The sequence below is a fragment of the Ischnura elegans genome, chromosome 4, assembly GCF_921293095.1.
Source record: "Ischnura elegans chromosome 4, ioIscEleg1.1, whole genome shotgun sequence".
Classification (NCBI taxonomy): domain Eukaryota; kingdom Metazoa; phylum Arthropoda; class Insecta; order Odonata; family Coenagrionidae; genus Ischnura; species Ischnura elegans.
The window spans coordinates 11,792,956-11,937,134 of record NC_060249.1 but is presented as its reverse complement, the minus strand read 5'-3'; the positions used below and the strand labels follow the sequence as shown (position 1 = coordinate 11,937,134).

General features: G+C 37.3%; 1 protein-coding gene across 2 annotated transcripts; it reads left to right on the top strand.

Annotated features, from left to right (window-relative positions):
- The first annotated feature begins 25,174 nt into the window (after positions 1-25,174).
- On the top strand, positions 25,175-108,716 carry LOC124157065 (roundabout homolog 2-like). 2 transcript variants are annotated; one of them, XM_046531538.1, is made up of 7 exons: positions 25,175-25,547; positions 52,807-52,930; positions 85,440-85,942; positions 90,517-90,678; positions 94,917-95,051; positions 96,643-96,856; positions 101,887-108,716. In XM_046531538.1, exons 2-7 carry the CDS (start codon positions 52,825-52,827, stop codon positions 102,066-102,068), a joined length of 1,302 nt encoding a protein of 433 aa, XP_046387494.1. In that variant the 5' UTR covers positions 25,175-25,547; positions 52,807-52,824; the 3' UTR covers positions 102,069-108,716. The 2 variants fall into 2 exon arrangements, with proteins under 2 accessions (XP_046387494.1, XP_046387493.1); XM_046531537.1 differs by having other exon boundaries at positions 85,440-85,957.
- The last annotated feature ends 35,463 nt before the right edge of the window (positions 108,717-144,179 follow it).

Sequence of the window (144,179 nt, the reverse complement as noted above, 5' to 3'; positions counted from 1 at the left end):
TTAATATAAATATTTCAACTGATCTCGTCATTATATTTTAACGTGATGTAGCGGAATAAAATTTGCAATTATATTGGCAGAAATCTTTTTTAACGTGTGAACTCAATAATGCTCCTATATTTTTTGAGTTTGAATTTTTCAACTGCTCATGTGTATATTCTGCTTTTACATGTGAACATTGCCTTATCAGAATTAAATTCTTATTTTCGAAATATTAATTAAATATGTTTATCAATATAACTAACTACTTATATAATTAAATAATTTTTTTCGCTAGGTTACAAATTTCAATTGCCTTGTCGAAATTATCCTTTGAGCCAACCTCTATATCCCTTTTCACAGCACTTTCTAACCTCCATAATATTAGTGATAATATTTTAAATATTTTAACTATCTGTGACATCAATTAATAAAAACCTTCTGACGCCGAAATAATTATCTTTTATTTTTTGTATTATTTTGCAACCGCATACGTGAAAGATATATATTCTTCGGCCGTCAGAATTATATAACAAGCTTTAAGTATAAAAATTATTTGTACTCATGCTAGAATTATTTAACTAAAATAATATTTTTGTGTTTGAATTATTGTGAAAATAGTATTCTCAGAATAAACTTCTTATATTCACGAGATTTGTTGAAAGTGTTCCCTCTCACGTTAAAGTTTGAACCAAAACGCAACGCGAATCCTTTGAACATCACTATTTTAGAATTAATTCCTTTAATTCACGGTTTGATTTTAAAAAAATATTTTAACACGCCTTTAGCATAAATCTGTATTTATTTTCAATACGTTAGAACTTTAAAACGCTCACGTCAAATATTGCTAAGTAATCAATGAAATTACAACTTCGTCGCAGTTTTTATTCGATTCCGTTGATGCAAATTACTACTTTCAAATACTTAACGCAAGCATTAAATTCATTATTTTTCTTCGTCGGGAGTCTATTTCCTGTAATAGTTCATAGCTTTCAATGCTTATATATTTGACATCGTTGTTGTTTCAAGTTTAATTAAGTACTTATCACTATATAATGTTTTTTCAACCACTTGCGTTAAAAAGTCGTATGGAAGCTAAATTCTCAGACTAAACATTGTTTCTTTATACGATAAAGTTTATCGGGATTATTGATATTAAATTTGCTTATCATAAAAATATGTCCACTTGGTAATCAGGTGTAATGTGGAGGTTTATGTATTGATACTTGCATATACTTTATCCCTTTAAAATATAAATAAAATAAACTCACATATAAAATAATTTCGTGAGGATATCGGTACGGCTTGAAATTTCAAACGCTCACAACTAATAATATTAAACCCTGTGTATTGTGCATTGGGTATTAAACACCATTCGAGCCATGCTTTCTCAGAATTAGAAAACAAAATTTAGGGAGATCACAATAGAGTCACAGCATTTTAACTCTGGTATGATTTTTATTGGGACTCTTTGACAATAAATGTGCTTGGCAACTTGTGTGGATCGTCTGAAGCACTCCAATTTTTAGTGTATTTTTTGGTTCAACTTTTGTTTGAATTACCAGGCATTGAATGTGTCTTTAACTTTTATTTCGCCGTCGTCAATGGTCATTTTTTAAATTAAGAGGGAACTGAGGCTCAAATTAAACCAAAAATATAAGGTGATTGCCTAATAGTATTTACCAAATCACTCATAGCCTGGTGTTTCAAATGTGTTGCCGTATGAATTCTAATCCATTTGGAACTTACTACGTTTATATAATGGTCACATTAAGTGAGAATTATCGTGTGGGGCATTATTTATGTGTGGGGAAACTTTATGTTGAGTAAATCCATTTGTGTTTGGGAGTTTATTGTTAGCTTGGACTTTAATTTGTAATCAACTTTGATTCGAATTCTTAAATGCAGAATGTGCTTTTAAAATTATGTAGTTCTTCTAAATTAAACCCTTTTCAAGTGGAAATCTTTGAGGAAACAACATGTTGAAATCCATTGAGAGATCACATATCAAAATTTTACAATAAATTGTAGCGTGGTGTTACAATTTTGGCGTTGTTTTCACTGGAATTCTTTGACAGTGATCGGTGAAATGCATTAAGTAAGCTTCGTGGTATTATAAGGTTTGACGTTAATGAGGATAATCGTGTATTTCTTCGCTATTAGCGCACTTGTAAGGGGGCGCCCTAGCGTTTGAATTTCCCAATTTAACGGCTCACGAAGGCCTCTAGCCGCAGCGCCGGGTTGTGGAGATGGAAGCCGAAGCTCCGCGAGGGAGAGAAAGGGGGGGGAAGGCAACTCCCCTTCCCACTTCACCCGCGACGACTCCAAGGAGAAATTTGATACTCACGATATAAATTTGATACGGGCCGCTGGAACAGGTGTCGCAGTCGGAGTTGATATGTGACACCTAAGTTGCGGCGAGCCAATTAAAAATAGTAGAAGCCAACTTCTGGTTCCTCTCTCATGCGCTGAAAAAATAGGCCTGTGAATGCGAAGGTCCTTTTGAGTTTACACCTTTTCCGAAATTGTTGGCGATGTATTGTTGGCTTCATTATGTAAACAGGCATTTCGTCAACATCACGCCGCCGACCTCGGTGGCGGCTGGGTAATGCCCTCTCCTGCTAAATAAGAAATTGCGGGTTCGAGTCCCGCCTGGGTAAGTTTCCCCTATCCAGGGCTTGGTTGTTCGTATAAATAATTGTTAAACTTTTTGAATACTCAATATAAAATTGCTCAATTTGAGTTGTATTCGGTGGTTTGGGAATAAAACAAAATTTAAAAAAATATAATTTCAGCATTGAATTGTGGTTTATGATGTTACTTTAACGGAACGTAGAGTCTTTTTACATCGCTCGCAGATTTTGAAACGGAAGGGAAAAACGGGTGGCAAACGAAAAATGGAGAGGTTTCTCATTTGATATATACTTATGTGAAATATATTCAACTTACATAATTAATTATTAATAAAATGTAACAATATATGTAGGCTAGCTTACTTGAAAATCACACTTGTATGCGAAAAGCAATGGTTACTTAAGTTACTGCTAGAAATATTTTTTTATTAACCCCGATGAAAAGAAGCAATAAAACAGAACATGATGAAAAAAATTCTGTGGGAGAGCCGAAACCTGCATTTCAAGACAAAAGTAGTACTTAATTAATAGTTGAACTTTGTGTCATCATTTTTTCTGATATAACACTCATCAGAAATCACCTCGCAAGCATTTAATATTTTGAAAATGCAATGGAAAACGTGAAATTATATATGAACCATTATAAATTAACAAAAGTATTTAAAACATAAGAAAATATCAAGAATAAGTTCACCAGCTCCACAACTAGTTTTCATTTGCATTCAAAGGAAAAGTTGACCCCGTGATCATCACTGAATCTTGGCATTGATGCTATGATGCGCGAGGCTGTGTGGTTCAGAAGCCCCTCCACTTTAAATTTTTTCTTCCTCTGATGTCCCCTCTGGGTATGAAGATTTTTTTTCGTCAAGCCCTTTCTTAACTAGGATAAAGCTGATATTAGCCAAAGATCTTGGCAGTCTTACGAAAAACTTTGGATAGAAATTTTGTTAAATTGCCATCAACAATCAGCGAAATAGCTTCTTCTGGCGTCAGTTCATTTTGAGTTGCAGGTATTTTCGTCCATTTCTGTAATATCCGTTTCCCTCGGGTGAGGGTGGCCGAGGTCATTTCCGTGATTTTCTTCGCTGTCGCATCATTCCCTTGCGAGCGCAGTGTCACAGATGTGGCTAGCGATAGCTCAGCTGCTGTTGCTTTCTCAAACCAGTCACTTTTCTGCTCTTATTGTTAGACCTATCACTAGACCTCTTGAAGTCTTTCATAGGCCTTTCTTTGCTGCTTTACCCAGAAAAACCAGGAATTAGATAGCAATAGTGATATAAAATCGCCTAGGAGGAAATTAAAGCCAATACGAACACGTTAAATAATAATAGGTTACAAACTGTGTCCTTGAAGAAATCAGTCTCAAGAAGATTATTATGCATGTCAGGTGGGTATACCTTTCTCTAACCAATATCGACGTTTTTTTTCAAACCTGTCGCTGGTTCTCTTGCATTCGTCCCATTTCTGGAAATGCGTATTGAAAAAGTATTTGTTCAAGACATTCTGCATTACTCCCTTCGTCTTCACTTTCTGCTCCCAGTTAAACTCATTGAGAAAATATTGAACGGCAAATTTACGTTTTGAGGACAACGAATTTCCACTTCCATTAACAATAACGCCATGTATTTCTTTTCGTGCTACTTTCATTCGCTCAATTTTTCTTATCCGAAATATCAAAAATCTGAATCATCAAAGATTAAAATCGAAATTATAATATTAAACCCTGCATAATACAACACACGAAATCAGTGAGATATTTATCTTGGAAAACATAGGAACCTTTTTATAGTTGCGAGATACCTTGCGAGATACCATAGGAACCTTTTTATCGTTGCGAATGGTAGGTATACATTGAATTGAAACCTTGGAAAGTAGGTTGAATTCCTTGGAATCATTTTTAATCACATGTAACGTGATATAACTGATGCATCATTTTGTTTAATATATTTCATGTTCTCACTTTAAAAATGACATTTTTTGCTCTGTAAGTGACTATCTTCGTTGAACTGAGGAAATTATAACTTTTCATTCCATTTTATGATGTTGCGCTTTTTATTAATATAATTCAGGTTTTTTTATTAAATGACCGCTATTTCTCTGAAAACATTAATTTGGTAAATTTGAAAGCTCCATTAATAATATGATATGGCTGTATTTTTAAGCCTATTTTTTCATTTCAAATGTTTACGTCTGGAATTGTTTTAATCCTGGGGACTCATATTTCTCGGAATAAATTTTCTTGTCTCATCAAAATAATCGTAATAATTTTTATTGATTGTAAAATTAGCTTAAAGAGTCCTGTTTTAAGCTAAGTATCCACTTTTTTCTCATTTCCTTAGTCTATTATCATATTTTAACAGTTGAATTTTTTATTTATTTTGATTTAATAATATTTTACTGTAATTCTTATTGAATCTGGTCATTCTTTGAGTCGAATAAATTCCTACGCTTTAAAGGAAAGTTTTTCTTGAATTCACCATACGCACCTTCTTAACTTATTGTATTACAGATTTTCATTTGTTTGTTTTGAATTTTTCTTCTGGCCACGTCAATAGTGCTAATATATATATGTATATATATATCCTCTGGGTACAACTTTATCACCTTAGTTTTATCAGGAACATAAAATGTATTTTGTTAAGTTTTTGAAATTGCCGAATTACTGAGGGTTTCCAGTTTGATTTTTTCTCTGAATCATCTCAAGCACTTTATTTTTTCTTAGACTATCTCTCATCCGAATGGTTCGTTGTCGTTACATATGCCCCTACGGATGATTTTCAGTAAAACAACGACTTCCGCAGCGATTTCATTTTTGTGCCGCTACGATGCACAAAATTTTAATTCATTTAGTATTTTGTGCATGTCTGCTTCATCATGGATTGATTCTTACTTTTAAAAAGTGTATTTCCTTCATCGTGTACGTTAAAGTATTTATAAGTGTGTAATATAAAGTTATGTTACCCATAGGGAATACCCACCACGTTAAAAACTCTAAATTTGGCCAAATTCTATAAAAGATGAGTGAGGTTGAGGGCAAAATTGTACCATGTGATTTTTCAAATCTCAGGAAATTATATTTTTCCGTGTACAGTCTCAAGACACTAGAGAAATCGCAAGATTTCTCCAATATAAGCCATTAAAATGAACTCAGTTTGAATAGATTGGTAAAGTTTCAAATTCCCATTTTCAAAACTTAAAAAGAATTTTTTCGGCGCTCTACGCATGAAGCACAGAAATATCACCAACTTCAAAGTGTATGCTATCACAGTTTAAATGTCAGTTTAAATAAATCACAGTTAAAAAAATTCAAAGTTTAAATCCCAGAGACTTTTATGAGGGAATTTAATGTTTATTAAATTTAGTAATGAATTCAGGTCAAAATTGACTAATTATGTCTAGTATAAAGATTATTGTGTCTTTCAATGATGTTGAGACAAGGTTTCAGTTGCAAAATGTAGTTTTTTAAGTGATTTAGAATCAATAACTGGGAAAAATAGCCTGTATTGCTTTAAATTACTTTCCTATGTTATAATCGTTATTTCTACCACAGAATTTTGTATAGTATGCTTTTAATAAAAGAGGCTGAAATTTTTAAACCGTAGTTAGTACTATCACATATTGTGTGGTCTCACTGATTTTTTCCGTGGTTTTTTTACCTGGGAAACTAAATCCAAAATCGTTTTTTGAAAAATAATTCTTTCCAAATTTGTTTCCTTTAGTTATATTTTTGGACCTCCCTTAGCTATGTGATATGGCCACAATATTCACGACAGTACGTCAGTGGAAATGTCGTCTCGGACGCAACGACGCGGTGAAATATGCAGTAGTATGGATTATTCATTAAGAAAATACCACTGAGACTTTCGCGTTAACGTTTTTCAAGTATTCCACTCACTGATAACAGTTTTCTTCCTTTAGTTTGCGTCAGCTGCGGACTCTTATCATCCGAATTACTTATTTTTAAGTATGTCATCCGCTGGAAAATATATTTCACCTTGACTTCCTTTAAAAAGGAAGGAAAATCGCGGTTTCCTCTCCCACTCTATATCCCTGGGATATCATCTTGTGTTTGTTTGCGCCACACTAGGGCGTCGTCATTATTTTCGAAGCAAGTAGTCTTCGCCGCATTCCGCTGTGTAGAAACAAGCCGACACGCAATTCACATATTTCTCTCTGTACCGTGTCTTATGTTTTTTTTCACTTCCTTGAGCTCTCTGAGATCCTTTATTTGACTATAGGCGCATCTCGAATGTAGTGAGAAGCAGAGGTGACTGTAAAGAGCCTTAAATTTTCATATCCGATACGGCTGGGTCAAGTATTGTACGATCGGGTGGAGTATTTTAGATGTATTTTTTTAAATTTTATTCTTACAGTTTTAATTTTGGAATATCTTTGGAATAAACAGGTTAATCGTGGGAAGAAAGAGCCTGTTTTATGATATTTATTCGTTTACTCTATAATTAAAACCGTACGATACTCTAAACAATATGGATGTAAGTTTTCCTATTAAGCAAAAAGTCTTTAGTTTGTCCAACTGAAATATTCTATTATGCAGAATTGAGAAAAATTCACTTGTAACAGAAAAAAATACAAGTAATTTTTTGCGTGTATATGATATTATATATTGCGTGTATAATATGTCATTACAGACTAATGGCTGGCTAATAAACATTACAAAAAGTGTGCAGCGAATACAGGTACGTAATTTGTTACAACAAGGATTTTTTACACGAATGCATTCCGTCTAAATAAGCATTTCAATATTAGCAATATTTGTTACCAATGTTTGTAGCAATTTTTTTACTATTTATTGAAACAAATAGTATATTTTTGGGTGCAGCCAACAAAATCAAACACGTAAAAATGGTCTTTTATTCTCGATTTGGTTTTCCGTCTCCTAGCACAACCTAAGATTCACTTACTGTTTGTCGATGCCACACCTGGAAGTCACCATTATTTTCTATTCAGGTAGTAGCTAGGATTTGCTGAATGCAAACACCGCTTCACACTATTCTTGTATATCTCTCGACTTCCTCATGTTTTTACAATCCCTTACACTCTAGAGACGAGCGTTTTATGCTATAGATGAATCTCGCTTGGAAGTGACGAATCGAGTGGTACCCTAGCAAATTTACGATACTTAATGGCCCCGTTTACACCTATTTTTATTATCACTTATCAGTGAAAACTTAACACTTTTGATGCATTCCTTGCGCCGGAAATAGAATAGAAAATGCAAAGATTTGTAATAATTCAGTAATTTACACATTCACTGAGATTATAGAATCACCAAATGCGATAAATATAAACCGCATGAGTTTAGTGTGCCTCATGAGACAAACTTAGTGTTGAGGAATTAAAAGTGAGTCTACAGCTATCTTCACGCACATAAAGAGGCGAAACTTAGAGAGCACTCCGAACAAATCGTAGAACAGACGGTTATAAAATTCGATCTTTTATTCGAGAAAATATACCAAGTAGAAAAGAACGTGTTCCCCTGTGTTAAATTCTTAGCATATTTTAATTCCTTTCTCTATTCATTTAGATAAAAATACTGCAGTATATTTTGCTGAAGTAACTTTTATGAGTGGATTAAATATGAGTGATAATTTTCTGTGAAAGATACCTCCCAGATCAATAGATACCGATATTGCTTCACTGATAACCACGAAAGTTGGCTAATCTATGATGTTGTTCAAGCAGAAGCTTTATCAGCCATCCAATTTGTTTTAACTTGTCCTTCAAGACCTTGTGTGGTTCATAACTCAAGCTTCGGTGTTTCTGTAGTTATTTCATTTTTTTGCGTCATAAAAGTAATTTTAATTTAGATAATGTGCTGGGATATTTTTAGATGTTGATTGAATTATGAAGGTAATAGTAATTTCAATCAATTTACCTCAACGACTCATGTTATTTAAAAAAATAACTTTCTTTAGCTGAAAAATCTGACGTTTTTCTTTGAGACAGCCAATTACGTATTTGCCAGATATCTAGATGTAATAATAATCAATTGTGATCTCGGCCTTAAATATCAAGTAACTTGGGTGTTGGCTTTAATTGAAATCCTACATCCAATGCTATTGCCTATCAAGGGTTTGAGAGATTGTTAATACAAAACCCCTCATATTCAACTACGCCATTGATTCACCTCCCTTGAATAGATAATAATACTAAGGAAGGCGTGGGCGTAATAACCGACCTATAATTGAATTCCTTCGCTCAAATTCAGGCCGTAAAAAATAAAGCTCTATCTCTATTAGATCTTTTTTTTTACCTCTTCACTAAATTTAAATATTCCATTGCTCCCCGATTTGTTCCATGCCAGCTCCGACTGATCAAAATCCGTTGATTGATGATCACTCACTTCTTTTCAAAAAAAGACAAAGAGCCCCACATTTACAAAATACGTTCTCTGATGTTGGGCTGCCTTCTCTCGCCTCATCTAACCTCGGGAACCCTAGAAGTAAAAAGGATTTAAAATTACTTCGCATTACCCTATGCTCGCCTCCTGTCTGTCCTCATCTCAAAATCCACCTGAATCTTCTCAGGAAATCTCAAAACAAAGGCTCATCTTTACATCATCTTTACTCCCTTACAAATTCGCAACCACACCTAGTTGGTCGATTTTATTCATCGTATAATAATTTCAGCGCAATCTATGTCTCGTCGGTCAGAAAATTATGACGTCTCTCTATTACCTTTGATTTCCTCGTTGTCAGTATTTATGTAATTTTTGAATAATTTACTATTTTATTTTTTGTTACATCTTGCACTACAAATTCGCGGTATTGCTGTATGTTTAGAATTCCTCTAATAAATAAATTCTTCTCCTCGATTAGTGTGCTATACTAAAGTCAATAGAAACAGACAGGCAAGACGTCTTCTGCCGGGTTTTTCTAGAATATAGATGAAGGAAGAACGCCCTCTATAACCATAGGAGCCAGAGATATCCCCCCTTGCTCCCCCTGATTTTTTCTCCCCTCCTGTTCTCGGAGAGATCTCCATTGAAACGAAATGCGTCCGTGTTGTGAGTAGTGTGTGTGAGTACTTATGGATTGAAAAAAGCCTTTAAGCTGCCTCTGCTGCTTCTGCTTCTTCTCATCTTTCAGACATCCCGTCGTTTCATTAAGGACTTTTTCAGAGTTCATCGAGGTAAGAAGTGAGGCGGGCGATAGCGGCGGGGAGGGTAGAAGGGGGGGCAGAGGGGTAGGGAAGAAAAAAGCGAAGGCCGAGTGGCGGCGAGAGACGACGGTGGCGCCGCCCTATCGACGAGAGATTGTGGCGCGTGAAGGAATGGAAGAAAAAAGGAATGTGTACCTACTCTCCTTAGCAAAATTTGAAGTCGCTCGAGTTTGAAGACCAATATCTCAAATACCGCTCATTCAAGTTTAACAATAAGTACACCATATTAAAGCTCCTTTATTTCTGCATTGACTGATTGTATTTTAATTAGTTTAATGTTAATAATAATTTCATTTTGCTCTCAGACGCGGAATTTCAGTCACTTTTTCTCCGCTCAGATCCATCCCATTGGCGCCTATATGACAATAATATAAAACACACAAAAATTTCCTTCGTGCATGTTGTAGTTAAAGGCTATCGCATTATTGGTATGATGCTTCATGCTATGACTCCATTGCGTACTAAATGAATTGTAGAAATATCGTCATTATCTATCATTAGTAGTCTATGCAAAAGCTGTACGAAATACAGCATTTGGGGACTGTAAGAGTTTCTACTTCATTTACTTCAAATTATAAGTACTTCCACTCAAGTTGGAGAGCAGAGATTCTTTCCATCAGATAGATAGATAACTACCATGTTTCTAATTCATTCAGAAGACGATCTTCATTTGTCCCTCGCCTTTGCCAGAAAATCAAGCTTTCAGCTAAATGTCCTCTCATTGAAGGGAATGTGCACTCAGAGTTCTCGCTCTGCACAGAATTGGACCTCCATCGAGCACATTTTCAGCCTTCTGGTAAGGAAAAGTCATTTGAGCGCTATGGTGGAGATTTTGAATCATGTCACAACACACCACTGGGCTCCTAGATATAAAATTTGAGTTCATGCCAATCATCGACGAAAGCTCAAGCAAGTTGCGGCCGAAAATACCGCTTCGATAAATGATTCGGTGCTCATTTTGAGGTGCTACTCAGCGGTCGCGCTCAGGAGGACATTCCACAGCTGCTGTGACAGCACTTTGAGCTTTCAATCCCCCAGATTGTTCCAGGTTTTCACTGTTATATAAAGTTCACTGTTATAATAGCAATAATAGCGGTTCTATCTTTGAAATGTAATGCCATTTTCATTGAAATTGTATTAAGTGCTGAATATTTTTATCTATTCTGCCTGCTATTAGAGTATTTACGTACTTACCTTCTGTCCACCCTAACCTTTTTACAAACTTAGTCAACGGTTCAACTTACACGGCAGTTTTCTTGATTTAATCAAATCCTTTTTGATAGAACTGAGCAATTTATAATTTCACGTGTTTCATCTCAGTGGTCTCACGTTACATTTGGAGTTCCTCAACGTCGTGTCTTCGGACCTTATTTTTTCAACCTATTCATAGATGGCCTGGCCTCCCTTGTTTCCCCGTTACTAACTAATACACTTTTAGTTGCCGACGATTTTAAAATCCAAAAACAAATCAATAAAATCTCAGACTTCAAAAGTAAAAAACAAAGCCATTTCTCTGTTAGGTCTTCTCTACCGCTACACGGATGTAAGCGATCCCAAAGCTCTGAAAACGACCTTTGCCGCATTATTTCTTCCTACCACAGGCTATTTCTTTCCATTATGATCCATCTTTTCTCCAACAAACCTTGCCCCCTTTAGTATTATAGCAAGCCTCTTTTCCAACTCTGTAAGACACAGAGTTCCCCGCTACCGCAACACTTTCACTGATTTCATATTATCGTCTTTATCTATCCCACACCTCGTCCTTCATAAAAAGAAGAAACACTTCAAATTTATGTACAGCTCTTTGAATCCTCTCATAGACTGTCCAGCATTTCTTTCCCTCATTAATAGTTCCCCTTGATATACACGTTTGTATTCCTTACTCCACACGCCTCTCCTTAGGTTATCCCTTGACAAGCTTTCGCTTGAATGCCACATACGTCTTAAATCTATGCTTGACAACGGCGATCCTTTTCTTCCCATCTCAGACTCATTCATTAAACTTGCAGCATCTCAATCACCAGAAAAATACTAAATTTATCCAAAGAATCTTACATTTCATCCAAGAGTCTAATATCCTTTAGCGATCCCCCAAGCTGTGTATATAATACTGGTGTATTTTGATGTTATTACTGAGATTTTTATGGTTTTTGCGTTCTTTTTTTCTTTATTAACTAAATCATTACTGTTTCACTGTAAAATGACGGTATTGCTGTATACGAGCAAATAAATAAATAAAAAATAAACGACAAAATATCTTTTTGTTGTACAGCTTCTAGTGGATATCGATAACGTATAAAATATTAATCAGTTTCTCCCTGGTATTCATTTTCAGCATCACTTAATTGTGGAATCTCTCCAGTAATGTGGTAATTTTTCTCTATTTCAGGTAGGTCTTCGCATGTTCCATTGGGTCTGACTCCTGGAAACTGCCTAATTTGTTGAGTGAGTACCAAGAGAAAATGTGACATTGGGATAATTAAAAGCGCATTTTATTGAAATAATTCGATGGATGGTAGGGACAACTCTTAGACTGTAGAATTCCTCGATCGTATTTATTCATAGATTGCGTTTATCCCACTAATCATAGATCACTTACAATGATAGGAAGTTAATTTTTATGCTTATTATTATTCGTTCATGTTGTTCATAATGAAAATCTTGATGTTTTCTTTACTCATTCATTCACCGTACGAGCTACGCTATTGTATTCAAAAACTTTTCTAGTGCTAAATTCCCTCAGATTCGAAACTCGGTAGATGCAAGGTAGAGATAAATAACACCGAAAAAAAGTATTCATTCCATTAGCCATTCTCTCGTAAACGTTAAATTAGAAAAAAACAAAATTTTCCACACACGTTTCGAGAGTTGGTGACGTCAATGGGGTTTTGGAATTTACTAGGTAAGAAACATCCTATCACTGAGGGAATAGTGTTCTTTAGACAAAAACCACATTCCTACCCAGCCCACCCCCGTATAATCCGACCCGCCCACTTCAAAGTTTCGATATGCATTCGCTCGGGCTTTATGTAATTTAGAAAGACGAATTTTTGTGTATTAAATAATCGATTGATTTTATTGTATGATGTCCACTTCTTAAGGACGCCGATGTAAACTATATACCATTAACCTCATTAATATAAGTATCATATTTACAATTAATTTAATAGCTGTCGCAGCGCTTTCATCCATGTCTAGGATTATTTAGAATATTAAATGAGTCAAAAATCGTTAAGTTAGAGAAATCAGACAAAAAATTGGCCGTTCGATAAAGCTAGACTGTTACCGTGCGGGACCACACTCACTCTCGTAAATATACTGCGGGAGATTTGATGAGAAGAGGTCCATTAACGGTTGCGCCCTCTCCACGACTCCTCGCAGGCGCGTCTTCTTTTTCGACTCAAGTAAGAGCCTCCCCCCCCACCAATTTATCTCTTTCTTTCTCTCAGCGGCAGATGCGAATCGTGCCCTTCGGTCCGCCACGCCAAGAAACAAAAGACGGCGCTGGGGCGGTGCTCGAAGAGTGCTCGCTCGCTTGCTTCTTCGGCGTGGAATTCCTCGGGCAAGTGCACCCCGCATCTCTCTCTGGCCCGCGAATCTCTCCGATACGTTTTAAGGCCCAAGCATCCCCTAAAGCATCGTCTCTCGGCTATCCTGGCTTTAAATCTTGCTAAGGAGTTTGCTTCTTGATTTTGAGTCTCACTTAAAACCTATCTGAACTAACCAAAACTGATAAGATTTCTATCTTACGTCCTTATGAGACGTTTCAAATGAATTATATAATATTAAAATGAAAAAATTTGGATTGAACTGTAGTATCATACCTCCATTTTTTTAATAAGCCGTCATACAATGAAGTTTGCTCATTGAATTTGTTTTTTTTTTCATTTTTTTTGCTTGAAGTAACCTTTTTTTCGTGAGCGAGTATTTGCCCGCTCATCAATCGTGGCATATGCACATAGTCTTGCATTAATTTATATCAGTATTAATATGCATGCATATTCTTATTTGTATCAAATTCACAATGACGTCGGTTGCCATTAGTGAATATACAAGCGTAATTACAAAAAGGAGATGAAACAAAAAATAAGAATCACAAACACATGACGATGACGGGGCAGTGACGCGGAGGTGGAATGAAGGCCGAAAACACATGGAAAAATTTTCCGCCGGGAATCGAATCAGGAGATGCTTAGTCCACCGAGCAACCCAAGTTACTTTCTTAGCCAGTATTTTCGGTGATGGATTTATGCAGCCAAATCCCCTCAGATAGCCCAATGTATCACCCAAGGTATGGCTCTGGGCATAGTTTCCACTTCCGTGGAAGTAATGGAAGTAACAGGGATAGATGTTTATCATAATTTATTTTTCGTACCACTCACGGCATTCTTTTAATGAAATTCCGAGAGAACGACCCCATTTGCGAGCAAAGTATGTTTTGAGATATTTAGTCGTGTTGGGATCTCCTTTACGGGGATTAAAGATTGTGTGAATGAGACGTACGCATCGGTCAGGCTTTCATGATTATTATCTGCGTGGTCTCCATGGAGAGAAGGGGGGCTGCGAGAGAAGGTGAGGTGCGTTGCGTTGGCGACACGTGTCCGCGTCTCACTAATTCAAAGAACGGTGGAGTCTCACTCCTTTAAAATTCTCCCCTATCAGATCGAATAATCGCTTACTTTTTGAAAAATTCGTCCAAGAAATCCGTAACTGCTGAAATTGATCAATTTTGAAATTTACAATATTATATATAGTTAATTTATTATATGAGATTAAAATTACGAAATTGCAATTGCATTGAAAATCACTACCTCCATGTTTTTCGATATGTTACGTGAGTTGCACAAAACACGAAGTTTGCTTTTTGGCATTTATTCATTTTTGTTGCTTGTCAACCGGCGATTTTCAGTTTTTTTTAAGAATTCTCTTTCAGCCACAACTTAAGACCATTCGATCAAACCGTGTTGGATAAATGGGATAATTAGTTCGAAAATTTTAGATGATGGAGGAAAGCACTTCATCAACAGAAATTCCTCGCTAGTAAACCTGGAGAGTACTATTTCTTCCGTGGTGCGCTTGTACAAGTATTTCTATCCCAGGAAATGTTTTCGTTTACGTGGAATACAGCTCCGTTATGTGAAGAAAGAGGATGATTGCCGCTCAAAGAGATTTGAAGACGATGCCATCTCCATCTTCGCATATTCACTACTGTGCTGTGGCGCAGCGAAGGGGGGTTTTGGGGGATAACCCCCCCAGAGGTTTTAAGTTTAATTCATTTCACTTAGTTGGATTAGTATTACTTATAAAATAGTGTAAATACTAATAAAATATCCCTTAAAAGGCCGAAAAACTCACCATTTTGAACAATTTACATGAAAATTTTCTAAAGGAGTGCCCCCGCACCTCCCGCTTACCCTGGCGGGTATTCCATACCCCCTAACTCCCCAGTGTTAGTTGTGCCTAAAACCCCCCTAGCCTTAATTCCTAGCTCCGCCCCTGCTACTGTGAATATGATTTTGGCGTAAGATCACCTTTTTAACATATAATTATAGTTGTGTGCAAGTTAACGTTGCGATGCGAATGTCTGTCTATATGTATGGGCTGTCAGGCTATAGTAACGATGCAAAAAAATGCAAATTAATAGTTAAAATAAAAATTATCGAGGCTGAAAATAATCTTAATATTTTCATGGAGACCTTTTGGAACTCAGTGCAATAAATTCTATGCAAATGCCTCGCGCAAATAAATATTCTATTATTCTGATAGGGCCCATCGTGGAGGCGAAAGAAAATAAACGACGAGGTGCGCGCTATGTATGACGTCAGGTAGCACATGAATTGAATCCGAAAACCACGCATGTTGTAAAATGAAGGATTTCCCAGTCCTCTAATAAATGTATTGTCACCCAGCGCGCATTTAAATGGGTCAGACACTCGTCACCATCACTGAAGAACTTTCGAATTCGATTTTTATTTTGTTAGGAGCTATATTTAGCTCGTAATAAGCTACATTTCTGGTCTATTTAAAAAATTTATATTCCTAATGACATATTCTATCGGAGTTATAACTTTCCAATGCTATTCCGTGCAATTCCTAGTACTATATTGCATTTATTGAAATAAATTGGTTAGTTTAGCACTCATTTCTGCGCAGCGGACAATTTTGTAAACTGAATAAAAATACACTCACCACTAGTTACAGTATAAATCAAGCTTCTACGGGACAGAATGGTGCCTTCTTTATAAATTCTCCTATTGGGTATCTGTTTTGAGTTATTCAGTCGCGATGGAATCTCCTTAACGAGGATAAAGGATGTGGGAATGTGACGCACCCATTTGCCACGATTTCATAATTATAACTTGCTTTGTCTCCATGGAGATGAAGAGGGGCCTGAGGGATATCGGGATATAGAGGTTAGTTGGCGACACGTGCCGTCGCCTCACCAACTCAAGGGACACAGGGGGGGGGGAGGATTTTGAGACCCCTTCTAAAAAGCCATTCCCCCCCCCCCTAATTTTTTACGATTGAATTGGGTGGAGTTGAGCGAAGAGGAGCATGTGGGTGCGCGCTCATACGTCTATAGTCACGTGACCTATGAATTGAAACCGGAGATGAAGTGGGGGTTGATTGTGTTGTAGGGTGATTTCGCAGTTGGGGAAGCGTGGGTGGGTAGGGTAGGACAGCATCATTTGTTGTGCGTCGACTCCTAATTGCGAGGCTCGGCCTTTGTTGGATCGCCCCATTGAGAGGAAACACTGTTTGTGCGTCGCCATTCAGTTCGTCGTTCAAGTTTTGGGTCTTCACTGAATCCATGAATCATATGCGTTGTGCGTGCATACGTGCGGCCTGAGGAACTACTGCGTTTACCCCTCCCGCTTATGAATAGGGAATATACATCTCGCCCACCTCAACTGCTGCATACGTCACTTTCTCAAATGCTACACGGAAAAAAGTTAAGTTAGAACTATCGAATTCTGGTGAAATTTATCAAACTTCTCGGTTCATATGGCATATTGAAAAATTCAGTAAAAATTACCGAACTGGTCACAGTAGTTCGATAAAAACTACCAAAATCAAAAGGATGATAAAACCGACGTTGCGTGCACATATGAAAGATATTCCACCGGAAAAACAATGTTCTGATTAAAATTCATAAAATTAAGAGTATAAGTTAAGTTTCTGCAAAAGGAATAGGTGTGGTCCGAGGTGTGCTCTTCTCTCACGTATTCAAACCAACTTTCGAGTTGAAACACTGAGTAAGAGAGGAAATATATCAGCTGTGAAACTCTCTAGAAAGAAATCTGAAGGTAAAACACTCGGTAAACTTGACTTTCTATTGCAATGCTCGCCCTTTCTTGATTGGCTCCATTGAGAGGAGCCACTGTTTCTGTGTCGACGTTCAGTTCGTCATTCAAGTTTTGGGTCTTCAATCACCATGAATCAGTAACGTGCTGCGCGCGTACGTGGTCCGGGTAACCATTTGTAAATCCCCCCTGCATACATCAACGCACATGCACACTAACACCCCCCGCCAACCGCCTTAATAGGCTGATAAAGTCTTCACGGGAAATCAGCCGGGTAAGGGTGGGCATTGCTGCCAACGTTACAATGGCCTCCTCTGCCATCGTCTTCAGGGCGAAGATTCTTCATTCGCCCTGAAGACGATGGAAACCATGAAGACTTTATTAGCAGCATTCGCCGGGAAAGTACCAAATCTTACCTCAATAGGCACGTGGCAGGGTATGTTAGGACACCAGTCATTGACAAAAAAAGCAGAAAGGAAGCCGCGAGTTGGAGCGATTAGACTTAAACAGTTCCACCTACGAATTGTAAAAGTATTTTAGTGTTCGGGGAAAAGATGAATACCTTCACCTCTCTGTTCCGCAAAATATGCCTCTCATATTATCGTTCGTGCTAGGCATGGTGGGTGAGGAGAGGCAGCTTCTTAATGGGATACGCAGAAGACGGAAGGTTTGAATGGAAGAGTGCTGAGCGGGGAGATGTTGAAAACAGTGTTAGAAGGGAGAATATTGGGTAAACGAGGGAGAGGAAGGATTCTAGGACAGGGGTCTCCAATTTACTAGGCCACGAGGGCCACATTCCAAGTTCCGAATCGCCCTGCGGGCCGGATAGCAAATTTGCCGATGACTGAAGTATTCGATACCAACGTCTACTGGAGAATCCGGTGGCGTATTTCTTATTTACGAACAGTTGAAGGCAACTTTGACGTGCAGTACAGCGCTGTAATGCTCCTAGTTAAACAAGCGAGAATCGCGCGCTACTTGAAACGAGTGCGCGGGCCGGATGAAAGCCCTTCGCGGGCCGTATTTTGGAGACCCCTGTTCTAGGAAATAGAATTTTTAGATAGATTGAAAGTGAGTAGGTCTTACTGTGAATTAGAGGAAGCCCATGAAGAGAGGACAGACAGCCAAAATACTTTTTTAATACTCCATGGAAACCTACCTTAGTCGGTAGGATACTTTAGTAATAATGCAATTAATTACATCGATGAACGAAGATAAATTCAAATATCATTGCTAAAAGCCTCTATTCTCTAATACGTGTCGCGACGCACTCTACCCAAGGTTCTACATACTTCCAACTTCTGTATGCACGAGGCAGGTATAGCTGCTCTAGGTTTCTTAAGAGGTAATTGAAGCATGAAATAAGATGCCGGAAAATACCGAGAAAACTTCAGCAGTGAGTACTCGAGAATATCCGTCAATGAAGACTTACTTCGCCGGCTCCTCCAGTCGCGATGCGACGACGAATTGATTAAAATCGAACTCCGAACTCTAATAACAAATAAATCCCGGAGCATGCTGATGGAGTGAGGACTTCACTCTTGTCAAGTGGCGACGAGCAGGAAGTCCTGCAGTCTGGAAGTGAAATGGACTGTTTTTTAACCGAATCGGAGTGATGAAATGACGTCTGCACGAGGCATGTCAAGCAGATATTTAGAAATTCAGTGATAACCGTTCATTAAAATTTACAAATTGAGCAAGAAGCTGAAATATGCGTTTAGTATTTTAAGTTCTTTAGTATACGCTACACACCCGTAAAAAAAGAATGTATTATTCATAGGCTTTGCAGTGTTCGCCATAGGGCTTTGCAGTGTTCGCCACGTTGCAGCATTCCATGTTTCCAGGAAACAGCCTCTTTTACTGTGCAGCTCGGTCAAAAAATCGACTTTATTTTTTATGTTGCTAGCAGAGGCCAATTATAAATCCTTGCTTCTTCGTTTGCGTCAGCATTCTTCAGCTGCTTGAATTTTCACATCATGATGGTAAAACAAAACTATTTTCATCAGTGATTTTTAGATGTGTAGAAATAAAAAAAACAAATGCATAAAAGTTTCTTCCCTTGAAAAATTAATTCAAATAGTTTAATTCGATAAATATTTTTGTGTGGATAGGGGTCTTAGAATTTCTGATAAATGCTACTCCGTATATCGTCAATTTCTCTATGCATCAACTATTGCCGTCTGCTGATATTTTGGCGTGCACATGTTGTTAAAAAGAAAGTGGCCGCCTTGTAGGTAGAACGGCTTGCTGCTGAAAGAAGGAATCGCGGGTAAAATTTTTGATTGAGACCTTCCAAGAAGAAGGAACCTCTAAATACGAAGTGAACCAGGGATAGAAGCTGCCCTCCGTAGCCTGGAGGTATGAATTTCGCCCGTCCCTTGCTTAGTCAAGGGTGAGTTCTACCCGTACAAATCAATGTTCCTTGTGTATGATAGGGCGTTGTTAACGAAATCCATGACACCACTCTTTATATCATGCCATTGGAACTCAATTGGAACCGAAATTATTCTACGGTCAGATATAGTAGAAGCTTAGAAATAATGATGCGGGGCAGCTTAGATACCAAGTTACATGACGGTGATCAAGGTAGTCTGTGTGATATATGTTGCGAGGAAAGATGCATAATCCGGAGAAACTGACGATTGCAGTTGTATTTTACGTTACTAATCCCTTATATTCCCATAGAGGATCCTCCTTGAGGCACCTATATTTGCTGCCTCTCACTGAAGCGGTGATCTCTTTAGATAAATGATCAAAATACTTTTAAATGATACTAATGTTATGCTAATACGAACGTCAGCTACGAAATGAAGCCTCAAGATGTTTATCGTAATGCAAACTCTGTCGTCTCGAAGCTTTCAATAATATGTTAGTCATTTCAAGAGCCGAGGGCTCAAAGATAGGAATGTTTCCGAGGTAGAATCACTGCGTGGCGCGCGCCATAACCTTCCGTTCCTGTTTGCTCAGGGATCCAAACGCCAATACGCGGAATGCGCCCATGATTGTCTTTCCAAAATATGCGTCGGCTGCGTTTCGATGGCGCCGAACCAATGAGAATTTAGATGGCGTCTCAGCAGCGCGAGCAACACCTGCTCCCGTTCGTACTTCGACTCAACTTATCTCCGTTAGATGTTTCCCTTGATAATATTTGCTCGCTATAACCGGGGAAACTGTCGGCCGACGTATTTCACTAATATAGGGCCTCATCGCGAATAGGAGGCCGTTCGAGAAACGGTAAATGATATTACCATCATTGAGTGTACACAGAATATTACGTAGGAACAACATCATCCTCCACAGCGTGTATGTAAAGGAATGCATGCCTCCTGCTCGGCCTGCCTTTTTTTGGTGACGAATTACCAGCCGAATACGGATGCTATCAACTTGAAATGTTTCTAGTAAATACAGAGGACAGCATTTAAAGTTTGCCTTTATCCAAAATTTGAAAATAATTCCGCAATGGTTCCAGGTATGTTGATATTTTATTTCTGAACTCTTGGCAAAATTTGATAAGAGTTCACTCAACGTGCCCTGAACATTTTGATTTGAAACGATAATGCAATAAACTCCAATCATGTACATTTCATCAACGTCATGCATAATTATTACCTTAGAAAAGAAATTGAAATTACTCAGCGTTAAAAGCTACACATAGAGCTACCTTTCTTCATGAATGCGTTGAAAAGGGTGTTTCCCATTGTCAGCGGAAAAATTATAATTTTTTTGTAGCCATATTAATCATGAGAATGTGAATTTCTGCTTGTCGGAAGAATAAAGTGGCGGACTCATAGCTTGAATGGCTATCGAAATGAGGAATGAATGGCGTTCCCTCGAAAAACCTTAATGGTTGGAACAGTCCCGCCAAATAATTCAGGTCATCAGTGGTCTTCAGCGGGAAGTTAAGAGGGGTGGCGGAGAAAGGTCACGTGACCAAGGAGTTTTCAATCACGGCGTTATGCATGGTGGCCAATTATCGCTCTTGCCTCTCCTTGCTCCGACTTACAATTAGCTGAGACCTCCCACTCGTTGATTGCCCGCCAGGGGGCAGTTTCAATACCCCCAAAAGGGGGGAGGGTCGCGGACTGTATCGCAAAAACGAATTTTACAGAACAGAGGACGAACTTGGAGCTATCCGCCGGTAATGCCCTAGGGCGATCACTAAATGAACTAAGCCCATCGATCGCAAGCCCTGTTGGAATGTTCTTTATTTATTAATTCAAACAGTATTTAGAGACCTATGGTGATAACGGAAAGTTCTAATGACAAATAAAAAAGCAATCGTACTATCTTAATTTTGACGCGTTTCAATGTATCGTACAACATCATCAGGAGAAGTGATTTAGGACAATATATGGTAGATTGTTGGCAGGACGATAGTTGTGATATTTATTGCTGTTCTTTTTTATATTTTAAGTAGCAACAAATATTCCTTTTGAAGCATTTTTTAGCATACTTTTTTTGGGAAATGCATTGTAATCGGTCGCCTATATGAGGAGTTGATCAATTCGCATTAATAGCACTCTTTTGATAAACTTTTCGCAAATATTTTAACCCTACGCTTTGTTGAAATAGCTCATACTCCCTCCATGGATAGCACTGGAGTCAGTTTCTCGTGGAAGGCTCCACCCCTCCTCCAATCGGAGCGACTCCTCGCAAAAAAAAAGTTTCCTCCCCCCACCCCTCCTCTTCTTCCACCCCCTGGTGTGTGAGCAAAAAACGCATTTGAATATAAATTGGTCGCTCAAATAAAAAGACTTCCCTTCCACCCCCCTCCCTCTCTCGTAACGGGAAGGTCTGCTTTGAATCCTTTTGAAGATCGCTAAGAGAGACACGGGGGGTCTAAATACCCCGGAAGCTACCCCTCCCCCTCCCTTGAGACGCGACCCCCCCCCCCCCCTTCAACCTTCCCCATTAATTAACCTTTTTTTTCGGAGCGTCTGTGGCCAATCGCCGGGCACCCCACCACGGTCCTCTTATCACTGCACCTTAATTTGCTTCCCAGCAGAAGCGAGCAGCGTCCTCGCGCCTTTCATTTGCGTCCAGCGGAGGCGAACGGAGATTTTAGTGGATAGAGACGGTTCTGCATCCAAATTATAGATAGGGAAGAAGCACTTCTACCCATGGTACCTACGCGCGGGAGATAAAGATAGCGGTAATTTTTTGACTAGTGGAAAGTATCCCCAGGAGAGAATCTGTTGCAATTTTCCGTAAGAATTATTTAGCACACGACAGGGTTTTTAATCACAGAGGCATCATCGGGGGCAAGACGATGTATTCATTAAAGAATGCATATATTGATACAAGTATAACTGATAACTTCAGGCTTCACTTTGTGAAACCTCTCCATATTGAAAATAAAGAAATCCTCTCTTCCTTCCCCAACACCGCAACCTTCCTTAGCTCTCGTCTCCTCACCCACTTTGACCCAGCCCTCCCCTCGCTGGTCAGATACCTACCCTCACAGGAAAAACCCTCGTCCCAAATCAAGGCTGCCCCTTCCCCCCTTCCATTCCGTGCTAAAACCCCACCCCCGCCCTCTCTACCAGTCCTTTCCCTTTCCGATAGATTTCCTCACTGTAATATGTATGTATAATTTTATAGGTATAATTATAAGATGCATGCCTGATCAGTCACCTGAAGATGTAACCACGTTAAGAAACCCGGGTCGTGCCCATATTAATGTAATAATGAACCTCACAAAGTTTTATTTCTTTATTTCCAATAGATACACATTATAGTGGACGGGAAATTCTCCTTCCGTACCTGTATTTATTTATTTATTTTAAAATAACCCTGACAACAGCAAATTGCGGTCTTCATATTATGGGTACCAATAAACGACAATTTTATCATCATAAACACTTCTGTCCGCAGCAGAGGTAATCTACCAAGCGGGACTGGATCCCGTGAACTTCGGTTTAGAGGGTAAGGACTTCAACCTCTCACCGCCGAAGCCAGCAGTGGGTATTCAATGTCTATTCTTGCATCATTGCGTTGTTTTATTCCTGATTGATTCCTCATCTTATACCTGAGAGCTCCCCTACGAGTAAAAACGCATTTTGTGTGAAATAATTGCTGCGGGAAAGTACAACAGTTTTTCTATTTGTGCTTTTTTTTAGTTTTTCCATATCCCTCTGTCTTTTCCGCCCAAAGACACCACTAATTATTTTTTTTTTCATCGTCATCCAAATCTAAGCTCTACCTCGCTATGCGTAGGCGGAAGAAGTAAAGTCACCGCTATCGCCCATTAAAGAGACTTATTGTTAGGCTGAATAATACCGGCCTGGGATTCTTTAGGATGATATTCTAAGCAAATGAGTGCTTCCGACCACGCGGCGCTGCAATCTAATGCTAGATAGATGTTATGAGCTTCTGCGGGGTACGCACCGGGGATGAGAATAGCGATATTTGTACTATTTCATCCCTATCAATCTCAGATGCCTGAAAAATAGTTATTTTTTTTGTTGATAAAGCAGCAAAGCAACTAATGAAATTCTTATTAATCATCTGTAAGACTATCAACATTTACATTCAAAAATGCGTTTCTAAACGAATGCATGTCTCCAACTATTCTTGTAGATTATTTTAAAAGGAGCTGCTGATTTCAAATTATACTTCCTTTCATGATAAAAAAAGATAAATGGATTTTTTCTAATTGATGGTATGACTATGAAAGTTGCTGATAATCCCTGCACTATTCGACGGTTTTCACGGGCTGCTATTCACCAAATTTATTTTGACCTCAGTTGCATCATTGACTTGTTTATAAAAAATAAGTAGTTTATCGTTTAACGATGTCGTGATTTTTTATGATGAATTTAGAATTTGGTTCTCGAAAAAAGTTATAATCTCCATTTAAGTCATGTTGTTTGCTACGCCATGTATTGATTAGGATCAAAAGTCTGTAGCAATTGAGTGGGAATCAACATTGAGAGATTTAGTCTTTCCAAATAAAGGCACGTTCAATTACAATAAAAATATATATCTTTCAATTAAAGCATTCTACCAATTTTTAAAGACAGTTTCAATTCAGTCAATTTATCAATTCGTTAAAAAATATGGTTTAGGAGAAAAATTCAGATAGATATAAAATTGTAATAAATTTAAATCGAGAAATAAATTAATTAATGATATCAATACCTTTTCCTTTCCAAAGGCCAAGCTGTTAGATCCCGTGTTTTGTTCAGCTGTAGGATTACCTCCCCCGCTAAACCCTATTGACGATAACTTTACCGAATGGAGAAAACGGCGCCGCATCGGCTCTTCGCCACCAATCTCACCACCGGGATAAAGTAATTCCCAAAGGCCGTACTCTGCAGCGTTGAAGGAAAGGGAAAGGTGATAAATATGTCTTTCAAAAACAATTTTTTTATACCAATAAAAACACTTTAGCTTAGAGCTGACAAAAATTGCCTGATTGTACGTTATAAACTTTTTGCAGTGTCTACTTTAGTTTTTGTAGCGGAATCACCTAGGTTATCTAATTACCATTCCGATCCTTACAGGTAAAGTAGCTCTTTGCAGAACTAATTTTTATTCCATTCCATATTTGACGTATGTACCATAAACATTACCAGCTGAATTTTTCCTACGCTATTTAGCTGCTACGAAATCAATTATATAGTTCGTTAAATTTTTCTGATGATGGTGAATAGAATTTTCAGCTATTCTGACGTCAATCTACTAGGGCTATGTTATTAAATCCAGCTTATGAATAAATAATCAGTTGATTCATTTGATGTCGCTCCAGAAAGATTATGTTTTTCGACTGCTGAATCACATGCGTGGTAGTGTGGCGTGAAGTAATATTCCAAAAGAATGTGCCCTTCTAAAATAGTCGGTGAAATAAATGGGATATTCCTCTAACCTTTAAACCTTCTGGGTGTTAAATTCCCCAATTTCTGAACTGAAAATCCGCAGTTACGAGTTTTGACCATTGCTGACCGAGATTACGACTTTACACTCGGAGAATTGCCTTTCAACGTGACGCACGGTAGTCGGGGGGAGAATTTTAACGAATCGGCATTAAACTGCTCGTAGGAGTTTATGAGTAGGAGAACCCGAAAATTAGCAGTCATCGTAGGAGTTTAGTTTTTCGTGGAAAAGAGAAGAAGCAGGTAGGCCGTAGGAGTGGTGAGGTTTTCTGTTTTGTGAATTAATAATGCGCGGTATCATATAACATAAAATTAGTGAAATACGAGTTTAAAATGTAAACTCGACTGTTCGTTGTACAAAGTAGAGGATCACATGCTGTGTGCATGAAGTCAGCAAGTGTCTTAAGGAAATCGCCGGATAAATTAAGAGTTACAGCGTGAGTGATCGTGCTGGGAGTGATGTAGAAAATAACCGGTTGCCAAGACAATTGCAGAAGAAGAAAAGCCAGTGTTAAGTTCCAAGATTCAAACCTTTCAACTCGAGGCAAAGCTTTTTGAGCGACCGCTTATCGTGGGTGAGTAATCAAATTATAACAATAACCTCTCAAATTAAAAACTAGTTAGTGTTTCACTAACATTACAGAAGAGGCTCCGTTTGCCCTGCCCCAGCGGTACACACTGATTTTCTGGTTTAATAAATGTCACCGAGTATCTAACGGCGGTTTTGCAAAGAGTAACTTTTTAACGCTATCGAATGAATCTGATTGTATATTTGAACACGAAGTAAATTTTTATTCCCGATAATTCGTATTTAACTAGAATTGACAATATTGGTATTTTTAATGCTTTGGCTTGTTTTAATGCTTTCTTGCGAGCAATTGAACGAACAAAAAGAGTGAATATTCCTTTTCCAATCAAAGGCCTAAAGAATTTTAAGCACGTGTCCTTTCGAAATATATTGATATAAAGTTCTGATTTTTATCTATTAAATTTTCCCCTTTTTCTTTATAATCTCCCTGATCTTTTTGTGATGGTAATTCTTATTTAAAATCGTCCTTCAATTTAAATTTCTTTGTCCTTTGCTATGTTTTGCGAAGTTGACACCCAGTGCCTGATCATTCATTCTATGTCGCGTCGGTGTCCTGTGTGGAACTTGAGAAATACGCCGAATCCGCGACTTTATATTGGGCAATAGGTGGGGCCGCTGTGATTTGATTGGTCCTCAGATCGATCATCATTTACACCACGTTCTGTCCTCCAACTGAATGTTTCCAGAAAATTCATGTTCTAGAATGTTCTCAATCTCTCACAGTAAATGAAGTTTTTGTTGTAGGGTAATTAATATTTTTATAAATTCAGGATTTTTGTCGATTATTTAGGACATGTATTAGTCGGAGAGAAGTGAGATTTCCATTTCATCTTTCTCTTTGACATTCCATCCCGATTCTTGAGCAAATGTATGTATTCTGTGTATCCAGCTAAGAGTCGAGATGATTCTTTCAAATTCTTTCTGGTACCAAATCATATACGTATGTCTAGAATTCGATAAGTAATATACTTCCGTTAAATATGAATCTAAAAGGTCGTAAAGTGTATTATTACCTCTATTACGAGATAGAAAATTAATGATCATCTGAATTAAGAACTATATCTGTTTAATTTAAATGGTGTTTAATTTATTTGTTCTGATCTAGGTCATTTCAAGTGGGTTAGTCGTGAAAAGCAAAGAGGCCGGTAAAGAGTGTGCGTCAGCTATAGCTTTGGCAGGTTGCTCCGAAAATATCTTCTATCGTCTTCGTAGTATTAAAATCCAGAGATAAGTAGACTTAAGTCTTGTATGACTTCCTTTCCCAAGATAGTTCTTTAACTTCCATGATTCCTTTTTTTCCTCGTGACCTTCTTTATTATCTGCCCCTTCCACTTATATGTTGTTCTTCCTATGCGGACTTAAATGTTTCCCAACGTAAATGTTTCCCTCCATTAAATTTCTTAGGTGATTGCTTTCTCATGACATCCGAACTCAGCGGTAGACTTCCCTGGTGTTGGTGTTTTACTTTTCCCTTTTCATCCCCTACTCTTTGTTGCACCTCATCATTTCCAACCTATTTGTCCATTCAATCTTCGGCTTTCTCTGCCAGCAGGTCTTGAAATTTTCTAGTATTTTGCGGTCTTTGTCCAAGTTCCTGATCCGTTCAGTGCCACTGCCCATTGTAATGTTTTCCCTTACTGTTACCGTGTCTGTAATCCAATGCGCTCGGATCAGGTTGACGGCCTTTCATTCACGAATGCAGTCTTAGATTGGGCTGCATGACGCATAATGCTTCTTGTGCGTCCTCCATCCCAGGTAGCGTCAATGCCACTGTGGGTGAATGACTTCACATGTTCCAATGTCTTCACTTTGAGGTAAATGAATATTGTTCCCTGCTTTTCCTAGTACATACCTGAAATCTACCGTCAAAAGCCAAATATTTTGACGTACGCATACATCATTGCTTTGCAATGTATTCACTCGAACCAAAATATTTACAGTTATGGTATGGTATTTGGAGGAGGCGACCGACAGCTGAGGTAATTTGCGCCATGAGGGAAGGATGGGTAAGGAAAGGTGGAGAGAAACCCGGTGTCGGCATTAGCCTGCTCTTAACGGAAAGCGCCAAGGGGACCACGGCTTAACGTCCCATCGGACGGACGGAGTGTTGCACTTGCAATATCCTACACAAGACATTCATGCAGGGATCGGGCAGTCTCTGAAAATTCTCTGCCACTGCCGGGATTTGAATCCGAGCCCACGGGATAGGAAGCCAACAGTCTAGCCACCACACCAACCCGATCCCCATTTATAGTTATTGTGATGGATTTCATTAGTGCTATTGCTACTTTATTTACTCTGCCTTTCCGTGAGTGGTTGCCGGATCCAATGTTTTTTTCTTTACTGTTACGTGGTTTCATTTTATTTTGCCTTTCGATTTAGCGGTGTTTCGTTTACAGCCGATTACTTTGTGGCTAACTAATATGAATAACCCTTTTTGGAGAATTCCTCTTTTGATACCTTCATACTCGTAAATGTAGGTGTAGTGATTGAACAATTAACAGTGCTAAACCCCAATTTTTTAATAATTGTCTCTCAGAAGACTTCTGAAGTAGGCTTAATAATTTTAGCGTATACTTCCCTGCTGTTTTTCGCATTTACATAATATCATGCTAAATTTAAGATTGAATGAAATTATTCGTGTGATAGATATTTATATCATATATTTATAGATATATCCTTTGATATATCACTAATATGATATTGATCTTTACCAGCTTAATGTTTTCATTGACGTGCCCTAAGGCATTCTCACGATTAGTTTAAATTTAGGTACCTTTCATGCTGTGCTGCTCATTTGTAGTGTGCTGCTTCAGAGCCCTATTATGTCAATAACACTTTCGCATTCTTTTATTATTAGAATATTATTTTTCAAATTTGTTATCGAGACCTATTCTCTGCAATAGCCACGTAATTTGGACTTACTTAAAATTTACTCACAAGCTCTTTTAAATGTATTCACAAATACTTTTAATCATTCATGCTTTGCCAACTGGTAGCCAGTAGTCTTTATTTAAATAATATCAAAAGATTAAAATTTCATCATTATGTGGACTTTGGAGTATTGATTGTGCTGGGTTTATTATTTGAAAAAAAACCGGATGTTCCTTCTTACATTTTAAAATATATTTTAAAATAATATTACAAAAATGGATTTTTTAGTTTTTTAATGTTATGAAAACGGCCAGATTAACATTTTTGAACGCAGCCTTGTGATTGGACATTCAAAATCAATAATGTTCGCAAAGATAGCGGACAAATCGAAACGCTCTGACGTCACCTATCAACCTATACAAGGCCGCAAATCCTTCGCTTCCTTACGGTGCAGCAGGACACCAGCGAGACTATGACCTCCTCTCCTAGATATTCGGCTGCGGATCCAGGGACCAGGATGCTGTCATATGGGTCATTCTTCGACTATCCATCTCCGATGGATCATTTCCCCATCGTCCCCACTTCCTCTACAGTGGCCACATCCTTACTGTCCATTATCGGTCCCTCACTCTTCCATCGCCATCGTTCCTTCCACCGCCTATAGGTCCCCCAACACCCTCGATCTTCGTCTTACCTCTCGGTTCCCCCAGCCCCTCGGTCCCCACCCCCTCGGTCCCTACTCCCTCTCTCCCCAGCCCCCCTCGGTTCCCACTCTCCTGCAGTCCTCACCCCCTTTCGTCCCCACGCCCCCTAGTACTCCACCCCCTCCGCGGTCCCCCCCTTGGTCCCCTCCTCCCATATGTCCCCACTCTCTCGGTCCCCAACCTCTCGGTCCCCACCGCCCGTAATCCTCCCAACCCATCGGTCCCCCACCACCCCTCGATCACCGCACCCCCTTGATATTTCCCCAGCCCCTTCGTGCCTCACTCCCTCGGTCCCCCTACCTCCTCGTCCCTCCCATCCCCTCGGTCCCTTCATACCCCCGGTCACCACACCCCCCTTGGGCCTCCCAACCCCTCCTGCCCCATTAGTCCCTCTCCTTTCACTCCCCACCTCCCTATACTTCTCCGTATCGGTCCCCTACCCCCAAGTTCCCACCTCTCTCGGTCCCCGCCTCTTCGGTCTCTTCCCTCTCGATCTCCCACCAATATCCTCATCCCCCTCCCACTAGGCTGTCCCAAAAAAACACTTTTTTGGAAATTCCAAAATCGTCACTCGGATTTCGATGACCCTCGGGTATACAAGGATAGGCAAAAAAAGATTTTCGAAAAAGTTTAAATAATTAGGTAGCGAGGGGCGCCTAAATACCAACACCCTTAGTTTATCATATGATTTCCCAAAAAATGTCAAATTAAGGGTAATCAGGGTAAGTTGTGGCCCTTTGGGCTAAAATTTCGTCGGTTTTTGCGTATCTTTCACCGTTTAGGCTTTGCGGCCCGCGCAGCCTGGCGCCAAGAGTGGCGCTAAGCGATGCGGCTCGCGCGACGCGGCGCAACTGACGGCTGAGGCGGTCCCCCTCCCCTCCCACACCCCTCCTCCTCACCTGCCGTCGCCCGCCATGTTCGCATGCTTCAGTGACTCTGTCTCTCTAAAATTCAGATTTTGAACTCCTTTCGTAGACCAAATCATGTCGGCACGTATGGTAATAATCAATCTTATCCTTATTTTGGAAAATCGTTATAAATTTGTTAGCCTACTGAGAAAATTATTCAACAAAACCAGGTTTCAGTTGAATAAGCTCTTTCCTCGTACCCCCATTTAGCATTTACCGAAGTTGGGAAGCAATCTGCAGTAAATATTGCTTTTGTTCTTCGTCGTTTGAGATACTGCTATTTAATTCTATGATTGGGGCCACCCCCTCTCGGCCACATCATTCACCACCTTGAACTGTTTGATGTGATGTCGAGCTGTTTGGTAGCTTTCTGCTGTTTCCCAATTCTTAGGATATTTGTTGAGAAATTCATGCGATAGCTCACGAATAAAACATTCATTGAACTTGATGAAACAAAAAATGATAAATCTTACCTGTGCACGTTTCTAGTCACGGGCAATTTTTTCAGAGATTGAACGAAATCATTTTCACGTTCATGCATTCGTTTCATCATTTTTATTTTGATGTGAAACGGCTTGATTGTCAAACGATTAATGAGAATAGTTCCTGGCTTAGCTTTTTTCGTTTGTTCCAAAGTTCGATCTGCTTCTTACGACCTTGGATCACATTCCACCTTTCTATGGCTGGTATCCGAGCTCTACCGTAAATCACGAGAGCAGTATGTACCCGTTAAATAGCACTGACGCTTATGGTGTGCTTCAACTTTCTCATTTGGAATAATAAAACTGATAGTAGATCACGCAATTTTGATATGTGCTTGGTGTACGAAATTTAGATTTCTCTTTTATCCCGAGGGCGAAGATATAGCGGGCTCTTCTGATCACCTTCTTGGCTCCATGTCTACAGCTCAAACACAAACCACTATGTTCCTAGTATGCATACGCTTTTACACACTTAGACTCAAATTGGAAATGCAAGCGTTTAGAACGTATTGCAGAGCAAGAGTAAAGCCCACTGAATAACAGCACGATTCAGTAGACACGAAGCTGCCCCACAATGAACTGACTTCGCAATTCACAATGAAGGTTCGAAAGAGAACGGGGCGTAAGAATGTAATACCATGCCAATTACAGCAGTGGTATTAGCTTCTGTCCTTTCGCAGAAAAATGATTTTATGGCTTGGACATCAGAACTTTCAAAACCCTGTCTGGCGGGGCAGGAAGGTTATAAACTATGGAGGGTCAATGAGAGAACCCTTAATAGTTGCTGCTAACCCTAGCGCCTCAGTAAATTCTATGATTCATATCTACCAGAGGTCCGTGTTGTTACATTGAATTCGCAAAAGGTGAGGAAATGCGCCGTGAGGACCAAAAGCATAATCTGTTGCAGTTTGTATCTCAGTCTCGAAAAATGGCAGGACAAATAACGGAGAAAGAGCTTCTGGACATGAGTAGGATTGGATAAGTGAGGAGGATACGGTGCGGAGGGAGACGGTCTCAGCCGTGGTGGTCCTAATAACAGAATTCAATATCAGTATCTCAAACGACGAAGAACAAAAGCAATATTTACTCCAGATTGATTCCCAACTTCGGTAAATGCTAAATGGGGGTACGAGGAAAGAGCTTGTTCAACTGAAACCTGGTTTTGTTGAATAATTTTCTCAGTAGGCTAACAAATTTATAACGATTTTCCAAAATAAGGATAAGATTGATTATTACCATACGTGCCGACATGATTTGGTCTACGAAAGGAGTTCAAAATCTGAATTTTAGAGAGAGACAGAGTCACTGAAGCATGCGAACATGGCGGGCGACGGCAGGTGAGGAGGAGGGGTGTGGGAGGGGAGGGGGACCGCCTCAGCCGTCAGTTGCGCCGCGTCGCGCGAGCCGCATCGCTTAGCGCCACTCTTGGCGCCAGGCTGCGCGGGCCGCAAAGCCTAAACGGTGAAAGATACGCAAAAACCGACGAAATTTTAGCCCAAAGGGCCACAACTTACCCTGATTACCCTTAATTTGACATTTTTTGGGAAATCATATGATAAACTAAGGGTGTTGGTATTTAGGCGCCCCTCGCTACCTAATTATTTAAACTTTTTCGAAAATCTTTTTTTGCCTATCCTTGTATACCCGAGGGTCATCGAAATCCGAGTGACGATTTTGGAATTTCCAAAAAAGTGTTTTTTTGGGACAGCCTACCCTCCCACGTCCCCATCAAGCCCTCCTTCCCTTTCTTCCCTGACCACACCCACCCTGTGGCCCATGACGCCCTAAGAGACCATGACCATCCTCCCTCCGCATATTACCTCTCCCGCGGTCCCACCCACCTGAGGCCCCAAACTCGCGATCCACACTCACCCCTTTGAGATCCCTCCTTCTTCTCCATCCCGATTCCTCCGTGACCTTCCTTGTTCTTGTCCGTTCCTCTCGGTCATTACGGTGACCGTCAGTCCATCGGCGGGCCATCCTTTTCTTGACGTCGCCATACCTCTTGGGCCTTTTGCCACCCGCAGCACCCCCTTTAAGCCCATGTGCCCACACGTCGTCACTTGCCCATTAATTAAATAATGTATGCACGCTTATGACAAAATACACTCACTTTCAAGAGTCTGTGCATAATAACCGCCTCAGCATCCGTTACTTTTTCCGAAGTCGACCTTCGCATGTGACTTCTGTGTTCCATATTAACTGCCTTTAGGGGGATTGAAGGTCGTGAGTTAAATAGACAATGGTGCGACTCCACTGTTTTACTCGCGCTATGAGACCCAAGCTTGAATTCAGAGATATAAAGCACTCGTGAGACCACTGACTAGGACAAAACAATTCGCATTCAAAGATAGCCGAGAAGAATTCTACGTCACGTTCCGAGTTCTGTATTGCTTGAGGAAGAGAGTGCAGTATGTTGAGTCGGAATGAGCTCGCCTGAAAATAAAATCCAGTACCTATGAGAAAATTACGTAAATATATTCCTCTATAACACTAAAATACATAAACGTTCATTTATCCTTACTCTTATTATAAGTGTGTTTACCATGCATGTACGAGTTTAACCTATTTCCGCGGCAAAAAAATAAAAAAATATGAGTGATAGCAACTTGATTTCCATTTAGTCTTTCAAGATTTGACGGAATACAGGTAATGCTAGAACTTTGAAAATCTCCACCTTCTCCATCATGGAAATAGTAAAAAGATATTTTGTTGGAGTAGAATTTAGATTTTCATGATACATAAAAATTGTATAGATATCTTCGCGCCAATTTTTATCGGGCCTTTAGTATTATTATGACGCGTGAAAAAATCGATGCCAAAGACACTAAGACGCCAAGAGCTACTAAGACGAGAAATGTCTCCTACGTAAGAGTGAATTTCTCCTCTCATAGCTTGTGACAAAGCTTTCTTGAATAAATTCCCTCTCGAGTGTTCATAGGAAGTAATTTTGACGGTGGCTGAGATTGGCGAGGAATAATGAAAGAGACGAGACCGCAGTCGGAAAAAATGTCACGAGCGGGTGTACTTGGAGAGTGAATGAATTTCGGGGAGTGAGGTTAGAGGTGGAAAGCAGTAATACTTTGTGGAAAACATTATTGCAAAGACTTAAGTCCTACAGACACAAATCAGCTCAGAAACGACGTGCAGTCACTCTCAAAAGTCGGTCCCGAAGGCCAGCGCGAGTAACTACGTTTCCCGCAGAGCTCGAACTTCGGGTATTGCTTATGCCTTCTGTGCCTTGAAATGGCCAGTTTGACTTACTCTCACCGTCGGCGTATGTCCTACCGTGGCATTCTTCACTATTCCTAAATTCTTCCCCCCGACTCCCAGTGTCAGAACACAAGGCGAACCATCAGTTCTCAGACACGCTACTCTCACCCGGATAATATTCTGAGACAGATGGTCCGAGTAGTCTCTTGTACTCAAAATACCGAGACGTATTTACGTCACAACGCAGGTATAGGAAAGGAACGAAAATCAGAATTTACGTCTGAAAAAGGATACCAAAAGCTGCCTGCAAAATAACCTTATAGATTATGCCTTTAACACATAATTACCGAACACCATAAATGCATATTGCTTTATTTTAAAGTATATTAGACACTCTCTAATGGCACCCTTTTAGGAGTATTCATTATTCCTAAGTATTTTCTTGGGACATGTATATTACTCTACAGTTGTTTACGTGTCTCATCACACGAGAAATCAAAAATACTAATGTGCGCTAAATAATTATATTTCCTTCGGTATGATATGCATTCCATTCGTTACTAACATTTCCCTAAGCAAATATTTTAAGAATGCTTAATATATTTCAAGGTATCAGTTAGTCCTCATTTTCATGATGAAATTTTGAATGTCTAAATAGTTATCATAAATATATTTTCGATAGTAAAAAACCATGGGAAGCATTAAGTAGTACATAACTTTTTGCTTATTTCCTGTCATTTTAAGGCATATTTAGTACATCTTTTATCGTGGCCCCTTTCATTTGGAGGTCAAACTGACTATTCTCCCTTTAACGTTTCATTTTTTTCCCATAACCAATCGTAATTTGTGCCTGTTGATATCATGCATGTCAATGTCCTCCTCCTTATTAGTATATATAAGTGGTTCCTTGACAATTATAGAAGTTACGCTCACGTAATGAATACCATGAGTAAGTCTTACGCGTGAACACATACCGATCATATTCCTTCAAACTCAAATGTACGCAAGCATGATTTTCATCCGATAAAAACATACCGCACTGGGTACCTGATGACCATTTCTGCGAAATTAATACAAACAATATTTATTAGCTACCAAATAAACTGCTTGGGATTGCTTTACGGTGCGGAAACTATGACCCCAAAATGAAAGACGGACGAGATAGGAATGAAGGCATTTTAGATTGAGTATAAAAATGAACGGAAAAGGTGAGATGGACGGAGAGGAATAGATATGAAGAAGTGCTATTCATGGTGAAGAGATTTTATGTAAGGGGGGAGGGGAAGAATTAAAGTAAGGGTTTGGATGCAATGAAAGGACGTAATGCGAATGGGGGTTACTGTCAATCCTGAGTCAAAATCACCTGATTCGTAAAATCTTCCATGTAATCCAACATTATCAGGGTACCTTTATTAATAATCAAATATACTCTCTGTTTCATCTCAGAAGGGCAGGTAAATTATGTTTTCCATGTCCACCATAAATGGTTGATTCGCAACCACAAGGCCACGCTGATTTTCCTCGCACTAATTTTCTTAAAAAACACTGAACATTACTAATGCACCATTATTCCCTAGAAATAAAAGAACAACGCTTCCTACGACGCTTTGGGGTCCATATGGCTGCCATTTTATTCAATTCCCATAAATATCTCGCAACTTCTTTCAATGAAAATTTATATTTATTTTTAAAGCATTGTAGGCAATCAAATTGCTCATCTGAAAAATATAATGCAAAAATTATCTTCTTTCATAAAAAAATTACCTACCGCTGTAGTTTTTGCCAGATAAAAATTGAAAATACTTCTTACTTTTATTTATAAGATGGGAACAAGTTGCGGTATTCAAAATGTATGCAATGTTTGTATTCCAAATGCACTTTAAATTGGGGAGTAACTGCTATTTTACCAGTAAGCATAGAAAAATGACTGAAAACCCTTCGCCGACGAACCGGATGTACGCGAACATGGATGGTAACCGTGACGCAAAAGACAATACAGAGACAAAGACATTGGCGTGTATATTAACGTTTTCTTCACAAGGCGATGTGGAGAAAAAATATTGGAGTACTATGCTCGAAATGCTCCGAAAATTTTACTTGTGCTCTATGTGCTGTATTAAGTGAACCTAACGACTCGGATGTTCCCCATTCTTCCTCGCGCAATGGGTCACTCGCAAGTAAAGCCTGTTCTTCTCCGTCTTCTTCGGTGGTGGAATTGTTTAGCTATTGGGGGGAGTTCAAGGGACCTTCCTTCCTCTGAAATCGTGCTTGAGGCTCTTGGCGAGGATTAGAGGAGGCAAGTTGCACCATATGCACGACCCGATCAATTCAAATCGATCCCAAGTGGACAAGGAGCGCGTAAAGAATACGCGTAGGTCGACTTTGGAAAGTAACGGAGACGACTGAGCCGGGTTTGTGGACCAACTTTTGAAAGTGACTGTACCTCTTCGAAGCCACTCTTAAAAGAAGGGATATTTGACTCTGTTATTCTTAGGCTATTTTACACTTCACCCTTTTCTAAAATACGAAAACGGTAATCAGTTCTTTGTACATTTGGTGTTACTACAGTAACACTGGACGGTAAAAAATAATTTTTTCTCGAGCCCTGATACAATTCCTACTGATTCTTATGTAAAATGACCTCCTATATCTGAATATGACATCCGTTTTCCTCCATCACCCACCCTTTTCGGGGTAAGCCCCCCTCTAATTTTCATCACTGTTGCAATAAGTTGGAGGAATGAAAAGAATTATATTAACATTTATATTTCTTATTAGGTTTTTGAGAGGTGAAAAGTTCTAAAACATGATAATTAATGGTAAGGATGTAGATTTGGGGGGATTAGTTTCCATTACTGATTTAAAAAACACATTAAAAATTATCAACCTTTCCTTTTTTCGCTATTTTTTCACTTATTTTCTTCATATTTCAGCTCCCATTTCATCTTTTCCTAACCGAAATATCCCAGAATAATGGAAAAATGTATCAACATTTTATATAGGCAGCAATAAAAATATTTAAGAACACGGCATAGAAAAAATAATGAAAATGTGTGCCAACAGTTCAGAAGGTACGCTACCACGCTGGCGCTCTCAATACCACCCGCGCATCAAGAAAGAAAAAATAACTATTTCTAATAACGATGAACAACATAAGTAATTTGGTATTTGATTTCCTTTTATACACTGAGGTAGAAGTTTCTCATACAAAAACCAGCAGCAGGCCTGATATACATACCAAATTGCCCGCATTCAACTTATCTGAAAATCTCTTCTCAAATTTGGTGTTATCCTCATGGAATTGTCCCCAATGTTAATCTGAAACTGCTCCAAAATATTCTATGAAAAGGTCTAGGTGTGAATGAAAGAAATGCATTTTAGTGATATTTCACACCCCATGGCCTAATACGCTGACAGAAATTCCTCGACATGGGCGAAATAATTATCACTTCTTTGCCACCCAAAAAGTTCTAACACACGTTTCAGAATCCAAGCCAAGCTCGATTTTCTTTGTGATTCAGGTGTTTCATAAACGTCGTATCTTGGAAAAGTTTCCTAATCTGGGGGACTACGAATTTTTTCCTTTGTAGACTTACTAAGACGAAGACTTTAAGTTAAAAATTGAAATTCAGCTCCTGTCTTGCCGATTGCTTTCGCAAAATATTTCATCCGTCGTAGTTTGATGTGCAATGATGGCAAGTGAATATTTCCTGTCGGAACCAGGGAAACATGAGAGAAATTTTTATGACCATGAGTGAAGCTTTCGCGCAGAGACCAGTTCCGTGAGATGTAATGTTTTTCTCGGGCGCGGTATTCACAAAGGAAGCAGCAGTATTTCGTGAAGCCTGATTGCAGTCCCGTGAGTAGAGCGACAACGTTCAGATCAGCGCAAACTTACCAATTATAATCACGATAGTTAATATTTTTAAGGATACGGCTGATGTTTCCGTACGTATCCTTCGTATCGGCATTGTATGTAGATATGACAGAAGGTAACTCATTTCCATTGGCCAACAGGACATCGAAAGAGTTGACTCTGGGATCGCTAGAGGTATACCGAGGGAAGATGACGACAACTTCAATATATATATAATTTTTTATTTGAAAAGGAACTCCATGATTAAGGAGAAAGAATACTTATAACTCCAATGACAATATAAAAACCTAAATTTTATATTTTTCGTGGAATTAGAAAGTATTAATTTTCCTTTTTTAGCTGCGAAAGCAAGAGAAATGCCGTCCATGCCGGAGCGGGAGAGGCACTGCGAGGGCCAGCGTAGTAAAGTGAATCTTCCGAGCTATTGCGAAATATTTTAATTATTGTTGCTATGCTATGCAACAAAATATTTTTATTGTTACTGCTGTTTCTTGCTGTCGTATATTTTTATCATTCGGAAGAGGATAATGTGAAATGGAAGCTGGAAATTTTAAAAAATACGTGATAATTCGCGAAAAAATGACAAAATTGATCATTTTTAATGCGTTTTTACACAATTTACGGGCACTAAATCCCCAGAAAACTACCTCTTTACCAAAGTATTAATTTTTTAGAATTTTGCACCCTTCAAAAACCCCTGGAAAAAATTTGAATGATAAAGTAATCCTTTTCATTACTCCAAATGACCGAAAAGTCATAAAAATTGGATGGGGAGGTCCCCCGAAAATGGTGGGTGATGGAGAAAAACGGAGTTCATAATCGGATTTAGGAGGTCATTTTACATAAGAATCAGCAGGAATGGTGTCAGGGCCGATTTTCATCCCGTCCAGTGTAATTTGCCGGGGGAGTTTCAAGGTATTTTCTATTTTAGTTGCAAAAATGTTTTATGTCACTGGTTTAGTGGTGTACTTGAAAACACGCACATTATATCACAAGAGTAAAATAGTATAAATTTCCGAGAGATTATTTAAGTCACCTTGAGGTACGGAAATGCATATTATTACAGCAGCACCCAATGTACCAACAATAAACGCTTTACCATTTTTGTATTTAAAAAAAGATTAAAATGTAAAATAGCGGAGCCTAGGAGTGAGATAGGCAAATATGCCCTCTTTTAAGTTTAGAGTGGTCTCGCACGGGTACATAGTTTATGAGGTAATTTATGTCTGCAGAACTTTCAGTCTGTAGGATTGGTATCTTTGCCACGTTCCACAATGGAACTCGATTCAAGTTTTAAGGTTTTACCTCCCCTGTTAGTAATTCGACATTACCACTGACGTCATGGTAAAATTAACAATGCCGGAACGCACATAAATTAAAATTTTTTTAGAAGTGAAATATTAATCTGCGTGTTTTTTCATTGCAAGTTATTATTTACATTTTATCCAAACTTTTTGTTTTGGCTACGAATGTATAAAAATTTGGAGGCATCAAAATTGATAAAAATGTTATTTGACTATTACGTCTTTTGTTAACCAGTACCGAAACGGCGCGGCGTTCAGGCGCGTTCCGGCATCATGACGCCACTGTACATGACGCCCTAAGATGAATGCAGGGACTATAAGAAATTAGAAGCCGCTGCCTTCTAAAATTTCTCCTGTAATTGTTACCGTAGATATGAAAGACTTGGATATTAATAACAGGTATATTTCAGAGCGTCACGGACAACATCAGTTTTCAAAACCTCACTATGTTCTTGGAGGCGATTGTTGAAACGATAAAACAGAAGAGATATATGATGAATGGATGGTTATAAGATTTTTTTTGTCCGGAAAATAAAGGTTTAAATAAATGCTGAGTTGAACTTAGTCAAATCACTCAAACATGTTCCTTTATTTTGTGAACGGGTCGTGACCCACCCTACACCACACGATTATTTAGGCGACTTACAGAGTACTCCACGTGGTGTATAAATGTGGACGCAACTCTGAATATTGGTCGTTGGTGTGTCTCTAGTAGGGCGTGTAATACTTAAGTATAAGGCGGAGAACAAAGGCAGAGAGGATTGGAAGCGAACCACTGTGGAGGTCCGGTCGATTCAGGAGACGTCAAGAGGAATGGATTTGAGGTACTCAGACACTTAGTACTAGCAGCTTTTTCCACTGTAGTTATGTTCTCTCGATAATTTAGGCCAGGTAACATTACACTTCTTTAGCTAAGAATAATCCCGTCGTATCCTTGAATTTTTAAAAGCATTCATGAGGGCTTCTTCTTTTTTGTGTAAAATTCATTAAATTTGTGAATAATTTGTCGTTTCAAATGGCCTGAAATTATGAATGTCATGACAGAATAAGCTTTTATTGTAACTGATGATGTAATTTAACAATATCATTGCTTTTCTATGCTATTTATATCATTTCAAATCGGTTCAAACGACGAATTATTCACATATATTCAATGAGTAACGTAGACTGGGCCATGATGAAGGTTACTTGATTCTCGGAAGCTTTTGTGTAGTTCTGAAGTTATTATTTTGTATGCTGCATTTTCCGGGTTTTGCTGCGTTGTGGTTGTGTTGGAGACAACAGTTTCTCCTGCATTCCAGCAGGCGTCTTCAGGTGGAAGTGCTTATGTCGTGTTTTGGCCGCCGTTATATAGGTGTGGTGTATGTTCTTTCGTGGCTGACCGTGGTTATGTTGTCTCCAACACAACCTCGACGCGGTGAAACCCGGAAAATGCAGCCTCCATCACCAGCGCTCCGCGGAAGCCTTCGCACCAGTTATTATTTTGATTGATCAACTCTCCAGAGAGAACGTAACCAAATTAAAAACAAGGTAGCTTATGTATAATCTTATTTTCTGCTATGTCATTTAAAGTAGACACGTTACGTCCAGTCTTACGTTGTTGCTGGACTCCTATGCACCTTGATACACGTCTAACCGTTAGGAATTTTCAGCGGTCTAAAATGTAATTGACTCTGCGTGTTAATCTCGTTGTAATGATGTCAGTGCTGGCTTTGGCTGTGTGTTCGCCTTCTGTTTCAATCTCCTCCTTCTTCCTCAACACACCCGACCAAATAAGGACTGCTCACTTATCATGGCCTTCATTTTTACCAACCCCATTGCCACACCACTTAATTTCCCCCCACCCCATTAGCCTCCTGATTTTAGAATTTGTAAGGAATCGAATTTTATGTAATTGTGCTTTGATAACGGCCTCTAATATTGCAACCGGAGATTCTGCAATGGGTCATTACAACTTCTCCTTTGATACCAAAATTCATTTTAATGTTGAAAATGAAATCCCGTTCAACTTGGCAGTTTCTGTTTTGGATAGGGACTTATTGCACTCCACGTCATTAATTATTTTGATTTTCTTCTAAATGGAAAGAGTTTTCCGCGTTCTTTTTACACAAGAAGGTTGCATATTTCTACCTTAGCTTTACCCTGTAAATTTGTTAACAAAACATGTTAAAACTATGCATAAGTGTGTTTACAAAAGTCGCTAACGAAAAAAAGTCTAGTAATCGCATCTATGTCGCATTTATTTGCGCACATCGCATCTATATCGCATTTGCGATTTTCACGCATCACTAATTATTATATTCATTATTCAGTGTGTGACGTGGCCTCGTGGATAGAGAGTTTTCACACTGTCAGGAAGGTCCTGGGGTCAAATCCAGGGTCTACTCCCTGAAATATATATCCTCAAAGAGTGACGTATGCCTGGGAAAGGAGCTAGCCCCCCAAAACACTGAGTTTTTGATATCGCACGCATTTTGTTTAGTTTGGAGCGAGCTCATTTGAGCCAAGTATAGTAGTTTTAAGACTGTGAGCGTGATAACATTTTATATTCACTTTTTGGATATCAGGAAAAGAAATTAATAGCAAAGAGCTCATGAAAGGGTCTTTAGGCTGGAGTGTCAAGAAAAGGATCCAGAAGAATCTTTCGTTCTCTTCAAAATTCCATCTACTTTCCAAGATGTTGAATGTAAGCCTACCCTTGTGGGTACAAAACTCAATTGAAATAATTAGGTCACATGTTAATTTATGCTACCTATCTAGCCATCGTCATCAACAAGCGCGTAATGTCATCTAAATCCATCAGTATTACAAAACTGCCATTGAAATGTATTGACGTTGTTGCGATGAAAATTGACCAACGTTGGTGTAACTGAATGAAAAGATAACTTTGTGATATCATGCTCTGACCCATACACCACTTGGAATAAACTGACTCTTTACGAGGAGGGACAAGCAGGGGTAATTTCATCATCACTCGTCTTCGTTGTTATGTTCATCGATAAGCATTTGCGAAATTCTTCATGCAAACCCATTTCAACCTGCAAAATACCTATAATTATGATTCTCTTTTTCTTCTGCAGACATTTTCAGCTCGCCCCATTAATTAATACTGTAGTGGTGTGTTGAGAGGCCCGTAAAGCAGATGGTCCATGCGATGAATCTCTCTTGAGCTTCCGACATTTCTACCGACGTATCAATGGAATCCATTTCCATCGTCTTCAAGGCCGAGTGAAATCGGATCCGTCAGAACCGATGAAGATGGGAAAGTATTCAGTGGAAACGGCAGAAATGGAACGACTGACCCGGTTGGAGGCCCGAGAAGTATTCTTCGCAGCAGTTCACCGAACCATGAAATCTTTCCAAAGGCCCTCGGTCCAAGTCTCTTTTGTCTCGAATGAAACCATGTGACGAAGTGGGTGACGTTGCCGCCCTTGGCTCCCATTGGCTCCTCGTCGGCCAATCACCTCCTCCCGCCCTCCGCAATAATCGCCTTCGCTAGGATGGAAGCAACCCGCGGCAGCGCCGCCCTCGGACCTGAGGTGAAATTGCTCGGGTGCCGTCCGCGCCGCGGGAAAGGGAAAAAAGTGAAAAACAAGAGAGTTGCGAGGGCCGCCCGCGCCTCGATTCCCTCCCATGGGTCCGGCCGGCCCTGGCTATTTTTCCGCGGGGCCCCGCCCCCTCTTGCATGTTTCATACAAAGTACTCAATTACCGCGCCCGCCACCCATTTTTCGAACCGCAAAAAGCAATCCCTCCCACCCCTCTCCCCTGGCGCCCTCCCACTAAACTCGTGAATTTTTCCGAGAACTAACTCTCCCCCTCCCTCCCTCCTTCCTTATCATATCTCTCTTACCCTCTGCTGCCGTCCATTTCGAATGCCTCCTCATGAATTTTCATGAATGAGAACGAGACACACGGAACCCACGGGATGGTTGATATTTCTTTCTTTCTCTCTTTTTTTTATTATTCTCTCCATTTTTCCATTAATTATTTCGCGTTCGAGCATTTAAAAAAAGTTTTTCCGCCCCCTTTTTTATTTCTTCCCCTCAAGATTAAAACTGCCGCCCGACTGTTTCGGGTCCCCGTTGACGCAAATACTTTCTCGTCGTCCTCAAATGTTTTGCTCCCTCGTCCTTCGTTTGTTTATGAATGCCTTTCGACCGTCCCATCAATTTCACCCGCAATTGGCAGTTTTTTTTTCATTCCCGTACTCTTTTTTTTCCTCAGCTTGCTTTCCCTGAACCGTGTTCAACTCAACTAGCCTCTCGCTGCTTCAACTTAAATCCCATCGAAACACATGGCTCGAAAATACCCAAATATCGTCTCATTGGCACTTTTTAAAATGATCAATGGTAAGTGAACTGCGTTCAAAACCATATATACCGTAGCAGAGAAAAGTGAAACATTTTTAATCTAAATTAGGTATTAATTTTGCGTTGCTGTTATCATTGTTTCTTCATATTTTTCGTGATACTGTTTCTACGAATTTGTATTAAGTAATTACTTTTCACGTTGCTATTTTCTTGTTTACTATTCTAGCCTATAGATTTTCAATGCTTTAAATTTGACCCTGTTAGTGAAGATAGTGAACTTGTTGGAGAGCGTTAAACTAATTCGGAGTTTGTTTTGTTGTTGTTCGTGAAATGGTTTGCGCTGTATGATAGATAAATTTTAAGTCATATCCATGATGTTACTGCTATTTTCATCGGATGGTTGTCTCAAAGAAGGTAGTAAAACTATCGGAACGTCCACGGCTGAATAAACTTCACGTTACTGAATAAACTGATTGCTGGACAAACTTTCTAGTAATCCTCCTTCTTTCGTTCCTTCTCTTCCTCTGCATGTTTTTAAATGCCTTCCTACCATCCCTTCAATTTCAGCCTCTTCTGGTCATTTTTATATTCAGCTACATCAATTTTCTGCTTGCATTCCCTGAATAGCACTCAACTACTACATCACGTACCTTCTCTCTAAATTTCATCGAAAAGATTCCCCAAAATAACGCCAATCGCAGCCGTGGCACATTTTTAAAAGGTTCATATGCTAAATTAGCTGCCCTTGAAGCTCTATAAACTGTCAAAGAGATAAATCTCGTATAATGTTTAAGTATGTAATGGGTATCAATTTGGCGTCACTGTTATCTTCGTGTTTTTATATATTTTGTGATTATTATGAAAATTTTCAGTTTGAAATAAATGACTTAAATTTATTGAAACGTCAGAAACCGAATATGTAAATCCAATTTGGGACAGAACTCAAGAGAGGGACTTAGGCGTTTTTGACTTCGCCGCGTTGCAGACTACGATTGTAGATTACTATTTCTTCATTGCACTCGATTGAAATGTGATGATGGAGGGACATTGGTCAAGGGGAATCATTCACCGACCTCTGCACTCGTCCAAGGTAAAGAGTCATCCAGAAAAGAAGATCAGGAGAGATTATAAAAGGCTTACCGAAGAATAGATGAAGAACGGTAGCTATGAGACCAAAACGCCGGAGGAGAACGCGGTGAATAGGTCATGTCTAGAGGACTTAAGGGTCAAATGCATCGAGCTAATGACGTCACCAACTAATGAAATGTGGGCGCAACTTTAATTTTTTTTACTTAATCGAATGATGAAAGGATAAATGATAATATGATGAAAGGATAAATTGAAGGAAGTGTCCCCCGACGGAGTCACTAAGATAAATAACTACAACAAGGTAAAGAAGACATTAAGGAAGAAGTAACAAGGACGAAGGACATGTGGGAAGTCAAGGAATCTCAAAAGCTACGGAGAAATGGAGGCCTGTAGTGCATGCCAATCTTTATCTTGCATTGCAGCGCTGCCAAAAGAAAAAATTGAGAAATCTGTTGAATTATTCATCCGCAATAATTTTATCTCGAACTCGTCGAGTTTCTTTTTTCGATAATATTTGGCGAGTTAAATGTTCAAAGGCGTCAGTGATATCGTAAGTACTCTGGGATATTCTTCTTTGTTGTTCAAAGTCGTCTGTAATTAGGAGTAAAATGTCATCAGAGAGTTCACTAGAGAATAAAAACCCAAAGTCACTACGGGATAGTTCACCAATTTCTTCACTCATATTATTTCTATTTTTTTCGGTCCGTCCCGTATTTCTAAAACTGTTCGCGGCGAAAGATCGACGGAATTCATCTTTTCCCGCCTAATTTGTTGACGCCACGAAATTCTCCCGAGCGGATGGTTCATCGCTTTTCCTATGTAGGTAATGCTCTTTCTTGCGCATCGGACTCGCTTAGTTTGTTTTTATTTGCACTCTTTCGAAAATGCCTACCGTCAAATAATGGCTCTCCTTGTACGAGACAGTATTTCTTATTTGTTCTTAACGTCTTATTTATATCAAAATATGAACTCGTGAGGATTTTTTGAACGAAGGAACAAATAGTATCGAGCTAACGACGTCACTAACTAATGAAATGTGGGTGCAGCTATAATTTTTTTTTACTTAATCGAATGAGATAAAATCTGAATGAGGAATATTTTTTTCGTCTTGTCTTTCCCTAACATATACGGAATTATTTAAATTAATCGTGATTTCGGCACTGATTCAACTACTCCATCACTACATTATTGGTCACATTATAGGGGCTTTGATTTATTATAAACTTTGGTTAATTTCTTGCTTAAAGCTTCTATGGATCATTACTGCCGTAGTTGATGTTTGTTGTAAATGAGGAGGCATGTCAAAAAAAAATAACGGGAATTTTTGGGTTTTTGAAAAATAGTTATTTATGCGTCTAAATTTAGTTTGTCACCTTCAAAATAGTCACAATTATCCCATTAGACATTATGCATTTGTGCCCGCGGTTCCTTTAATTTTCGAAACACTTCTCCAACTCGATCTTTGGGATAAACTTTAGCTCTGTAACCGATTTTTTTAAATGTCGCCTATGCTTGTAAAACTACGGCCGTTTAATGTTGTATTTATTTTTGGAAATTGGAAATAGTCACATGGTGTTATATCTTTTTGGCGTTATCGTGGAGTATTGGAGTTGTTTTTGGCCAAAAATTTACGAACAAGCAATGAAGTGTGAGTCGAAAATCTCTGCGTTCAAAAAACAAGTCAAACGTTAGCGATATGAAGTGAAACACTTTGCACTTTCCACAAAAAAAATTTATTACACTAGAGTCGACATGTTTCGCTGCACTGCAGCATTATCAAGACTAACAAAAGAGTCTTGATAATGCTGCAGTGCAGCGAAACATGTCGACTCTAGTGTAATAAATTTTTTATGTGGAAAGTGCAAAGTTTTTCACTTCATATCTCATAATGGATCTCCACAAAGTATCTGCCTCATCCATCCAATTCATCAAACGTTCCGCCACGGACGAAGTAACAATGAAAATAGCTGAAAATTGTATCCTGTAACGTCGTGTCCATGATGTTTGGCGTGATTGATTATGCATTGATGTTTGAATTGTATTTTTATTTGTAGAAACAATTTATAAGAACCTACATTTGGAGTATGCTCCTATACGGAAGTGAGGCATGGACAATGACCGCAGCGGAGAAAGCAAGGATAGAGGCCTTTGAAATGTGGTGCTACAGAAGAATGATGAAAATCAAATGGATCGACCGAGTTAGTAACGAGGAAGTCCTAAGAAGGGTAGGAGAGAAGAGAAGCCTCATAAAAACCTTAATAAGAAGACGGAACAACCTTATAGGCAGGGCTGGGCAAAATACAGGCCGAGGAGTATTTGAAATACAAAATACAAAATACTGCACAAAATGTATTTGAAATGCAAAATACCAAATACCTTGGACTTCGGTATTTGAAATACAAAATACAAAATAGTATTTTAAATACTTTTTAAAATACAAAATACACTTGTAAGGAAACTAAGACATCTTTAAAAAAGTTCTAACACATAAATAAACATAAAAGTTCTAACATACACATATACATTTGAGATTTTTCAATGTAAAAATTATCAAATGTTGCTCTCTATGAATGAATTATTCCCCTTGAGGAATACAAGTTTTTCAAAAAGTTTGTCTGACAGAGATGCCCTCACAAGGGAATGGATAAACCAGCAAGTGAAAATAGTCTTTCCACTGGTGAAGATGAGCATAGGCTTGTATTAAATCTGATGAACATTTTATTAATATTCAGATAATTTTGTAAACTCGACAGCGATTTGTTCTTGTCATTGAAATAGCTGATCACTTTCAACTCAATGTGGGACTGTTGCTTTTTCTCACTAGTATTTGATAGCACAAAGAAGTCGAATGTAAGACTCTAAAGAATTTATACATGGATTTTGAATGCGCTTTCGTTCATAGTTTGAAATATGGTCAGGAAGCCACCGCAACTTGAAACTAGGATGAAAGCAAGCAGCTAAAATAGCCTCATTCACTAGAGGAGACAAACTGAAAAATAATTCAAATCTATCATGCAAGCTTTTCACCAATGCTGTTACTATTCCAGCTGTGTGACGCAAATTATTTTCCATCAAATGTTGCAACCTGATACGCAGAGACATCAGTGTGGGTAGTAATTGTCCATAGTAACAGACTTTCTGGCCCTGAAGGTAATCTAAGGCAGTGGCGATTGGCTTCATCATGACGATGAATTCCTCTAAATATTCAATTTCTACTTCTTTGAATGAATTGCTTAAATTGAGTTTCTCAAACACTTTATTCAACCTGTCTTTGTGCTTCATTAATTGACTAATTGAGTCGTACAGTGAATTCCACCTCGTGGGGCAAGGATATAATAACTGATATCCTATAATATACCCTGAATGACTTCTGAAGATTTTGGTCGACACGATACATTCCATAATGTGGAGCACTTTGCAAGAGCTGGATAATGTATTCTATTGACAGACGAACCCTTAAGAGCATTTTGTAAATCAGTTGTCACCAGTAAATTTAAGGTATGACTCGCACACCTCATATGGTGGGGTAGAATTATGCCAGCGTTCCTATAGTCCATTTCTGAACCCTCTCCGTCTTTCTCACAATCTATTGCTCGAGGCTCCAAGCAATGGAAATCTACATTTTCAGCTTCAAAATCATTTGCAGGATATAAATTTTAAAGAGATGATCATTATTACATTCTTGTGTATACTCTTAAGATAATAGAATAAGCTCATAATTACCGTCGAAATTCAATGGAGTGGAAAGAGAACAGCCAAATTCTTTGCATGCTTCAGTAAATGTTTTAATGCATAGTGTTACAAAGCTACTTCAAAAGTATTTTACAAATGTATTTTGTATTTTAGAATAGTAAAATACCAAAAATTTGTATTTGAAATACAAAATACAAGATACATTCAGGCCGTGTATTTGAAATACCAAGCACAAAATACAAATGTATTTCAAATACGTATTTTAAAATACTTGTATTTGAAATACTGCCCAGCCCTGCTTATAGGCCACATCTTGAGACATGATGGCCTGATGAAGACAATCGTCGAAGGACAGGTGGAAGGCAAGAATGGAAAAGGAAGACCTCGAACAAAATATATGGAACAAGTAAAGAGAGATGTGAAAGAGAAGAAATACGTAGGAGTGAAAAGATTAGCTGATAGGAGAACTGAGTGGAGAGCTGCGTCAAACCAATCCTAGGATTGTTGACCAGTGATGATGATGCGTGTTTGTGTTTATATTGGTGTTTTGGAGTTGAGGTCGCTATGGTGATGGGGGAGTAAACAGGGGATGGTTAGTAATAGAGCCATTTTTGGTGGAGAAGAGGAATTAAAGCTCTGAACATTATAAATGATTATTATTGTCTGAGAAGAAAAAAAGGTTGCGACATCACATTCCCTACCTCTGGAACATGTACGTCTTTCTGATTATCATTCGCGGAGTGTGCCCGGGAAAATTCAAATGCAACTTTGATTTAGTTATTGTTATGTCATCGGATATGAAATGGCCTCAATAAAATCCACAGTTGTAGTGGACAGCCCCAAGAGTGCAAATGAAAAATCATTTCTGGCCTCATTTGAAGAGACACTTTCCGTTTGTCCGCGGTTGTGCTGCATCTGCATAATCGAGGAGCTATCCTAATCGGGGATTCGAAGCGGATTAATCCCCAACACGAGTATCAAAGGCCAATAATAAAAAAAACGATTTATGCCCATCTACTCTGCCAAAGGGAAAAACACAGTCTCTCCTACATTGGGTACTTACGTATAAGACGGAGCGAGCGTCGTTGAATAATTCATCCGTTCAGTTCTGAATTCATCCATCCTGATTGGAAACTAATACGTCTTCAAGACGATCGGCAAAAGAATATGCCCCACCGCTCACTGTGAGGCATATTTCTTTGCCGGAACCACTCTAGCTCGGCTCTTGAATTATTTATAGGGAGGCGAAAGAAATCGCTTTGCGTATTCAAAAGCGAGTAATGCCTTCATTAACATTCCTTATTTTTCAATCAGCCCCGTTCACCCCCAAAATCAATACAAACAGGAGAGAGGGAATCCAATCCGTGTTTTCTCGCTAGCTATCCTTACAAACAATGGCTTGGGTTACAACGGAAGCTGTTGGGGGTGCATGTAATCAGTGTTACCTTCAATACATTGCATAATAATGTTTGATGAATAATCATGCTAGATTTTAGGACTCCGCGGCGTTTCCTTCATGATGCCTGCAGTTTTCGCGTTTTTTGGTTTTTTATACATCTGTTTCGTTGACTATCCTGTCTGCGAATGTTTGCATCTCCATACTACCTTTCGTGGGAGATTGCTTGGTCACCAGCTACCCATTTAACCCAATGTTGCATTCAAACTCACACAAAGATTATAAGGCGTCAAAAAACGCTAATCTCTATTACAATAAAATAAAATCGCGTTGTGTTCTCTGGTAAGAGTTTTTTTACGAAACAATCAGCTTTAATTTGTATTTCATTAAGTTCTCTAATTATATCTTATACAATACGCATGGTCCGGCTATGATATGGAGTGCGACGATATTAATATTTTGATGAGAGAGAGAGAGCCATTACTTCCCTTGCCTGATCAGGGAGGCCGCAGGAATTCATGTTACGCCGACTGCTTTCGGCAAAAGAGGACAGTTACCTCTACTCACCGTGGAAGAGGAGACTCATTCGGCCCAAACAGCTTACAGTATCCCCCCATACCTGGCATATCAACAAGGCAAGGACAGGGTAATTACACCTTCAACCTGAAAACCCTGATAGGATAGTCAGCGAAACTTTTGTATAAAAACAAACAGATGCGGATGCACACCAGAATAATTCAGACGTCATCATGGTAAATCAAGTTGATTTAAGGCCAGAGGCCCTTTCATTTTCGAGTAGAGCTATTACAAGATTGAAGACAGAAACTGCTCTTATTAAATGATATCTCACATATTCCATTCTCCTTGACATCCACAGCACGAACTTCAACAGTGTATGAAAACCGTAAATTTGTAATCTTTGGAATTTGCTGGGTTTTCTTTTGGCGAAGCACTATTTATTTAGCAGACTTCTATCCTAATCATCCATCATCAGTGTTTCTCTATAATAATGCTTGATATTTGAAGGCAACCAACAAAGGTAAACCAACATTTGATAAAAGCGTAGATGAAGGACGCAAAATATTTCGAAACTTTGGCTTCGTTAAAAGTGCTCCACGATTTATTGATTTATGAGCTCATTCTACTTATCCTTTCTCAGCGTTCACGTTCCCTGACCTCACGCTGCTACTCTCCTGGTCAGACTATTTCATTAAATACATAATCTTTCATTACAAAACTCTCATCAACTCGTACCTATTCATTATCACCTTTCTAGGCCACGAATTTTTCTTCTTGGTATTTTGGTATTTTTTTACTGCTGTGTGCGTTGCCCTCTAATATTGCGGCTAATGAGTTTGATTGTTCCTCTTACGGAGAGTTTTGTTTACTTCTATGTTTAGGAAACGCGTTATTTCCTCTGGACCGCTTTTATACTTTTTTATTTCTTGCTGGCGTTACTCCTTTGAAACTAACGCTATCATTCAGGAAATTTTTATAAGTTAAAATAGATTTTTGTAAACATTCTCCTGTTTCTTGAGTGTGATATCATTGAATTTGAGAAGATATCAAAGTATAAATTTCATGTTTGTTATACGGGCGAATTTTGAATTGGATCGACTCTGTACCCGCTGGTAATTTCGAATTGATACATTATGTTTTAGGCGAGTAATCTCTCACCCAATAAAATCGGTCCAGGGTCATTTAAGTCTCGATTTTTCAAATCGGAATAGGTTTGAAAATATAGCAGTTACTGTTTGGTTTTGTTTCAGATGTAAAATCAATGTGTGTATGTATAGTTTTGATTTCGAAGAAAGTTATATCACATTCATTTCTCCGTGTTTTACCGCTGACAGTAGCATCGTTGACTCTTGTTTTCACCGCTAGGAATCGCCGGCATCAAATTAATTTCCACTGCTGCAGTACGAAACCAGTCAATTGGTCAAGTTGTTGGATGTTATTTGAAGTATTCACGAGCAATATTGAATATTCATAGAGAAATTTTAGAGCCTTGATTGCATTCAAAAAAGTGTGTCACTAAATGACTTAAGAACCCCGCGAATAGTTATTAATATCCAAGCTACAGCCTATCCTTATTCTCGTATCGAGCGCTGTGCTACCGATCAGACTATTTGATAGGCTTTACTTTAACTCTAGCATCATATCAAATGTCAATTCAACACATTTCTAATTATCCTCATTTGCTCAACTCCCTTCAGTTTGCGACCACCTCCTACTGTGTTTAGCCTCAATTTATGTATAGCTAGAGGTACAGAGGTAATGCAGTAATTAATTGTGGTTATCATTTTTACCGAACTGATGTTTTTTTATAGTATTTTTTGCATCACATTTAGGTTGGTAATTTTTGTGTTGAAAATTATGGTTCATTTATTACTAAATACCATACACTGCTGTATTCATTTTAAAAAGCCATCAATCCCAAAATTAAGTTAACTAGGCCATGGTTTTTTGTCAGTAGGTCCCAGCGGTAATCGAAATACTTGTCGCACTTGCATCCAGGTGCACCTACACTGCAGGCGTGCACATTTGCATTTATAGTGCATTTCGGGCGGAGATGATTAGAGCTCCTTGTTGGGCCCGGCGTCCATCAGCAGCGACTCCCATCAGAACCTCCACCCGCTCTTCCGCTAATTTGAATTTGTCCGCTTACCTGCCGATAGATGGCTCTCAATATCCTAACACACCCACGATTTTCTCTTGTTTGCGAACCGCATATTTCATAAATTTACATTTCTCTGGCTTCGTAACATTGAAGCGGAAACGTGTCCGTGTTCTTTTTTTGTCGTACTCTGTCCAATCGAAATTAGGGAGGCAAAAAGGAAGGAATTTTGAGTATGCATTAGAATGGAAGTTTAGAATATGACTGCATGTTGGACGGTTAATTATCATTTCTCTATTGACCTGTAAATTTTTCATCAGTTACTGCGTAATGGAACGTTTAAGTTATTTTTAATTATTTTTATAAAATTAAAATATTTCTCTTCCATTATTAATTATATTGAATGAAAAATTTTGGGACGTTACATTTTCTCTCTTTTTTTATCTAGAAATAATGGTAAATATCACTTGACGAAATCAACGAAAAATATCGTGAAAATTAATGACGAATTATTTTCTGTTGCAATAATTTTATTACATGGTGTTATTGGTATGGTCCATGGTAAATACTTAACCCTTGTTAGTTTAATCTTCCAAATTTTGGTGCTAAACATGAATATTTTATAGATTTGTGAGAAAAAATCTCGTTTTTTATTACTTCTTATGCGTCGGCTATGTTAACTTATGACCCATTTTGATGGGCGATTGTGGAGAGTGTACGGTACCAGCGTTTACCTATCGTGGCTAACTATTTGTGTTTCCGTTTAATCTCGGCAGGTGGTGGTGGAGTCCAAAATGCACGTTACCGTGTCTCCGGGCCGGCCGCTGCTGCTGTTGGCGCTGCTATCGCTGCTAGCGTGCCACGTGCCCCCAGCGTACCCAGTGCCATCGCACGACAAAGGTAAGAATCGCATCATCTGGCATTTTCAGAGGACGTGTCTCTCACTCTCGCAACCGGTCATGTAAAACCAGGCAGTGGCGAATTAAGGGGGGTCATTACCCCACCAAAACTTTATCAACAATTTTTATCACCATAATTAATTTGAACTTTAAGGCGGCTATTTATTTCTTCTCCATTGTTAAATTTCTTGAATGTCTAAAATTGTTTAAAGGGTAGTTTCCTTCATCATAGAAAACGAAATGCATTGAATGCGATTCGTTACCCACCATTAGTTTATTCATAATATACAAATTATTTGGTTTTAGAAATCCCAGTTCAGACGAATGGCATTGGTCAATTTTAACCTCATTTGAAAAAGACCAGTTTGGCGCCCATGCGATTCCACTCCACGTGACGTCACAGGGACCTAGTTTCTATACGACTAGATAGGAGTTTTAAATTTTCTGAGATTACCAATGCAATCATGAGGCACAGAGCTCAGGGAAACATCTCTTAATAATCACCCATTAAAATTACCTAAGTTCGGAAAGTTTCCTTCATTTGATAGGGTAATAATAATCCTTATTTAAGCCAAGCGCTACCTGCTAGCAGGGTACTCTGCTACCTGCAAGCAGTCTGGGTCGTATCAGCGCTCAAAGCCTTGCCCCAAGGTCACCTCACTTGCAGCAGCGGGAACCAGAACGACGTCACACGGGGTTTTCCCAGCATTCCTACTTAGCCGTCTCGTTTTCGCGCGCTTGAAATTTTTCACTTTTCGTTTAATCGCAAAAAATAGATCTCGTCATTCGAAAATCTAAGAGCATGAAATGCGTACTCCATGAGTAATAATCTTTCGATTTAGGCAATAAAAAAATAATAGGAGACCACCCTATTTCATCTGTTGCTAAGAATAATTCCATACTTCCCGGACGCAGGTCATGACCCCCCCTCAAATTTGATGCTGTATCTGCCGCTGATGGTTGGTTTTTGGCCTCGCCAACGACCCGTCACCGCTCTTCTCTGTCTTCCATAATTTATATTTCTGCTCCATGTCTTCAGTTATCTCCTTCAGTACTTAGAATCTGCAACCAAGTCTTGATCTTCTACCGTTTTGTCTACCATTAAAATTTAGTTTGATCACGTTGGATTTGCCTCTCCTCAATGTCTCTTTTTCGCGGCGAATTATTTTAATACTTACGTAATTGGATTAGTGGCGGATACATATGGGGTGCGCAGGGGAGCGCGCGCCTCCCCCCTGCGGGCCCGTCTGCATTGCCTAACATTGCAGAACCACATTAATAACTTTTTTATACCATATGATTGCATTGTCTTGTATTTGCGTATTATCAGTGTCGCGGGATGGAAAAGGAACGATGTTCATACAACTATAACCCAAAGGATCAGAGAAATACAACGCACTTTTAAACATTAAAAAATATATATATTCATAACTTTAACAATATCATGAAAATAGTGAATAATAAAGGGGGGAATTTCACTTGTCAGTCAGTCTTCAGTTAGTAAGCCTCCTTGTCTGCAGTTCCGCCGACACTTGAGCACCATTGTGGTGCGGGGGAGGGGCTGGGGCAGCTGAGGCACCACACATTCTCACTATGAGTGCAACACACACTGACTCCGAGATTGACGACGACTGGTCGCACGCGCACACACAAAAAATTGAATATCGGAATAAAACTACGCCCTCCGGTAGTAGGTACGACAACTAAAACATACTTCTGTTTACGGAAAAATCACTTTAAATAAAACTTTGTTAAACTTTGCATGTGACTTAGTTGTTTGTAATGACGACAAAAGTAAAAGTAGCTCAAGATTCCTTTTGCGCCCCCCTCGAGTTTTTTTCTGTATCCGCTACTGAATTGGAGTAAGCATAGAAATATGGTGTTTTTTTACATTTACCTGTTTGTATAAATAAACGTTTTACTTATGAAAAAAGATACCGAGTTGAAAATTCCAAGATAATTCCAGATAAAACTCATATTTTATGACCGTATGTAACTAAGAACTATTTTTGACTGGTTTGCCACACGTTTCTGTAATTACCCAAGCAGAAGTACATAGTTGCGAACATTCATTCTAATTTGTTGTCTTTCTCTTGACCTCAATGTTAAATGTTGACTCGGTGTCTTGCTGTATAAACTTGAAGAATGTTACGTGCAAATTATTGCCATAGTTTCAGTGTATTTATGTTTTGTCAGAGCTATGAATAAATATGAGTTCATAATTTTGATATACACAAGGCGTATAAGGATATAACAATGTTTTTTACAATAATAAAATAAAGAATAATGATTCAGTTGTAAATTGCACGTAACTTAATTGTTGACACGCATTGTACCGCTCACAGTTAACTCGTGGAAAAGTGTCATCTCTTATCTGCTAACTCGAGGTGTCCTTCCACCATATCTCATCTGCCTCAGTTATTTTCATCTAAAGAGTTGCTCTTATGTGGACCTGAAAATACGCTTTTATTTTATGTGCTCATGAGTGAACTTTATATCGACCAGATTATTTTATTAACTGAATTCTACTAAACAAAGCACATATTACGAGGTGTGTATCGAAACTCTCAGATAAATTTAAAAAAATTATCACCTCCTGTCGTCAACTTGTTTTTCATTTTCGAAAGGCCGCCGTGAAGTTTTCCGAGTTTTTTTTAGCGATCTATTTTCGTATCTGTTATTCAAAAGTATTTCCGTAGTTCATATGTTTTCGTTCTTCCTGAAAGTTATGGAAGTGGAACAGCGAATTTGATTAAAGCCGGCGATTGGTAGGATAATACCAGAGAGCTTATATATGTTTACGACGCGTCATTTCCAAATCAGGTAGCGAACGTCGCGGCGGTCGCTGTCGACTATAGAAGTCTTCATATGTCTTCAGAGAATTTGCGTGTCTCCAGCTATTCGCTGCTGCCAAATGCGCCTTTTCTCTTCCTTCCTGTGTGCCGGCTGTATGATCCGAGTCCAATAGCTTATTTTCCAATCTTAATTTCCCGCACAAGCCCTGAGACGCTTAGTTGACCATTCTGCCTGCAATGTGCTCACTTCCCCTTCGTCCCCTTCCTTCACCCATCCCACATGTTCCACTCCCTCTTTGATGCACTATTTGCTGGTGTGTGTAAGCCTTCACAAGGACTCTACAATGGGCCCGTTTAAATATATCATTTCACTGTCGGTATTTACAGAGTTTGAGATCTATGTTCCATATATTTAAGTTTTTAGGACATTCGCCTACTGCTCGAGGTATTCGCGACGAAAAATTGACAGCATGAACTCTTTTCGTGGGTGAGTAGATGACGTCACCAACTCCTACTGAAGGGTTTAAATATTCTGAGCTTGATGAAAGGTTTTTCTGGATCGAGAAAATAAACCAGAAACTTTGATGACGTCATCAACTTTTGAAATGTGGGCGGCAACTTTCGTGTTTCATTTTTTTTATACTAAAGAGTATGTGGCTGGAATGGGTAGCATTTTTCGTCAAAGCTTCTCTCGCTCTTCTTCTTGATCGAGAACATTAATCAGAAACTCTTATGATCACCAACTTTTGAAAAGTAGGCAGCAACTATCGCGTTTCATGTTTTTACACTTACGAGTAAGTGGCTGAATTGGGATTTTTTTCGTCATAATTTTTCCTGCTGGCCTCTAAATATCAAATTGTTTTCCTGCATTGCAATTTCGGATTTTGCGATCCTAAATTCTGGCTGGCCGCCTTCACCTTACACAGCTCGGCCCTTTCGTTAAGCCATCGCGTCGGAGATCTCCGCCACTTGCACCGTGCCACTGTTGGGCGATTACGGGGCTGAACGCAATTGTACCTACATCTGTCTAATCTCCTCCTCGAGCTTGGCTGAGCACCAAAGGACCGCACGGCCGAGAGATACCCGAGATCTAAGTGTAAGGCCGACGGAGGATCACCGAAAGTTCACTTGGAAATTTGGTGGCTCTGAACAGGGGCGCAGCTAGGGGGTGTTTCAGGCGCAGCTAATACTGGGGTGCCTGGGGGTGTGGTATACCTGCCAGGGTAAGCGGTAGGTGCAAGGGCCCTCCGCCAGAAAAAATTAAGATAAATGGTTCAAAATTTTGATTTTTACGGCCTTCTGAGGGATATCTTGTTAATCCTCATACTATTATATAAGCAATAATTATACAATTAAGTAAAATAGATTTGACTTAAAAATTTCTCTGAGCTTTGGGGGGTTTATCCCCCAAAATCCCCACCTCGCTGCGCCACTTGCTCTGAACATCGGTGAAGTCACCCCAAGTGCTCACTGCGAGAGGCTATAATAAGAGAAGGCCCCAGTCGGTGTCGTCAAAGCTTTATTATTGCTGCCACTTCACTCGCGTTTTAATCAGAGATTGTCATAGAAACTAAACGAAAGTCGAAACCAATAAAATTTCAATAGTTTCGTTCCCGGGAGCGAAATGCAGAAACGAAACGAAATGGATTTAAACCCGGGGAGATAAACTCAGGGTAGAAACGAAATCGGAGTCAAAACTATTTCGAGTAGGAATTAAACTAAAACTCTGGGACGAAACGAAACGCAGATTATGTTTCGCACCGGAGGAACCACGTGATTCAACTTCGAACGGTTCAGTTTCAATCCACACACCGAGTACGAAGTAAAGTTGAATGAAGTAGAGGTTCGGCCTACTGGCATTATATATGTATGGTGCACTCATATTTTTACCATTAACAGGAGAACGGTGAACGCGAAATGCGAACGCCATTCCACTTTTAAGGTCAATGTTTTAACCTCTCCACACGTACGTTAAACGTAATGGGTCGACATTATTCTCTCTTATCCAGGGATGCCGACTAACAAAAAATATTGGGGGGGGCCAAACCGGGGATCTTGCCCCGGAAAATTTTATACGTAGTGAGTTTAAAGTTTTTTAAGCATTTTAGAATAGTCATATGATCAACATTAGAGCCGGAATAAACTCTTATCTCGATATCTGGACACTCCGGGGAAAATCGACAAGCCTGACACATTTTTTCCTCCTACCCATAACGAATTTTTGAGGGGTCTCGGGGCCCCTCAGGCCCCATGGAGTCGGCGCCACTGCTCCTATCCCATTCCACTCAAATTCAGGGATCGAAACTTAACTATGAGCAGAGGAGTTTCGATTAATTTAGTTCCATTCCCGGGAGTGAATTTCCGCTCCGGATCGAAACTAAACTCCTTGGCGATTGTAATTTCGTGCAGGAACGAAACTAAACCTAGGCTTATTATTTTCGTTTCGTTTAATCGGTATACAAAATGCCCGCAGCGTGATGATAAGTGCAGACCAATCCACTTATTCCCATTGTTTACAGTAGTGTACTTTCAGTTGCGAGAAATGGTCTTTAAATGCTATGATCTTTGTCTATCACACCGTAACCGTCATGAGTCTTCGATTCGATGATTAGTTTGCCGCAGCTCTCCACTACACTCCTTATCAGCTAACAATTTCATTTTTACATATTTATCATCCTTTACATCCTCAATATGTCACATTGAACTCATTCCGGGCATTTGCCTTTCACTTTGCCTTTAAAGATAGTCTTCATCAGGCCATCATGTGTCAAGATTTGGACAATTTATGTATCTCGGCTGCTCATTCCAGTTTTCAGAGGGCCTCTCTTTTCTCCCACTCTATTAAACGCGAATAAAAATTCCATTTTATAGCCCTAATAGGGAAGTGCACTAGTGTTTCAAATGCACCAAACACATTTTTTAAATTAGAGTTCAGAATAACATAATGTCGTAAAACCACAGTTTAAATCCTAATAGTGAATACTTTATTCGAGATGACCGTCTGAAATATGGAAAAATTCAAAGGCCGCGAAAACGGGTGTCCATGTTGAATATTGGCCGTGACGTCACAAGGCAGTAGCAGAAGGCAGCTTCTACACCGTTTAGTTCTACCACTATTATTGCATAGAAAAATTGCAGAATTTGAGGGTATCCGTTTTTTGCTGTCATAAAATATCTTCAGAATATATATGTGGCTGCTTCTCTTTTGAGTAAACGACTTCATCATTGCGTAATATATTAATATTCATTTACGTGTCAACTTCAAGTTTGGAAAGAGTAGTACGAATAGCACATTGAATCTTTAATAAATGCATGATGGCATTTATTTTTCGCTGGGTATATTTTGACACAATGCCGTTTATCATGCCAAAACTTTTTTTGTAAGACCCGAGTCAAACTAATAAACCTATTTCAGACGTTTGCTGCAAGACTTATTCGTTGCGTATGTATTCACGCCGGCCGGAACGTTCGCCCTTCGCAACTAGAATCATGGGATGTTAGCCTTATTTCCGAGCTGGCTGGTTGTTGCAATGGTTCGCTGTCCAGGATGGGTTCTAGAAAATATAATCTTGGTTGGGAGAAGGAAAATTCCAACGATTTATAAATGGTATACCAAACTTTGATGTATTTATGGTTACTGAATAAGGAGGACAGGTTCAACGCTCCATAGAAATGCGAGACGTTAAGGCTAACAAGGATAGACCGCGTACCTTGCTCCATCTTTTTCAATTAGGGCGTTAGTTAGGCTGTAATTAATTAATTTTCATGCGTTACTTTTTACAAGTTGTATATATAAATTTAAAATGTCAACTATTTCCTAATGGGTCGGTTGGGGTAGTGGTAGCGTGTACGATTCATAAGATAGATCTCACCCGAAGGACCATGGTTCAAGACTGCGTCATGGCATTATTTTTTGTTGTCTTCATTGTGATCATACGGCATCAAGTTTATCATTAATTATAATTGCAGCAATCATTGACATAAGACAATTTTTTAATCTTCATTATGGCGTTTAGGTATTTTAGCAGTGTCATTACAAACGCAGAGATACGATGACTACAAGGGTTGGTGTGCGCTAAAATGTTAATTTTTTCTTTGCTTATACTGACCAACTTCCACATTAAAAATGAAAACCACTCTTGCAAGAGCACATACCATTAAAGGCTCGCGGCAAGCAACAATATGCGTACAGGCATAATTAATAAGAACACAAAGCGAATATAAAATGCCATATATATCGAACACTTGTAATTCACATTACTCCAAAGGGAGTTTACTTACTCAGTACATACCTCAGTACCTTATACTCAGTACCTACCAGTTTACCTCAGTATCAGTGCTAAAAGAACCATTCTGAAATATAATTTCAACTAACAAATAGGATGAAATAAAAGTTGATAACCCTGGACCGGGCGCGCTGGCGTATAAAATACGTCAATCTTTGAAAACCAAGGATTTCGACATTGTACGTACATTCTGGGCTATAATGGTCTCGTGTATTCTTACAATGTACTTTGACTGCCTATATTGCGAGTTTTCAAAGTTCGAGGTATTGTAGCTAATTTTTTGGATCAGCAAGATGAACCCGTCACCAGTGGAGTACAAATTACGCCGCGCGACCTGCCGTGTACCTTTATATCTGTATCACCTATAAATGTACTTATTTCAACAAATAAAGATTAACTTTAACAAAAATCGTTTGTTATCATTTATGCACATATCATGGGCAAAGTACGCATTTTGCCCGGTCGTGTAAAAAAACAGTCGCGCCATAATTCTTTAACCAAACTACTTTCAGTTTATAAATTACGTAGGTCTACGCGGAAGATGCTATATTTTGACTCAACACACTTTTTGATGTGACTGAGGTACCTATTAAGTAAATTATTATAATATAAATATCAATTTGATCTTACAATACCTTCAAATGATCTTCAAAACAGAATATCATCGATAGGTAAGAGTCAGGATCAGCCTTGAACCATTTATTCCGTATAGCTTGTGCTTAAGGCACGGGAATGAATATCTTCTCCAGGCTTTTGTTTCGACGTCGAGATGAAATTTGGAACAAAAAATCATTTATAATTCTATTTTGAATTCATGTTTTCGGTACTAGACGACATTTTTAGGAAGCAAACTCCACCGATTCCCGGAAACTCTCGCCGCGCTAAAGAAGGCGACGGAATTCAGCGATACTCCACTGGTGACTACTGCCTTGTGACGTCACATCTCAATCAAGATGGAGGCACTGTGTTTCAGCGCAACATGAAATTTTCCGACTTTCAAAACGTTTTAAAGTGCATACCCCAGATGCAGAAAATAAAAGTGACCATACTAATGTTTCTTTTTTAGGCTAAACTTTCAAATTCAGCAATAAAAAAAAATTAGTGCACTTCCCTATTGTAGCTTATTTCCTCCCAAAAATCGGATTGATCTACATTTACATACTACTACACAAGCCGCCACCGGCGGGGGTTGCTATGGGGGTTGCTATGACGCCAGCCATTAACGATTGTAATTCTCTAGCGAAATTAGGCCTAGCAATTATTAAAGTCCTTCATTGTTCGGGGGAAAAATGCATTCCCATTACTATCCGTATGGCAACGTATCTTTCTAAATTTATTGTTTCTGTCAGACCTGGAAATATATTGGGGCTCTTATATGATGTACCCCCTGTCGTTCTGAAAGATATCCATTCCCAATTGCGCAAGTTAAGTAAGCCTATCGCGCAGCTTCCTCTAGTGTCTCCCAGTCTAATTCGTTTAACTTCTATTCAACGCTTTCACTAAGCCCGTAGCATTTACTGTAGAACCGCGCAGCTGTGCCGACATCAACAGGAAAGGTGACACTTCTTACCCATTAAAATGCGCGTTCGGTGATGGCGCATTTTGCGGACGACTGGAGAATCTTCTAATGTTATATTCGCGGTTCGCAGTGTTTGTGATGATGGGGCGAGGGGAAGGGGTGGAAGCGGGTGATAAGGGAAATGAAGCCGTGCTAGCAGTTGAAGTAGAAAGGGATTGAGATAGGAAAGGTCGAGAGACTGGACCGCGTAAAGTCCGCCCAAAATACGCGCCCTGATATCGCAAGCGAACTCCGAAGCCTCCGAAGTGCTTCCATGTCGCTGAATCCTCAGTCCCTGCGCTTCCTTTATCTCACTTTCCCGTTAGTTTCTCCTGTTTATTACTCATTTAATCCTACAAATTCAAGGTCTTTTGTGCTTGATAACGTAATGGTTAATTTTAGACGTAATTCTGGGTTTGTTTATTTAGAATTAGTTATGTGAAACTGTCTACAAAATCAGCAATGACATTTAGTGTGTATCGACTAATATTTACTCTTAAGGAGAGGAAGGTTCCCAGCGGGCGACTAGTGGTAAATTCTGAGTGTATCGCAGCAGCGTTTCCACGGTCGTTGCTGTTGACCCCCACATCCACAGGCAACTGGAGAAGCAGGGAACGGGGGCGCGTCCACAAAGATTATTTACCCTTAGCCAAGGAGGGTCACCGGCCAAAAACACTCACTTCTGTCATTAAATATATCAAACGAAACATATCAATTGAAACATATTAAAAACATTTGTTGACTTCTGAGATGATTCAATATTATTATGCTTTGAGGGTCAGAATTACAAAACTACTGAGAGCAAAAAACAGTTCTATATATTCCGTATTTTAAATAATTGATTACGGCTCTTTTTTCGTAATAACTCCGATTCCAATGCTGCAAACCTCTAATAATACAACAGAGGATTCTCCAATTCTCCAGAGGAATCTCCAATGTGGTGGCTAGAGTGTTGGCTTCCCACCCGGCGGGCTCGGGCTCAAATCCCGGTAGTGGCAGAGAATTTTCAGCGACTGCCCGACCCCTGCTTGGGTGTTGTGTGGAGGACATTTCAAGCGCAACACTCCGTCCGTCGGATGTGACGTTAAGCCGTGGTCCCCTTGGCGCCTTTCGTAAAGAGCAGGCTAATGCCGACGCCGAGTTTCTCTCCACCCTTCCTTCCATACCCTACCCTCATGGCGCAAATGACCTCAGCTGTCCGTCGCCTCTTCCCAACACCATACCATCCAATCGCCTTCTGCACGCACCTGAAATTTACCATTAATATTATTAATTGATTATAATTAGTATTAATTGATTATAGCGAATTTATATTTAACTTGTACGAAATTTAAGTCACAATAAAATTATGAGTTTTGTTTTCATATTTTCTGCTTGACTCGAATATCCTTAAAAGCGGGTACTTATATTATAACAAGCTTGTTGCATGCTATTAAAAAAGCTGGAAGGAACACTCGGGCTTCCTACGGGGTCATATTTGGCTCCATGCCGTCGTTTCGACAGCTTAATCTGCTATCGCCCGGAGGGAATTAGTGCCGTGAAATATTTTGGATGGTCCTACATAGGTCAGGTTGGCGAAGGAGGTACCACCTGATGAGTGGATTTTTCCAGCGTCCCCGCGTTCATGTGCTGTGCGGTTGCATTGCTTAAAAACCTTAAATTTACCTTAAAACAACGCATTAATGAGTTATGAAAATAATGATGTTTTTAACTGCTCTGCTGTCCTTTCTTCAATCTAGTCACATTTACATAATATATTTCCAAACAAGAGAGTACGCAATTTTTGCGCCGTCAGTAGTCATCGCCTTGAAGTTGATTGAATTAAGGAATTATATGTTATATTTTCGGGAAATTTCTCTTAAATTATGATTTAGAATGATCTCATAGCGCCAGAAATGTCTTGAGCTTGGTGTCGAGCTGGGCCACGTAGTGTGAATTTATCTATAGGTATAGCATTTATATTATCACAGCCGGACCACATAGCAGGCCAACGATAATGACTCTGCTGTAACTGAGTACACTTACTCAAAGAAATGCACTTACACTGGAAATGCGCAGATATTAGCCTAAGGAGGGAGTTGATTTTCCAAAAATAAATCACAAAGCCATCGAAATGGGATAACGGCCAAATAATTTTCACAGAGACAAGGTTAGACTCAATTCACCGTGATGCATGGGCGTACCCAGCGGGGTGGGGAGCAAGGAGCACCTCCCCCCCCCCCTAGAAGCGAAAAGGAATTTAGAGCAAAACAAAAGTTATGAACAAATTTTCCTTTTGAAAAAAAATTATATTGGTGTAAAACATGGAACTAAAATAAAAATCATTATTTTTTCAAGCAACAAATTATAAAAAGTAATAAATTGCTGTCATAATTTCCTTAAAATTTTGGTTTCATTGTCCTTTTCTGTGCGAAAAAGTTACAACTTGATCGAACCCAGCTAGTTTTGCCCTCCCCCCCTAGTTTTGATTCTGGGCACGCCCATGCCGTGATGGAGACTATTCATTACCCCTCTGAGTATTCGTTGATACAGAGGTTATAGACCAATAATGAGAAATGCAATCTCACGAGAAGATATTAGGGGGGGGGGAGACCTCGAGAAAAAAAACAAATATCAATGTTTTCCGAGACGCCAGGATAATCGCTCTCCTGATAACACGAATATTCGAGAAATCTACAGACAGATCTGTAGTCAGTATGTGTAGTAACCCACAGAGCATTTAAATGGGTTTGCAGGATCGCCACTCGCGTCACTGACTGACAGAGCGACGGCACGTAGTGCAGAAAAGACCCCAAAGAAGCCTTGGGACCTTCTCCAATGCATACAGAAGCTCCGTCCCGTAGAAGCTTGATTCAAGAGCAGCCAATTCGAGCGCATTTTAATGGGTTTTCAAACTTGTTCGCAGCGTGGCGGTGAGCGTAGGGGCGATCCATTTAGCCTTTATACTGGCGATATTTGCTCTCGCGAAGAATATAACTGAATTGATAGCAATTCGATGGATTTTATCGCATCGAATATTACTTTCGGTCAACAGCTTTAATCATACATAATTTTCCTGTGAAATTCGGATCTCTCTCATTTGTCATCAGCGTCCCTTCTGGGGACTTTTTTTTAAAGTCATGCGTGATCGGTGGCAGCTGATGTAGTGGGATGACTGAAGAATCCTCTGTTGTGTTATTTATGGTTTCAAAGTTGTCCTCAGCTTTTAGCTGTTGCACACCTCTCTCGTTCGTATTCACTCCGCGAGGCAACAGCCAGCAAACAGAGCGAGCGGCCAGGTGGCGGCTGGGACGCAACCACAGTGAATGTTAGACGCGCCGTCATGGCAACCCCCCTCCCCTCTCCTCTCGCTGCGCACGCCCTGTGACAGATGAAGGTGGCGCGGCGGAACAGCTCTTGCTCCTTTTGCCGTCGCGTCGCAAGAAGGAAAGGGCCGTCTACCGCCGCTCTCTCGCTCCCCTGCGCAATTAACTAATTAATTATTTAATTAGGGAGCCAATTAATTCCCGGGAGTGTTGTTGACAGCGGTTTGCACATGACGAAAGTGTCTTCCGCCCTCCATTCGCTTATATCTGCCAACAGAGCGAGAGAGAGAGGAGAAATAATCGAAATTAAACGACGGCAGATAGACCGGGACTATCGATCAAGCGTCGACTGCCGTATCAATAGAAATAACACTTATTAATCTAAGAGCAAAACCTTACACGGATCAGAATTTTACATCGCAGCATTGTTTCCGGAGAAGCAAATCATTTTACTCAATTCAAGAATATGATAGATAAATTACTTTCATTTAAAAAAGAAAGCTTTCTGTTAACACGAAAAACTAAGTCAAATATGTTATTCTAACATTTTTCGACCTGAAGGCGGAAGTAGGATGGCTTTCAAATCTGTTGTCATATTAAGAAAACGACTGCGGATGGAGAAACCTAAATCCTACTCACTTCCTACATTATTCTCCGTCGTGCAAAACATAATTTAGCACACAAGGTAGGGAAAAAGTTCAGAAAACATAACTCATCTTAAGTTTAAAAACTTTTAATATTGCTTTAAACAACACGAAAAGTAATTATGAAAATATGGATGCTTTTAACTGCTCTGTTGTCCTTTCTTCTGTCTAATTACATCTACGCAGTATATTTCAAAAACTAGAATGTACGTAGGGGAATGAGAGGCAAGAGTACGCATCTGACAAACAATTATAAAAATTTTGCATTTAGGTTTAAAAAATAATTTTTATATTTATACAATTTTGTTCTCTGTTGTATTTTCTACCATACTTATCTTCTATTTCTGCGTAAAACATCAAGAACTGCCGAAATTAATCAAAATGTAAGAGAAAAATTAATAGGAATCTTGCCCCCCTAGTGATACAAGTGTCCTCCCTTTATGGGGCAAGAGTCCTAACCACAGTTTTCACATGTGAACTTTCCTATTCCAGAATATGTGGTGCAAGGTTCTTTCATCCATGTTTTACATTCATAACACATTATCCAATCAATATTTGGTGCTTCATGGTACCATTTTCCGCAAACTCCACAGCGATATGTTGGAATTGATGAATCCCGAATCAGTCGTCATCAAAAGAGTTCGTGGAAGTGCTCCATCTTCAAGCTTATTTTTCAAACGCTTTCTCGAAAAAAATAAGGGCCAGGGGAATGTACACTCATGCCTTCACACGAGTAATTTGGACGAAAACAGACAGGATTATGCATATCTACGAATGAAACGCATCTAAAATCCTGGAATCAATTTATACTTTTCGAATTCCCGATCGTAGCATAATACATTTTCTATTTCACATACCATCTTAAGACTTTTTCGCAGAGGCAATTAATCTACTTCTTGACTAGCTGCAACAGAACGTATGGATTCTCTATTGCTCAGTGGGGCAGGAGTCAGCACCTAAGAGTCCTCACGCGGGCACTTGCCCCAGGACTCTTACCCCAACGGCACATGATACACATAATGCATCATAACTAGGGATGTGCGAGTACTCTAAAATTCGAGTCCAGTCGAGTAGTTGGTACTCGGCTCGAGTGATTTGAGTAGTATTACGAATGTCTAGTCGAGTAGTTCGGTTACAGAGCTGCAGAGGTCAGTAAGTTCAGAAATTTGCCGGCAGAAGGCGCTATCGTGAAACTCTTCTTGTAATATCGTTTGTTAAGTCGTTCTAATGCCTTTGCCTGAAGCGGCCCATACACATTCGGTTCGCCATTTCGTCAATCTGTCCGTGGAATCAGATGAGATGAGTTGTTCGAAGTCGGTAGCTGCTGTGATTGTGTTGGATGAGTTCGGTTTTATTAAAGAGAAAACAAAAACTCGATTCGGTTTTTTATAAAATTTAGATCTGCACCCGGAATTGTCTCTCGAGTCAACAGCAACGGATTATTTAACGCGTCGTCCCGCTTATTCCTGTCTCTATATTCCTCACTTTTTACTTTCCACAAACACGGATACTACCTGTAGGCTTCAATAAAGTCTTTTAAAAACGAAGGGTTCACAAAATTGGCACTGTCAGCTTCAGACATTGTAGCACTGAATCAAAAAGCAAATAATAATTTTATACGACAATCCGTCCGGTTCACAGCGTCTCCACAGACGAAATGGGCGAACAACGGTTTGCGTCTTCCATACACGGACGAACTTAGCGCCCTAGCGGCGAACCGAACAAATGTTTTCCATCCCGAAGGAAGACCAAGTTCGTGACAAAAAATGACGAACTTGGTTCGTTTACACTCCATACTCACGGGAACTTGGTTCGTACGAACCAAGTACGGAGAACCATGTTCCCATGTGTGTGGGCCGCTTAAGAGTTTCAGCTTTTTTATACTTAGCAGTCAACCACTATAGTAGTCGCCGTGGGTGCCGAATACCTTTTCATCAGCAGCGGCGTCCGTCCGTCCTTCACCCCGGCGGCGTATCCGGAGTAATCGGAGTGGACCACAGCATCGCTCATACTTTCTCATGCGATACTTCTGTACCCTAACATACTTCCTTTACTCAAACGCCGAGGGAATACGTAAAAATTGCTAAGATTTCTATAGAATAAATGTAACTCATACGTTTCAGCCGGCAATGCCGGTTTTTTCCGGTGTGTGACGTACTAAGTGGTGCCATCTTTTAGTCTTTTGGAACACTAAGTAAGTCCAATGTTAATATTCGTTTATTCCTTTGTTGCGTTTATTTCCCTCTTGAACTAACAGAAAATAGAGTCTGTGGTTGATTAAACGAAAGAAAACTTCTTTTTTTAGCTACAAAGCTAAGTTCTATAGTTCGTTCGCTTCGTCCACTAAAATTCCATGAATATTCTGGAACCATACAAATCATTGATGTAGCTTTTAATAATCTTCCCAAGGTTTCCAAACCATGCAACTTTGGAAAGAAAGTACTTGTCCAGCTACAAAAGTGTGTTGCCGAAGACATTTTTCTGCAGACAGTAATACTGTAAGACGAAGGCTACAAAACCTGCTGCCTGAGCCAGTGGCGTAGCCAAGAATTTCGTTCGGGGGGGTCCAAAATCAGGGGGGAAATTTTTTGAAAAACAGTGTACTGAGCAGAGGGTTTTTAATTAATTTTAACTCTTTTCACAATCGGAAAATCTTATTTGTTGAAGAAATATATTTTTTAAATTCATGATTTTTCAATATCTTTTTTTCTTTTACGCAGGAAAATAACTGTGTTTTTATATTTCGGGGGGTGCCCGGAACCCCCAGTCCCCTCCTGGCTATGCCACAGGCCTGAGCATGTAGAACAATTGATTTTTCTGTATGAGAATTTAAAAGGGTCAAATATAACATTTACGTGTACAATCTTAATTGCAATTATACAAATATCTTTATTGAGGGTTTTTCTGAGGAGTTTGGATACATACATTGACGATATATTACCAAAGGTTAATCATTTCAATTTTGCTTATGGAACTATTTAAGACATATTAATTTTCATCCATTTCCTTAATTTTGACTCAATTACCATCAACTTTCATCGTTTTCTTTCCCTTTTTACATCAAGCTAAGCATTCAAAATAGAAAATTCGCAAGGGGATTGCAAAAAATGAGAATATGTTGGAGCATGCATTGCTGTATTGCCTAAATCAAGAATTACCATGCTCGACTCGACTAGATACTCGCGAATAGTTTTCAACTCGACTCGATACTCGACTCGAGGTTAAAAAGTACTACTCGCACATCCCTAATCGTAACACAACCATGTGGTGAGCTGCGAACCAGCTAACTGCATGAATGTTCGAGGCAAAGAATACATTTAAGCCTGCAGCACCTGCAACCTTAAAAGCAGGCAAACATGGCAGTTAAATAAACGCCCAAAGCACAGATAAAATTTACGCGACCCTACAATTGGGTAGTTTCCTCCATCAAAGAAAACAAAAGGCATTGATTGCGATTCGTTGCCCACCATTAGTGTATTCATAATATACAAATTATTTGGTTTTAGAAATCCCAGTTTAGACGAATGGCAATGGTCAATTTTAACCGCATTTGAAAAAGGCCAGATTGGCGCCCATGCGATGCCACTCCACGAGACGTCACAGGGGCATAGTTTCTACGCGAGTAGATAGGAGTTTTACATCGTCTGAGATGACCAATGCATGCATGAGGCACAGGAAAACATGTCTTAATAATTTACTATTAAAACTTCCTAAGGTCGGAAAGTTTCCTTCGTTTGATAAGATATTAATAATCCTTATTTAAGCCAAGCGCTACCAGCTAGCAGGGTACTCTGCTAACTGCTAGCATCCTGCATCGTATCAGCGCTCAAAGCCTCGCCCCAAGGTTACCTCACTTGGCGGCAGCGGGAACCAGAACGACGTCACACGGGGTTTTTCCCAGCATTCATACTTAGCCGTCGCGTTTTCGCGCGCTTGAAAATGTTCACTTTTCATTTAATCGCGAAAAATAGATATCGTCATTTAAAAATCTAAAAGCATGAAATATGTACTCCAGGAGTAATAATCTTTCGATTCAGGCAGTAAAAAAATAATAGGAAACCACCCAATTTTTAGATAAACGTCGCATAAAAATGAAAAATTGGAAAAAAAACTCAGTTTCTATCGTTCGTTGTCTTCGACTGAACGCACCCGTGTTACATTCGGTCACGTAAATGAATCTTGTTGACTATAAGTATCGTCACCACGGCATTAAGAGAGCTACTTCGGAATAGGACTCTTGCCCCATGCGGACTCCTGCACCTCACTACCCTATTTTTTGCTCCGTCAGTTGTCGCCGCCAGAAAGTTGATTGAACTGAGTAATTCTCGAATATTTTTGGGAAATTTCTCTTTAATTATAATTTATAATGATCTCTTAATGCCAGAAATATCCTGAACTTGGTTCGACGTGGGTCACATGGTGTGAATTTATCGGTAGGTGCAGTATTTATATGACCACAGCTGGACCACATTGCAGGCTAACGCTTTAAGGCCTGGTTACGCGATACATTAACACGTACGGGTTAATGTCTAAATGTATGAACGCGTGAATGAACTCGAAAATGTACAGTGTAACCACCCAACTTGTGCGAATGCATGAACGGAAAATAGAACCTGTTCTAATTTGGTTCATGCAGTCGTACATGTTCCGTTCCGGTGCACCAAAATCGTTCACGCAAACGTACATTAACTTGTATGTGTTAATGTACCGTGTAACCAGGAAATAAGACTGTTATATCAGGCATTGTGTCAATAAAAAATACTGTTATATCAGACATACGATAAAAAATACATGATTAATATTATTATTAAAATGAAAGTGATTATTAATACTAATTTTTAGCATAAATCAATTAAAATTTAAACACTCAAGACATAAATTATAGTAGGTAATTTTTAATTTACAATGGATACTTAAGCATCATTTTCCATTTTCTTTCAAATATTGAAATAACAAAATGTTAAGATGCGTTTAGTGGGGCCATGGAGCAGGTAGTCCCAAGATGGGCGTGGTGCACCCTCCGAAGGGTCCATAATCCTTAACTCTTTCCTCGACGAGATCACCTTCACTGGCCCGTGTCGTCGACCGTCCCAGCGAGGAGCCTCCCTACCTAAAAGTTACCGCTCTGACTGCAATTTGAAAATCAATCAATTAATCCAATAATCAAAAAATGATTGTTTGCGTCGTACTCCTATCAATCGAGCGATCAAGTACGTCTTTGAACCGTGTTTCTGCGATGAAAAGTAACGATTTTGTTAACTTTACTAAAAACGCATCTTTAACCCAACAAATTTTTAAATGCATTTACTGGTAGAGTGCTTTTCGCTTTTTCTGGTAGTTTATTCAAATTATTGTCAACAAGAATAACTTCTGAATAGTTCCGTCTTCTTATGGTTTTCCAAAGACTTATCTCGTTAAAACTCTCTCGTACTCTCCATAGAATTTTTATATTACTCACACGATCTTTTCTGCTATGTTCACTTTTACTTCACAGATCAAATAGAAAAAAATTACAAAAAAAAAGTTCCCAGGTTATGAATCAAGAAGAAAGATAACACCTACTATTACTTCACGTATCAAACACAATTTGCAAGCACAATCGATGAACATTCAGGACGATACATCGAGAGCTACGACGCGTGCGTCCAAAAGCCACTATTTCCATTACATCAATCCCCTTTTGTTTATTTTCGCGTCTTCAACAAGAATTGTTGTTCATTAGTATTTAATTTCAATTGTTTTTCTCCCGTCGTCACGGAGAATTGCTACAATCCATTTGACCTTTGCCATTCTTCTGTAACACCACATTTCAAAAATCTCTAGTGTTCATTTTCCCGCAGCTATTTCCGATCGTCACAGTCTTTGTTGCATAACATTTACTTTCATTTTAAACAATGTTGTATAACATTTTGCATTTTATGGGGTTCCATCTGGTTAAAGCCAATATTTTACCGGATGGATGAATGAATATCTGTGCCGGTAGACTTAACCCTCTACGGGCTAAATTTATCAATTAGGCGCTGAGTGCTTTGCTTGATTATGTGTATATCACCGCCCCCAAACACCTCACCCCCCCGCGTGACTCCCAAATCTCTTCCACTTAGCTTTCCTCCGAAATGTCAGATTTTGCGTTTGCAAAATGTCAGAATTTGATATTTTGGGAGTTTAGTGGATCGTAGCGACTCACGGCGAGTCACGTAGGCGGATGGGTCAAGTGATGATATTAATTAGATCATTAGGCGGAAAATTAATGAATGATGATAATTTGTCATAGAGGCGACGTTTTTACCTATTTCGGTGAGAATGTGACATTACAGCGAACGACAACAGTTTAGACTTCGATGGCACGGTTTAACTACCATATTATGTACGCTTATTTATGGATTTGTTATTTTTTCAGTTGTCACACTTAGTTGAATTCCATTCTGTGATAGAAACATGTGAGAATCGATATTTGCATGTCAATTGAAGTTGTAAGGAATCTTTATTTAATATCACAACTGTTCGATTTCCTTCGTCATTCCGAGGGATTATTTTTAGGTGGTAAATTGTATATTAATATGTAAAAAGCATGTTAGAGTGGCCTTGCAGTCCTTGCAATGGGCGTTTGATGGGTATTAAGGCACTGCCATTTTTCCAAAAAAGCGCGCCTTGACATTTTTGATATGTACACAGAGTCCCATCTGAAATTTATTTAAGTCCGTTATTATTCGGGGTAAAAACGAATTGTTTTACCCATCCGTTCGTATGAATTGATTTCAGCATAAACATTCGGTTGCTTAAACAGACCGAAATTCTCGTAACGTTGAAGTGAGTGTTGACTTAAAAGAAACGTTAAAATAATCATAATTATATTTGATAGTAATATTTATTCTGTTAGAATATGTGGCCAAATTCAATGTTTACTAAGCTAAGAGTAATCAAATGCCATCCACTCAACATAATTGTGAGAAATGCAGCCTATGTAGGTATCGACGTTATGCTCCTCGAAAATTGGGATCTGGAAAACCATTTCAAATGCGAGGTCCGTTAAAAATAATCCAGAACTATTTCTCTACAGTTTTCTTCGATGGTAAGGGTGTTGTTCACCATGAGCACCTCCAGCGGTGGATTACTGCCGTTAAAAAAATGCGTATTGGAGTGATTTCACAATAGGGTAGTTTCCTTCATCAAAGAAAACGAAGTGCATTGATTGCGATTCCTTACCCACCATTAGCGTATTCACAATATACAAATTATTTGGTTTTAGAAATACCGGTTTCAACGAATGGCAATGGTCAATTTTATCCTTATTTGAAAAAGGCCAAATTGGCGCCCATGCGATGCCACTCCACGTGACGTCACAGGGACATAGTTTCTCAAAATTTGAAAAAGAGTATTGGCACTCAAAGAGTAGGTATTAATGCCTGGTTACACGATACATTAACACCTACGGGTTAATGTCTAAATGTATGAACGCGAGAATGAACGCCAAAATTATTTGGTTTTAGAATTCCCAGTTTAGACGAATGGCAATAGTCAATTTTAACCTCATTTGAAAAATGCCAGATTGGCGCCCATGCGATGCCACTACACGTGACGTCACAGGGACATAGTTTCTATACGAGTGGATAGGAGTTTTACATCGTCTGAGATTACCAATGCATGCATGAGGCACAGAGCTCCGGGAAACATCGTCTTAATAATCACCTATTCAACCTGGCTAAGGTCGGAAAGTTTCCTTCGTTTGATAAGGTATTAATAATCCTTATTTAAGCCAAGCGCTACCAGCTAGCAGGGTACTCTGCTACCAGCTAGCAGGGTACTCTGCTACCTGATAGCATCCTGCGTCGTATCAGCGCTCAAAGCCTCGCCTCAAGGTCACCTGACTTGCGGCAGCGGGAACCAGAACGACGTATCACGGAGTTCCCCCAGCATTCATACTTAGCCGTCGCGCTTTCGCGCGCTTGAAAATTTTCACTTTTCATTTAATTGCGAAAAATAGATATCGTCGTTTAAAAATCTAAAAGCGTGAAATACGTACTCCAGGAGTAATAATCTTTCCATTTAGGCAGTAAGAAAATAGTCGGAAACCGCCCTATTAAGCCCACGAAGCGTTTAAGTCAATTATTGTCCGCGGGGAAAAGCGAAGTCTTTCGGCAATCCGTTTGTAAAGCATTTTATCGTTTTTGTTGTACTTGGAATCAATGTGAAGTTCGAAGACAATGCTCTCCGTGTCACACTGAAAGATATCTTTTCTTTATATTTCATTCACTTTAAGCCTAGTAAGCAACCTTCCAGTCTAGATATCCCCAGCGCACTTCATTTATAAGCTGTAAAATGCTCAATGTTCCTTGGTAGCAGTTTTCGATATATTGCTTCTCTTTCCTTTCTATTTTATCCCATTCACAGATTAAATCTTTCTAATCTGAGTGTCATATACTTGCTGTGTTATCAAGGCGTGGAGTGACGCATACGATGCGTCATCTCTCTTTTACTTTTTTACCTGAAAACCTGCGCACAACACACTCGAAGAATCCTAGCGTCTTCATGGCTCGGTCGCAAATGTGTTCCCCATGGAAGGTTTGAAGTTCACATAGCGCTCAGATATTCGACTTAGTCTGTTGCCTTTATGTGATTTCCATCCATATCACATACAGAAGTTGGACACCTTGGGTAAGATATGTCTGCTGAATTATGCTGATACTCTGCCGTAAAATAGGTCGGATTTACTTCCATTTCCCTTTCTTGGCTCCACGCATAAACGTTTCTTAGGTCCGATGAGATGATTTCGAAGTCGCAGTATTCGCTAATATCGCGTTGCATGATAATTGCATTTGATTGATGCATGATAATCAGCAAATTAAGTTAATTTACTGCTAATTCGTGAGTAGATGTTATTTATAAGTGACAATTAAAAAAGGTGGGCCGAGTACGCTTCCTAGTATGATACCGAATGTTAATTTGACTATATCAGACCTAATGCCGTCGACAAGTCTTATTTGCTTGCGAGAACTCCGAAAGTCGCGAACTGAATTTACCTTCACCCTCCCAGAGCACGCTTAATGAATCCTAGCTTCTTCAGTGGTGTACTAAAGTACTCAGGTGTACTTCTTACGTATGTTTTTCACGATAGGTTTTAAGAGTTGGAGGTTGTCGTTTCTCCCAGTTTTTTGGTTCATCTGACGCCTTTATGTTAGCTCCATGGAGCATATGCATGGGGATCTTTGGCGTCCTATACAATAAACGGACTGTCGTGCATTTGCTGAAATTTAGCCCTAGTTCCCATTCAAGGCTTCACGCCACATTTATGTTCTTTACATATGAGGACCGAATGAGTCGCAATAGGCCAGATATGTGGAGGAGGATAGGCGACTGGTTTTTCTATCATTACAGTGCTTCAACCCTCAAAACTCCAAGAAGTATATATCAGTTTGGTCCAACACTCGATCACTGGTGTTTTCCACACTCTACTAACCTAATCTAGCTCTTTGCGACGTTTTCTCGTTTCCCATGTTCGGAATACCCTTGAAATGGGGCTGAAAAATATTTTTTTATCCTGAACCGAGTGGTGAGGGACAGGCATACAGTTAAACAAGAAGAATGACTTGATAATTCAGTGGTGGTTATCAACAAAAAATGTTGCAGGATGTTTGAATTCATCGTTCGCCTCTATGTTTACTCCATCCACTATATAGACATGGGGATAGTAGTTGACACTACCCCTACTACTCGTACCAATCCGACATACCCTGCAGGGGTTGAGGCAGCCGGATGCTGAGCGCTCGTTTCATCGAGATCGAGGTCTGTTGGGCCTAAATCCACCCGGAGAGAGAGAAAATTGTGCCCAGCTTTCGCGGGACGCGCGGCTCTGGAAAAGGGTCATGACGTGCTAATGGTCCACCGTTTTACGGGATCCGACGCGAGATGTCTCTGGCTCCGCCGGGTGAATTTGCATAGCTGCCGTCAGGTGGTGGTGGCGTCCTGTTCAATGCAAATCGTCCTTCCGCTCCTTCTCATTATGCACCGCCTGCGCCCTTTTTGCATTCATTGGGCCGACGCCTCCACGCGCTCGTTTGTTTTCGGGCCGGGGAACATGGCGACCGCGCGCAAACTAGACGTGTGATATGTGGGACGGAGGTGGCGCCACCTCGTGTGTCCGCAAACACAGGGCGGGGTGTGAACGCACCTCGGGTGTCGACGCGAGCGCCTCATAGCGACACGAGGGAGAGGCAATGCGGGTGACTGCGAAAATAACGGCTAAGCAACGGGGGAGACGTCCGTCCTGTGGAAGCTTCATTCGCGTTGTCACTTCGGGTGAGTTTTAATCGGGGTAATCAGAAGTTGGGTTCAGAACGGTCAAAATGTATTCTCAAAATTTGAAAAAGAGTATTGGCACTCAAATAGTAGGTATTAAGGCCTGATTACACGATACATAAACACTTACGATTTAATGTCTAAATGTACGAACGCGAGAATGAACGCCAAAATTCGCCGTTTAACCGCCCAACTTGTGCGAATGCATGAACGGAAAATAGAACATATTCTAATTTGGTTCATGCATTCGTACATGTTCCGTTCCGGTCCACCAAAATCATTCACGCAAGCATAAATTAACTTGTACGGGATAATGTACCGTGTAACCAGTCCTTAATACACACGAAGAACTTAGGAGTGACATTGAATAATGCGGATGTAGTAGTACTCATAAGATCAACAGCAGAACTACGAAGGGATAAAATTTCATGCAATTTGTAAATTCTATTTTGTGGGACCAAAATATTGGCAGAAAAACGAAAGTAAGGTTATGTCGGAGGAAAGTGTGATCGCATGTGGAATAGAGGTATGGGAAATAAAGGAAAAAAACGGAAATAGGTTGTTGACGACTGAGAGAGATTAGACGAGGAGAAGTTTCAGAGAGGGTTGACACGATAAAATTAGAAACGATACTAAGTATAAAGAAGACGATGGAATTGGAAAAATATATAGTTGGCGAGGTAGAGTGGAAGCAACTACGCTGGTTTGGTCATGTTAATAGGATGGATGACACCAGATGGCCCACGTAAAAATTAAATCGGAGGCTTCCAGAAAAAAAAAAACTGAAAAGAGGAAGACCTAGAGTGAATAGGAGACAGGGGATACAGGGAGTAGTGGAAACAACAGGAATGAGAGAAGGGGAGTGTCATGACAGAAATAAATGGAACATGAGTGCAGGAAAAATATGACAGTGGTAAAATAGACAACTGAACATATTAGCAATCAGCGTTGAAAAGCCGTGCATACATTATATTAATAGGGTAGTTTCCTCCATCAAAGAAAAGGAAAGGCATTGATTGCGATTCGTCACCCACCATTAGTGTATTCATAACATAAAAATTATTTGGTTTTAGAAATCCCAGTTTAGACGAATGTTAATGGTCAATTTTAACCTCATTTGAAAAAAGCCAGATTGGCGCCCATGCGATTCCACTCCACGTGACGTCACAGGGGCCTAGTTTCTATACGAGTAAATAGAAGTTCTACATTGTCTGAGATTACCAATGCATGCATGAGGCACAGAGCGCCTGGAAATATGCCTTAATAATCACCTATTAAAACTGCCTAAGGTAGGAAAGTTTCTTTCGTTTGATAGGGTATTAATAATCCTTTTTTAAGCCAAGCGCTACCTGCTAGTAGGCTGCATCGTATCGGCGGTCATAGCCTGGCACCAAGGTGGCCTCATACGGCGATAGCCGGAACCAGAATGACGTCACCCGAGGGTTTTCCCAGCATTTATACTTTGCCGTCGCGTTTTCTTGCGCTAGACAATTTTCACTTTTCATTTAATCGCGAAAAATAGATATCGTCGTTTAAAAATCTAAAAGCGTGAAATACGTATTCCAAAAGTTATAACCTTTTGATTTAGGGACTTTAAAAAATAGGAAATCACGCTATTCTTCAAAAATATTTATTTCGATTTACATCCAAAACTATTACTACTTTCTCTGTAACATTCCGATCGCTCTACCACTAGTGGCGAGTTGTGCAAACTCTCCTATAAGTTCGATGGGTGATTATAACTTTATTGTCCAACTAGCGATCTTTTGTTGTAATACTCGTGCAGCAAACATTTGATTCTGCCAGTATCAGAGTGAGTGACGCAAGAGGTATTTAGGCCCTGGTGCGATGCATGATGGAAGAGCATGTTGTAATAATAAATAACGAAGTCATTATGTATCTCTATTCCTATCAAAATTAATAAACGAAGATATATTATTATGCTTATTATTATAACCTCTATGCATGAAAAAAGAGGTCGGTTTTCTGAGATCAATAGCCTCTGATGCCGTTTCATTGATCAGCATTTCACTGAAAGTTGGGAAATGTATGTAATTTTGCCAGGAGAAGGTTGACGTGTGCTTAGGTGTGTGTAAATTAATCATACGTTTTGATGATTTTGCTGAAACTTTGTAAAACGTCCGAATGAAAGTGAGATCGTGGACAGTACCTACAATGGATTTGTCATTTGGGTCACTACGCCTCAAATTAACCGACGGCGACGTTTGTCCCTCCGAGACTCTGATTTTGATGAAAATTTCTATGTGGGTCTACATTAACTTAAAACTTAATATCCTGTTACCGTTTTGCGTAAATTATTGTTTGTGCGTTCCATGCGAAGTTTAATTTTTCCGCAATTCTGCAAAAGAACGTGCCTTGAGTAAAAAAATTCCAACTATTTTTCCATGAATTTGTCGTAGAGCCAAGAACTCCAGTTTATTATGAAGCTTGAACTTTTTCGGTGACACAAAATATGTGAAACATTCAATACTACCCTTTCATTTTATTTTTATGTTTTAATGTTTTAAATTTTTTAAATAAATATTTCTCGATAGCTCCGTCTCATTACTTACGGGCACTTTTACTTTGCAATCTAGACATCTATACTTTGTTATAAAATAAATTAACTGACTCCTTATTAATCAATTTTTTTTATATTTTAACATTTGCATTTTCTTCTCGCGCGGCGTTCCCGCCCCATATTAGAAATGCAAAAGGTAGGGTTTACTACACTAGACTCTGGAAGGGATTATCTCTCCTCTTCGCAGTAATGAGACGTCTACTTGCAATTATTAACTCTCTACTCCACTTGTTACGCATGTGTTACTAACGATACCTATGCTTTAGACTCATCCGAGAGATGAACTAAAAATTTCGACTTGGCAACACAGTATGACTCTTATTTCAAGCTCTTACGTCAGTCCATGTATCTGTGGTCTTGAGCAAGCTCCTCATTCTTCCTCATTAAACATTCTTTTAAAATGTTCGAACCGTATTCTCTCCCATTTGATCTGTATTATTCGATCTATTATTTATCTACATTGATCTCTTTACATTTTCTGCTCTAGCGTTGATCTATCATTTTCCGGATCGTATATAATTTCTCATAGAAATAAAAAACAAACGCTAATGGTCAGCGATTCGAGGTCAGCCAATTATTTCACCCTTCAAACTCAACACTAAAGATATTACCTTTTCAATCTTGGTGACATGCGCAGAAGCCAAAAATCGGTCTTGTTTTTATTTCCTCTTGTTATTGGCGTTATATCTGAGATTCGCAATAAATTAAGCCACGAGGTAGGTCCCGTTTTCCCTTAACTCATTTTCTGGAGATTATTTCTAGCACTGCACTGACTTTAACCGCCCACGGAAATTCTACGAGCTTGCCTTGTTTGAAAATTCCCTCTCCCGAGTTCAAAACCGAAACAAAGGCGATGGTCCTGCCGCCAGTGACTGGTTCATTCGACAATCGACGCTAGAGGTGATTGGAACTTTAGTCTCCCCCGCACCCCCCTCCCCCCCGTCCGTGACCCACCCCTTTCCCCTTTCGCAGCGGCTAACACCCGGCGATAATGAGAACGGCCCCGGAATTTTCACGCAGACTTTAACCGAGGGGATTTTATAGACCGTTAAATGTCTGAGCTGCTGCTTTCCCTGGCCCCGTAATACGCCGATTCAGAATGTTCCGCGGGGCGTTCATGTTTTCGCACCAGGCCACCGCCGAGGAGATGTCGCCTCGGTCGACCCCATTGTCCTTTCTCCTACCCTCTGACCTCCTCCCCCACCCCCACTCATGGCGACATCTGGTGGGATGACTCCGAAAGCAGAGGTGATGATCAGTGCGAAAACATGAATAAACACCTATAACAGGGGGTCTGCATGCGGGAGACTCCGGCCCATCCCGTAGAACCCTGATTTATATTGCCAATTAGAGCGCGCTTAAATCGGTTTTCAAAAATATATGGATGTGAGCAAAAAGTGATCCATTTATTCCCATTTTTTGTTAAAGGTGCATTTTGTTAAACTCGCGAGGTATTGCGTTAAAAAGTAATGAATGCGATGGCTTATATCACTACGAAAATAAATTTCGGGTAACTGCCCTAATTATAGCTTTTCTCTTCGTGAAATTCGTGATAATATTCTTCCGCTGGCTATGCCAGTGGCGACTCTAGTAAACTCTATAAATGCGTGGTGGGTGAAAACACATTTAGTGGCCTACTGGAGAATACTTTTTTGTATTATTCGTGGTTTGGGCCACCTACTTAACAATTTTAGCGCATAAACTTCATTAATAGCTTTCAACTGCTTCAGTTCAGCTGGAGTGTTACTCACAGGAATGCCAGGTGCGGCGTTTAACAATTGATAATTCGAAAGATGATTCTGTGAAACCAGCTCAAGGCCTAATTATCTAAATAGTGGTGTTTCTAAAATGGCGCCGAAAGCGAGATTGCCAGCATATACCTTTGTCGATTGCGACTCCCTTGCAAAGCAGAGCAAAAGATAAAGAGGACGTATATTTTATCCCAAATAAGCGCCCATGCACGCGAATACCAGCGACCTCGCTATGCTGATTGCGCCGAGTGTCGCCCGACGACCTTCCATTGTTTTTTCGGTGGCATTCTTACCTCGGAGTAATGGCGGGGACGGGATAGAAGAAGCCTTTTGTTGTCCCTGCAAACCAAGATGGCCTCCCTCCGCAAGAGAGGGCCTTCTTTATTTCCTCATTTCGCGGGATTGCCTTTCGCCGCATCCAGCGCTCCCTTCTCTTCCAGATGACGACAGCAAGGGGGAGGAGGGTTGCTCCCCCTATAGCCCCCTCCCCCACACTCGAGATTCTTTTCTCCTTTGTGAGCGCGAGCGATAAGGAGGCGAGAGGCCTCTTGCTATAGGACTAACGCATCGTTTCGCATCCTCGTGAAACGGTGTAAACGGCCCTTGGGAATTTCCGTCGTTTGCGGCGGAAGACGTACGGGTTGATTACCGCAATTGAGGTACATGACGGCAATGTTTGAAAATTCGTCCCATTGCAGAGAAGGCGGAATCTCACGGAATTAGCCAAAAATAAAATGAAAAATAAGTGAAATACACGGTTAGTAATTTGGAGTACTGATTAGGATCATGAGAGTAATCAATTAAATGATACGGTGAGGAAGTTTACTTAAAACTTAACTTTAAGGTTTAATTTGTGTACTTCCTAAGATGAGTGATAGATCCTGTACGATTTTTTAACACCTCATAGCTGTATGATATTTGGCTTTTTACCGGCGAACAATTGCATTACCATTTCTGGAGGACCTGACCCGGTACGAAACTCGAGAAAACTTTACTGCACCTCATAGCTAGTAGTTCGTCAAATGCTTATCGAAATTTTTCGCAGATTCTCAGGTATTTTAATACAAGGACCATACAACAAATAGGTGTTGCATATGTTCATGGCTGACTTCGCATTGCCTGGCCCCGTGCGCGGTATGCGGAAATTGTGATTTCATTGTTTACCGTTCAGTGTCGTTCTCTCAACATCATCTTCTTTCAATTGTAAATCAACCATCATCTGTCTGACTGTTCACTACCGCCTTGCATTTATTAATCCTTAACTGTTCAGGGAATTAACGTATTCCTCTTCCTATTGGTTCGACAAAACATCTCTCTTATTTTACCGTTTATGTGGAAACTTGATATATTGTGCGCTTCTGACTTAGGTGATCTTACTCTTGTTCTAAAAGGTTACTTAGTAGCAGTATCTCACCTTTTGTTTGTGGTCATGATGGAAACGGCCATCCGTTATAATTATTAGTTTTCATCATATTTATCATTGCAGGGAAAATTTCGAGTTTCTCTCTCCTTTTCCGTTCACTTTCTCTGGGCAGTGCTTTGTAGATGTAACCGATTTTTCTAGCAATTACTTTATCATGGCTCATTTATACTAGCTGAGCATAGATGTTTGCTGTGAACCCCGCGTTCTCATTTGGTTGCTGCCTGACGACGTATTGCGGACGTTGTTTATCAATTATTTTGAGGAAATAATTTCCAGTGGACAGTATTTAATGGTTCATGTTAGGGAAGACGTTGGCAAAAAACAGCTAAAGACTTTTCCCTTCATCGCATATCAGGGCAGGATCCCATTTGTGGAGACGTATTTTAAAGCCCGAATATTGGAGATGTCTTTGCATTTCCCTCTTTCCAACGCAACACAGATAAGACTGGCTTTGATTATTTTTTTCGTTTTGCGATGACTCTAGTGTTTCTGAGTTTAATTTCGTGCACCGAGGTTGAATGCATCCCTGACTTTAGAGGTTATTCAAGTCGAATGGCGTGCCAGGCAATTATATTTTCCTCAGGTTTTGTCGGACTGGTAAATTTGTGGCTTCAAAGATCACTAGCCAACTGTTTATTTTTCCCCAAACAAAAATGTTCGGCCTATCTGAAAGCATTAAGTGAAAATTGACCCATTTGTTTTATCTCGCCATTGGATTTCTTAGCAAACGGCCTTCTCGTTCTTGAGATTAACAAAAACATACAATTACTGTGCGAAATATTCTCTTCATTTTAATAAGGAAGTTATTAATATGACATTAAATGATCGAGGCTCCATAATCCAAACAACAATACGAACGTATTATAACCGTATTAAAAATTTTATCTATTTAGTGAGCGTCCGGGGGTTGGGCACGTGCCCCCCCTCCCTAAATCCGCCAATATATGGTGATATCCATGGCAACTTGCTGTCGTTGGTTCACAGACTTTAACAATCCGCTGAACGGCCGTCGTCATCAATTTTTTCCTTGTCATTGCTTATTCAAGTTGAAGTCACTCTTTCTACAGTTGAGAGTTGATGTAATAGGGTGGTTTAATTTTATTTTTTTATTGCCTAAATCGAAAGATTATTACTCCTGGAGTACGTATTTCACGCTTTTAGGTTTTTAAATGACGATATCTATTTTTCGCAATTAAATAAAAAGTGAACATTTTCAAGCGCGCGAAAACGCGACGGCTAAGTAGGAATGATGGGAAAACCCCGTCTGACGTCGTTCTGGTTCCCGCTGCCGCCAAGTGAGGTAACCTTGGGGCGAGGCTTTGAGCACTGATACGACGCAGGATGCTGGCAGGTAGCACATTACCTTGCTAGCTGGTAGCGCTTGGCTTAAAAAACTATTATTAATACCTTATCAAACGAAGGAAACTTTCCGACCATAGGCAGTTTTAATAGGTGATTATTAAGACATGTTTCCCTGAGCTATGTGTCTCATGCATGCATTGGTCATCTCAGACGATGTATAACTCCTATCCACTCGTATAGAAACTAGGTCCCTGTGACGTCACGTGGAGTGGCATCGTATGGGCGCCAATCTGGCCTTTTTCAAATGAGGATAAAATTGACCATTAACATTCGTCTACACTGGGATTTGTAAAACCAAATAATTTGTATATTATGAAAACACTAATAGTGGGTAACGAATCGCAATCAACGCCTTTCGCTTTCTTGGGTGAAGGAAACTACCCTATTGCAATGTTTGCGATGCATTTAGGTTGAAGCCTTCATGGAGCGCTCAGGTAGTATAATACTTGTCTTGTGAAACAGAAGTGAAAGGAGGAGACGAATGGAGTCACCCCAGCCCAGATACCTAATATCTTCTAGAATACACGTCGTTTTTTAAGTAGAGTTCGCCTTTTAGTAAGCACGTCTCAACACAAGTTTTCCAATGGAAGATACAGAGTGTGATGAAAAACTTATGCATTTTAGTCTGTACAACAAATTATTCTAGTCTAAATCGTACTATCTACTTCAAATTAATATTGCCTTGAGCTGTGATACCTACAGTGTAGGTGCTACACCTCAGCCAGCGATTCCTCTATTCCCGGTACGCTTTCTGGAAGGAGGTGACTGGAATATGCCGTAACGCACTAGTGATCGCCTTTTATATTTCCGCAATGGTATCAAAACGGTGCGCCTTCGTCATGATTTTGATGCGTGAATACAGGAAAAATTCTGACAATACCATGTCGGAACTTTACGGTGGCAGCGGCAGCTTTGACTATTTTTTCTTAGCTAATAACTCACGGATGAACAGAGAAGTTTGGAACGGCATGCTGTTCTGATGAAGCGTCTACGTGGAAATGGACATGTGCCTTGTTCGGTTAAGCGTCAAAAAAATCAGTATTGATGATAAAGGTGGTCCAATTGGAGATGTTTGGCTCGTCCACTAGCCACCGAACACTCGCTCGTCTGTCAATATTCAAAGCTCCAACACCAGTCACGTTATCGCGCGTTAAACTTGTGGAACGGCCTTCGTAAAATTGTTTATTCTATCTGAAAACTTTCCATCAAGAAATGATGGGCTACCTAGTAGCCTCTTGAATAATATTTTAAGCTTCAGTCAAGGGCTGTTTTGAGTTTTGAACAAAGTTTGATTGACTAGCTTTGCTTTAAGGTTCTCTGTATATTGAGCGGCGACACAATCACTGAATAAGGGTATGCGAAAACAATGATTCTTATACTTCCTTAATTTTGAGGTAACAGCCATTTAGGTAGCTAACACTCCCCCCGCCATTTCTTGCACTTGGGGTAGTGCACGGACCAATAGGAGAAAATATCAATTACATTACTTTCACAGCTTGTATGTCGTAGCGGTTAAGGGTACATGGGACTATATGAAGGTGGCCGCAATTGGTCCCGTAGGAGATTGATAAATGCTGTCTATTCAGGTGCATTTGAAACAGTTTTAAAAGGTTTCCGCAGCATATCGATGAGTTCAAAACGATCCATTCAATCTAATTGCTATATATAGAGTATTTACAATAGTAATATTATTTCGAATACTACTTTGGGAAAACATCTCTAATTACAGCTTATATTCCCGTGAATTATCTGCATCTACAAAATACCATGCGACCCACCTCCAGGGTAAAACAGGATCCCATCATGCACTACACACGTTCACAAAAAACACGTACAATAACAAAAAAAAACACGTGCACATTATTGACGCAGGCGGTATCAGCTCCCACCTAGCGTGCATTGCTCCATGCAACGCAATAATACAACGCCAATACACTCACATAGAGAGACAAAACATGCCATTGGTAATAAACGTAGTATTTCCATGCAAGTTTAGAACAATTCAAAGAAGGTTCCGCTAAGAATCCTTGATCGAAAAATGCTATAAAATAATACGCTGAACTAAGAGAAATAATAAGGGATAATGCTGTAAGATGAAAAAATATGTCAATGGAAAAATAATAACAATCCATGACTTGTCCTAAGGAATAACGCCAATGGTTTATTGATCAAGAAACCGTTGCTGTCGCTGATAGTGCGAGGAAATAATGACTCTAAATCACCATCTCTTCCAAGCTTTTACCTGTCTTCTTCTCTATTATCATATTCACATTATATCACAGTAAACGAAGGATATTTTCCATATCGCGTAAGCTAAATTTCTCTCCGAAATTGCTGAATAAATTTTGCCTATATTTTTATGCACGCTCCTGTTAATATTCCTAGGTTTTAAGAAAATCGGATCGTTCTGCCGTGAGCGTCGCGAATGGCGACTTTTCTGTTGTAAACCCTCTCCGTTTATCCCCTATTGTTGCTGACGTTGTTTTTGTTTTGTTTGTTGCGTTCGCAGGTTCGCGGTCGCGGGTTGAGCCGACCACGTGGCTGCTTCGCCACGGGCCGACGGCCGGTTACGCGGGGGAGACGCCTCCGCGGATCCGCACCCTCGAAGACGCCGCTCTCTCCGACGAAGTGGAGCAGCTGTCGATGGCGGCGACGGCCGCCGTAGCCGCCTCTGCTGCCGCGGCGTCCAGCGCCGCTGGGCCCACCAAAGAGTCCTCCTCTTCCTCGCTAGGGGGCAGGGTGGACGAGGAGGAGGCTGAGGGCGAGATAGAGGAGTCTTACCAAGGGGACCAGGCCCTGGGGCCCACGGCGGGCGTCGTGTTCCGCGGGGCCGACGCGGTGGGCCCCACGCTCGTCGCCCAGCAACCCAAGCAACTCTGGTTCTCCAACTTCGAGGAGTTCCAGCGGCTGACGGAGCCGGCCTTCGACAACAACACCGTGTCCAACGTGACGGTCCAGCTGGGCGGCACGGCTTTCCTGCACTGTCGCGTGCGCAACCTAGGCGAGCGGACGGTGAGTGGGGCCGAAGTGCGTATCAATCCCCTCAAATCTATTACAGTAGATATATTACCGTCATATATATCTATCATATATAAAAATATAAATAACCTACGAAATATATTTACGGAGGTACTGCCAGGCAAAAGTAAGGCAAATTTAATTTTTCCTGTAGGTACGTCTACCCACTCAGAATTGAATGTAATTTTTATATCAAATACTTACAAATTTTATGTCATCAATGTTTAAGCATCACTTCACGTACTAAAATTTGGTAATGATACAAATGATAAAAAGTTGTTGTCAAAAATAACCTTGGATATCAAAATTTGATAATGTTGCTAAGAATGAATAAGTTATACCAATAAATATTCCCTGGCAAAACAAACAGCACTGGCTGACCAAACTTTTATGATAAGTTATTTTGGAAACCATGGTCAGAACTACAATATCAGTGTTGAAAGTACGTATACGTACTATAGTACATTTTCATTTCTTATTTTGTGGTTCCACCAGCAATAAGTAAAGCTGTAAGCATTAAATGGAATTGGGTGCTCATATGCATAAGGCTGGGCTAAGAGTTCCATCCTGAGTAGATTGCCTTGTCAATCAAAAACTGACTGTTTCATAAATGCGATTTTTCAAATTTACTTGGTTTTTGGATTTTTTTGTCATTGGATATTTCATGAGAAACTTGATCCAATACTTTGCTTTGCAGTCATTGAAAATAGTGTATAGATGCTCATAGGAACTAATGAAAAGAGATTTAAAATTTTGGATTCCAATTTCCATTATCTATCATGTTAAAAATAACGATTTGCCTTACTAGTCAGGCCGTGTATAGTTGTGGGTATCATAAATTCATGGTGAGAACAAGTCAGAGTAAGTGAAATGCAAAGAGGAAATGTTCTTGAAGCATGGGCCCTCTGTTCGCATTTGGGATAGTAATTTCTATAGGCAATTTTTTGGGCTTTGTCCAATGACTAGTGAAGTTTATTGCAGGAGCTACCCCCCAAAATTTCTTGGAAATTTAACTATACTTGCCAACTAGGTTAAAAGGAATATTGGTGATACCTTGGAGAAAAGAATTACCAGAGTACTCACTAAGCTGTAAAATAGCGTTGTAAAAATTGATGGAAAGGAATATGGAATTACTCTCTCCCACCTTTCTCATCATCTCAACCAATATGGCCAGATTTTGCTTAATCTCTAACTTTCAAACTCATGTGCAAGCTCTGGAACATATAAAACCCATGGCTTCAAGTTTTGAAATCTCTGTGAAAAGAGATAAGTATTTTGACAAGTTACCTAAGTGTAGTACCCAATTATTCACCATGGCTTCAGGTTATCCTAAGGTATGGCTTTACTCAATTTCTTGGCCAATATAATGGATATTTGGATTGTGGTCCAACTGACACACACCAATTTGTAGTCCAATATCCTTTTCACAATACTGCACACAATTTTGTGCCCAATTTGGAATTTAGAACAGGTTCTACATTCTCGCGGCCAATCTCCAACTAGAAGTCAGTTATGTTGACTCCTAGTGGCAAAAACAAAAGCTCTTTGCCAAACATCAGGTTTGGCTGTAAAATCATCGAAATCATTGTTTTTTTTCTGAAAATTCGCTCGAAGTTTCTAAAATGTGGACGAAAGAAATTGTTTCACTATTGATTTGAGCGTACAAATCACACGAATGCTTATTCAAAGTAAAATCATCGAAATACGATGGCATTCTCTAGCGTGACATTAGAAGACTGTTTCGGCCACTATTGGTGCAAATATTGATTCCTGTCATACAGTGCAAAACACCCAATATTTTAAACAATATTGCGCGTGGATTTACTGGTCAATAAATTGGAAAGTGTAATACGGGCTTAAGGGGGGATCACCATTAAGTCACAACGGAGAGAGGTTTTTCCTAAAATAGGTAATACATTGGCAGGATATTTACCATCATTTCTATATCAGAAGAAGGTTTATGGAAGAAATGGGTTCAATAGGTCATACTGATGAGTGGAAATCACTGGTATTGATGTGGTATTCATTTGTATTCAACACACCCTTCGTTCCCAAGCGTAATGCCCACTCATGCATAACTTGCAGGACACCACAGGACTTTGACTGCCTACTGAAAATCATATTCTTATATGTAGCCATTTAAATTCAATATCTAGCAATATCATCATTTCCCTTATTTATTATTATTATAGTATTCTACCGATTAAGGTATGTTTCCATAGAGTATTAAAGAATTGATCTGGGAGCCTCCCTTTCCTTCCAGTGCTGCCTTCTTCAAGTCACTGTAAGGCCTAATCCCTTTCAATCTATCTAAAAATCCTATTCTTTTCCTTCCCCCCCTCGTTTCCCTGACATTCTACCCTCTAACACCATTTTCAACTTCCCCTCCCCACTAAGTACTCCTCCCATCCATAACTTCTGTCTCCTCCGTATCTCATCTAAAAGCTGCCTCTCTTTGCCAACCATATCCAGCACTTCCTTTTTCCTTTTTCTCATTATCCATTTCACCTTCTCCATTCTTCTCCATACCCACATCTCGAATGCTTTGAATCTTCTCTAATTTTCTTTCCCCAGTGTCCACGTTTCCGCACCGTAGAGAGCTAAACTCCCGATCAAACTCTTCTCTAACCTTTTCTTTAAACTCTTACATAACGATCCTCTCATAAGCTCCTTCCTGTTCATGAACGCCTCCTTTGCTAGTGCAATTCGCTTCCTGATGTCCTTACTACTGTGTCCGTTTCCCTCTAATGTGCTGCCCTAATAGTTAAATTGGTCTACATGCTCAATTTTTCCTCACGTACTTTTATCTTGAGTCTCACATTCCCCGCTCGTGATGCTTTACAAAACCGCATTACCTTAGTCTTCTTGTGATTAATCCTCATCCCATACTCCTCATACCGCTCATCTAACGCACCCACCAGAGCCTATAATCCCCTCGCTGACTGGCTAATCAGCACCTGATCATCCACGAACCTTACCGATTTCAACGTCATTCCTCCCACTTTCACTCCAGCTTCCAACTCTTCCCACGCTTCTCTTACCATCTCCTCAGCATATACATTAAAAAGCAGCGGTGATAGAAGACAGCCTTGCCTCATACCTCGGCCAATGCTTGCCCACCCAGATTCTCCGTCCGCTACCCTCACTTGAGCAGTCTGGGCCATATACAGTTTACAAATCAGTCGTCTATCCTTCCAATCTACACCTATTCTCTTGAGAATTTCCATTAACTTTACCCAGTTCACCCTATCAAACGCTTTTTCAAAATCCACGAAACAGGCATATATGTCCTGGTCATATTCTAGGTTCCTCTCCACGAGGGATAAATATGCTTTAAAATATTTTTATGAAGTACCCTCAAGGAAATTCTTGTGCATAATATACACTCTTTCCTTATGTATAACATGCATCAAATTACTTAGAAAATATTTCAAGAAACCCATGTTTAATGAAGGCATTATCTTTGAGAATTTATGGTACTTGTTCTCACTATATTGGTATTAGTGGTGCTCTAGTTCATTGACATTTCTCACCTGCATGGATCATTTATGTTTGAATTATTTCATCACCTAAAGGCACAAAGTATTTCATTTGCTTCCAAGTGGATAACACAATTAGCACCATTAACTCACAGAGGTACCCTATATTTATTTTACTTTATTTTTATTTTATTCCCAAACCACCGAATACAACTCATATGAACCATTTTGTGCCAGAGTATTCAACAAATTGAACAACTAAACATTCTCAGACTACCATGCCATGGATAAGGGAAACTAAGGCGGGACTCAAACCCGTGCCCTCTTGTTTACTTAAGAATAAAATGTCCATTGTTCATCCTCCTCCTATACTTATTTACAAGAAAGATTTATATATGTATAAATAAATGCCTGCCCATTTGTCTTTCATACATTTCTGCACCATTCATAATAATATCACCATGAAGCATTGGGAAGTTGTCAAGTGCATTCCCATGAAGGTTTCTGGCATATGTATTTCCTCTATTCTAGAATAGTAGACACAGCTGCGTAAAAACTAGATTTGGAGAATGTGTGCTTCTCAAATGGGCATCTTCTCTCATGTGGCCAGCATCAGACAAACTTTTTATGATTTTCCATTTGCGTATCTCCAAAATTTCAAATTTTTTATGTTATTGGAAATTAACCTTGAGTCAATTATTGACATAAAATTGATTACTTGGCCATCTTTTAGCCTCACGAGCTGTTATATTCTGGTCATCATGAAGAGTACTGTGGTAGTAACCATGATCAAATATTCTCTCATAAGAGTGGTAATCATTGACCCTAGGCATTTGCAGCCGTTGAGTTTGAGGCCAATGCTCGACCCCATATTTTCTCTCTGCTCCTCAGAACAGCACTGGAAATGAATGTGAGGAAATTGATAAACATTTAGGCTTTTTTGAGCTTGTTTAATTGAATAACATTCATAACTGGAGATGAAGCCACCCCAGTTGATGATGGTGTAAACATATGTTGAAATCGCCCTCTACCAAGGAGGGATATGATTTTCCCAGCGGAGAAACCAGACGGGCGTTTGGTCTATTCCAGATATCATGGGTGCGGCGTCGGGACTGGCACATCCTAACCTCTGGCCTCTTCACGTACACCAACGATGAGAGGTTCCAGGTGCTACATGCAGAGGGCTCTGATGATTGGACACTACAAATAAAATACGTTCAGAAGAGAGACAACGGGACGTATGAGTGCCAGGTGAGACTCGAAATGTTTTCTTCTCTTTTCTCTTTCCCAACTTTTCTTCCCTTTAGTTGGCACATAGTCAGGAGAGTTTGCTGGGAGGTGTTCTGGAAATGCTTGTAGCACCCCCTGACCCCCCTTAAAAATTTGTGTCTAGCCCTTTTAATGGTACGAGGGAGGTTTTTCCTTCAACCTGCAATGGCTTAGCAAAAACACAATACAAGCGACAGGCGGGTACTGCACAGGTAGGGCAATTGCGCATACTCTGCACCACACGCTCAAGTCCTTTCTTTCTGTAAGTTGTCAGTTTAAGGTTAGCTGCAATCTCATTAACTACACTGCCTCAATCGATTCTCCCGCCAAGTGTGCACTGTAGAGACAGCCATAAAACTCGCCGAATGGCTTCAGCATTGACATGTCTTGACCTTTATGTCGATAAAAGAGAATTTTTCTTTAATGTAATGTGGCTAGAGTGTGAAACATAATGCCTATTAGCATTCAAAACAAAAGAAGAGACATGCTGACTTCTGGAAGTGCTAATCCATGACAACGCCTGTCATCACAACGCTATAGCAGTCCAACTGCTCATTGAGCAATTTCAGTGGGTCATTTTCGATCACCCGCCATGCAATGCTGGCCTAGTGTTAGTTAGACTTCCATCTTTACACTGAAATGAATATGTGGCTAGATGGCAAGCATTTTCAAATGGGCGATGAGCTTCAGTACAAAGGCGTAATTAATTGGATGTCATTGGCGGCAACATTCCATGAAGAAAGTACATATATTAAAGCTTGACCACAGGCACAACCAATTCCTAAATTGCTGAGGCGATTATGTCGGAAGGACACCACAAGTGTGCTCAACATTTAGCAATGAAATAATTTTTAATCAATCACTTTGTCTTCTGTTCATGACCCATCAGAGGTTGAAAAAAAAAGTCCCTTGTATCTGTGGCTCTTAATTAAAGTATGGGGATTGTTCTTAAAATTTTGCATGGCCACATTATAAAAAATGGTAAAAACTTGTTACATATGTTGTGATTGATTGATTGATTTATTAAGTCACCGTAAGCATTTGCATTATGCATGGCTTTGTCAAGGATGTTACATGTATTACACAATATGAATGGAAAAACAATGCTCAAATAACAAAACAGTATAAAAAATATATAAATACATACAGTTTACAAAAATTTTTTTTTTTTTTTTTTTTTTGGGAACACATTTCAATTACACACTTAAATATTTTTACATTAAAAAGTCATCCACACTATAGAATAATTTCCTTAAAAGTAGTTTTTTCACGGCACATTTAAATTTAAAGGAACTTTTGATATTTTTTACATAGCTTGGCAATTTATTATACACAAGTATTCCCTGATGGTCTATGCCTTTAATTGTTTTATTTACTCGGTGCTGACTTACATGGATTTCATTTTGGCTTCTTGTATTATGACTATGAATGTCACAATTTTTAATAAACATGTCTTGGTTTTTTTTAATAAGAGAGACTGTTTCAAGAATATATATACAAGGGAGTGGTAAGATTTCCAGTTTTTCAAAAATAGGTTTGCTGGGAGCTCTATTATTGGAATTAGTTATTATGCGAATAATCTTTTTTTGCATTTTAAATAATTTTGGTAGGAAGATAGAGGAGCCCCAAAATGGAATACCATAATTAAGAAGTGACTGCACATCAAGGCAGAAGGCAAGAAGTGACTGCACAGTGAAGGCAGATGTGACTATGTATTTGTTTATTTATTGGATTCTTTCATCTTTAAAGGCTTAGTTAATCATAAGAAAATTTAAAATATAGAATCATATAAGAAAAAGGTACGTATATCCCTAAATTAGGGATTGGTTAATTGCAAGCAATAATGCAGAAGACTTTGCCAAAATGCCTGCATTTTTTTCACTAATTGTAAGATTACTTATTTTATGATGTTTTAAGTTCATTTAGCATCAATTACAGTGAAGTTGAGTCCAAATTTTTCTGCCTAAAAATGCCTAGCACACCTGCTAATGCCCTTGGCCATACCATGTGATGTATGCCAGAGCTTCTGCCAGTCAAGGGGAATTGTTTCACATGGCAGTGGTTGTGAATTTAACCATCATTAACACAGCAGGACTGAAATACATCACAGTATTTCACTTCAAGGCTAGAACCAAATACAAAATAGGAAATGACTGGAAATAAGACTAAAATAATCAAATTAAGACTCATAAGGGGAGACCACGTACCTTGCTCTGCCTTTTTCAATGCCACATTTTTTATGGCTTTCGGAAAGGCTAATACATCCCTGAACTGGTAGTGGTTCCATTGAATGGACCTTAGTTTGGCTGTAATTAATTAATTTTCATGCTGTTTACTGCTGTGATGAAGCACTTAACCAAGGCCCTCTTGGTGAGAGTCGATGACACTAACGACTACACCAGTCCTGACCCATCTGTAGGGTGTTGCGCTAATTTGGAATTATATCACGCTTGTTAAAAGTACTGCATGGAAATTAATAAATTACAGCCACACTAAGGCCCATTCATGGAACTACTACTAGTTCAGAGATGTGTTCGCCATTCTGAATGCCATAAAAAATACGGCGTTGAAAAAGGCAGAGCAAGGTACATGGCCTCCCCTTGTCAGTGACGAGGGCCGGAACTGGGAGTTTTGTCAGGGGGGCAAAGATCAGCTTGCTGACCCTCTCTTTTGATACCCCCTTGCTCTCTTCCTTGCCCTCTGCCACCAATAAAATGCCATACATCCATAGGCTGTTTTTTTGAGATGCAGTATTTGAAATTACACACAATATATTTGCTATTATGAAGTTTTATTAAAATTATTGTTGACTTATTCAATTTGAAAAATGAAGTAACTTTTTTAATAAACTTTTCAAATTTTCCTGTCCCCTGAAATCTGCCAACCAGGGCACGTGTTCCGGAACTGTCTCTGACCTTTGACTGTGGTATTACATATGTACATAATTAACTTTATAAGTATCAATGAAACAGGGAATGGAATTCATATTATCCCCATATTATGATTGATACCTCAGATCTATATGGCATAGTTGACTTTTACCTCTGCCTTTTGGCACAGGTAGTTATCAATCTTTCTTTCCAAACCGTCTACCTTATGGAATTCAATATGTATTGTTATCCCAGGTATGCCTGATCAGCAATGGAGAGGTCGCGTAAGTCATGAGAAGGAAGCCAAAATACCATACTACAAAAGATGTAATTTGTAAATAGTAAGCCTTTGCCTGTAACCTCAGTGGCTGATTAGAGAGTGTGGGGTTGGGAGACAGTGGCTCCCCTGAAATACCTGAAAAATAGAAAGGAGGCAATCTTTAAAGTTGTTTTCCAATTAAAGATGTATTTCATTAGTTAAACTATAAAAGTTTAAATATAATTGATAATTATCTAAAAGTCAGTGATCAGATATCAAATGCAAAATTGCGGAGAACCACAGAAAATAATGAACCCCCTAAAACAGTGACCTTAATGCGGCTTACATGCAGTCAATCAGAGTGCATCCTGCAGAGCACTTCTGGAGTCATTGCAGTGTCTTCCCAAGCAGGAAGTGGTTGGTACTTAGTTTCATAAAATTTCATCTTCTTCTTCCTTCCAGGATTAGGCTACTAAGCCGGTTCCGGCTCCACATTACCATCTTTTCCTTGATCTTCCTATACTCCTCTTGCCAATTGGTTGATATTCCATTGCTTGTTTTGGAATTCTTTCTTTTGGCATTCGAAGTAAATGTTCTTTCCATCTATGTTTGTAGTCTTGTAGTTTGTCAGTGACTGCCTCGACACCCAGTTCATCTCTTATTTGAGTGTTTCTTATTTTATCCAATATTGTGCAGCCTTTTACTGATCTTAAAAATTTCATTTCCGATGATTCTATCTGCCTTAATTCATTCTTTTTTGGTACCCAACATTCTGATCCATAGTGTACAGTAGGGACTGCCATCACTTTGTAAAATTTTATTTGTTGTTCTTTTCTTGTTTTGTTTTTTAGAGTTCTTCTAATTGTGCCACATATTCTCGAGAGAGAGAGTGTATGCCACACCGAGAGCCTCGGAATAGGTTAGGATTTATAAAATGTAAGAGTGCTAAATAGAGCCTATGGATGAAAGGAAATTTCAAGATTCGACTGGGTATCAAAAACAACACTTTTTCCTCAAGTCACCCAATCATCTACATATTGCAAATGCTAACAAATAATTCCTCCCTTAATCCACCATTGTCTTTTCCTTAGGTGTCCACTGGCACTGGGATCATGTCGCATTTTGTCAACCTGCACATAGTGGTGCCGGAGGCGTTCATCTTGGGCAGTGGCGAGCATCACGTCGATGTGGGCAGCGCCATCTCCCTTGTGTGCATCATTGAAAAGGTGAGGCGACACTAAGAAAGGTAGTTTCAAGTGTCGGTGTGGAAGCTAAGAGCACATGTCAATGAAGAAGTTGATCATATACATAAATTAACTACTACTGCATGCTTACTGCAAATTGCTGAATTGGTTTTATAGGGTTCTAACTGACATATTGATGAAAGATAACTTTATGTAGTAAAACTAGTACCTATAAGGGCATCTTAAATGACACGAGGCCATAGTGCATTTTGTGAGTGTTAGGTGTTCCATATGGCCACTTTATGTTAAAGATCACTTTCGCTTTTGAAGCGATGCGCTTACAATTTCAAGGGATGTATTATATTCCGGTCATGATTATTCGGATGTTTAATAAAATTTAGGCGCTTATAGGAATTACTTTAACAACCAGCACTGATAAATTACGTATTTCGGTGTACAGCACGTTTCGAGACGAACTGAATATTCGTTTCATGAATTCGTAGAAAATTACTCCGAAAAATCCAATTCACTGGAATTACGCAGCAGTCGACAAGTGCAATATCGCTCTTCATATTTAACCTCCGTATACTTTGCAACGTTGCCACTACCTCCGCAGCATAATGGCTGCTCTCTCTACAGAAAACCGGAAGTATGATTTTAAAACTTAAATACTGACGCTAACATATCGGTAACCCCTTCTAAAAAAATATAAATATTGGACATCGATGTCTATTCTATGCTGTGCTAATTTTTCAACAATATATTTTGGACCAAATTTGAGAAAAAAAATGTTTTACAAGGGAAGGTCATCATTCTCCCATAAAGACAATATATATCAAGGTGGAAATCCGTCATTTTCAAATCCGTATATCTTTTTTAAATGGCCGATGATATAGTAATATTTTTTCACTATTCGATAGAAAAAATAATGAGCAACAACATATGTCAAAATGAGGGGAGGTTTTCGGGCATGTTTGAAATGATGGTTCCTCCTTAAGTCATAAAGTATGTCAGTCTAATGACTTTCATTGCATTGTAGATCAGCCCCAAGTCATAATTTTTCAGTGTATTGCTGCCAAAGTTATACTAAAGTCATCATGAATAATCAGCGGGCTTCATATTGAAATGGAATTACTCACCAATATTTAAAAAAAATGCATGTAATGCGGTAGAGTTTAAAAAATTAAGAGACACATATGTATTCTTCGTTTCTCTACCCTTCCCCAACTTCTTGAGTAATTCCCAGCCATACATGGATCTCCTTGGACAGATAATGTGAACTCCTTTCATATGGAGCTTGCTTCTCTGCTACTCCACAGCATTGTGCCCTGGCCTGATATAGCATTTTCCTGCTTATGTTATCGTGAGTGATTGCCTTGCGTAAATAATTGGTTTTCCTGGAATGAGTTAATAACCGAGAGAACTCTAATGACATCACCTACTCATGAAAAGTGGGCAGTCAAAGTGAAAGTTTTTCATTTTTAACTTGTGAGGGAAACTAGTAGGAAGATTTTTTCATCGCAGCTCATCGGTCTACTGAATTCTTTTCGTGAATTGCAAATGTTAGGGTCAGAGGGAATAATCCCATATTTTTGCACTAACTACAGCACTTTCTCTTGCATGAATTATCCAGTCCCCATCGCCGCCTCAGTATGTTTTCTGGTACCACAATGACCGGATGATCAACTACGACACTTCTCGTGGTGGGATCACCGTGGAAACAGAGCCAGGGCCAAAGACGCACTCCCGCCTCACGATCCGGGATGCCTCCGATTTCGACTCGGGGAACTACACGTGCTCTGCTTCCAACACAGAGCCTGCCTCTATCTTTGTGTTTGTTTCTGAAGGTAAGTAACGACCCTCATAAAACAAGCCTAGTGTAATGCCAAATCAATGAGTCAGGCAAAACCAATGTGATTGGTTGGAAGGCACCGACCGTTGGCCATCGCGTCTTAGCTCGTTGATGTTAGAGTAGTTAAATAAGCATCGTACATTTTAATCCAGTCTTTATCCTGTGGTACATCATCATTTAACCTAAACTCTAAATTATTATGCACTTGCATTATATGTATGTACAGTACACTGCCGATTATTCGGTCCAGTGATGGGGAGAGACAGCACGAATTATCGGAAAACACGGATAACCCAAACATTCCCTTATATGTCTTACAATGTTCATAATTTATCCTAAAACAAACAATATACCATTATTTATGCAGGTATTCTGTTATTTTAGAGTGCTTCCCGGACTCAATGAGAGCTTTCTTTGCCAGTTCGCTATGTTTTTAGCGGCGATAACATGGTTTTACTGGTATTATTAATGCTCCATGTTAGGCCTGGTTTCGAAAACCACACATCCGTGGCTGTGTGATCACTGATACAGAAAAGTGGTTTGCACGAATGCTTCCAAACCACTGCTTGACGTCGGAAACTTCACTGTCAGGCACCACGCCACGTCTTGCATAAGTTGCCCTGCTGCTGCTAACTGCTGTGGGACGGGTATCCGTGATCATGGAGCGTGGTTGCGCACTGCGAGGCTTGGAAAACAGGAACACGTGAATGCAGCTAGCATGCGATCACTTCGGTTTTACGAAGGGGATTCTAACGGAAATAATAAGGCGGGTGTTTCCTAGCATTAATGCAGTAATTCCGATGATTTTGTGTCCGATTTAATTTTTTTACCAAGATTGCAGAAAAAATAGAGCGAGAGTGAATATCATGCACGGATAATCTGCAACCCGGATAAACCGCAGCCGGATAATCGGGAGTCTGCTGTACATGGCTTTTTCCAGGACTTTGAAGTTATTTGGTGCCCATTATGCATTAAGTGAACTTGGTGAAAGTGAATATTCTGTACCATTCCCCTTCATAATTGCTGTAGATTTTCCAGAGCTATATGGAAAACTGAATTTCAGTGGTTTGGAGAATATGAATTTTGGTATATAATGTTTTGAGGGTTTCCTGCTTATAATTCTCTGTATGGCTTGCTAGAAGTTCCTCTTCCAGAAAATTTTGTCACCCTTGCATCCACTTCTCCATGTAAGCATGCGTCCTCTTCTTCGATATAAGCATGTGGAACTAGGGCAGCTATGATTAACTTAAAAATATTTACAGTATGTTCAGCAAGAAATATCACAGGGACACTTCTGCTTTTTTTTTTAAGTTAGGTTGGAATTATTCAGGCCCTGTCTAAGATCCAGCTTTGTGAGACTTTAGTGCTACTCCTCGGCAATTTGGCTTGACTTAATTGCGATCCTCCCCACAGCAGGAATCATGAACTAGTTGAATTTTCAATGATTTTTTCATGGAAAAATTTGTTGCGTACTCCAATTTTTGACACTTCTCTGCAAATGAGCAATATTTAAATGAAATTGTAGTTTTAATATGGATAGACTTCTGGGAGTGAAAGTTTAAGTACCTTGCATATTCATTGTTCATGAAAAATGTGTAACAGGAGAAATATTGTTGCCCCAACTTTGTTATTATTAACATTATAAATTCATTTAAAATTCTAAAATGCTTAAAATATTATGTACTTATTCTAATATAAGTGTAAATTATTTAAAATTATAAACTTCATTTAGTTAGAAAAAACACTGACAATGCAATGAGTTGACTGGTGCTGAGAAAGGGCTGGAGGGTTGAGTAATGTGGTCGTGGTAATGGCTGGGTTGTGTTGGGTTACCATGTTGGAATAATGAGGATACCTGGGCAACTCCTCCCCAAAAAAGAGCTCTGCAGAGGGAGATGAAAAATATTCTCATGCAACTTGTTGCACAGAAAACATTTTCCTTTCACAGGCGTCAGCAGGAAATGGTTAATGGATATGCATTAAATGGCCCCCTCACACGGGGTCCCCTCCCACTCGTATTAATGCCAAGGGTACAGATATAAAGGTTTGAGTTGTGTGATTTGCTATTGCTTAGAAAATTCTCACTATGTCATGCTCGTCAAGTGACTGGACAAGGATTCGGGTCTGTTCGGATATCGTGGAGTAGTATGTCCATTGGACTGGAATTGTCCAATGACAGTGCTGAGCCTGGCTATCCAGGGCTTATGCAGCATTAATAAAGGGAAGGATGAGGACTAGTTGTGACCTGCAGCGTTGGTCAGCTTGCTGACATTGTTACTTGGTCTGGCCCTGTTTACAGTTAGTATGGCTGTCCAGTTAAATTTATTTCGTAGTTAGTAGGTGGTAAAAACTGTCAATATTTCCTTTAATTCAGTGTATTGCTCAACACCTACTAAGGAAAGACTATGTTATTGAGGAGGATAGACTATGATTTGTGAGCTCACTTAAGTAAACTGTGCAACTAGATATGTATGTATTGTACAATGACAGCAAGAGAAAGGTGTGTTATCGAAGATATTCTGAAAATCCTTTTGACTTGGGGCTCAATGGTATGAGGATCAGAAGATTATTAATGATGGTAGACCACAACCTATAATTTAAACTTGGTTTGCCAATGATCCTATAGAATCCACCAGTGAGTACTTAAGATATTTTTGCATCACTTGACGTGGAAAACTTTGTAATTGGCTTGCTAGAAGTTCCTCATCTGGAAAATTGTTTTTTTGGCCATGCCTCCTCTTCTCCAATAGACGTGAGCATGTGAAACTTAGGTAGCTATGAGAAACTAAAAATTTTTGGTATACGTTTGACAAGAATAAAATGCTTCAGGGACACTTCTGAGATGTCATGCAGCTGCTTCATATTTTCTTAGCTCATCCAAGCAATTTTGTAACCAATGTACCTCGGTAATAAGAATCACCGTTCAACAGACTACAGTAGAGACTTCATAAAATAGATTCAAATTTTATTTTTACACTAACAGAGTTCTCATTGATTTTTGTTCAGCCAATGTTTCAATGAGGTAATGCTCTTTTGATATAAATAGAAATAAGATGAGAAAAATATGTAGTAAATGCGACCACATTGGTTGCAAAAAGAAAAAAAAACACAGAAAAATGAATGAAAAAAGCAAAATCAAAGCAAAAGCAAAATATTACTTTGAATTGGAATTCAATTGCATTTTGTTAAAAAATTGTTGTTGTTTTTGTTTAAACTTTATTAGATTTAAGTTTCTTATTTCACACAAATAACATATTATACTTGCCAACATATCTTGCAAACAAGATAACTTGCCAATGCATTCAACATAAGCATCTTGCCAACAATACGGAATAAGTGGGGGCAGATGATTTCATGCCACAAATTGGACTAGACTGATGACGTGCAGTGATAATGTGCGAAAAGCGAATTCTAACCCCTCATGTAGCTATGCATATTGCACATCTGTTATTTTTTTAGAAAAGGATATGTATTCAACATTTTAAGGCAATACTTTGGTGGAATATGTATTCTCAAGGATGGAGTGCAATGAATTTCTCTTTACATGTGTGAAATCACTACATTTTATCAATCAGTGTTATGTAAAAATCGTTGATCTGTGATCTGCAGTAGACACCACATGACAGCAGCTTCTTTCAAATATCTATTATTTTTCACTCACTTTATGCAAGAGTATTATTTTTTATTGTGTTAAATATACCTTTCTATACAAAGCTTATGCATGAGATGTTATTTTGGGCAGCTGACGAGTACACCCAGTGAGAAATGAGTCATCAAATGGAAGTGGATTCGACATCAAAGTAGTCTTCGATATAACATTGATGGTAACACATCGATCGATGCCTATATGGTCCGAAAATCGACATGTTTTTGATATCGACATCATCGATGTGATATCAACTACTTGCCTGGAATTTCTTACATTGCGAATTTTGGTTGATTATTATGCAGTAGAAAATAATGTTTAATAATAATAATCATGGAAATAACAATCTTTTTGACTAATAATGATCATCTATTGCAGCCACAACAATGGATTTCAATCAGGCACGCAATGTGTAAATAAATGAAGGCTGAAATAATTGGGCGGTTTCAATTCTATATCCGCGAATTGTAATCTCAAGTCCAGCATATTTATCTTCCATTTCAGTGGACACCCTTAAGAAAAAATGAGAGATCATGTTGAATCGCTGGCGCGAGTGCAAAGGTATCAAAATGAATTAGACATACATAATAACAAGGCCAAGTTGATGCGTAATGTCACACATCACGCAGGAAATACTAAGAACTGAGACACAAGTACAAGGTATATCTGAGGAAAATGTGTGAGCATGGAAATCTACACAGCACCAACAACAACCGACACACGTTTTGACCGGCTTTCCGACTCTTCCTTCTGCAGCAACTGCCTTCAAGCTTGAATGCCACGCACTTCTTGTCAAGTTACTGACTGAAAAGGAATCAACGATTGTTCTCCGGGATTGAAGCTAATGTATATACATTAATAAAATAATTATTAAATTTTAGCTTTCTTATTTGTGTCAGATATGCTGTAATAGCGTGTCACAGTTAATTTTAAGACTTCAACACTACACCACTATGCCCCCCCTTCACCAATGAACTTATCAGACTTATCAGAATAACAAGTCGAAAAATCATCGATTGAACAAATAAAATCGACGTCGACCACATAACGATCTATGGATGTTGAATCTGCGTAGATTCGAGGTAGATTCGATGATCCATTTCTCACTGGGTACATAATCTGACAATGTTAATGATTTAATTCTACACTTGACATTGAAATAACATTTCTTTTATATTCTGTACCCAAAAGAAACTTAAGTACTATATTGACTTCATTTTTTAGCATGAAATTAAAAATGTACTAGAATAAAAAATTATCAGAATATCAGCTTTTGCCTCCTTTCTTGCTGTGACTTCTGTCATCCTTGGCTGGGGGTGTGAAGGGAGTGCTTTGTGATCACCATTTTTGTTCCCTCTTTGCCTCCACTGTCGTTACAGCCGACAAGATGGCTGCCATCCTGCCGAGGAAGACAACCGGGACGGGATCGAGAGCTGCCTCACTGATCCAGCTCCCCAGGCACCAAGCCTCTCGGATCCTTGACCCCGTGTTCGTCCTCTCTTGCCTTGTGCACCTGCTCTTATGCCACGGACTGCTTGGGGGCAGCACGAGGACTGGCTGATGAGGGGGACCGTGGGAAATACCATTGTCATCGTCAATGCTCATCAGGTCAATGGAAGAAAATTGCTGTTAGCAAGGAGAGAAAGACGCTTGAGTGTGTTTGTGCGACGGGACCTTGCTGCCACGCGTCTTGAAGGTCTGTTCTTATCAATATCCCCTCTCCTCAATCCCCACCCTCCCCCTCAACAAAAAAAGCAATGGCCCACGTCTATCTCCCAACAAAGATACTGCTACCGAGCTCTCATCCCCTACACCCACCACCGCGGCCATCACTGTTGTTTGTTGTAGTGAATAGTCAAAAAATATATAAAAAAGAAGATTACTTTTTTGAGTGCTCGGGGCGAGCGGTGGCCAGTAACTCGTTTGGTTAGTGTGCATGGCGATGGGCGAAGTGATTGCTAACACTTTCTCTGTGGAAGAAGTGGAGAAGACGTGTAAGTGGAGTGTTTTTTTATTTGAGAGAGGAAGCTGCACTTTCTTTTTTGCTGAGGAAGATTACCATGTTCCTAGGCTTGAAAACAACCACTGAAAGGTTTTATCCTCCACCTTGGCTCATATTCACCTGTTCCCATTACGATTTGATTGACTCTAGTGTGCTCCTCAAACATCTGTATATATATAACTCATCAACGTGAAAAATGTGTACATTAGGTTTTCTTATTGAAATCTATCATTTCATGAAGCATCGTCATGAGGAGCACATTATTAATTTTTGATCAAAGTTGTTAGAAACTCTTTGGGTCAATTGCTGGGGGTTAAGGAAACTGAAAATCCCTTAGCTTATTGTTTGAACTCTGTATGATGGAGTGACTCATTTGATTTTGTCATTACCAAATCCCCATTTTCATCTGGGAGGGAGTTTGGTGAGGAGACAAGATTGCATTTACAAGCACAAAGACATGTGATGCACGAGGCATTGTTGTACATAGTGCGCATGCAAGCGAGGGTTACAGACTTCATTGTGCGAGACATGAAAATGGAGGAATGTGTGAGTGAGTTAAGCAACGACGTACCTCGATTACTTAACAATAAGATGAGGTTGATTCGGACAACTTTTGTGGCCTGCATTTTCGTTTCGTTCCTATATCACTGCATATTTTGGGAACTAGCTCAAAAGTGGCATTTAATAGTGCTGATTGACTAAATTCATGTCGGTCAATCAATGAACATGGATTCGTTTTTTTTTTCAGCATCATCGGACGATGATTTCCTATCCAAGTTGAATAGGATTTGGTTGTAAGAGAGTGGCCATGTGACGCAACAATAGGGTAGCTGTCGGTCATGGAGGCGTCATCGTTTTTCGGAGGGAGTCCGTGGTTCCATCTCCTACTCAAAAGACAATTCCCTTAGGGAGAATAGGTTGACTAAATTTTATCTAAGGAGTTGATTTCCCATTTAGGTCCATATGTATGCTACAAAATTGAAGAAAAAAAATCAAACGTTAGATTTTTCAGAGAATGAGGAGAGCATGGGCGCAACGACACCCCTCGGAATCATCAAGGGAGGGCTAACCCCATGAAAAATCTGTGAAAGCTAGCTCAGAAGTTGGACGGAGGAGTCTGCGGATTGTTCTTTTTTGGTGGACTTAAGATGCATGTTTCTTTTAATTATTTCACTGAACAATGATGAAATTATATCCTTTCTTTGTGTTCAAATTTTATAGGTAACATAAACGGGGGAAAAAATTCTCCTGAAATCAGTTCTAAAAAAAAGGAGGATCATCTTCTCCACATAAATTTTGCTGAGCACTCAAATTTAGAGTGGAGTCACTAGGGATGAAGATGCATATAATTTTTCAAATCGGGTAATGTCCATTTAAAAGTCAGCTGCGACCTCTGATTTCTGGGTGGGATAGCCAGAATCATGCTTGAGGGTGAGGTAATGTCCCCCTGAACCCCTTCCCCTGTTGTTGCGCCCCTGAATTTTGAGGACAGGATATGGTAAAAACTCAAAGAAACTTTGACAGCGTGAGAATTCTTTGAGAGATCTCCTCCTACCCCTTCCTCTAATAATCCTTTTTAGCCACTTTACGGTGAATATGCCTTTCCATCTTAGGCCAACTCTATTTTCTCCTTTCGATTTTTGTGTGCACAGAGGTGTTTATGAGAGGTGTGTGTGTTTGTGTGAATGCGTGTACATTTTCTCTGAAAGATTGTCTGTTTGTGGCTCACTAAACAAAAAACACCTGCCCCTTCATAGGTGATAGATATCATAGGTAAAAATCTTTACCAATTCTAGCAAAAAAAATCTGCGGCTTTAAAAAGAAGTAGAATAATTTCTTTTGAAAGAAATATTCTCATCAGCATTCACCTTTTAAGTATTGTCTGTGGATTTTTATAAAAAAATAAGAAAGCATACTCACAAGTTAGAAGTTTTATAAGATTGCATGCTCAATATAAATTATTTGGTCATAAGAACGTAGTTTTAACGTGGAAGGGTTTTAATTCCAAAATAATTCCTATCTATACTTTCATTTGAGGTTGGGTAAACTTTAATTTTTATGACCAAAAACTGGAGAGCCGAGCAAATCATTGTGTTTCTCTGGGAATTCTTTACCAATTTTTATGGATGATGAAAAAAGAGCTCCACTGTAACCACACTGCAACTTGATATGGCATTTTGTAGAAATGACAATTTATGATGGAAATGACATTCAACTTGAAAATCCAGCGAAAATTTCTACTCAGATGGTAAAGTTTTCTGGACCTCATGTGTTAATAGGTCCATAATCTCCATTTTAACAGCTATTCTTCATTGACATCCTCAGGGAACAGTTATTTGTGGAAGTAATTTTTCATGCTCATATATCTTGGTTCTTATGGTGAGAAGGAGTTATTTTCTGATAGGCTCTTTTGGTTCTTGGCTCAAAGAGTGAGGAACTAAAATATATAAACAGGTAAATTTACTTGCATGACACTCAGTTCCCTGACGATGGTAAAAAGTACAATTTGGAAATGTTGGAGATGACGGGATAACTGACCCCAGAGATTTCCCGAGAAATTCTTTACCAACATCCACATCACTGGGAAAGCCTGATAGCTTTGTCTCCTCAGTTATCTTTTACAAACTGTGGTATTTTAATGACACAATTGAAATTGTGCTTCCAAAAGGCAGAAATTGTGAGGTGAAAAAATCCATGTACATACAATTAAGTGATGCATTGATTTTCCCTACAACTTAGCCAAATGGGGTGAAATGAAAAGATAATATGTAGCATCATTGTTTGATGATGATACTGATGGGCTGGTTCTCCTATCTTCTTTTAGATTTCTGTTTGCATTAAAGTTTGAATAATTTAGAGACCCGTATTTTTTTTAAATCAACTCATTACCAATTTCTCATGGCAAAAAAAATTCAATGGCATATTAACCCTTTCCGAGATAAGTTTGTGATGTCGTACACTCATGTTGAGCGGTTAGCTATTTCTGAGTCACCCTTTCTTGGGTTAAGAACTGGAACTCTAATGATGTCACCAACTCATGAAAAGTGGGAGCCTACTTTGTGTTTTCTTAGTTTATACCCACTTCAGAGAAAATAGCTGAATTATCAAAAATAGGGAAGATTTATTTTTCAAAATAGTTTATATATCCCATCCGTCTACCATATTATTTGGAGAAATTATGATTTCTGATCTTAGTGTATTGTGACTTCTAAGGCTGAACTCTGAGAATATTCTCATCTCAAGAATAAAAAAAATGCTCTTGATTTTTCTGTCTATTTAGGCCATTCTGGTTGCATTGTGGTTACCCATCATTCCATCCAAAGGGCATCAATGATTTTAATTTTTTGCCTGTGATTGCAGAATTATCATGTAATCATTTAAATATTCAACAATGAATACCTTGATTGAGTTTTGATCATTAAGATACTGAACTAAAATTCTTACAGAAGTGGACCATATTTAGTGAATGAATATAAGTAGTTAATGAAAATGAGTGAATGATTGTGTCCATGAGCAAAATTTTGTAAGACATCAAAATGCCTAATTTCTATCTCAGAATTTGCGTTTCATGGTACATTAGGACCAAAACTTTAAAGAGGTCTGAAGGACAAACATACAGGACCCTTAATATCACATTGTTTTTTATTATATCAGTCAGAACTGCTCTTAATTAAACACTCATTTGAGAAGGGTTTTTCAGCATGCACCAATGTGAAGACAAATGCAAAAACCTATCCCGTGTGTTAATGTGTCACGCATTAGAGACAATGTTATATCTTCCAGTTCTTGTCAGATTTGCAGAGGTACAAAGAAGAAAAAGTTGAAAGAGTTATAAAATTACTCTTGGGGTCTAGGCCTGTGGGCCAATGTATGTTGTATAGTTTACCAGAGTGACTACTTGTTTAAAGTTATTCCATTGAGTTCAGGCTCTCTGTCGGCAAAGTGTCACATGATAAGTTCTCCAAGTACTGTGGAAAGTTGTTGGCCATCTAGTTTTTCAGTGTTCATGGGTGAAAAAGTGTACATTTGTGTGATCACCAGCTTTGAATCCCAGTTTGGACGATGGTATTATTTTCCACCCTTCAAAGAGTGATTTACAGGTCTTGTTTTTTGTCGAACCGGGGGAAGAAATTCAGAGATCAACTGTGACATTCAGTGCCAAGGATAGCACAAATGTTTGCGTGTGTGAGAGTGAGAAAATGTAAAGTCTTCATTCCATGAAGTTTCATATCCTACAGAAAAAAGAAAACGGTGTGTATATCGCCCCAGTTTAACATTTGATTTGGGATTAAAAAGAGATAATAGGATGGTTTTTGATTTGTAAGTGCTAAGTTGTTGATTATGTTGTACTGTCCCACCAATGAGGTCATCCTCTGTCAGCCATATCTCTCTATAGGTACTAATCAAAATTGTGAGTTCTTTGGTTTGTTATCATTGATCAGAAATTGTATCCCATGGTGAGTGTTCCCTATGAAGAAATTGAATGTGGCAATTCCATGGAATGTGGGTGACTGCAGCATTGGGCATGGTTGAGTTGGTTTCTCTCAATCATCAAGGTCCTACAGCAAGCTGGAATGGTGGCTCAGGTGCTAGAACTATTTTTGCTCGGGCTAACATAGGAATTATGCTCTCATTTTATGTGGATAGCATGGGGTAGAGCTTTGAATTTTGCTAAAACAGCTGTCGGCAGAGGTGGCATAAAAGATAGATGAAAATGCTGGACAAAAGCCCCAGCTTCACTAGTTCCAGTAACGATGGGATCAGCATATGACCTGAGCAGACTTTGTCAACGATTTATTAAATTTCAAATTCAGCATATTTTGTTTCCCCTTATTTAATGCATCATCAATTTTTAAAAAAGTGTTGAATATTCTCCTCCTTACTCGTTTACGAAACACTTTTATAAAATCGCCAAATTTACACGTGCTGGTGCCCTATTAATCCAGAAATACCCAATGCGATTTCAAATAATGATTGGTATTTGCTTTACGAATAGTCCTCCTCAGTGGACTAGTATCATGAAGGGGAGGGTTTACTGCATATTCCACTCAACTTTGTATTTGGTGAATGCCGAACGATTTCAACAAAATCTCAAGGAAAATACAAGTTGTTTTTCACGGCCAGTAAGTTAATTCACCTATCAACATCTTAAAAAGGGAGGAGAGGGTTTAAGCCATTCTGTTCCTCTACCAGGGATCAAACAGGCCAGGGAAGTCAGGGTAATAAATAGCACAAAGACTCAAAGTCATGGAAATGCCAGGGAAATTAGATTTTGGTCTGGGAAGAACTCCACGGGTATAGTGAAAAGATGAAGGACATGCTCAGCATTGTTGCACTCAAGTGGTTGCTTTACGGCCATTAAAAATGCGAATATGATGGCAAAAGTTTAAATGAGTATTTCGTCACCAAAAAATACTGGTTAAGTGGGAGGCATGCATCCTCTTACACACGCAATTAAAAAAAATAATTTACCACTTTGTTTCCTCTTTTGTTCTTATAAATGAACTTTTGTCTGGTGAAATCAAAGTCTAAAATCTTTCAGTAAAAAAATGCTAAGAACGTAATGGTCAAGCATTCTTGAAATAATTTTTGCTCAACCCTAACTGTCACTCATATCTTTGAGCATTGTGGGAGCTGGTAGCTTGGAAGCGGAAAAAATGTTGGACCCAGCATAAATAGGCAAATGAGACCCTGTTCCATGCCTGCTTCTCCTTTATTCGTGCTGGCAAAAGAATTTGCATCACCACATTTTCATTGTTATGCATGAGCGTGAAGCTCCCAGGAAGTTATTTATAAATAAGCAGAATGGGAAACCACATCTTGTTCGTGGTGTTGATTGGTGGTGTGGTGAGATTAAAATATTCTGAAGACTAAATTCATGCCAAAAATTAATATACTATGGGTGAAGCGTTTGCCATAAAAAGTAAAATCGGTAAGAAACTTGAAGTCGAGGGTGGTGTGTAGGAAGGGAAAATGCTGCAGAGGCTTTGACTAATTGACATTGATGAGAGGGGAATGCTACCTTGAATTCCGATGAATAAATTTTTAAAATCTTAAAGTCAAAAATACTCTTTATAAGAGAGAGGGAACTTCACATTTGCACCGAAAACCTTTTTTCCACTAACTTTTAAAAATTTCATTGTCTTTCCCCAATTATTAAGAGCATAATTACTCTGAATAAATGTCTATATTTTATTCATAATGTAATTGCTGTTTTATTTCAATCATCTTTTTGTCATCCTTGATTCACGAAGAGCAGTGAAGCATCCAAGGGAAGTGCGTTCTCAGGATTTATATGTTTCCCCTGGCTCCATATAGTGACTTCATTTTGTTGTTATTTTAAATAATTTTTTGTCACTCATAAGTCAAAAAGATATCACTGGTTTACATCACTTATACATAAAAAATCAAACTTTTTTTTACCACCATTTTATCTAAAATTGGTAGATATCATATGGTGGTGCCTACCTTTTAAAAGCCAAAAGGAAGAAATTATTGTATAAGTATTCAATTTCTAAAACCTAGTTTGTGCTGCTATGAAAGGTGTTAAGTCGTCAAAGCTTGGCCAGTTGCAACTATGTATATTACAAAGTGATACATAAGTACAACAAATTTTTCATTGGCTGAGATTTCAAATTTTGATAAACAGGGTAATTTTTTTGTCTAAATGTTTTCATCATTTGTAGTTATCATCATCATCATCATCATCATCATCATCATCATCATCATCATCATAAGTCAACAATCCTGAGGTAACTTTGAACCTTCTCTCCATATTCCTCGATTGTCTGCTAGTCTTTTGATAGTGTTGTATTTCTTCTCCTTTACATTCTTTATAACCTGTCCCCTGCATTTTGAAGTCCACTATTCAAACGCAGCTTTTTCATGCCTATCGTATATACTAAGTAGCTCCCAGGAAGCTTAATGATTTATCAAGTCATTCAAGTGAATGGTAACATATTTCTTTATCAAAATTGATTCACTGTCCATCTGGAATTATTCTCCAAGTTAAGATACTTTTGAATATCTATATTTTTGGATCTTTGTACCTTCTGGCACATCGTTCTAGCTAATCATATTTCTTGCCATCATTATAAAGCAAATATATGAGCAGCTGATTAATCCTTGCGACTTCATAATTCCTGAATCCATATGCGGTAGGGATAAACAAAATAGCTCCCCAGACCACACACACATATTTTAGGTTTATGATTCATCAAACAGAGGCCTAAAAATAACCTAGTTGGTGAGCACACAAATTTTGTATTCCCATAAAAGTTTAATATCCAAGCTAATTTTTAAATGATATTATTTTTATATCACTTAAGGAATTCATATTGTGAATGGGATGTTGGTGATGTAAACTTGATGCTGCTGTTTAGATCAGGCCTAAGCAGTAATAGGCAGAAACAAGTTGTATCTCATCTTCTTATTAGTCAGGTTAATTAAGGTCTTTTGTTTCAGTGTTAAGTAGAGCAGTTTAATTCTCAGAGTTGATTAGAATCTCCAATAGTCAAGTGCAACAACATTGGATTCTTATCATACATTTTCAATGTGTAGCATTTTCATGTTTCTGAAAGGCTCCGCTTTTGTGCGACATCTTTCTTCAGCTCGACCCACTCCCCTCTGCACTCCACACCCCCCCAGCCCCCTTCCTCCTCGTTGCCATGCAATCAGCCCTCACCTAGCCAAAATTGCACTTTTTTCTGTTGCACCTCCCCTCCAGTTCACAGCAAGTCCCTTCCTCTTGCATTTCCATCAACGTTGTCTGCAATTCTTCTCCCACTTTCTACACTGGTGATTGCACCACACCAATGACATTGTGAATGAGCAGTCACGGACACTCAACAAAACTCCCACCCTTCCTTTATCTCATTGCTAAGCATACTATTTCCCACTACCAATCCCATGATAAATGTTTTTCTTTGCTCATCCAAGGATTTGTCCTGAAATTACCACCAGCATCTATGTGGCTCATATTTGGTTGAGAGGGCATTCCAAGCCATTTCACTTCATTCTCAAGAGAAAACACTTTCCCGGGGCAAATTGCTGTAGTGTCGCACCCCTAATGGGTGTTTAGGTATGGAATACCCCCTACCAAACCTGGGAACTTCCCTCAGGAATTTAAAAAGAAAAACTTTAAAATAGTGTGTTGTGATTTTTTGCAAAAGTATGCAACACCTTTATTGCATGCATTACAGTGTAAATTTTTCTTTAAAAAGAGTTATCAGAAAGTATTTATTTGTTGTATTCAAATTAATATTTAATCCAAGTAGTTTAACATTATTAAAGTATTCTACCGATTAAGGTAGGTTTCCATGGAGTGCTCACTTTAACATAGACTCATATTTAAAAAAAAAAACAAACTTAATTCTAGGCACAGTGATACATGTTTAATTTACGGATGAAAAAATATTAAACTTAGAAAATAGTAAAATAAAAATTTTTGAAACTCTGTTTGGGTGTTTGGTCGCCCCCACTAACTACATTGCCCCAGGCAGTCGCCCTGGTTGGCTGGCCCTGTTCTCTCCGCACCATTTCCCGCTAGACGCCTCCTCCTTCACCTTCCCTTCCAGCCCCATCCCCACTTCTTTCCATTTAGCAGGCGGGGGGGATCCAAAGAAGAAGACAGGAGAGGAGCACTCAGCCTTCGCACCAGGGCCACTGATGGTGGGTCATCATAATTGACCAAAATATTTGCAACCACTGTGTGATCATGTATTGATTTGTGTGTCCAGGTACTGATAACGAGTGAGTACCCTTAGTCAATGAAAATCATTTTTTTCTTGATTTATCACATTCTAAATGTAATTTAGCATTTTGTCTTTAAGATGTAAAACTTGATCGAGACATTTATTTTTAGTTCTAATGCTTTTAATCGCATTTTTCATATGGTGAACTAATGTTTCTAGCAACAGAACTTTAATAATAAACATTATCCATTTTTTTGTGTGAGCACTTAAATGGCATTTTATATATCACTATTAATTTATCTGACTTGGAATGACCATTACTATCTAGTGAATAAATATCAATTATTTTTTATTTTCAATTCAATGCAAGATAATTTTCAATGCAAATAATTTTGTATGACAGTATTAAAAACACGTTCATGACATTTTTTCATTTTATGAGCTGTTATAAGCTTTTTGTTACAGTGTTACAGTAATGTTTTTGTTAAAGTGCTGAATGACATTCGAGATAAAATTTTAAACCTTTCTGTTAGCATTGGAACAGTTATGTGACATGATTTTTTTAATTCTTTTACCTGTAATCTTGTTTTTATTACAGTGCACGAATAAATAGATTTTTTCTTCCTAAACGAAATTGAAAGAATGATTTCACCATTCTTCGTACATGGTATGATGTTTAATTTCTCTCAATTGAAATTATATTTTCAAAAGAGTCGATGCAAAACCAGATTTTTTTTGATTTCTCACTTATGAGATAAAATTTCAAAGTTCATGTGTGAGCATGAAAGTCACAATCAAGAGAAGATTTTTTCTCAAATTAGTAATCCTGCCTTTGTTGCACTCCAAATTTTGGATGGGTCATGGGACATCTCTGGAGTAAGAGCGGTCAATGACCTTCTTGGGATTTGGGAGGGCAATGACCTACTTAGAGTTGGAGATGTCAATGACCTTCTTGAAGTTGGAGAGGTCAATGGCCATCTTGGAGTTGAAGAGGTCAAATACCTTCATCGTGTTTTAGAGGTCGATGATCTTTTTGAGCTCAATGACCTTGGAGTTGGAGATTTCAATCACATTTTTGGGGTGGGAGTAATCAATGGCCTTCTTTGCATTTGGTAGGTCAATGACCTTCTGGGATATGATAGGTTAGTGATATTTTTGGAGTTGAGGACGTCAATGACCTCCTTACAGTTGGAGAGGTCATTGCAGTCAATGAAAATCAATTGTTTTCTTGTTTGTAAATTAAATTTTGCATTTTGTGCGTGAGATGTAAAATTTGATCGTGACGTTTATATTTGCTTATTCGCCGTAAATTGTGTTTTCCATGTAGTGCATTTTTTTCATGCAGCAGTACTTTAAAAATAATTGTTTTCCGTTCTTCGTGTGATCATTAAAATGATGTTCTAGACATAATTTTTTAACTTCTGTCACTTGAAGTCAGGATATATTGCAATCAATAAAAATCAGTTATGTATCTTCTTGATTTTCACATTCAGGACAATGCTAATAATTTTGTTCGAGAGCATTAAAAACACATGTTCATGAAATTCTTTCTTTCTATCACCTGCTATAATGATTTTGTTACAAAGGACTGAAAAAACAAATGTTTTCTAGATAAATCCAATTCGAGATAAAATTTCAAATTTTTCTGTGAGCATTGAAACACTTTGTGTGACAATATTTTTTACTCCTTTATCTGTAATCTTGTTTTTTATACAGTGCAGGAAAAACTAGATATTTTCTTTCTACAGGAAATTAAAAGAATAATTCAACCATTCTAAAATTTTGTACATGACATGATTTTTTATTTCTCTCACTTGAAATTATATCATTTTATGTAGAGAAAAATCAATATATGTATATCATTTTCGATAGAGTCAATGCAAAACCAGATATTTTTTTATTCCTTACTTACAGTACAAAATGTAAATTTTTATGTGTGAGCATTAATTTTGCGTTCATCAGATGAATTTTCATACTTTCACCAGTTATCACATCTTTGTTGAACTGCCTGAAAACAATTTTTTTCTTGATTCATGGCATCCAAATCTTTTAACTTTTTTTGATGTGAACAACAAAAATGTGTTCGTGACATGAAAAATAATTCTGTCACCTATAATTGCTTTTCTGTTATACTAAATGTATAAAAAATATTTTTCCTTATTTATCATATTCAAGATAAAATATCACATTTTTTTGTGAGCATTAAATCGCGTCGTAACTTACCAGTAATCATGTCTTTGTAGCATTGTCACAAAACCAATTTCTTTCTTGATTCATTACATACAAACAAATCTTTCCATCGTGTTTTGAGTGAGCAATAAAAAAGAGTTTGTGACATGATTATTAACTTCTGTAAAATAAGATAGCTTTTCAGTTGCTTTCTAGATTTATCAAATGCAGAGGAAAAGTACTCAATTAGTCTAAGAGCATTAAATCGCTACAATATTTTTTTGGATACATAGTCTTTATCGCAATTCTTATACAATGGAAGAAAAACTATTTTTTCTTGCCACAGAAGATTGAAAAACTGCTTTATCTACTCATTGTGTGAACATTAAATTGACGTTCATGACATGATTAATTAAGTCTCCTACCTATAATTTGGTTCCCTTTGCATTGCTAGAAAAACAAATTTTTTTCTTGACGCTCGAGAAAAAATTTTCTTTATGGACATAAAAAATGCGTCCATGATATGATTTTTTAATTTGTTTCGTGAAATCGTTTCATGAAAACGTTTGCGCTACAGTGAATGAAATCAAGAATTTTTTCTTTCCAGGAAATCAAGAAAATTTTCTGACCAGTAATCACTTCTTCCTGCAAATTTTTTTCTTTATTCCTGGCATGAAAAAAATCAATAACACCTAAAATTGGTTTCTTAATATACTCTATAGAAAACTGTTTTTAAAAATTTATCTCATTCAAGATAAAATTTTGAGTTCAATTTAAAATGCGATCATATCATTTGAATTTTTTTCTTCCTAAAGACTATTAAAAATAAAAAATACTATTCATTGTGTGAGCAGTAATCAACTATGAAGTTCACCATTCCTTGTGAAAACATTAAAATGACGTATAAGACATGATATTTAAAATATCTCACTTAAATTGATGTTCTCACATGATGCTCTTGATGTAATTTTTAACTTCTCTTACTCAAAATCGCGATATATTGCAGTTAATAAAAATCAATTTTTTTATCACATTCTAGATATAATTTTCAATTTTGTTTGAAAAAATTAAAGAGACTTTACCGTAACACAAGATACTAGTTTTTCATTCTATCATCTGCTATGTATAATGTTTTTGTTACCGTGACTGAAAAAAAAATGTTTTTCTTGATAAATCAAATACGAGTAAAATTTCAAATTTTTTAATGAGAAATCTTGAGAAGAGAAACACTTAATACGCATGATTTTTCAATTCTTTCTCCCATAATCTTTATCACATAGCAGAAAAAATTTCAAATTTTATTTGTGACCGATAAAAATGCATTCATATTTATTCTCTCACTAGGAATTTATTCTCCCACCATGTGACATAAAAAAACTTCTAGCAATTAAAATCCTTTCTGTAATTCACAAATTATGGACAATTATTTCTGATTCATCATATTCGAGATAAAAATTCACATTCTTTTGGGTAAGCATAAAAAAGCATTTGTGATATGATTTCTTACATATCTCACTTAATATCACGTTTTAACAGGTGATTTTCTTGATGAATTCAGAATACATAATTCATATTCTTTGTATAAGGTTAATATCACGTGTTTGACATCATTTTTTAATTCTTACACCAGATATCAAGGTTTAATACAGTGCATGAAACACTAATGTTTTATCATAATTAAGTAATGCATTAATTCATTAACTCTTTGTGCAAGCAATTTTGTGATGCAAAGACATGATTATGAATTTCTTTTTCTTTCAATAAATTTTGGAAATAAGTTTGAGAAGGTCTATGTGACCTCTCAAACTCCAAGAAGGTCATTGATCTCTGCCACTCATTTCTTACTCACCATTCCTTCAGGAAGTTCATTGACCTCTCCAACTTCAAGGTCGTCACCTCAGCATCCTATAGAAATGACAATGGTGATTCACCTCTCCATCCCATGGAAGATAATTGACCTCTCCAACTCCAAGAGAGTCAAGATAAGACCTCTCCAACTTTTAGGAGGTCATTCGCCTCTCAAGCGCCTAGAAGGTCATTGACCTCTTCAACTCCAATAAAGTTGGTCAATGACAATGGTTGGACAAAGCAATTTCTATTCCCTTTCGAATCGAAGAGTGTCATTGACCACTCAAACTTCAAGAAGGTCATTGACCTCACCAAATCCAAGAAGGTCAATGACATCTCCAAATCCATGAAGGTCATTGACCTCTTTCGCTCAAAGAAGGTCATAGACCTGCCTAACTTCTTGAAGGTCATTTACCGCTCCTACTTCACGAAGGTAAAATGAAATTATGTTTTCGATAGAATCAATGCAAACAAGGTATTTTTTTGACTTCTTACATATAATATATAAATAAAACTTTATGTTTAAGCATTGAATTCGCTTTAATCAGATTAATTTTTATATTATCACTATTAATTACGTCATTGTTGACCTGTCTGAATAACCAATGTTTTCTTGATTCATGGTTTCTAAATTTTTTCACTATTTTCGGTGCAAGCAACAAAAAAAAGCACGATTGTGACATTAAAAAAATATTGTCAACTATAGTTGACATATTACAATATTGATTTTTTGTTGTACTTACTTAAGCCTTTTTTTCCTGACTCTCCGAGGTTTTTACAACGATTTTTTTTCCACGTAACATTGTTAATTATATCATTATCCGCAGTGAATTCGAGTTTATAACAAGGATTTTATATTCCAAGTAATATTTTTAATTTTATCTCTCTCCGCAGTAAAATCGCGTTTATAACAAGCGTTTATTACCAAGTAACATTATCGATTTTATCACTCTCCGCAGTGATATCGCGTTACTAATAGGATTTTCATTTCCAAGTCACATTTTTAATTTTTTCACTCTCATCAGTGAATTTGCGTTTATGAGAAATATCTTCATTATCAAGTAAAATTTTCAATTTAGTCACTCTCTGCAGTGAATTCGCGTTTATAACATGGATTTTGATTTACAAGTAACATTTTTATTTTTTTCACTCTCCGCAGTGAATTCGCGTTAACAGTAATGATTTTCTTTACCAGCCATAATTTCATTTTATCACTGTCTGCAATGAATTCGCGTTTATAACAAGGATTTTTATTACCAAGTAACATTTTTAAATTTATAACTGTTCGAAGTGCAAACGCGTTTGTAACAAGAATTTTCTTTTCAAGTAACAATTCTAATTTACAACTTTCCGCAGTGAATTAAAGTTTATAGAAAGGATTTGTATTTCCAAGTCACATATTTAATTTTTTCACTCTCCGCTGTGAAGTCGCGTTTAGAACAAGGATTTTAATACCAAGTAACATTCTTAATTTTATCACTCTCCGCAGTGATTGCGAGTTTGTAACAAGGATTTTCATTCCTAAATCACATTTTTAATTTTATCAACATCAACAGTGGATACGCGTCTATATAATAAGGATTGCTATTTTAAAAACATAAATTTTTTAATTTTTTCACTATCCGCACTGAAATCGTGTGTATAACAAGGAGTTTATGAGTATTACTTTTATTTTTTATCACTCTCCGAGGTAAATTTGCGTTTGTAACAAGGATATTCACTTCTAAGTAACCTTTTCATTTTTTTCACTCTCCGCAGTGTATTGGCGTTTATAACTAGGATTTTCATTACCAAGTAAAATTTTTAATTTTTCACTCTCCGAGGTGAATTTGCGTTTATGACAAGGAATTTTATTTTCAAGTCTAATTTTTAAGTTCAGCACTGTCCCAAGTTAATTCGTGTTTATAACAAGGATTTTCTTTTCCAAGTAAAATTTTTAATTTTATCAATTTCCATAGTGAAATCACGTTCATGAAAAGGATTTTAATTCCAAATAATATTTTTATAATTTTACTCTCTCAGCAGTGAATTCGTGTTTATAGCAAGGAATTTGATTTGCAATTAACTTTTTTAATATTATCATTCTCCGCATTGAAATCGAGTTAATAACAAGGATTTTCATTTCCATGTCACATTTTTAAATTTCCTCTCTCCGCAGTGAATTCGCGTTTAAAACAGGGATTTCCATTTCCTAGTAAAATTTTAAATTTTATCACTCTTCGCAGTGAAATCGGGTTTGTAAAAAGAATTTTCATTTCCAAGTAACATTTTTAATTTATAACTCTCAGCAGTGAATTTGCGTTTATATCAAGTAGTTTTATTTCCTAGTAATGATTTCAATTTTATCACACTCCGCAGTGAATTCGCGGTTGTAACAAGGAATTTCATTTACAAGTAACATTTTTATTTTTTCCCTCTCCGCAGTGAATTCGCGTTAATAGCAAGGATTTTCATGACCAAGTAAAAATTTCTATTTCATCACTCTCTGCAGTGATTTGGCGTTTATAAAAACGATTTTCATTTCCTGGTAAAAGTTTTACTTTTATCACTCTCCGAGGTGAGTTCGCGATTGTAACAAGGATTTTCACTTCTAAGTATCATTTTCATTTTTTTCAATCTCCGCTGTGGGCGTAGAATCCGTCATCGGATTAGATCGGATGGATGGGAGACGTTTTAAATCGTTCAGAAATTTAATACAAATATTTATGCGGAGCATCATCTCGGCAGAATTAAAGGTTTCAAAAATATACTATGATTTGTACCCGACACACATAGCCAAGAATGACTTTTCAAAACCAACATTGAGGCGTAGATTTCGTAATTCTAATCGGATTTTGATTAAAGACGTTTTAAAACGTTCAGAAAATTAATATAAAAAATTTGTTTGGCGTATTAGTTCGGTAGAATGAATAGTTTCAAAAATACACAAGGCGTGACACACAGTGCCAAAAATGACTTTTCAAAAGCAACATTTGTCGTAGAATCCGTTATTTTAATCGCATTTTGATGGGAGACATTTTCAAACGTCTGAAAAAATAGAAAAAAATATTTGTGTGGAGAAACAGTTCGGCAGAATTATATTTTCAAATATATACTATGCTTTGTACCTGAGACACAGTGCCAAGATTGACTATTAAAATCTATACTACATTCGGCCGTACAATCCGTAATACTAATCGGATATAAGTGGGAGACATTTTAAAACGATCAGAAAATTATTACAGATGTTTGTGTGGAGTATCAGTTCGTCAGAATTTAGAGTTTCAAAAATAAACTATGGTTTTTACCTGACACACAGTGCCAAAAATGATTTTTCAAAAACACAATTTGGCGTAGAATCCGTTATTATAATCGGATTTTGATGAGAGACGTTTTAAAACATTCACAAAATTAATTTAAATATTTTTGTGGAGTATTAGTTCCGCAGAAATAATAGTTTCAGTAATAAACTATGCTTTGTACCTGACACACAGTGCCAAAAATGACTTTTCATAACCAACATTTGGGCGTAGAATCCTTTATTTAAATTGAATTTTAGTAAGAGTCGTTTCAAAACGTTCAGACAATTAATTCAAATATTTTTGTGGAGTATCAATTCGGCAGAATTAAAGGTTTCAAAAATATACTATTATTTGTACCTGTCACACAAACCCAAGATGACTTCTCAAAACCAACATTTGGGCGTAAAATCCGTGATTTAAAACGTTCAGAAAATAAATACAAATTTTTTGTGGGGTATCAGTTCGGCAGAAATAATAATTTCAAAAATGAACTATGATTTGTACCTGACACACACAGCAAAGAATGACTTTTCAAAAAGAACATTACGGCGTAAATTTCGTAAATCTTATCGGTTTTTGATGGGAAACTTTTTAAAAGGTTCGAAAAACCAATACAAATATTAATATGAAGTATAAATTCGGCAAAAATAATTGTTTCAAAAATATATTATGATTTGTACCTGACACACAGTGCCAAGAATAACTTCTCAAAACCACCATTTCGGCGTAGAATCCGTAATTCTAATATATATTTTGATGAGAGACGTTTCAAAACGTTCAGAAAGTCAATACCAATATTTGTGGGGGGTAGCCCTCGGCAGAATTTATAGTATAATTAATACCCCAATATTTTTGTTGGGTATGAAGTCGGCAGAATAAAAGATTTCAAAAATATGCTATTATTTGTACCTGACACACTTAGCCAGAAATGACTTTTAAACACAAAAATTTGAGCTTCGAAACCGTAATTATAATCGGAATTTGATGCCAGACGTTTTAAAACGTTAGGAAAATTAATACAAATATTTTTGTGGAGTATCAGTTCGGCAGAATGAAAGGTTTAAAAAATATACTACGATTTGTACCTGACATCACAGTGCCTAGAAATACTTTTCCGAAACAATATTTGGACGTAGAATCCGTAACTCAAATCTTATTTTAATAGGATACGTTTCAAAACGTTCCAAAAATTAATACTAATATTTTTGTTGAGTATCATTTCGTAAGATTAAAACAAAAAAAATTCAGAAAATTCGGCAGAATGAAAGGCTTCAAAAATATTCTATGATTTGTCCCTGACACACTGTGCCTAAAATGAATTTCCCAAACCAACATTTGAGCGTAGAATCCGTTATTCTAATCGGATTTTGATGGGAGATTTTGAAACGTTCAGAAAATTAATACAAATATTTATGTGGTATATAAGTTCGGTAGATTCGGTTTTAAAAATATACTATACTAGTACCTGACACTTAGTGCCAAAAATGACTTTCCAAAACCATCATTTCAGCGTAGAATCCGTTACTCAAATCGGATTTCAATGGGAGACGTTTAAAACGTTTAGAAAATCAATTCAATTATTTTTGTGGACTATCAGTTCGGCAGAGTTAACGGTTTCAAAAATAGGTGTCAAAACCATAATTTGTACCTGACACACAGTGCCTAAATGACTTTTCAAACAAACATTTCGGCGTAGAATCCGTAATTCTAGTCGGATTTTAATGAAAGAATGTTCAAAAATGTTCAGAAAATTAAAAAAAAATATTTATGTGAAGTGTCAGTCAGACAGATTTAATAGTTTCAAAAATATACTATGATTTGTACCTGACAACAGTGCGTAAAATGAGTTTTCCAAACCTATATTTGGACGTAGAATCCGTAATTCTAATCTGATTTTAATAGTAGACTTTTCAAAACGTTGCATAAATTAATATAAATATTTTTGTTGAATATCATTTCGGTAGAATCAAAGGCTTCAAAAATATGCTATGATTTTTCCCTGACACACAGTGCCTAAAATGACTTTTCAAAAGAATCATTTTGGCGTAGAATCCGCTTTTCAAATCGGATTTTGTTGGGAGACGTTTTAAAACGTTCAAAAAACTAAAACACATATTTATGTAGAGTATCAGTTAGGGAGATTCAATAGTTTCAAAAATATACTATGATTTGTACCTGGCAACAGTGCCTAAAATGACTTTTCCAAACCATTATTTAGACGTAGAAACCGTAATTCTAATCTGATTTTAATAGTAGACTTTTCAAAACGTTGCATAAATTAATATAAATATTTTTGTTGAATATCACTTGGGCAGAATCAAAGGTTTCAAAAATATGCTATGATTTGTCCCTGACACACAGTGCCTAAAATGAATTTTCAAAAGAATCATTTTGGCGTAGAACCCGCTATTCTAATCGGATTTTTTCAGAGACGTTTTAAAACGTTCAGAAAATTAATACAAATATTTGCGTTGAGTATCACTTCGGCAGAATTAATAGTTTTAAAAATTTACTATGATTTGTACCTGACACACAGTGACTAAAATGACTTTTACAAACAAACATTTGAACGTAGAATCCATATATATAATCGGATGCTGATTAAGATCGTTTTAAAACGTTCAGAAAATTAATACAAATATTTATGTGTAGTATTAGTTCGGTAGATTTAATAGTTTCAGAAATATACTATACTATGCTTTGTACCTGACACAGTGCCAAAAATACTTTTCAAAACCATCATTTGGGCGTAGAATCCATTATTCAAATCAGATTTTAATAGGAGACGTTTAAAAACGATTAAAAAATCAATTCGTATATTTTTGTGAAGTATAGTGTTCGGCAGATTTAATTGTCTCAAAAATATAGTATTACTAGCTGACCCGGCGAACTTCATACCGCCTAACATTCAATGAACTTACAGTTTAGTTGCACCATTAAGCTAATATATAATGACGAATTGATTGACTGACTGACTCATTGATACAATTACGCAGCCAAAACTGTGATAGGTGTGGGTATTTGGCTTATTGGACGTAAAAGTAAAAAAAAATTCATCGGGAGAAAAATTCTAAAAAATTGAAAAAGTCGATTAGTTTTCGAGATATATCGACTTGAATTAACATGGGAGCCTTATGGGACTAAAACTTTTTCGCTTTTATTTTGTACTTTTAAACGTCTGAGGATCATGATATTCAATGAACTTAAATTAGATTTTTTGGTTGATTTTTTGGTATGGTTGCCATAGCGACACATTGATATTTAGTATTTTTTATTATTTTTTGAACGTTTTCTATGCTTTTCTTATGGAAAAAGTTCAGGAATTTTTTTGACCAATTTGCAATAATTGTAGGACAAATTCCTTGAAATATAAGGTGTAGGATTTTTTGCTTGATTTTTTGGCTATCTTGGAATTTTCATATGTCGAAACAATTCCGAGGAATAAACGATTTCGATTTTACATTGTCGTGATGGGGGAATTTTCAAATTCGGATTTCGGCCTTGAGACATGTGTCATATGAAAATTTGGAATCTTCTGGAAAAACCGTAGAGGGTACTTCGTACCCTCACATTCTAACTGCTTTCCCCGTAACCCTCTTGGTTAATTCATAATTAAATTCCGAAAAATTACCTGCACGCGAATAATCATTGTCGCCATTTTTTTGTGGGGCATACAATCTTGAATATCATAGCAACCGTTCCAGCTAGATGAATGAAATTTTTAGGGTAATTCTTATATCAAAATGGTCAACTTTTGCAATGATGACCATTTCGCTCGATCGATTCATGTGCGAGTTATATCGATACCAATCTCTTGGTTACGCTTAAATCGCTAATAACTTTTTTTAAATCAAGTAATGAATATGAAAGTCATATATAATACTACTGTTAATGTCTCTTCATCGACAAAAGTTAAATCAAGCAGATCGATTGATTAGTCGAAGTTATGATCGATACAAGGTTGCATTCGATGGAGCCATTTTTCAGACCTATTTACATAGTTGCGGGGATAAAAATTTTAACAATAGGTAAGGGAAGGAATGTTTTATTAGTACCCATAAATTATTTAGATGAGTAATGTTTCCTAATGCAGACATATCAATATGAATTCATATCTTTTTGTATTAGGCCCCCGTAAGAAATACACGCATCGCGTCTATCTACGTCACCAATATAAGAACATAGGCTAAATTTTGAAAGCGGGGATAGTAGAGAAGGCAGGGATAACGGAGTGACCATAGAATGGAAGGGATATCAATTGCGGATGGAAGGGGGATTGCGGATTTTACAGTACAGATGTCAGTATAGTCGAAAGTACGATTCGATTAGTATAGCAAATACTCAAATTGGCATAACTTGATTAGTGTATACGTTGGGCCAATGAAATTTGGTGAATGGGTACATCATGGTATTCCTCACAATGCACATTGGAAATATGTTGTGTATATTGACTCACGTTCGATATCTATCGAATCTACTTTTTCTTAAAATATATCGAATTGCTATAACATGTAGGATTTTACTTCCTAGGACATAGTTGACCAGGGATTATATAGTAGATACCCATACCCAAGTTAAACCATAAGCATTGCGGATTTTACAGTACAGATGTCAGTATAGTCGAAAGTACGATTCGATTAGTATAGCAAATACTCAAATTGGCATAACTTGATTAGTGTATACGTTGAGCCAATGAAATTTGGTGAATGGGTACATCATGGTATTCCTCACAATGCACATTGGAAATATGTTGTGTATATTGACTCACGTTCGATATCTATCGAATCTACTTTTTCTTAAAATATATCGAATTGCTATAACATGTAGGATTTTACTTCCTAGGACATAGTTGACCAGGGATTATATAGTAGATACCCATACCCAAGTTAAACCATAAGCATTGCGGATTTTACAGTACAGATGTCAGTATGATCGAAAAAACGATTCGATTGTTACAGCAAATACACAAATTGGCATAACTTGAATAGTATATCCGTTGGACCAATGACATTTGGCGAATGTGTACATCTTGGTATTCCTCACAATGCCCAATGGAAATATGTTTTGTATGTAGTCTCACGTTCGATATATATCGAATATGCTTCTTCTTAAAATATATCGAATTGCTATAACATATAGGAATTTACATCCAAGGGCATAGTTGACCAGGAATTATGTAGTAGATGACCATAGACTGCAAATAAAATCAATATCGTTGCGGATTTTACAGTACAGTTGTCAGTATAATCGAAAGATCGATTCGATAATTATAGTAAATACGCAAATTGGCATAACTTGGTTACTATATACGTTCGACCAATGAAATTTGGTGAATGGGTACAAGTTGGTATTCCTCACAATGCTCAATAGATATATGTTTCGTATGTAGTGTCACATTCGATATATATCGAATCTGCGTTTTCACAAATTATATCGAATTGCTAAGACATTTAGGATGACACATCCACGGGCATTGTTGACCAGGAATTATAGAGTAGATGACCATAGACTGGAATTAAAATCTACAGCATTGCAGATTTTGCAGTACAGATGTCAGTATAATCGAAAGATCGAATCGATTATTGTAGCGAATGCGCAAATTGGCCTAACTTGAATAGTATATCCGTTGGACCAATGAAATTCGGCAAATGTGTACATCTTGGTATTTCGCACAATGCCCAATGAAAATATGTTTTGTATATAGAGTCAAGTTCGATATATGTCGAATCTACTTTTTGTTAAAATATATCGAATTGCTATAACATGTAGTATTTTACATCCAAGGGCATAGTACACCAATAATTATGTAATAGATGACCATAGACTGGAAATAAAATCAATATCGTTGCAGATTTTACAGTACAGTTGTCAGTATAATCGAAAGATCGATTCGATAATTATAGCAAATACGAAAATTGGCATAACTTGATTACTTTATAACTTGGACCAAAGAAATTTTGTGAATGGGTATATCTTGGTATTCCTCACAATGCCCAATAGAAATATGTTAAATATGCGGCTGGGTATTGGTATTTATTGGTCTCAGATCTTTTATTTTTTTAAATCTGTTATAAATTCCTTAAGTTATTGGGTTAAAACCCTTACGATCAGAGTGTGAGTAGCTACAATCATAGAGAAAGGTCTAAGTTACAAAAAATCGGCCTTTTTAAATAACTTCACCGGTCATTATTAATTTATTTCTCCCCATTACGTAAATATTAAAATCAAAACAATCTCTTGACGCTTATACCATCGTGGTTACTAAGACGACCTTAAGTATTGTTGACGGCGAAAAAGCGTACTCTCCGTACATTTCATCCACTTAAACAATATTATGAGTTTTTTTTCCTTTTTAAGCAACTTATGGGCACATAACTCGGAAACACGTGGCACAACAATGCTCCCAACCCCCTAATTACCCGCTTGATGAGTTCAAGCGACTATCGACTCGTTTATAAATAAAGAGCGTCTGTATCGTTTTAGTCATATTTGATTTATTATAAATTAAATGAAAAAATATTGATGAAATAAAAATTATACGCATTCAGTTGTTGGCTATTTGTGTTATTAACCGAAAAAAAATGTTTTTTGGTATAAAAAACATTTTTTTACAGTCCGTAGCGTAAACTTAGCTCGTTCACGGGGCAGGTTAACGCAACGCTAGACCGACGCTTAATTGATGCTCAAAATAGTTTAAGAAAAGCCCCTATGAAGCAGCCTTCGTATCAAATGACTTCAGGCGCGCCAGTTATAGTATCTCTGTTTGGAAAAAAATGCACTGCATAAACGTGCTGCATGCGTAAACGCACCACGGTGTGCCCAACATATTCGGGTTTAATGTCTTGCGTCAAGCACCTTCTGAGAAACAACAGTTTTTGTTTTGTTATCAGGCGCAAGATGAAGCGGATGAAGCTAAATAAATATAGCGAAGCGAAGCAGGGACGCAGCGAGGGGGGTTGTTGGGGGTTAAAACCCCCCCAAAAGCTCAGAGAATCTTTTTATAAAACATTTGGTTATTAATATTAGGGGGACGGATGAGTCAAAAAATATTTAACTGTTCACACAGCCGCAAAACCTACCATTTTGAACCTTCTTTCCTAAAAAATGTCTGGGGAGGGCCCCCACACCTCTCGCTTACCTTGGCGAGTTTTCTATGCCCTACAGACCCGTCAGTATTAGCTGCGCCTATCCTTAATTCCTAGCTGCGCCCTTGAAGCGAAGGAAGAAATACAGCGGATGGTTTACCGACTCGTAAACATACCACATATTATTTACCATGAGAAAATCATGGGTTTTTATTGACACATGAGAACAAACATCAAAAAAGCTGAAAGACTGACCATGCGATTTGTTAATCGTTATCACGAATGCAACACGAATTGGAAATTGAATACGTTTAAGCTCAGAAGGGCATATAAGTTGGGATCATGGAATCTTCGGATTGAGAACTTCCTCATCTTTGAATTTTCCTTTGATTATAGTGGCGTGAATCACTTTCATTATCAGTTTTTTTTAATAACCAAACACGTTCCGTTGGATAGTTTTGGTTGGTTTAGGTTTCGAAAGATCATGAACACAGAGTCTACCTTTAGCTGTAAATCGTGCCGTGGTAAGCCAGGTGCGTCCAAGGACTTTAAATATTCAGATAGATAGTTGGTGACTTCGTCTTCGTTTATTACAAAGTGAAAAGATTTGAATTCATGCAGAGTACACGGACATTACTGATAATCAACAATTGCTTGGAGATTTGTTTACACACACGGTAGTTATGTGTTTGTTGACAGCTCAATTCGAGCTTAGCTTACCTCTAATTCAATTATTTTAATACTATTTTAGTATTACTTTAATATTTTTAACATGTTTGAACATTTAATTTTTTTAAATATTGTTAAAAAGATCAGTCAATACATTGGTAAAAACGAGAAAAAAAATCTTATTTTTTTTGACCGTCTTAACAATCAACTCCTAAAAACATATCTCTAAGATAAAGTTGAATTTTTTTATGTGAACTTTTCCTATTTTTTAATGTCCTATGTGTTATTCGGAGCTCAGATGAATCCAAAGAGCCTAATGTCACTGAAATCGGTGCAGCCGTTCTCGAGTTGTAAGTGATCTACCTAAAACGATTTTCGACTTTCTTTTATATATATAGATTTGTAACCTGACACACAGTGCCTAGAATGACTTCTCCAAACATACATTTGACCGTCGTAATTCAAATCGGATTTTGTTGGGAGACGTATTAAAGCGTTCAAAAAATAAAAACAAATATTTATATGACGTATCAGTTAGGCAGATTAAATAGCTTCAAAAATATTCGGATGATTTGTACCCGATATATCAGTGCCAAAAATGATTTTTCCAAGCCAATATTTGGACGTACAAACCGTAATTCTAATCTGATTTTAATATTAGACGTTTCAAAACGTTACATAAATTAATATAAATATTTTTGTTATAAATACTTTGGCAGAATCAAAGGTTTCAAAAATATGCTATGAATTGTCCCTGGCACAGTGCCTAAAATTACTTTGACAAACAAACATTTAGGCGTAGAATCCATATATATAATCGGTTGTTGATTAAGATCGTTCTAAAACGTTCAAAAAATTAAAACAAATTTTTTTTTGTTGTATCAGCTTGGCAGAATCAATCGTTTCAAATATATGCTATGTTTTGTACCTGACACACAGGGACAAAAAATACTTTTCAAAATCAACATTTAGGTGTGGAATCCGATCTTCAAATCATGTTTTGATTGGAGACGTTTTAAAACGTTTGGAAAATTAAATAAATATTTTTTTTTGAGCATCACTTCGGAAGAAATATTAGTTTAAATTAACTATGATTTGTATCTGACACAGAGAACCTAAAATGGCTTTTGAAAGCAAACATTTGGGCGAAGAATCCATGTATATAAATGGATGCTGTTTAAGATCGTTTTGAAACGTTCTGAAAATTAATATAAAAAAATTTGTGTTGTACCATTTTGGCAGAATCAATCGTTTCAAAAATATTCTATGCTTTGTACCTGACACACAGAGAAAAAAATTACTTTTCAAAATTATAATTTGGGCGAAGAATTCGTGATTCTAATCGGAGTTTAATGGGAGACGTATTAAAAGATTTGGAACGCGAATTCTCCACTCAAAGATAAAAATAAAAAATATGTCATGGAAATTAATATTCTTGATGTAAACACAAATTCTCTACTCAAAGTGAAAAAATTAAAAATATGTCATGGAAATGAATATTCCTGTTGCAAACGCGAATTCACTACTCAAAGTGAAAAAATTTAAAATATGTCAAGGAAATGAATATTCTTGTTGCAAACGCGAATTAACTACTCAAAGTGAAAAAATTAAAAATATGTCATTGAAATGAATACACATGTTAACAAAGTGAATTCACTACTCAAAGTGAAAAGATTAAAAATATGTCCTGGAAATGAATATTCATGATGCAAACGGGAATTCACTACTCAAAGTAAATTAATTAAAAATATGTAATGGAAATGAATATTCTTGTTGCAAACGGGAATTTACTAAAAATGATAAAATTAAAAATATGTCATGGATATGAATATTCTTGTTGCCAACGTGAATTCACTACTCAAAGTGAAAATCTAAAAATGTGACCCGAAAATAAATATTATTGTTGCTATCGCGAATTCTCAACTCAAAGTGAAAAAATTAAAAATATGTCATGGAAATGAATAATCTTGTTGCTATCGCGAGATCTCCACTCAAAGTGAAAAAATTAAAAATATGTCTTGGAAATGGATATACTTGTTGCAAACGCGAATTCACTAAAACTGAAAAAATTAAAAATATGTCATGGAAATGAATATTCTTATTGTATACAAGAATTACTAGTCAAGGTGAAAAAATTTAAAATGTGACTCGAAAATAAATATTCTTGTTGCTAACACGAATTCTTCACTCAAAGTGAAATAATGAAAAATATGTAATGGAAATGAATATTCTTCTTGCAAACGCGAATTCAATAATCAAAGTGAAAAAATTAAAAATATGTCATGCAAATGAATATTCTTGTTGCAGACGCGAATTCACTACCAAAAGTAAAAAATTAAAAATATCCCATGGAAATGAATTATCTTGTTGCTAACGCGAATTCTCCACTCAAAGTGAAAAAATTAAAAATGTCTCATGGAAATGAATATTCTTGGTAAAATGCGAATTCACTACTCAAAGTGAAAAAATTAGAAATATGTCATGGAAATGAATATTCTTGTTGCAAACGCGAATTCACTACTCAAAGTAAAAAAATTAAAAATATGTAATGGAAATGAATATTCTTGTTGCAAACGCGAATTCACTACTCAAAGTGAAATAATTAAAAATATGTCATGGAAATGAATATTCATGATGCCAACGGAAATTCACTACTCAAAGTAAAATAATTAAACATATGTAATGGAAATGAATATTCTTGTTGCAAACGTGAATTCACTACTCAAAGTGAAAAAATTGAAAATATGTCATGGAAATAAATATTATTGATGCAAACGCGAATTCACTACTCAAAGTGAAAAAATTAAAAAAAATGTCATGAAATGAATATTCTTGTTGCAAACGCGAATTTATTACTCAAAGTGAAAAAATTAAAAATATGTATTGGAAATGAATATTCTTATTGCAAACGCGAATTCACTACTCAAAGTGAAAAAATAAAATATATGTCATGGAAATGAATAATCTTGTTGCTATCGCGAGATCTCCACTCAAGGTGAAAAAATTAAAAATATGTAATGGAAATGGATATTCTTGTTTCAAATTCGAATTAACTGCTCAAAGTGAAAAAATGAAAAATATGTCATGGAAATGAATATTCTTGTTTCTAACGCGAATTCACTACTCAAAGTGAAAAAATTAAAAATGTGACTCAAAAATAAATATTCTTGTTGCAAACACGAATTCTCCACTCAAAGTGAAAAAATGAAAAATATGTAATGGAAATGAATATTCTTATTGCAAACGCGAATTCACTACTAAAACTGAAAAAAATAAAAATTTGTCATGGATATGAATATTCATGTTGCTAACGCGAATTCACTACTGAAAGTAAAATAATAAAAAATATGTCATGGAAATGAATATTCTTGTTGCAAATGCGAATTCACTACTCAAAGTGAAAAAATAAAAAATATGTCATGGAAAGAAATAATCTTGTTGCTATCGCGAGATCTCCACTCAAAGTGAAAAAATTAAAAAAATGTCTTGAAAATGGATATTCTTGTTGCAAACGGGAATTCACGAAAAATGATAAAATTAAAAATATATCTTGGAAATGAATATTCATTTTGCCAATGTGAATTCACTACTCAAAGTGAAAAATCTAAAAATGTGACCCGAAAATAAAAATTTTATTGTTGCTATCGCGAATTCTCAACTCAAAGTGAAAAAATTAAAAATACGTAAGGGAAATGAAAATTCTTGTTGCAAACGTGAATTAACTACTCAAAGTGAAAAAATTAAAAATATGTCATGAAATGAATATTCTTGTTGCAGACGCGTATTCACTACTCAAAGTGAAAAATTAAAATTATGTCATGGAAATGAATATTCTTGTTGCAAATGCGAATTCACTACTCAAAGTGAAAAAATTAAAAATATGTCATAAAAATGGATATTCTTGTTGCAAACGCAAATTCACTACTCAAAGTGAAAAAATTAAAAATGTGACCCGAATATAAATATTATTGTTGCTACCGCGAATTCTCAACTCAAAGTGAAAAATTTCAAAATATGTCATGGAAATGGATATTCTTATTGTAAACGCGAATTCACTACTCAAAATGAAAAAATTAAAAAATGTCATTGAAATGATAATTCATGTTGCCAACGTGAATTCACTACTCAAAGTGAAAAAATTAAAAATGTGACCCGAAAATAAATATTATTGTTGCTACCGCGAATTCTCAACTCAATGTGAAAAAATTAAAAATATGTAAGGGAAATGAAAATTCTTGTTGCAAACGTGAATTAACTACTCAAAGTGAAAAAATTAAAAATATGTCATGGAATGAATATTCTTGTTGCAGACGCAAATTCACTACTCAATGTGAAAAATTAAAATTATGTCATGGAAATGAATATTCTGATTGCAAACGCGAATTCACTACTCAAAGTGAAAAAATAAAAAATATAACATGGAAATGAATAATCTTGTTGCTATCGCGAGATCTCCAATCAAAGTGAAAAAATTAAAAATATGTCATGGAAATGAATAATCTTTTTGCAACCGCGAATTCACTACTCAAAGTGAAAAAATTAAAAATGTCTCATGGAAATGAATATTCTTGGTAAAATGCGAATTCACTACTCAAAGTGAAAAAATTAGAAATATGTCATGGAAATGAATATTCTTGTTGCAAACGCGAATTCACTACTCAAAGTAAAAAAATTAAAAATATGTAATGGAAATGAATATTCATGTTGCAAACGCGAATTCACTACTCAAAGTGAAATAATTAAAAATATGTAATGGAAATGAATATTCTTGATGCCAACGGAAATTCACTACTCAAAGTAAAATAATTAAAAAAATGTAATGGAAATGAATATTCTTGTTGCAAACGCGAATTCAGTACTCAAAGTGAAAAAATTGAAAATATGTCATGGAAATAAATATTATTGATGCAAACGCGAATTTACTACTCAAAGTGAAAAAATTAAAAAAATGTAATGGAAATGAATATTCTTGTTGCAAACGGGAATTTACTAAAAATGATAAAATTAAAAATATGTCATGGATATGAATATTCTTGTTGCCAACGTGAATTCACTACTCAAAGTGAAAATCTAAAAATGTGACCCGAAAATAAATATTATTGTTGCTATCGCGAATTCTCAACTCAAAGTGAAAAAATTAAAAATATGTCAAGGAAAGGAATATTTTGTCGCAAACCCGAATTCACTATTCACAGTGAATAAATTAAAAATGTGACAGAAAAACAAATGTTATTGTTGCTATCGCGAATTCTCAACTCAAAGTGAAAATTTTCAAAATATGTCATTGAAATGGATATTCTTATTGTAAACGCGTATTCACTACTCAAAATGAAAAAATTAAAAATATGTCATTGAAATGATTATTCATGTTACCAACGTGAATTCACTACTCAGAGTGAAAAATCTAAAAATGTGACCCGAAAATAAATATTATTGTTGCTATCGCGAATTCTCAACTCAAAGTGAAAAAATTAAAAATATGTCATGGAAAGGAATATTTTGTCGCAAACCCGAATTCACTATTCACAGTGAATAAATTAAAAATGTGACAGAAAAAAAAATGTTATTGTTGCTATCGCGAATTCTCAACTCAAAGTGAAAATTTTCAAAATATGTCATTGAAATGGATATTCTTATTGTAAACGCGTATTCACTACTCAAAATGAAAAAATTAAAAATATGTCATTGAAATGATTATTCATGTTACCAACGTGAATTCACTACTCAGAGTGGAATATTCTCAGAATATTCTTGTTGCCAACGTGAATTCACTACTCAAAGTGAAAATCTAAAAATGTGACCCGAAAATAAATATTATTGTTGCTATCGCGAATTCTCAACTCAAAGTGAAAAAATTAAAAATATGTCAAGGAAAGGAATATTTTGTCGCAAACCCGAATTCACTATTCACAGTGAATAAATTAAAAATGTGACAGAAAAACAAATGTTATTGTTGCTATCGCGAATTCTCAACTCAAAGTGAAAATTTTCAAAATATGTCATTGAAATGGATATTCTTATTGTAAACGCGTATTCACTACTCAAAATGAAAAAATTAAAAATATGTCATTGAAATGATTATTCATGTTACCAACGTGAATTCACTACTCAGAGTGAAAAATCTAAAAATGTGACCCGAAAATAAATATTATTGTTGCTATCGCGAATTCTCAACTCAAAGTGAAAAAATTAAAAATATGTCATGGAAAGGAATATTTTGTCGCAAACCCGAATTCACTATTCACAGTGAATAAATTAAAAATGTGACAGAAAAAAAAATGTTATTGTTGCTATCGCGAATTCTCAACTCAAAGTGAAAATTTTCAAAATATGTCATTGAAATGGATATTCTTATTGTAAACGCGTATTCACTACTCAAAATGAAAAAATTAAAAATATGTCATTGAAATGATTATTCATGTTACCAACGTGAATTCACTACTCAGAGTGAAAAAATTAAAAATGTGACCCGAAAATAAATATTATTGTTGCTATCGCGAATTATCTACTCAAAGTGAAAAAATTAAAAATATGTAAGGGAAATGAAAATTCTTGTATTAAACGTGAATTAACTACTCAAAGTGAAAAAATTAAAAATATGTCATGAAATGAATATTCTTGTTGCAGACGCGAATTCACTTCTCAAAGTGAAAAATTAAAATTATGTCATGGAAATGAATATTCTTATTGCAAACGCGAATTCACTACTCAAAGTGAAAAAATAAAAAATATAACATGGAAATGAATAATCTTGTTGCTATCGCGAGATCTCCACTCATGGTGAAAAAATAAAAAATATGTAATGGAAATGGATATTCTTGTTTCAAATTCGAATTAACTACTCAAAGTGAAAAAATGAAAAATATGTCATGGAAATGAATATTCTTGTTTCTAACGCGAATTCACTACTCAAAGTGAAAAAATTAAAAATGTGACTCAAAAATAAATATTCTTGTTGCAAACACGAATTCTCCACTCAAAGTGAAATAATGAAAAATATGTAATGGAAATGAATATTCTTGTTGTAAACGCGAATTCACTACTCAAAGTGAAAAAAAAAAAAATTTTCATGGAAATGAATATTCATGTTGCTAACGCGAATTCACTACTGAAAGTAACATAATAAAAAATATGTCATGGAAATGAATATTCTTGTTGCAAATGCATATTCACTACTCAAAGTGAAAAAATAAAAAATATGTCATGGAAAGAAATATCTTGTTGCTATCGCGAGATCTCCACTCAAAGTGAAAAAATTAAAAATATGTCATGGAAATGAATATTTTTGTTGCACACGCGAATTCACTATTCACAGTGAATAAATTAAAAATAGGACCCGAAAATAAATATTTTTGTTGCCATCGCGAATTCTCAACTCAAAGTGAAAAATTTCAAAATATGTCATGGAAATGGATATTCTTATTGTAAACGCGAATTCACTACTCAAAATGAAAAAATTAAAAATATGTCATTGGAATGATTATTCATGTTACCAACGTGAATTCACTACTCAGAGTGAAAAAATTAAAAATGTTTCCCGAAAATAAATATTATTGTTGCTATCGCAAATTCTCAACTCAAAGTGAAAAAATTAAAAATATGTAAGGGAAATGAAAATTCTTGTTGCAAACGCAAATTAACTACTCAATATGAGAAAATGAAAAATATTTCATGGAAATGAATATTCTTGTTCCAAATGCGAATTCACTACTCAAAGTGAAAAAATTGAAAATGTGACCCGAAAATAAATATTCTTGTTGCTATCGCGAATTCTCCACTCAAAGTGAAAAATTAAAATTATGTCATGGAAATGAATATTCTTGTTGCAAATGCGAATTCACTACACAAAGTGAAAAAATTAAAAATTTGATTCGAAAAATAATATTCTTGTTGCTAACGCGAATTCTCCACTCAAATTGAAAAAATTAAAAATGTCTCATGGAAATAAATATTCTTGGTACAATGGGAATTCACTACTCAAAGTGAAAAAATTAGAAATATGTCATGGAAAGGAATATTCTTGTTGCAAACGCAAATTCACTACTCAAAGTGAAAAAATTAAAAATATGTCATTGAAATGAATATACATGTTGCCAACGTGAATTCACTACTCAAAGTGAAAAGATTAAAAATATGTCATGGAAATGAATTTTCTTGTTGCAAACGGGAATTCACTACTCAGAGTAAAAAAATTAAAAATATGTGATGGAAATGAATATTCTTGATGCAAACGCAAATTCACTACTCAAAGTGAAATGATTAAAAATATGTCATGGAAATGAATATTCTTGTTTCTAACGGAAATTCACTACTCAAAGTAAAATTAATAAAAATATGTAATGGAAATGAATATTCTTGATGCAAACGCGAATTCACTACTCAAAGTGAAAAAATTAAAAAAATGTCCTGGAAATGAATATTCTTGTTGCAAACGTGAATTCATTACTCAAAGTGAAAAAATTAAAAGTATGTATTGGAAATGAATATTCTTATTGCAAACGCGAATTTACTACTCATAGTGAAAAAATAAAATATATGTCATGGAAATGAATAATCTTGTGGCTATCGCGAGATCTCCACTCAAAGTGAAAAAATTAAAAATATGTAATGGAAATGAGTCACATTTTTCTTGTTTCAAATGCGAATTAACTATTCAAAGTGAAAAATGAAAAATATATGTCATGGAAATGAATATTCTTGTTTGTAACGCGAATTCACTACGCAAAGTGAAAAAATTAAAAATGTGACTCGAAAATAAATATTCTTGTTGCAAACACGAATTCTCCACTCAAAGTGAAATAATGAAAAATATGTAATGGAAATGATTATTCTTGTAGCAAACGCGAATTCACTACTCAAAGTGAAAAAATTAAAAATATGTCATTGAAATGATTATTCATGTTGCCAACGTGAATTCACTACTCAAAGTGAAAAATTAAAATTATGTCATGGAAATGAATATTCTTGTTGCAAATGCGAATACACTACTCCAAGTGAAAAAATTAAAAATATGTCATAAAAATGGATATTCTTGTTGCAAACGCGAATTACTTAATCAAAGTGAAAAAATTATAAATATGTCATGGAAATGAATATTCTTGTTGCAAACGCAAATTCACTATTCACAGTGAAAAAATTAAAAATGTGACCCGAAAATAAATATTATTGTTGCTATCGCGAATTCTCAACTCAAAATGAAAATTTTCAAAATATGTCATTGAAATGAATATTCTTTTTGTGAACGCGAATACACTACTCAAAGTGAAAAATTTTTAAATATGACTCGAAAATAAATATTCTTGTTGCCATTACGAAACTCACTTAAAGTGAAAAAATTAAAAATATGTAATGGTAATGGATATTCTTGTTTCAAATGCGAATTCACTACTCAAAGTGAAAAAATGAAAAATATGTAATGGAAATGAATATTCTTGTTTCTCACGCGAATTCACTACTCAAAGTGAAAAATTGAAATTATGTCATGGAAATGAATACTCTTGTTGCAAATGCGAATTCACTACACAAATTGAAAAAATTAGAAATTTGATTCGAAAAATAATATTCTTGTTGCTAACGCGAATTCTGCACTCAAAGTGAAAAAATTAAAAATATCTCATGGAAATAAATATTCTTATTGCAAATGCGAATTCACTACTCACTACTCAAAGTGAAAAAATAAAAAATATGTCATGGAAATGAATATTCTTGTTGAAAACGCAAATTCACTATTCACAGTGAAAAAATTAAAAATGTGACCCGAAAATAAATATAATTGTTGCTATCGTGATAAAACGTTGTTGCTATTGTTTCTATCGTGAAATTGAAAAAACTAAAAATATGTCATGGAAATGGATATTCTTGTTCCAAACGCGAATTCCCTACTCAAATTGAAAAAATTAAAAATATGAATCGAAAAGTAATATTCTTGTTGCTAACGCGAATTCTCCGCTCAAAGTGAAAAAATTAAAAATTTGTCATGGAAATGAATATTATTGATGCAAACGCGAATTTACCACTCAAAGTGAAAATTTTAAAAAAATGTCATGGAAATGAATATTCTTTTTGGAAAAGCGAATTTATTACTCAAAGGGAAAAAATTAAAAATGTGACTCGAAAAAAAATATTCTTGTTGCTAACACGAATTCACTACTCAAAGTGAAAAAATTGAAAATATGTTACGGAAATAAATATAATTGATGTAGACTCGAATTTACCACTCAAAGTGAAAAAATTAAAAGAATGTCATGGAAGTGAATATTATTTTTGCAAACGCGAATTCATTACTCAAAGAAACAATTAAAAATGTGACTTGAAAATGAATAATCTTGTTGCAATCGCGAAATCTCCACTCAAACTGAAAAAATTAAAAATATATCTTATAAATTATCTTGTTGCAAACGCGAATTCGCTACTCAAATTGAAAAAATAAAAAATATGTCATGGAAATCAATATTCTTGTTAAAAACGCGAATTCACTACTCAAAGTGAACAAATTAAAAATGTGAATCGAAAAGCAATATTCTTGTTGCTAACGCGAATTCTCCACTCAAAGTGAAAAAATTGAAAATATGTCATGGAAAGGAATATTCTTTTTGTGAACGCGAATTCAATACTCAAAGTGAAAAATCTTTAAATATGACTCGTAAATAAATATTCTTGTTGCCATTACGAAACTCACTAAAAGTGAAAAAATTTAAAATATGTAATGGTAATGGATATTCTTGATTCAAATGCGAATTCACTACTCAAAGTGAAAAAATGAAAAATATGTCATGGAAATGAATATTCTTGTTTTAACGCGAATTCACTACTCAAAGTGATCAAATTAAAAATGTGACTCGAAAATAAATATTCTTGTTGCTAACGCGAATTCTCCACTCAAAGTGAAAAAATTCAAAATAAGTCATGGAAATGAATATTCTTTTTGTGAACGCGAATTCACTACACAAAGTGAAAAAATTAAATATTTGATTTGAAAAATAATATTCTTGTTGCTAACGCGAATTCTCCACTCAAAGAAAAAAAATTAAAAATATCTCATGAAAATGAATATTCTTGTTGCTAACGCGAATTCTCGTTTCGAGTCACGTTGTCGTTTTGCATTTTTTTCACATCGCACTTAAATTATGTTTCTAGCAATAAAATTTAATTCTGGGTTGTCTTTTCGCATTTTCTCACATCGGACTGAAATTCTGTTCCTAGCAATAAAATTTAATACTGCAGTGTTATTTCGCATTTTTCTCACATCGGAGTGAAATTCTGTTTCTAGCAATAAAAATCAATTCTTGGTGATCTTTTCGCATTTGTCTCACATCGGACTGAAATTCTGTTCCTAGCAATAAAATTTAATTCTGGGTTGTCATTTCGCATTTTTCTCACATCGGACTGAAATTCTGTTCCTAACAATAAAATTTAATTCTGGAGTCTTATTTCTCATTTTTCTCACTTCGGACTGAAATTCTGCTTCTAGCAATAAAATTTAATACTAGAGTGTTGTTTTGAATTTTTCTCGCGTCGGACTGAAATTCTGTTTCTATGAATAAAATTTAATAATATAGTGTTATTTCGCATTTTTCTTACATCGGACTGAAATTCTGCTTCTAGCAATAAAATTTAATTCTGGAGTGTTTTTTTTGCAATTTTCTCGCATCGGACTGAATTCTGTTTCTAGCAATAAAATTTAATACTGGGTTGTCATTTCACATTTTTCTCACAACGGACTAAAATTCAGTTTCTAGCAATAAAATTATATACTAGATTGTTATTTTGCATTTTTCTCACATCGGACTGAAATTCTGTTTGAAGCAATAAAATTTAATTCCGGGTTCTCCATTCGCATTTTCTCACAATAGACTGAAATACTATTTCTAGCAATAAAATTTAATACTATTGTGTTATTATGCATTTTTCTCGCATCGGACTGAAATTCTCTTTCCAGCAATAAAATTTACTTCTGGGTTGTCATTTCGCATTTTTCTCACAACGGACTGAAATTCTGTTTCTAGCAATAAAATTTAATACTGGAGTGTTAATTTGCATTTTTCTCGCATAGGAATGAAATTCTGTTTCTGGAAATAAAATTTAACTGTAGGCTGTCATTTCGCGTTTTTCTCACAACGGACTGAAATTCTGTTTCTAGCAATAAAATGTAATACTGGAGTGTTATTTTGCATTTTTCTCACATCGGACTGAAATTCTGATTCTAGCAATAAAATTTAATACTGGAGTGTTATTTTGAATGTGTTTCACATCGCACTGAAATTCTGTTTCTAGCAATAAAATTTAATACTGGAATGTTATTTTGAATGTGTTTCACATCGCACTGAAATTCTGTTTGAAGTAATAAAATTTAATTCCGGGTTCTCCATTCGCATTTTCTCACAATAGACTGAAATACTATTTCTAGCAATAAAATTTAATACTGATGTGTTATTTTGCATGTTTCTCGCATCGGACTGAAATTCTGTTTCTAGCAATAAAATGTAATTCCGGGTTGTCATTTTGGCTTTTCTCACAACGGACTGAAATTCTTTTTCGAGCAATAGAATTTAATTCTGGAGCGTTATTGTAAATTTTTTTCAAATTGCATTGAATATTAGTTTCTAGCAATAAAATATAATACTGGAGTGTTATTTTCCATTATTTTTCGCATCGCACCTAAATTCTGTTTCTAGCAATAAAATAAAATACTGGAGTGTTATTTTGCATTTTTCTCACATAGGAATGAAATTCTGTTTCTAGCAATATAATTTAACTCTGGGTTATTATTTCGCATCTATCTCACATCGGACTGAAATTCGGTTTCAAGCAATAAAATTTAATACTGCAGTGTTATTACGCATTTTTCTGACAACGGACATAAATTCTGTTATTAGCAATAAAATTTAATTCTGGAGTTTTATATTGCATTTTTCTCGCATCGGACTGAAATTCTGTTTCTAGCAATAAAATTTAATTCTGGAGTGTTATTTTGCATTTTTCTCGCATCGGACTGAAATTCTGTTTCTAGCAATAAAATTTAATTCTGAGATGTCACTTTGCATTTTTCTCTCAACGGACTGAAATTCTGTTTCTATAAATAAAATTTAAATCTGGAGTGTTATTTCGCATTTAATACACATAGGACTGAAATTCTGTTTCTAGCAATAAAATTTAATTCCGGAGTGTTATTTTGAATTTTTTTCACATCGCACTGAAATTGGGTTGTCACTTCGCATTTTTCTCTCAACGGACTGAAATTCTGTTTCTAGCAATATAATTTAATACTGGAGTGTTATTTTGAATGTTTTTCACATCGCACTGAAATTCTGTTTCTAGCAATAAAATTTAATACTGGAGTGTTATTTTGCATGTTTCTCGCATCGGACTGAAATTCTGTTTCTAGCAATAAAATGTAATTCCGGGTTGTCATTTTGGCATTTCTCACAACGGACTGAAATTCTTTTTCGAGCAATAGAATTTAATTCTGGAGCGTTATTTTGCATTTTTTTCAAATCGCATTGAATTTCAGTTTCTAGCAATAAAATATAATACTGGAGTGTTATTTTCCATGATTTTTCGCATCGCACTTAAATTCTGTTTCTTGCAATAAAATTTAATACTGGGTTGTCACTTCGCAGTTTTTCTCTCAACGGACTGAAATTCTCTTTCTAGCAATAAAATTTAAATCTGGAGTGTTATTTCGCATTTTTCTCGCATCGGACTGAAATTCTCTTTCCAGCAATAAAATTCACTTCTGGGTATTCATTTCGCATTTTTCTCACAACGGACTGAAATTCTGTTTCTAGCAATAAAATTTAATACTGGAGTGTTATTTTGATTTTTCTCACATCGCACTGAAATTCTGTTTCTAGCAATTAAATTTAATACTGAAGTGCTATTTTGCATTTTTCTCGCGTCGGACTGAAATTCTGTTTCTATCAATAAAATTTAATACTAGAGTGTTATTTTGCATTTTTCTTATATCGGAATGAAATTCTGTTTCTAGCAATAAAATTTTATACTATAGTGTTTTTTCGCATTTTTCTTACATCGGACTGAAATTCTGCATCTAGCAATAAAATTTAATTCTGGAGTGTTATTTTGCAATTTTCTCGCATCGGACTGAATTCTGTTTGATGAGAATATTCTTGTAACAAACGCGAATTCACTTCTCAAAATGAAAAAATTCAAAAAAGTGAGTTTGATAGAGTTTTCCTTGTTACAAACACATATTTACCGCTCGAAATGAAAAAATTAAGAAAGTGAATTTGTTACAATCACGAATTCACCACTCAAAATGAAAAATTAAAAAGGTGAGTTTGATATGAATATTCTTGTTACAAACGTGAATTCACTACTAAAAATGAAAAAAATTAAAGTGTCTTTCGTATGAGTTCAAATGAAAATATTAAAAAAGTGAGTTTTACATGTTTTTTCTTGCTACAAACGCGAAATCAGCACTCGCAAAGCAAAACTTAAAAAAGTGAGATTGATCTGAATATTCTTGTTACCAAAACGAACTTTCACTCGAAATGAAAAATTAAATAATTGAGTTTGATATAGTTTTTTTTTGTTTGAAACACGAATTCACCTCACGAAATGACAAAATGAAAAAGTCAGTTTTATATGAGTATTCTTGCTAAACACTCGAATTTTCACACGAAATGAAAAAATTAAAAATGTGAGTTTGATATTAATATTCTTGTTACAAACACGAATTCACCTCGCGAAATGTAAAAATTAAAAAGTTTGTTTGATATGAATAGTCTTGTCACAAACACGAGTTAACAACTCGAATTGAAAAAATGAAAAAAGTGAGTGTGATGTGAATATTCTTGTTACAAACGCAAATATTCACTCGAAATGAAAAAATTAAAAATATGAGTTTGATATGAATATTCTTGATCCCAACACGATTTCCCAACTAGAAATGAAAAAATTAAAATAGTGGGTGTGATATGAATATAATGGGTTGGGTTGGGTAGGTTGGATATCGGTGATAAGTTTCATATCTAATGCTTTAATAGCTTAAAATATTCTACGATCTGTTGTCCTTTTGTGAGGTCAATGAAGGTAATTTACCTTTCAAGGTCATTCAAGGTCATTGACCTTTCAAGGTCACTCAAGGTAATTGACTGTTCAAGGTCATTCAAGGTCATTGACCGCTCAAGGTCATTCAAGGTCATTAACCGTTCAAGGTCATTCAAGTCTATTGATCGTTCAATGTCATTCAAGGTCATTGTCCGTTCAAGGTTTTCAAAGTCATTGAGTTTTCAAGGTCATTCAAGGTCATTGACCTTTCAAGGTCCTTCAAGGTCATTGACCGTTCAACGTCATTCAAGGTTATTGACCTTTCAAGGTCATTCAAGGTCATTGCCCATTCAAGGGTTTCAAAGTCATTTACCTTTCAAGGTCATTCAAGGTCATTGACCGTTCAAGGTCATTCAAGGTCATTGACCGTTCAAGGTCATTCAAGGGCATTGACCGTTCAACGTCATTCAAGGTCATTGACCTTTCAAGGTCATTCAAGGTAATTGACCGTTCAAGGTCATTCAAGGTAATTGACCGTTCAAGGTCATTCAAGGTCATTGACCGTTCAAGGTCATTCAAGGTCATTAACCGTTCAAGGTCATTCAAGTCTATTGATCGTTCAATGTCATACAAGGTCATTGTCCATTCAAGGTTTTCAAAGTCATTGAGTTTTCAAGGTCATTCAAGGTCATTGCCCATTCAAGGGTTTCAAAGTCATTTACCTTTCAAGGTCATTCAAGGTCATTCAAGGTCATTGACCGTTCAAGGTCATTCAAGGTCATTGACCGTTCAAGGTCATTCAAGGACATTGACCTTTCAAGGTCATTCAAGGTCATTAACCGTTCAAGGTCACCCAAGGCTATTGACCGTTCAAGGTCATTAAAGGGCATTGACCTTTCAAGGTCATTCAACGTCATTGAACGTTTAAGGTCATTCAAGGTCAATGACCTTTCAAGGTCATTCAAGGTCATTGCCCATTCAAGGATTTCAAAGTCATTTACCTTTCAACGTCATTCAAGGTCATTGACCTTTCAAGGTCATTCAAGGTAATTGACCGTTCAAGGTCCTTCAAGGTCATTGACCGTTCAACGTCATTCAAGGTCATTGACCTTTCAAGGTCATTCAAGGTCATTGCCAATTCAATGGTTTCAAAGTCATTTATCTTTCAAGGTCATTCAAGGTCATTGACCGTTCAAGGTCATTCAAGGACATTGACCGTTCAAGGTCATTCAAGGGCATTGACCTTTCAAGGTCATTCAACGTCATTGAACGTTCAAGGTCATTCAAGGTCATTGACCTTTCAAGGTCATTCAAGGTCATTGCCCATTCAAGGGTTTCAAAGTCATTTACCTTTCAAGGTCATTCAAAGTCATTGACCGTTCAAGGTCATTCAAGGTCATTGACCGTTCAAGGTCATTCAAGGGCATTGAACTTTCAAGGTCATTCAACGTCATTGACCTTTCAAGGTCATTCAAGGTAATTGACCGTTCAAGGTCATTCAAGGTCATTGACCGTTCAAGGTCATTCAAGGTCATTAACCGTTCAAGGTCATTCAAGTCTATTGATCGTTCAATGTCATTCAAGGTCATTCAACTTCATTGACCTTTCAAGGTCATTCAAGGTAATTGACTGTTCAAGGTCATTCAAGGTCATTGACCGTTCAAGGTCATTCAAGGCTATTGATCGTTAAAGGCCGTTCAAGGTAATTGACATTTCAAGGTCATTCGAGGCCATTGACCTTTCAAGGTCATTCAAGGCCATTGACCTTTCAAGGTCATTCAAGGTCATTGACCTTTAAGAGTCATTCAAGGACATTGACCTTTCAAGGTCATTCAAGGTCATTAACCGTTCAAGGTCACCCAAGGCTATTGATCGTTCAATGTCATTCAAGGTCATTGTCCGTTCAAGGTTTTCAAAGTTATTGAACTTTCAAGGTCATTCAAGGTCATTACAAAAATAACAAGGTTGTTACAAACACTAATTGACCATTCGAAATGAAAAAAATTAAGGTGAGTTTGGTATAACTATTCTTGTTACAAACGCGAATTCACCACTCGAAACGAAAAAATTAAAGAAGTGATTTCGATATTCTTGTTACAAAGGCGAATTTATTTTTAAAAACGAAAGTAATAAAAAAGTGAGTATATCTTACTTCAAACGCGAAGTCATCACTGGAAATGAAAAAAATAAAAAGTAAGTTTGATATTAATATTCTTGTTACAAACGCAATTTCACCTCTCGAATTGAAAAAATTAAAAAAAGTGAGTTTGATGAGAATATTCTTGTAACAAACGCGAATTCACTACTCAAAATGAAAAAATTAAAAAAGGGGGTCTGATAGAGTTTTCCTTGTTACAAACACATATTTACCGCTCGAAATGAAAAAATTAAGAAAGTGAATTTGTAACAAACACGAATTCACCACTCAAAATGAAAAATTAAAAAGGTGAGTTTGATATGAATATTCTTGTTACTAACGTGAATTCACTACTAAAAATGAAAAAAATTAAAGTGTCTTTCATATGAGTTCAAATGAAAATATTAAAAAAGTGAGTTTTACATGTTTTTTCTTGCTACAAACGCGAAATCAGCACTCGCAAAGCAAAACTTAAAAAGTGAGATTGATCTGAATATTCTTGTTACCAAAACGAACTTTCACTCGACATGAAAAATTAAATAATTGAGTTTGATATAGTTTTTTTTGTTTGAAACACGAATTCACCTCACGAAATGACAAAATAAAAAAGTCAGTTTTATATGAGTATTCTTGCTTAACACTCGAATTTTCTCACGAAATGAAAAAATTAAAAATGTGAGTTTGATATTAATATTCTTGTTACAAACACGAATTCACCTCGCGAAATGTAAAAATTAAAAAGTTTGTTTGATATGAATAGTCTTGTCACAAACACG

What these genes read in the sequence shown, in the direction of transcription:
- LOC124157065 (XM_046531537.1), top strand. Translation starts at nt 52,825, where the DNA reads ATGCACGTTACCGTGTCTCCGGGCCGGCCGCTGCTGCTGTTGGCGCTG. An exon ending in GGACGGTGAGTGGGGCCGAA is followed by an intron (nt 85,958 to 90,516) that starts GTGCGTATCAAT and finishes GGTCTATTCCAG; the next exon opens with ATATCATGGGTGCGGCGTCG. An exon ending in ACGGGACGTATGAGTGCCAG is followed by an intron (nt 90,679 to 94,916) that starts GTGAGACTCGAA and finishes TCTTTTCCTTAG; the next exon opens with GTGTCCACTGGCACTGGGAT.